This window comes from Tiliqua scincoides, chromosome 2, assembly GCF_035046505.1.
Source record: "Tiliqua scincoides isolate rTilSci1 chromosome 2, rTilSci1.hap2, whole genome shotgun sequence".
Lineage (NCBI taxonomy): Eukaryota > Metazoa > Chordata > Lepidosauria > Squamata > Scincidae > Tiliqua > Tiliqua scincoides.
In genome coordinates this window covers 103,583,091-103,727,269 of record NC_089822.1, presented here as the reverse complement: position 1 = coordinate 103,727,269, position 144,179 = coordinate 103,583,091, and the positions used below count along the sequence as shown (strand labels likewise).

Here is a 144,179-nt window from a genome sequence, read left to right as displayed (position 1 = left end):
AACACACAAATTTAAAATAACAGAAACTATATTAATTACAAACATAATATGAGGGGTACAATTTATGAAAATGGGCTGCCAAGGGTTATGCAAGTGAAAAAAAGGTTGGGAACCAAGGTTCTAGGGCAGTGGTTCTCAAAGTTTTAGCACTGGGACCCACTTTTTAGAATGAGAATCTGTGGGGACCCACCGGAAGTGATGTCATGACCAGAAGTGACATCATCAAGCATGAAAATTTTTAACGATCCTAGGCTGCAATCCTACCCACACTTACCCAGAAGTAAGTCCCATTGACTATCATTGTTGAAAGAATATACATAGTAGCTTGTTAAAAGTACAGGTCTGTAACATTTCCCCAAATGCGGTGACATACCAGTTTAATATATTAAAAATAAAATATTGAAATGAATGGGGACCCACCCGAAATTGGCGCGTGACCCACCTAGTGGATCCCAACTCACAGTTTGAGAAACACTGCTCTAGGGCATACTCAGGTGACGGTGAATTGGACAAAGAAAGAAGACCTGTGCCTTGCTTTTTCTGTGCCTGTGTGACACTATGAAAGGCAGGTGGCAGATTCATCACAGGATTGGAAGAGGGTGGCCTTGTATGCAAGTATTCAAGAGAACAAGGCTTCCTCCTGATGGATGGAGCAATTAGCAGAAGCTGAGATGCTTTGAAGTTATTTTCAGGGCAGATGGTGTGTCGAGCAATGGCCCCAACATTGGCTTTAAAATTGGCAAAGCAGTCAGCTCCATCACCAGCAATTTGGCAGCCATGACCTTCGGGTACGTGTGTGCCAGGATGGCACCACAATCAGATGCACATTGAAAAGGAATGCTCAAGAGGACAGAACCAAAGGTGGCCATCAGTGGTGTGGCTACAGAGTGGTGCAGTAATATTGCAGGTGCCACGAGGCACTGTGTAAGCTGCCCCATCGAAGCCATTCCAGGCAGCGATGGCAACATGTGCATTGCCACTGCTATCCATAATGGCTCCAACGGTGAGTGGGAGGGGCCACTTACACGGCACATTGTGGCGCCTGCAGTACTTAACATGCCACCCCTCCTGTAGTTACACCACAGGTACGTATTGACACCCGAGATGCTGTTGACTGCCAAGGCTTTTGAGATACTTTGCTCCTCATATCTCGTCACAGCAGTTTTGTTTAAGACAACAGCCCTCATAACCCTGTTTGGTGCTTTACGGTTCAGTGAATTTGTTGCAAGGCGTGAGAGGGACATGTGATGGCTGGGGGATATTTCTAGCCATGCTTATCAAATGACAGCTGTCCAAGCCTAGCCAAAGTGGCAGGTAGTACAACTGTGCAGGGTTCCATGCTGTGTCCTGTTGCTGCTCTGGAAGAGTACCTGTCCCTAAGTGGTGACCTGGAAGGGTTGTTGTTCTGACACCAAGATAGGAGCCCACATTTTCTGTTTCACTTAGAAACAGAACTGAATCCCAACATTTTTTTTCCATTTTTATGCAAAATTTCTCTTCACCATTCATCTATCTTTACAAATTATGTAACAAAAATCTAGAAAATGTTCTCTGGAAACAAATCCCATCTACTCAGTATCATGGGTTAGAGTGTCTATTGAGCTCAGAATTACTTCATCATCATCATCATCATCATCCATAACGTATACCGGTCTGAATGTGGACTGCTTTGACCATTCTTCACATTTCCAAATCAGATCAAAAATGTGAAATACATTCAAGGCAGATCAAGTCGCGTCACAGAGCCAATTTGGCAAACCAGTCATTTTTCTCTCTCCCTTTCTAGACTAGAAAATGCCACCAAAGAAGAGAAGCTGTTCTGTGAATTAGCCCACTGCACTGTCATTCATCAGAAAGGTTTTGGAGATATTACAACATGTCTGGATAACTAGAGGCAAAAAAAAATATATTGGTTTCTGAGAAGACAAGGCACTTGCCATTCCTCCCTCCTTTCTATGTCCAAGTCAGTAACTGACTGGGACAAGCTGTCAGAACTGTCAGTCACCTAGTTTTTCCAGTGGGATAGAGACAGCTGCAGCCTTGCCCTTTGTCCTGGTCTTAAAGGGCCAGAACACATGCACAGCAAATTGCTCTTACTGCAATGTAGATCATTTCTTGAAATTAGAAGCAATTCCCAAGAACTCACAGTTACCAAACGGTAAGCAGACTCTGCTCTTCTGATAGAACTCAGAGTCCATATATAGTCTCATTATATGCTAATATCTGTACACATGAACATATTTTAACGTGAATGAATGTTTATGCATTCACTTTAAAATTCAGCATGTGGACCAGATACCTCAAAAGCATCAAGTCCAGCTTATGTGTCCTACTGGCCATGTGCTGAACATAATCTGTGAGTAATGTCATGTGTGAACAACTGTACATGTGTAGAGATCAACTGTCAAAGCTATATCGGCAAGAAATTTTCCCAACGTTCAGGAAATGCAGGGACAGAGCACACTCCCACTGGCCCCTGATGTTGATGTCCCCATTGGTTGTGCACCACCTCCTGTGGCCATGTGCTTCACACTTGTCTGCAAGGGTAAGAGCTGAATGCCTGGAGGGGTACCCTTTGCAGTTCTAAATCCTGCGTGATCAGAGTTCTACAGTCTTCCAGGAGAACTCTCAAACTGAAGACATATACAGTACTTTTTTGAGAGTGGGGATTCAATCTAGGACGAAGCCCCCAGGTTTGCCATCCTGTTTGCTTGGAGTGAAATGGGTGGCCATTTCTACAGCTGGGAGGCCCAGAAATGGAGAGAGATATTCACCCCAAATGAACTGTCAGCTCTTGGAATGCAAGTTCTTCAGTTATCATGCAAGCCCATAATGCACCCCAAGTACAATTTCTAATGCATTCAGCCGTTTCTAATATTTAACTAACCTTTGACCTTTGTTGCTTTTTCAGGGCAGGCCTCTGCAGAGTTATCACCAGCTGCCAAACGTCCATCCCAGTCTTCTCTGAGCACACTCTGTACTGGTGATGTCACTTATAGCTGACCTTTTCAAGCTGGCTCAGTGCTGGTTCTGGCTCCTTTTATCTACATGACAACTATGGTTGTGAGTGTGTGTCCAAGGGTGGGTTTTATCTGCTCTCATGTGTTACAAGGAATCAGACCCTTCTTTCTTCTTTCACCTGCCATTATATTAAGTTCAGCTGGTCTCTCTTCTTCCATAGAGGATAGTATACCAATTCCCATTTCTTCTCTCTCCATTTATGCACTTATCCTGACTACAAATGGTTTCCAGATGATAAAGTGACAGCACCTGCAAACTAGAGAAGATCTAAAACAGTCGTGTTTATGTCCTTAAATCTTTGCACCGCATCAAAATATTTAAACGTCTGCTGGTTTTCAGGGGAACCAATTTGAAAAACTCAAGATGCAGGTGTCTCAAAGTAAGAAGGGTACATTGAGGAGAGATGTTCAACACCTACTCCTAAGCTGGAGTTTTGTCTACATATTATATCTCCAGGGCATTATGAGTGCAGTAGGTAAAAAATATGGGGGGTATATATACACACATCTGAATTATTTTCTTCCAGAATATTGAAAAACTGGAAAGGTCTACACACCATGTCCTCCATGCTCATAAATCAAAGGCTGAGAGTGGTTTCGGAGGGTGCAAAGGTGCAGAAGTTAGACATGCCAAAGCATCACTGCTAGAATGCACTTCCTCAATACATAGATGACATGATCTGTAGATGTTTTGGTGTTCACAGTTGTGCTCTCGGCAATCAACCCCTTTCCTTTCCGTAGTGGTGTGTGGGACTCAAATGTTTATGGCAGCATCTTAAGCCTCACACCCTTCCTTTTAGAGGGAACTAGGGGAAGAATACCTCAGAGTTAACATGATAAAACAGACCTGGTTGATGCCATAAATCAAAAGGATTTTAGCATCTGATGACAAACTTTAATTCCTGTCAGAAAAGAGCTGCACTGACCCCTCCCAGACTGTCATCGAAGCCGAGCCATAAAAATCACAGCTGTCACCAAAGCATGCCTGGCCTCTGGGGAACATGCCATCCCAGGGACTCATCTGCTATGTTCATGGCCAGATTCCCAACCCACAGGCACATTCCACCAGGCATTTTGTCACATCTCTTGCTGGTGCATCTGTTCCAGGGTCTTTACTCTTCCTAAATCACTTTATCCCTTTTTTGCACTGAAAAAACAAGGATGCAAGCGATGAGGAGGGCAGAGCTGAGCTCTTGAGAGGGCAGATGCTCGGAACTCACTTCAAGAAACTTGAGAATCCAGCTGATCCCTTGGTAGCACCTGGTTAGAATGAGAAGGTCAAATATTACACCTTTATCCAATCGTAAACTGATTTTACCATTAATTTCATGTATACTAAGCTGTATTAAGAAACTGTCCTCTATGATACTTTAGACCCCGGTGACTCATAGAAATTGCACATGCCCCCCCCCCCAAAAAAAAACCGGGAATGATATTGTTTCTAATTTTAGGACATTGTTTGACAGGATGTTAAACACACAGTCTTTTTTGAGAGTATAAGCTGTATCTTACATTCCCTAGAGTTCTTGAGAATTAGGGGGAAAAATGAGGGGTGCATATTACCATGAAGTTACTGCCCAAAGTCCTGTTGATATCAATAGTCCTGGTAGGAAATGATGATATTTAGCTGATGGCTTGATATTCTTATTACTATGACTTTGCTCTTTTCGGCCTAGAAAATATCCACAATTTTCTCACTTGTCTGATTGCATGTTGGTGCCCAGAATGGCAGATCTATTTGTCACAGAAGGAAGTAAACGCAAATCTGGACTGTACCACTTCATACTACAACTAGAAGTTCCTATAACTCAGTTGTGCTCCATACAACTCCTCTGCCTGCACACAGAAAGCTAGTATGTATGGGAAACATTTCTAGTTTCTCCTTGACATCTAACCTGAAAGACAGGAATGTTTTTATGTAGAGGAGTAGTCTCTTCTGTAAGCTTTTCCACAGCCACTCAGTGAGCTTTCCACCATGGTCAGGGCTGACCCAAGACCTCCTGGTGCCTAGGGCAACATGCCAAATGCTGCCCTTTCTTACCCAATGGTATACTAGCCTCTGGTCTTTCCATTCTCCAGTGCCATGGTTCAGAACTCTCCTTCTCTCCACATTTTCTCTTCTTCTCCGTCCCCATCTTTCTTTTCCAATCCAGAGCATGGAAGGAGAAGGTGGAGCAGTAGAAGCAAGTACATGGACAGAGATGAGTGCCTTCTACCGATCTTCTACCCAAGGTGACTGCTTCAGTTGGCCTCATGGATGGGCCAGCCCTGCCCATAGCCAAACTCAACACAATGCAACACAAATTCAACATTGGCTGGGACAACAAATGCTATACTAGATGGAACACTTGAAAGATGTAAAATGATAACGTTTCCTTTAGACTAAGGGGGGGGGGAGGATTAACTGCCCAATGCTAGCAAGGTCCAATGGCAGCAGATCTCATAAACAGCTGCCATAAGTCCCAGTTTGGCTCCACAAAAACTGCACCATTGTCATGCACTTCAGGGCTGATGGTGCGAATGGCTCAAGGACCTGCATGATTCATGTCACTGGCTCACCCATCCCATTCTGAAGCAGGTAAGGTGTTGATGAGGGCAGTTCAGGGGGAGTGAGCTGAGGAATGGGCTGAACTGAGGCAGTTCGGGGGTGGGAGAGAGAGGATCTTGGTGGCAGTGGTGCATGCGACATCCTATCCCCCTTTTCCTAGCCCAAAACACTCCTTGAAGCTCCTCAGACTTACACCAGATAATATCAGATGTAGGTCCAAGAAGACCCATTGGTGGCCAGGCAGCTTGCAGGGAGGCAAGTAAAATTATTTTATTTAATAAAAATTATTTTTACTTCCCTGTCCTGGACCATCTAGTCACCACCACCATAGCACGCAAAATGTTCTCTGTTGGCACCACTGTATCACTCAGGATAGTGGAAGATAGGATTGGGCTGTAAAAAGCAAAGAGGGCAAATCGCTAATCTTGAGGCCTCAGTTTAAACCCAGGCTCAGCCCTGTAACTTGCTTTCAACCCAGAGCCCATTGAGTCCTGGAAGCTATGAAGTATAAATAAAATACACAGTGCATTTTCTTTTACTCCTAAGGTACCATCACCAGCCACCACAGATCATAGCTTAAAGGACAATACAATACTTTGAGACTACAGCATGTGACAGCCATGATCTTCCTTAATTATGCCAATGAATTCTTGCCCTGTAACTATAAACCTGCTCATTGGCCTGTATCTCTGATCTCCACACTCCATTACTTCTCTCTGTTTTATCTTGCCCTGTGTGCCATGCTGCAGATCCCCTTTTCCAGGGCTCAGTTCCACCTCTATTCTTGATTTAGGATTGAAAGAGCTACCCCCGTTTGGGCAATTATCCCAAAACAATTTTAAACATGTTTTGCAATCCTTGATCATTTGTGATCCCTAAATTGGACCTGTCTGTGATCTGTATAGAGAGCATTATCCACACATTACATGGGCTTCATTTGCTTGTCATGTCCACAAGCAGCCAAATCAGATTGGCCAAACAAACAGCATTGTGACATGATCGCCCTGATGGTCTCAGATAACTTGAAGAGGAGTAAAATGGAGAAAAATATAACAACTGAGGTCACCGCAAAAGGGGGAAAATGGCTGTGACCAGTAGCAAACAGCCATGAAAAAGGTAGGATTAAAGGTTTTTCAGGAACAGATGTTCTGCCCTCCCCCAATCACTGAGAAGCAGATCTGAAGAATGCTATGCTCAGCTTTCATTTTCTCTCTCATTCTGACTGCTGACTTTTTTTTTTTTTTTCCAAACGGATTCCTTCTTCTGGGGTGGGGTGGGGGCCAGAATTTTCCAAAACAGTGCTTGGCAGAACCAGCTGAGAACAACTGGAGACCACATAATGCCTGCCTGTTTTGACCACTCCCGGCTCTTGAGCAGTTGCTTGAGCTGCTAGACTCAGTAATGCCCACACAGCAAGTACAGGCTGTCCTGGCTGCAATTCTAGGATCACATGGTCTCCAAAGCATCCTTTCTCTCTGGTTCCACTGACAACAATCTGCTCAAAAGAAAACCTTTGAAATTGGGGTTGATGTGATTTGCATTGCAACCAGGTCTGTGTGGCAATCTCTTTCCGGGCTTTTCTTTTCACCCTATGGGAAAAACCATTTTTTCCCCTGCTGATATCTCTGTCTTTCAGAAGCCAAGGAAGAGCTTATGGAAAGTCTACCTTAAGGTTTACAGGATGCCACCCATTTCCACCATTAATAAAATGGCCATATCTGCAAAACATAGTGCTGGACTTTGGCATCAAAGTCCTGAATTGCATTCCCTTGGCTTCTCACGGGTTTGCTGACATGAGACCATTGTGGTCAGCTGGTTCCAAGCAGAGACAATCATACCTTCTCCCCTAACGCCAGCCACCCTGACTACTGATTGTCTATCATAGAGACAGGAAACAAATAGTGTTGATGGATTTGCACACCATTAGAGGATTTATAATCTCACTGTAGTAGAGCAGAGTTGAAGCTCTTTGTGACATTTGATTTGCTCCGACGCATTGGGTTCCATCTGTTGCCACTTCTGACTTTATTAGGCCCAACTCTTCCACAAACCAAACCAATTTTTTTTTAAAAAACTGGTTCCTAGTGAGGCATATTAGTGACTTCAAAGTGGTTTTGCTATAAACTAAGGGGTGTCAAACTCATTTCATACAGAGGGCCAATGTTAGCATTCATAGTCCCTGCTGAGTGTTGGAAGTGACATCATTAAGCAAAAAGTGACATCATTAAGCAGATGATGGCCAGAAATAAGTGCTTTGTTCACTCATAGAAGCTGCAAATGACAGGAGAGAAAATGTGCAAATTTTGTTCATATTTACAAGATATGGGAGAGCCCAATTATCAATCTGTAAGAGCCCAAGTATAACAGGGGCCAGGCAAATTGCTTTCAGGGGCTGCATTTGGCTACGGCAGAGATGGTCCAAAGAGGTCCGCCACCCCTGACCCACACCGCCTTCGAGAGTGGGTGCAACACCCTTAAAAAAAGCCCCTTACTTCCTCACCACACTCCTTCCTTGCACTGTTCTTTTCCAAAAACAGGAAGGGCAGACCTTCCTGTTTTATTTAAAGTGCGAGGAAGGTGTGAGCTAAGGGGATAGGGAAGTGCACTTTCCTTGTGCACTCCTTTTAAACTTTAAACATGAGGAAAGAGCATTTCACTATTCCTTCACCTTGATCCTTCCTCATGCAATCCCTTTAAATTAATCCTGCTTTAAATGAAATCATTGAGTAAAACTTCCTTCATTGAAACAGCAACTGTTACCCTGCACATGCCCGATCTTGTCTGATCTTGGAAGCTAAGCAGGGTCAGGCCTGGTTAGTACTTGGATGGGAGACTGCCTGGGAATACCGGGTGCTGTAGGCTTATACCATAGTCTTTCGAGACTGAAGGTTGCCAACCATTGAGAAGTTTAAAGGGCAGCTATAAAACAAGACAGCTAAATGAACCCTGCACATACCCTGGAATACCAGTTGCTGGGCGCAAATCACAGAGGAGGGTTGCTTCCTTCATGCCCTGTGATTGGGCTTCCCAGTAACACCTGGATGGCCATACTGGAAACAGATGGCTTGACTATATACATCCTTGCTCTGACTCCATAGGGCTGTTCCTTGACTCTAGACCAGCCATTTTCAACCACTGTGCTGTGGCACATTGGTGTGCTGTGAATGGTGTGCAGGTGCACCGCATGAATATGGGGAGGATCATATATTAGTAGGGCTATTGGGGGATGTGAGTCCCACACCAGCATGTGGAGTGCCTTGTCAATGGTCAAAAAACTGATGATGTGCCTTGACCATTTTATTGCCTTCTCAGTGAGATTTAAAGGGTTGAAAATCACTGCTCTAGGCAGTCCTGAGGAAGAAATGAACATTTCTTAAAACTCACTCTTCTGTTTGTTCTGGAAAGAAAATGGTTAAAAGTGGATACTCATCCTACAGTGTGTGGCTCTTCAGAAAATATGAAGAACATCCCTTCCTTGCAGTCTTTTTGCCTATCATCCTGTATCTACTTTCCTGTAGTTGTACCTCCGGCTCTGCTTCCATTTCCCCTCATCTGGTGGCTTTCAGAATAATCTCATCCACCTGTTAAACTAGAGAATGTCATCTTGAATTTACAGCAGGGACTGGAAACAGGATGCTCCAGAAAAAGAATTTTAATTAAAGTCCTCTAATTGAATGCATGCTCCTCAGCTGGGAGAGGCAGCTGGTAAGAGAGGCCCAGTGGTGTCACCAACTATCCCACAGTGCATGTTTGGCAGAGAGGATGGTAGCAGCTTTTGAGGTGAACCACAGAAAGGCAATTCCTATAGAGAACAAACTGCATGAATCTGGCTCAGGTCTGTTCTGCTTCTCTGCCCAGTGTCTGTACCCTCCAGTATTTCTCATATGCTCTTGCTGTTTGCACAAGGTGAGGGGATTATGTTGTATCCAAACTCCATCTAGTCCAACAAGTTGTCCTTATAGCGACAACACCCCAATATCTTTCAGACTGACAAACATGTCCAGGAGAATCAGTGGCGGACCTGTCATTCATTTGATGGGGCAAATGCCCCGGGCGCAGAGACTCACACACCTTTAGGACCCTGCGGAAGCCTCTCTGAGGCTTCCGACAGAGTTGGAAACTGTGCTTCCAGCTTGCTGGAAGCACAGTTTTAGGCGGGGAACCTTTCGGAGGCTTCCCTTATGTGTCCTGGAGTTGTGCGAAGCACCGTAAGTGGGGGGGGGGGGCCAGATTTGCCCACAGGCAGAGTGGCGGCATCCACCAGAGGGCACCATTCTGGAACTTTGCCCCAGGGCACAGGGATGGGGAGGTTCACTACTGAGCAGAATCCATTCACACATTCATCTGAAATACATCTCAGGGCTATGTTCATCTTGCTGCATACAAGCCTTTCAAACTTGTTTTGGTTGCCCACCACTGGAAGCACATGCTGGCAGCTAAACAAATCTGTATGTGGAAGCTGGGAGACAAGGCGCGAGAGGAGCACTTAGCACATCACTGTAGCCAAGGCTATTAGCCGTGATAGCGAAGTCTGTTACCCAATTAAAGAAATCTTACAGCCCAATCCTATGCATGATTATGCAGTGTAAATCCCATTGATATCACTTTAACTTACTCCCAGGTAAGTGTGCATAGGATTGCACTCCTATGCAGGTCTACTCAGAAGTAAGTCTCATTATGTTCAATGGGGCTTACTCCCAGGAAAGTGTACATAGGATTGAGCCTTGAGTTAAGTAATCAAATGAGGGAAGTCAAACGTGGTCACCGTAATTCATGCTCTGGTCACCTAGGGACTAAATTACTGGAACTCACTATGTGCGGGGCTGCCCTCTAAAATTGTTCAGAAGTTCCACATGGTAGAAACGATGGTTGCCCAGTTGTTAACGGGAATAACTCACTGGGAGCACATTGCACCTAGGCTACTCAATCTGACCTGGATGCTTCTAGGCAAGGTGCTGGTTTATACCTTTAAAGCCCTAAGAGTTTGGGACATAGTTTCTCTCTTATGTGCTCCTCCCATGCTCTGCTTCATTTGAGGCCCTGCTTCAGATGCCCAGTTTGTCAGAAGTTCAGTGGGCATCTATGAGAAGCAGGACCCTTTCAGTGTTGGCACCAACCCATGGAATGATCTCCCCTTGAACTCAGATAGGTACCGACTCTGTATGCCTACCAACATTTTGGGTGCTGATAGTTCTTCGGTTGCTTTTGCTTTGTTGTACTGTCTTTCTTGTTGCTGATGAGGCTGGATTGTCCTGATGATCTTATTGCTTATGAGAATTCATTATTGTTCTGTTATTTTCATTGTGAAGTGTCTTGAGAGAAAGGCAGTATACGAGCATTTAAAAAGAAAGAAGCAGATAAATAGGAAGGGTGCAGAGAGAGAAAGATTTTGTTTAAAGTGTGTATGACAAGTTCATATGCTCCAGACAGCTTTTGTCTGAACAAAAATGGTTTTTATGGGACTTAAAAAAAAATACAAAAAGAGAAGCAAACACAAGAAAAATCTCTCAGTTCAAAAGATCAAATTGCATTTTCATTGATGTTAGACTTGTAAGAGCTGCTCCATCAATCACAGTTGCCTAAAAATCCCCGTTAATGGCCCTGAGTGCTGGATATTTCCATATGGTTTATCTTTGTAACATTTGGGCATTTTCACTTGAAGCAGTGTGTGAATCTGTCAGTGTCAGAACCAGATGCCAGGCTTCAGTTTCCTTTCTCATATCTCTCACAATGGCAAAAGGGAATCCTATGGCAAGAGGCTGATAGACATTAAGTGCTCACAAGGACAGAGAGCCAAACCACAGATGGCTGCATCTAGCTCACTATACTGCCCATGGCAATAGCCGGTTTAAGGGCCTTCAACTGGTCTTGTCTAACAGTGAAGGGACTGAGCTATGAAGCGATGAAAGAACTGAGCTATGAAGCAGAAACTTGAATCTTGTCTTCACTATGAATTCACTTAAGAGACCTGAGGCAGGCCACATTTCTCAGGTCCGCCCCATGCAATATGGGGCGGCCCCACTACAGGTCCGCCCCACTACAATATGAGGAGAATGGGCATAGTACCCAGTATTAAAATAACATGTGTGAAGTACTTAACCATTTGAAAACATAAAATTGATGAATGGTATAAACTAGTGTCAAAACAGAAGTGAAATAAATTTGCTTCTCCCTTCTTCTGGTTCTCCTCCAAATTCCCTTTGGTGAGTTTTGATGTTCTGAAAAAAAAAAAAAATCACCGAATTTTGTCCAAGGATGGGAATACCGGGTGCTGTAGGCTTATACCATAGTCTTTCAAGACTGAAGGTTGCCAACCACCATGTTTAACATACGATTTGCCAAAGAAGGTACCCTAATAAGGTACCCTAATGATTTGCCTTGCCCATTAAACAGGTCAGTTGCACATGTTGACATCCCATTTTGAGTCCCAAATTTGAATTTTGACATCTGATTTGGAACATTTGCATGCTTGTTTTGGCCCTGTGTAGAAATCCCTGGATGTGGACAGAATGCTCTACTTCCTACTGTTCTGAGGTGGTTGGGTGTCTTATACATGGGATACCCTACGCATTGAACGAATGCAAGAAGCTGCTTTATATGGAGCCAGACCACTGGCCCATCTTATGAAAGACAATCTGTTCTAACTGGTAATAGCGATCCAGGCCTCCAGCAGATGGCTTCTTGAGCCCTGATACCTGACCTTCTTTCATTGGGTTTGCTATGGATAGAATCAGGGCTTTTTTCTTACAAAGGAGGTGTATGACCAGAGGTACAGATCCTTTTGAGGTCATGTCTCTGACAGAGGAGCTGAGAATATGCCATGATGTTTTTCTGACCTTTTTAATGAACTGGTTTATACTATTGGCTGCCCCTTTTTCTGGTGGCAGAATGTCTGTGGAGCCAGGAAACATTATCAAAATGTTCTACCCTTTGTTTCAAGCTGACTTGGAAAATCCTCCTGTATGTGATTGTGCTAGCAGTAGAAGAATGGAGGAGGTGAAGGGCAAGAACCAACACAGACATGGGTTTATTCACTGCCACTTCTGCAGTGAGCTTTTCAAGGGCAGAGACATTCAGATGTCCTAACAGCTATGGAACCCCCAAACTCTTTAAGAATTTGGCCTCCTTTTTTATGACTGGAGCAGGCCAGGAAGACCAAATCATTCTGGCCCACTCTAGCCAACTGGGAGGGGGGGGTTGTCTATTGGGCATAAGAGCAGCAAGACCATGGACACTGAAGTCAAGCAGTTACAGCCATATGACCATTTCTGCCGCCTCTATGCTCTTCTCTGTCCATGCTGTGTCAGGCACATTTTATTCTCATTATTACTAGGGTGTAAATTATGACAATCACATTTTGAGAATGAATGCCCCAATCAAGCTAGGGTACTATACATGTAGAAGCAAACTTCTGTACTTATCCTTGGCTGTATAGATAAGCCCTATGAAGTTCATCCATGAGATTTTCCTCTCCCATCCAGCAGCCAGGATTGCCCATGTGGTTCCCTTTAAAAAAGGACCCTATGAGTTCTTCAAGAAGGGAAGCAGTCTCTCTCCGCTCCCTCCAAAGTCCCCCTCCCTGGCATACAGATGACTGTTGGGATTTATCTCTTGAAAATGGGCTCCATACAAGCTCCATTGGATCCAGGCAGAAGTGGATAAGTACCAACAGATGGGGAAAGCTATTAATTTCTGACTTTCTCAGCAGAGAAATTGATATTCATTGGTAAACATGGGCTTTGATATTCATTATGTGTTAACCTCAAAGTAGATTTCTCCCAAGTCTTCATAGGAAAGGTAATGGATGCTTGTGGAGCTTTAAAATGTGCACATCAAGATGTTCCTCTTTGTTTTGTTTACACTGCTGAAGAAGGTCTGGGTGGTTGAAACACATCTGGGCAATGGAATCTATAGTCCACCATGTTTATATTTTTGGGCATTATGGTGACTTTGTGGTGTGTTTGTTAGTAAATGCTTAATAAATTGTTTTTAGTTTTGATTGAAACTTGTTTAACATTGGAATGTTTTAGGTCACCTTGTTTTTACAATGGACAGGTGACAAAAACCTACAATGGGGACCGATATTACCTCAAAAAGATTTCCCAGACACACCTTTTGCAGTTCCCCAGAGACTGTTCTATTTGGCTCTTCCTGAAAGCATAATCGCTTCAGACAAATGTATTTTTTGTTTCAAGCGTGCACTTTGGGCTGAACTCTTTAGGTCACCAATGGTCAAAGTCACAATGAGGGCTTGACCTAGCCCATAGCCCCTGCAGCACTGGAGGCTGGAAGGCAAGATTTTATTTATTGACTCCATTTTTATCCAATTTTTCTCCCCAAGGGCGCCCAAAGTGGTTTACAAAACCATAAAACTGCATTTTAAAAGAATGGTATCCAAAATGAACATTAAAATGCTCTTAAACGTTAAAACGACATTAAAATATCACAATACAAAACACGCAAAACAGCAGCAGTTGCCTCTTAAGAAATCGCAAGACTTTGAACCTGAAGCCCATGTGAGCCCACCCCCACCAATGTGCCACCAGGAGACACGTCACCAGGGCTTTTCAGCAGGCCAAACCTTCATCTCCACTCAAAGTCGGCATCCATATAAGAGGAGGAAAGGCAGGATAGAACTATATCGAATAACTAAATACATACTCTGCTCACAGGAGTGAAGGAGGCATAGATAATAGAGGAATGAAGCAGGATATTTATTATTTATTATTTTATTTTATTTTTAATAAGGTCTGATTCTTAGGTTTCCATGAGGGCTGCGCAACCACTTCTCAACAGCCCCTAATTTCTAGCTGTTTCAGAAGTTGCTGCCTGTCCACAACACAATGCCAATTAGCAGATTTCTCCGCACAGCAGATCGGTTGGCAGCCTGAACAGGAAACACTTGGGGCAGCAGGTGGTTCAGAAATGTGGCCACGATGCCAATCCTGCGATGGGTTCTGCTGTGGCATCGACACTGCATAGTTGACGAGGAGAACGACAGCTGTATGAAAAAATGCAGATTAGCCTTTGGCCAGGCAGGTCAATAATGTTTCTTCTCCTCCTACTCTCTCTCTTTCTCACACACACACACTCCCATTAAGCAAAGAGGCGGCTCAGGTTAACTGCAGTGCATGGAAAGAGTGCTTTTCTGTGCTACTTCAACCCTGCTGCATGTTGCTGTTTTTAGGGGATTCAGAGGACTAAGCAGACATTGCCCTTTTTTTTTATTTTCTTAAGGGGAGGAAAATGCCTTCTTCTCTTCTGCAGCCTGGAAGCCATCTTCCTGAATAGATGTCGTTCTCAAAGCTGTATATCAAAAGCTTGAAGCTATACTTAGAGCCGAGCTAAAATTCCCCTCCACCTTTTGTCTTTCATTGTGCGGGTGGCAAAATGTGGGAGTCATTTCAGGGATGGGGTGACATTATCCCTTGCAGTGCAACTCTCTTCTCAGTGGCAGGCAGCCAGGGCTGGCTCACTGATGATGTGGATTGAAGATCTCTCATTGAGTGCGGAATTTAGGGGGTGGCAAACTGAGAGGGGTCCTGCACCCTGTATTCTCCCATTGCCCCACAGGTCTGCTGTTGACGTAGGTGCTCTTGTCTGTGCTTCAGTCTGATCAGAAACAGACCTATTCTTCCTCTGCCACTGGAGGAAACCTTGACCTGGATTGGGCCCAGGTAGGGGTGGTATCAGCGATGCTGGCACCATATCCTATCCCCTTCCCAGGTGAGATCCGCAAACATGGATCCATTGGAACTTGTGCCTGCAATTTAGCAGACGCAGGTCCAAATAGACCCATTGCCGTGGCTGGGGCTTTCCCCGGGGAAGGGGAAAAATGTCCCCTTATCTCAAGGAGACCTCCAGCCTGCAAAATTCCCCTGCAGGATGCAGTACAAGCCACATTGGCATCACTGCTTTGGCACAAGGGAATTTAGTTAGGATTGGGCTAACCAAGCTACCACCATAGTTAAATGTTTAACTGTACTAGGCTGGAAATCTCAAATCCATTCCCACCCCAGGGGCCATGTCTTATAAAGCAATGTGAGATCAGTCACAGAGGAGAAATATGGAAAAATGTATGGAACTTTTAAAAGATATTTTAACTGTGAATATAGGAAAAGGGATAAAGGGAGCATAGCTTATAAAATGCAGAATGGAGGGGAGACATGGGCTAGCTATTGGTAACCAGGTGAACACAATTCACTTATTTCAATATGCACTGAAATTAACATATCTGACTTGCACTGATCTGCCCTCACCACTGCTTAATCTGATTGTTTGGTTGTAGAGACTCAAAAGATTTATGGGCACACCTCAAGTCATCATATGTGATGTAGCATGGTGACACCTAGACAAAATCACATGATTGTCACCACCAAACAAGCTGATGAAATGGCAGTGTGGGCAAACATAGTGAAAACAGCCAATGAAGTAGAAGGAAAAAGAAACAGAAGGATGAAAGGGCATCCAATAGCATTGAAGCAACATGCCTATGTTTGTGCATGTAATGCTAATGGGAGACAGTTTTCAGTACTTCTGAAAACGAACATCAAACTAGGTAAATAGTTTCATTCAAGCCTATACACAAACACACCAAACCTTTTTTCTTTCTCTTATTCTGTTGTAGATTCTTTTTGGACTGGATTGAATACCTCCCAATTCTGCCCATTATATGGAAGGGAGTGTGATTACATCTGTCCTTTGCCCACCCAGCACACTGACCGATCATGTCCACATAGGGATGAAGCATGTGAGTGTCACTTACATGCCTAAATGAACATTATGTCAGTGGCATCACTAGGGGATGGGAGGGTGCAGACCACACTGGGTAATGCACTCGGGAAGGGGTGACACCACTAGTGACCAAAATTGTGAAAAACTTGGGATTTTTGAATAATACTATCATATTATATATCATTTGATGTGTAATTTAATACAGAATGCAATGAGACAAAACATGTTGAAATATCTGTATTCTATCAAAAGTTATCGGCATCACCTGGCAGGACAAAGTTTCAAATAACAGAGTCCTCGAATGAGCTGGAATCCCTAGCATGTATGCACTGCTGAAACAGAGACGCTTGCGTTGGCTCGGTCATGTTGTGAGAATGGATGATGGCCGGATCCCAAAGGATCTCCTCTATGGAGAACTCATGCAAGGAAAGTGCCCTACAGGTAGACCACAGCTGCGATACAAGGACATCTGCAAGAAGGATCTGAAGGCCTTAGGAGTGGACCTCAACAGGTGGGAAACCCTGGCCTCTGAGCAGCCCACTTGGAGGCAGGCTGTGCAGCATGGCCTTTCCCAGTTAGAAGAGACACTTGGCCAACAGTCTGAGGCAAAGAGGCAAAGAAGGAAGGCCCATAGCCAGGGAGACAGACCAGGGACAGACTGCACTTGCTCCCAGTGTGGAAGGGATTGTCACTCCCGAATTGGCCTTTTCAGCCACACTAGACGCTGTTCCAGAACCACCATTCAGAGCGCGATACCAGAGTCTTTTGAGACTGAAGGTTGCCAACAATAACATCAAAAGTTATAGTAAAATAACCAGAAAATGAAAACACAACTGCCTTATGGAATAAAAAGTGGATTTTCATAACTCAAAACTGGCCGGTGAGAGTGAGTGTTCCAAGAGTCATTGAAGTGTTATTATGACAGATCAGGGAACCAATAAGGTGTTAGTATGAGTCAATTCTCATTTCCATGTCTCAGAGCTAATATTTGAACTTTTATTTAGTTGTGTGTCATCAAGCTGGCCACTGGTTTTTTGTTGGTTACTGATTTGGTGACTGTGTTATATTGAAATAACAAGTAAATACATAAAGTTAATGGGAATTACATCTACCCTAGTAAAACCACTGCATTTAGGTTGTGTATATGATATTGTAATTTATTCTGTATGGTCTGATATGGGAGGAGATCAATCATGGGGTGACACAATGATCTCTTGCACTGGGGGGGTGCAAACCCTGGTGACGCCTCTGCCTTATGTAGCTAGTCCAGTGGGTATAATGAAGGAAATAAATCTCCTGGTTTGGGTTGACATATATTGAACTGTATGTTCACAAACAGCATTTCAGTTTATGTGTCTATGTGGACTGAATCAATGCCAGGATGGCAGCCATGCTTGCATCTTGTGTCACCACATTAAAATATTAATAGTATTAATACTATAAAAATTATTTTATTAATTGATATAATTATATAATATAAGTATGTTATGATTATTATATAATATATTATTGTATACAGTATAATATGTGTATCAAATATAATGTATGATATAATATACTATGTATTGGCAACCTTCAGTCTCGAAAGACTATGGTATCGCGCTCTGAAAGGTGGTTCTGGCACAGCGTCTAGTGTGGCTGAAAAGGCCAATCCGGGAGTGACAATCCCTTCCACACCGGGAGCAAGTGCAGTCTGTCCCTGGTCTGTCTCCCTGGCTATGGGCCTTCCTTCTTTGCCTCTTAGCCTCAGACTGTTGGCAAAGTGTCTCTTCAAACTGGGAAAGGCCATGCTGCACAGCCTGCCTCCAAGCGGGCCGCTCAGAGGCCAGGGTTTCCCACTTGTTGAGGTCCATCCCTAAGGCCTTCAGATCCCTCTTGCAGATGTCCTTGTATCGCAGCTGTGGTCTACCTGTAGGGCGCTTTCCTTGCACGAGTTCTCCATAGAGGAGATCCTTTGGGATCCGGCCATCATCCATTCTCACGACATGACCAAGCCAACGCAGGCGTCTCTGTTTCAGCAGTGAATACATGCTAGGGATTCCAGCATGTTCCAGGACTGTGTTGTTTGGAACTTTGTCCTTCCAGGTGATGCCGAGGATGCGTCGGAGGATACTCATTATACATGAGTATAATATTTTATATTATAATTATATTATATCATACACATGTATATTATATCATATAATTCGTACTGTGTGCATACACACAAAATGTAATGTATTATATATAATGCAATACATTATATATATATATATATATATATATATATATATATATATATATATATATATATATATATATATATAATTTTTAATACCATTATATAACTATAATATAATAATCCTATGGGTAATATTAACCAGTAAATATGAAAGAGTTTATTTGGTTAAAATGGTTAGCATGAAGGGATCAGGACAGTTGAGAATTGGCTATATAGCAAAGGGAAGTAAAATGTGCTGCCATGTTGTAAAATGTATAAAGATGTAAGAGTCATTGATGCTGTCCTTTTTTATTCTGATGTTTCTGGGAGGAGAAAACCATAGAGGGACATGGGAAGCTGGAGAGTTCACGGCAGAGGAATGGTTGAATGGATGGATGGCCAAGATGGGAGTGTTGTATGCAGCTTCGGTTCACTGAGATCTTCAGGGCTGCCGTTTCCTTTCCATGGCCTGGGAGAAACATTAGAGTGAGATATTTAGACATCATAAATAACCTTGTTCTATTTGAGCTGTTAAAGTGCTGGGGGGAAAAATGAATAATAGTAGCAGAAAACTGAATTAAAGAGTCTCCCGGCGGTGCAATTGTGGCAGGGGTTGATGAGGGGAAAATATACATGTTACAGCTGGGTGAATGGAGAGAATCTCTGGGTGTTATATTCCGCCTCAGCTGAATGGCAACTGTTTAGAGAAGGGATACCTTGACATGTACAGGAGGCTCCATGGAGTCTTTATTCATCTTGTTATGTCACAGAACAGTCAAAGAGGCCCCATCAGCCATTTCCCTACACATACAGAATGGGTCCCAAAGCTCAGCATTCAGAATTTTGAGCATCCTACTTTGAACTCCCCAATGATATGAAAAAAGTAAAGACCCAACAGGCGAATGCAATTTGCTGCTGCAGGGCTTTCCTTTGTATTCAGCTGACATTTCTGCTGCTTCACTCAGACATTGACGGTTGACATAAGAACCGAACCATTGCTATTCACAGATGTCAGCAGTCAAGGCTGTCCCAGCCATGAAGCTGAGTTAGGTAGCAGTTCGGTGGGGGGCTGAACCTGGGAATAAGCCCCATGCAATTCAGAGGTAATTACTTCTGAGTTCTCTTGTCGCAAAATGGCCAGCACAGCTTGCGGAGCACTCCATCAGTGGCCAATTTGGGAGGTCTGCCACAAGTGTGTCTTCTTTCTCTTGTGTCCAAGGCTGTAGCCTCTCTGCCCAGGGTCAGTCCTTTCAAACCGGCACTAAGCACAAAATTTCTGGTCGTCTTCAGTATTTTAAAATGTACAGTTTCATGGAGTCCCCCCCCCCCCGGCTCTCTTTGAGCCTGTTTGTGCGTCCTCAATTGGTGAAAAAGTCCAGATTTCGTAATGTTCAAGCACACAACTTCTTTTGCGATTGCAGTAGGACACAGATAGGTTTGAGCCTCTGCAAGAGCCAAAGTCACTTGCCGAGGTATCACCCCAGAAAATATGCGTGACCCAAATCTTGGATGAAATCAGGGCCATGGTTTATTGAAAGTTACCATGCTATGCAGCAATTGGTGAAATGCAACCGGTTCTGATTGAACTCCACTTGCCTTAGTGTGGGCGCTTAACTAGGAGGAGACAGCTGCTCTGTCGATGCCCTCCATTGGGCAACCCCCTCCCCCCCAGCTCAGAATCTGGGCTCACCTCGCAACTAACCCAGCTACTTCAGGTTATTATTGCAAGAGTCTGCTACTGTATGTACGCCCACCTCTTTTCCAACTCGGTGTAATAAAAGGGCCACTTGAAGGTTCTCTGGCTTTTTATCTATTTCTGAACCTGTCGCGTAGAGCTGAAAAAGCTGTTCCCACCTCCTCCAGTTTTCAGCAAGATTTCCTTAGAGACAAGGGCGGGTGACGAACAGCCCTGTGCGGTGGTGGAGAATCTACGTCATTCCTTTGTGCAGCTGCTTTAGTTTGGATTCACTCCCTAGCACTCATTGTGAGTTAAGTGCTTTTGTGTCACTGCCAGGAATCTGTGGCCACTTCAGATATCATATGATATTCCCTTTCGGTCAGTAAACAATATGAGTCAATTTAAAAAAAAACAAAAACCCTTTCGTTTTAAGATCAGTACATATTGCGGTGCTTATCTTTTCCCCCTTGTGCTCCAAAAAGCACCAGAAATGGGAATTTAGGGCAGTCGTCTTAGTTTCCATGCTATGTCAGCAACAGAGATTTTGTACAGTCTTGTGTTTAATGCTGGTTGAACTAATTAGAGTCTACGCACCTGCATTTTGCCTTGGTCTTTCAGCTCAACATTGAATTGGAGAACATAAGAACATAAGAACATAAGAACATAAGAACAGCCCCACTGGATCAGGCCATAGGCCCATCTAGTCCAGCTTCCTGTATCTCACAGCGGCCCACCAAATGCCCCAGGGTGGGGGCAGGGCAGGAATTCAACAGGTGAAGCGTCCTCAAGCTCTTGCTACAGATATAGCTTATGAATACCTGCCCAATGTCCCTACAGGCACAGTGCTTCCCCCAAATAGCAGCTACTACTATAATAAATGTCCAGGCTGACATTTTATAGGACCAGCAGTATCTGCGGCAATTGCTCCACCATCAAACCTGCCTTCCCCCTCCATTGAAACTGATGGCAGCGCAAGGGTTTTTTTAGTCCTCAACCTGGAGGAGAGCTTGCCAGTTTCCAATGTGTCCTTGCTTTGTGCCCTCTATTTTATTGAACAGCCATGTGTTTAAATGCAGAACAGGAAGACAGGAAATCCTACTTTCTTGCCTCTGCATTTTGAGGAACACATTCCCCCCCCCCCAAGAAAATACCAAAAACTCTGGGTACTTTTGGGGTAGCTATGGTGAGTTTGTGAACCATGCTCCACTCCTTTCCACTCGGTTGACTTAGGGCGCAATCCTAACCTGCGCTGGAACAGGCAAGCCAGGAGGCTTGCGTCGTATCCAGCACAGGATTGTGGCCAGAATTGGCTCAGCCAGAGGTAAGGAGAAAATTTTTCCCTTACTTCTGGGTAAGGGCTGCTGGCCACAGTGGGTCTCCTTGGACTTGTGCCACCACTGGAGGTGGCACAAGTCCAAGGAGAGCGGAGCAGCTTGAAGCCGCTCCATTCTCCCCGGGAATGGGGGTTGGGATCCGGCATTACTGCCAGATCCCAGTCCCATCTCCCGCTCCCCACCCGCCCGCCTGCCCTCCCCCTGCCCACGAATGCCTCCTTCCATCCTCCTTCCCACCCCCCCATGCCTACCTTTTCCGCTTGTGTTGGCGCAGGCAGGCCAACACAAGTGGCTGAGGGGAAGCCAGCACGGAAGCTTATGTCAGCCTTCACAGGCCGGTGCTTCTCGAAGCGCTGGCCCAGCTTCCCCACGAGGAGGCACAAACGTGCTTTACGGCATGTTTCTGACCCTCTTAGGCAGGCCCAAGGAACTTGGGCCGGCATAGGGCGCAGTTTGGATTGCACGCTTAGCTCTAATTGGGGTGGCTGGCCCTTGTTACCCAATATTCCCTTCTATTGATCAATTTCAGCCATAGAGGCCACCTCAAAATGCTTACTTCTTATTGTAATAAAAAGATATGACATTACCATATCTAGTGTTACTGAATTTTGCAGATCAGTTGATGAAAAAAAAAAGGTAATTGCTATGGAGCAGTGGCGTAGGTAAGAGGGTGCAGGGGATAGCAGTTGCACCGGGCATCAAGCTTTAGGAGGGCAACAAGCTGAGCTTGACACTAGTGACCAAAATTGTGAAAATCTTGGTATGTATGAACTATACCATCATGTTATATATCATTGGAAAGGTAATTTAATGCTCAATGCAGTGCAACAAACTGCCCTGGAATATCTGTATTCTATCAAAGGTTATGGCCAAGTAACCAGAAAATGAAAACACAACAAAAAGTGGATTTGCTTAACTCCAAACTGACCTGTGAGACTGATTGTTCTAAGTGCCAATGAGATGTTGTTATGATACAGCATGGAACCAATAACTTTTTATTTATTTAATTAATTAAATTTGATTTTTGTCATGCGGGGGGGGGGCTACAAAATCTTTGACCTCAGGTGGCAGATAGATGCCTTAGCTATGCCACTGACTGGGGGGAGGCAGCAGAGCAAGTGGGTGGCGAGCTGCTGGGAGGAGGAGGTGGGTTCCTCCCAATTTTCACTTTTTAAAAAGCTCGCGCATAATGTCACTTCCGGTTGTGACATCACTTCCAGGGCAACATTTTGAACTTGGCACCAGGCTACATGATCATTAGCTATGCCACTGCTATGGAGTCTCTTCCACCTGCAGCTATGATGTTAATATATGATTTTTCAAGTTTGAAAAACATTTCTTTAAATCAGGGATTCTTAACTGGGGGTATCTATATCCCTTGGGGGGGGTGGGAATCAAATGAGGGGGGTACAGGACTTGATCTTCAAAAAATTTAAAAATCAAGTTTTAATTTAAGAACTTGTTAGATTGGATGATTAACAATCATTATCAATATGGATTGAAGTGAGAGGCTAACCAAGCTATTGGCATCTTTGCTGTCATACTGGTACTTAATAGGACTGGTGATGGAGATGATGATGATGCTGATTTCAATAGTCTGGCAAAGGCATATGGGAACATATTGGGCAATTCAGAGGGGGGGGGTTTGTAACCGCAAAAAGTTTAAGAACCCCTGCTTTAAATACTTTGGAGGAATTAAGGAATTAAAATTTTGGATTCCCTCTGCACCACCTCCATTCATGTGAAGCAGAAGCAGCATGGAGGAGAAGGCCATGCTCCTGGTAAGTAAACGAAAGGGAAGGCGGTGGACTCCAGATCACATAAGCGTTAAGTAGACAGGGAGAATATGCAGCTATCACAAGTTTGTTTTCTTTGTTTTGCCCAGAACTGGCCCAATCAGGTCAGCTCCCTGACACTGCCACTTATGTGGGTTTGTGTGCAAAGTTCCTTACTTTCTCACTGTGCTCCATCATCCAAGACTTACCCTTGCAGAAGCCATGCTGACTCTCCCTCAGCAAAGATTGTTCTTCTATGTTTTTTAAGATTTTATCTTTGATGAGGCTTACTTGGAACAGATGTCAGGCTGACTAGCCTATAGTTACCCAGGTCTCCACATCTTCCTTTCTTAAAGATTGGCAAAGACAATAACTATCCTCCAGTCCTCTAGCATTGTGGCTGTTTTAAGGGACAAGCTGCATATTTTAGACAAAAGAGCAGCAACTTCACTCCTTAGTTCCTTAAGAATTCTTGGGTGGATGCCATCTGGCCTGGTGACTTACTGATCTTTACTTTGTCAATTAGGTCTGAAATGTCTTCTCTTTTCACCTCTATTTGACTTAGGGCCCAATCCTATTCAACTTTCCAGTGTCAATGCAGTTGCAGTGCAGCCCCAAGGTAAGGGAGCAAATATTCCCTTACCTTGATGAGGCCTCTGAGACTGCCCCGCCCCACTGCAGGATGCAGTACACACCCCATTGGCACAGCTGCATCAAGTTGGAAAGTTGGATAGGATTCGGTCCTAATTCTTTAGTCAGGACGGGCCAGCCTCTAGCCTTCCATTTCTAGGCAAGATGACTGAGCCTTGTGAAGCTAGTCCTTCTCAATTCAGATAGTTTTCAATCTGATTTCAGGTCTGTCTTCAGGATGAAACTGTGGTGGTGGTCCTGGTGATCCTACCTGGGGCTTAACAGGGGGAATGTATCCCTGTCTGTCCTACTGAGCCTCTCTTCATTGGCTGATTTGGGTTTCCAGCAAAGAGCCTCTCTTCCAACACTCTCCTTGGATTGCACCAAAGGTCAATCTAGTTAATGTTAAATTGCTCCTCAAAGCCCGCCCCAACCAAATCAGCCTCTCAGTTCCATGCAGTGACCTCATGTTCCATTGGATTGCATGCAGGCCTGCGGCAATTTTGCCCAGAGCAAAGTGTCAATTGTAAAGTTTGCATCATTTTGTAAGCCAGGCACTGAGTGTCAGTCTAGCTGTTATACATCTGTTCGGAGGGGAGAAGTTGATTCCAGTGGCAGCAGCCCCAGGAAGTGATCAAAACCTGCAGGGTGTTCAGGGATTGGTGTGAGGGAATGAGAAACCATAGCACCTGTTGAGCTCTAAGAATCAAGGATCAATGAAAGAGAGGAATTGCAAACCAGGGATCCAAGCTGGGGGGGGGGGGGCAAGTCCACTGGCAATATTGGTGAAGTGCTTGCAAGGACAATGTCACTGAATCATTGGAAAGGTTTCCAGAGATGTGAATATGACAGCTGTCACATGGATTGAATGAACAGGATTACCAGCATGTGACAAGACAACCAAATATAAGCACAAGGAAGCTGGTCTCTCTTTTCTTGTACTCATCATTATGTCATGATGCCATGTCATGTCATCTTGAGTTAGTTCACACCCCTTTTCGTGGGTAATGAAGTGCCAAGTGGCCTCTTGAAGTCCTGTCCAGCAGCTGCTATTCCTTCCACCTACTCTGGGCTGATATTGATGGCACTGTAATGAATGTTTGGTTCTAGGGTTCCTTTGGACATCTCCAGTTTCAATCCCTAGATCAGGAATGGCTTGATTCAGTCTTGGTTAGTCTACTTTTTTCTTTGACTGTGCCCAGCAATGTGTTTTAGGTTCCAACTATACATTACATGACATTAAATGCATGATTTCCCCTTCCATTGTTTTGTTTTTTCATTCTGGTTTTTTGTCAATAGACTGTAATCAAGATCAGGGTTGCAGGATGGGAGGAAAGGGGTTAACCTAGCACTGCTGTGTCAATGAAAATCACCTCTGAAGTTACTATTTGACCCTTGAGGGAAGCTGGCAGCAAATCTACAAGAGCTTTATTATTTACAACTTTATTATTTACAGGGATCTGCAGCAAGATAAACTCTACTTGTATTTATTCCTACTCTCCAAACTTCCGGTGCAGGTACTGCTCCTTGGCCAGACACTGAAGACCCTTGTTTTGACATGCTTCACCCCACATCCAGGTGAACACCCCCAAATCCAGCAGAGGAGAAGCCTCTGCTTCGCTCTTGCTGCTCCAAATGGCACTGCAGGTCTGGAGGAAGGGGTCGCTTTCAGGCACCTGAAAAACTTAGTGTTTTGCCTCCCTTCAGGAAAGCCAGTGCCATTACAACAGTGGGTTCCGCTGTCCTAAAATGGCTGCCAACGGAGCCCAGAGCACTCCATTGGGAGCCATTTTGCATGCGCTATTGCGGGAGGCAGCAGCACTGCAATGTCACTGCTGGACCCCGCCATGCCTGACAAGACCAGGTAAGGAAGTGGAGGGGGGGATGAGGGGAAGAGGTGGGAATGGGATAAAACTGAGAGGGCAAATGGTGACGGGGAGGTGGTAAGAGAGGGTGGATCTGGTGGCAATGGCACATACCAAATTCTATTCCCTCCTTTTCAAGGCTGCTTGCTACTTTCTTCTCCTGAGACATGTGCCAGCTAAAGAGAAACATTAGAAAACTAATATCTGTGAGAAAGGTTTTAATTTACCTTTCTGTGTCCCTGACATGCTCGCTTTCTATATAGAGGGTTTTGTGTGTAGCAGGGCCTCTGAGAGAAATGTTATCAGGGGGTTCCAACGTTTCTTTTGGGGCCCTTTGCAAAGGGGGAGGACTGAAACAGAGCAGAGGAGGGTGGTGATGGGTGAGCGAATTGGGAGCAGGGAGGTGCAAAACAGGGTGGGGGGGGAGGGTGGAGATAGCTGGAAAAGTCTTTGGAGCCCACATTTGGAGCCCACCCATGTGGCATCACCAGCTAGATACAGTAATATGGAAAACCAAACACACTCCTAAGTCTCTCTGAGATTTTTTAAATATAGAAAATAATGCTGAAAATAAGCATCATCATATTTAGGCTCATCCTAGAAAGGAAAGCGTCCTGTGCGTACCAAACGTGCTTCTGCGGCAGCTGTAGTCTGCCAGCTGTGTCCCTGAGCTCCTATACACACCATCATGGTAAGTGGATCCACAAGCCAAAGAGCTACTGTAGCAGTCCAGTTTCCTCCCAGATTTGTCATGTGTTAAGGAGTGTCATGTATGCATTCCTCAGCCCGGCATATATGGCTTGCCAGTAGCTGCAGCTGCACGCTCGTGGTAGTGTCCCCAGCATGCCATGTGGGCAACAAGTCTGAGTAGATAAGAATATGTAGGATCCCAGGAAATTTCTGGGTCCCTCCTTTGGCTCCTGGGCCCCCTTTTTGACCCTGGGCCCAGGTACAAATTACCCTCTTTACCCCCCTCTCCTAGGCCCTGGTGTGTAGACATAAGAAAAGCTCTGCTGGATCAGCCCAAGAGCCCATCTAGTCCAGCTTCCTGTATCTCACAGTGGCCCACCAGATGTCTCAGGGAGACACTCAAGAAATTTAGACAGTGAGAACCCAGATCATTCTGGGTAAGGCATACTGCTATGGATTAGAAAACACTCAGAAAACCTTTACTTCCAGGAGATTGTTCCAGGCTTTCTTAACAGCAATGCCCTAACTATAATTGCTTTTTTTAAAAAAATGGAACTTCCCCAAATTGTGAATCAGTTTTTTTGTCCTCTTCAATTATACCAGCTGTGCTAAACTCAAGCTATATGTTGGCAACCTTCAGTCTCAAAAGACTATGGTATCGTGCTCTGAAAGGTGGTTCTGGAACAGCATCTAGTGTGGCTGAAAAGGCCGATTCAGGAGTGACAATCCCTTCCACGCTGGGAGCAAGTGCAGTCTGTCCCTGGTCTGTCTCCTTGGCTACGGGCCTTCCTTCTTTGCCTCTTTGCCTCAGACTGTTGGCCAAGTGTCTCTTCAAACTGGGAAAGGCCATGCTGCACAGCCTGCCTCCAAGCGGACCACTCAGAGGCCAGGGTTTCCCACCTGTTGAGGTCCACTCCTAAGGCCTTCAGATCCCTCTTGCAGATGTCCTTGTATCGCAGCTGTGGTCTCCCTGTAGGGTGCATTCCTTGCACGAGTTCTCCCTAGCTATACCTATATATTCAATCCCCTAGAACAGTGTTTCTCAAACTGTGGGTCAGGACCCACTAGGTGGGTCGCGAGCCAATTTCAGGTGGGTCCCCATTCATTTCAATATTTTATTTTTAATATATTGGACTTGATGCTATCATGGTATGTGACTGCATTGGGGAAATGTGACAGATCTGTACTTTTAACAGGCTATTGTGCATATGCTTTTAACAATGATAGTCCATGGGACTTACTCATGGGTAAGCATGGGTAGGATTGCAGCCTAGGGCTGTTAAAAATTTTCCTGCTTGATGATGCCATTTTCGGTCATGACATCACTTCCAGTGCGTCCTGACAGATTCTCATTTTAAAAAGTGGGTCCCAGTGCTAAATGTTTGAGAACCACTACCCTAGAATGCTAATGTAGTATATTGGAAGGGGAGGAGAATACCTTTGAAATGTAATAATGAAGAAGATGACTGTCTGGAAGGTAGTTGGCTGTTTCCAAATTGGGACCTGGGCATATTTAATTTGTGTTAAAAGAAAATGACCGCTTGCATACGCAAATGAAAATGCATGGGTTTATTTGTGCAAATTCAACACGGAAACATATTCAAACAGGACAAAGGCTCCGATAATGATGGAGGAGAGGTACAACAGGAGGAAGAGGATCAGCAAGCAGGTCTGAGCCTAAGCTATTGACTGCATTTCAAGAACATTTTCTGCAGCATCAAACAGCACCCCCTGCAACTCACAAAATAATGCAGGAGAATGCAAAACTGCTGTGGGGGGGGGGTACAGAAGCTTTAGTACTTTGCCCCCACCATGGTTAGATCCCTTTTGCGCATACACACAGGCTATTTACTCAAGGAGAAAAAAAGTATGGAGAAAAAAACCCAAAAAACCTCACCAATTGAAGCAATTTTCTCCTGTAAATAGCACCTGGGATCTAACCGTGGTGCTAAAGTTTCCCTCCCCTCCTGCACATATGATGTTTCACACATCTGCTCCTGCTATAATGAACATCAGAAAGAAAAACAAGTGCCAAACACACACATCCAGTGTCACGTGTAATTTGGCTCTAAACACTGACAGAGACAAGGTGCAGCATACATTGTGGTGCCTCTTTGTGTATGTGTGAGTTACAGATTGTGAATGAAATCAATGAATCCATGAAGCTACCTGCGTACAGTGGAGGCACATCTTATGCGCGGGTCAGGTTCTAAAGTCAGTGCATAAGGCAAAAATAGCCTATACTTGTGGCCATATTTCTGCACCACTGGAGAGCAACATACCGTTTCTCAGTAACCATCAATAATCATCTCTCAATACCATCTCTCTGCCAGTTTTTCCACCAGTATTGGAACTGGAGGAATGTGCGGTTTCTCTGGTTGAGTATCGGAGGAAGTCATTGACTTGCATTTAGGGGCCATGTTGTATGAAAAATCTTTACACACAGCATCACACTCAGCACAGCAAGATGCTCACACTATGAGAGGCACGCAGGAACTGAAATGGACTGAGGGAACAGAGCACACACTCATTGAGTGGAATGGCAGGCACAGTTGCTAGTATTATTTAAATTATTATTCTCTTTTTGGCCAGGGCCATATAGTTAAATTAGCATATGGTGCATGTGCATATGATTCGACTCCATTGTAATGCATCTTTGGCCCATTATAGTCTTCTCTGATCAGTTGCAACCGTCCAAGCTCCTCAAGCAAGGTCTTGCCCAGCTATCTGAGATCTTGACTACCTGGGATCTTTTAACTGGATTGAGCCTGCAACCTTCTGCATGCAAAGCACAAGGTCATCTAGCCCAACTCCCTACTGATCTGTCTGGATGTCACAAATACACCCATTTTAAATAACTAAGGAAAAGGGCAAATGCACAAATGAGGCATATGAATGTAGAAATAATTATTCATCTGTCAAGGAAATTGTGAAAATGAGAGGAGACTTGGCTCACCGGAGGAGCCCACTGTGACTTCTCTTTGTCTATGACGTCTGTCTTCATCCTTAGTAAATAAAATGATCCCAGCATCCTGAAACCTGCTGCCTATATCACTTCCAGACAGACAAAACACAAAAGGAACAAAGGTTTATTTTCCATCAGTTCCGTGCTTGGCACCTAGAAACAGAGTTCCCTGCATAGGGCAAATCTTTATACATTTTTTTTCTTAATATATATTTTACAAACCCATTTATCACCCTCTTTAATATTCATAATATTGAATTCCCCTCCCCCCCTGCGCACACTAGAAACATAAATACATTTATCTACAACACCTCAAAACAAATCTCTATACTGTTGTTTCCAAATTCTGTTACCTGGCATTTTGCATTTTCTACACAATGTTTAACTGCTTCGCTTGTCTTAAGCATCCTTGGGCTTTGCTTACTTTTAACAGAGTTTAAGGAAAAATAAAATCAGAAGAGAAGAACACTTTTTAAAAAGCAATGATTTCATGGCCAAATCAGCAGGCTGGAGGGTGAAGAATGCTTGCCCCAATCTTAACATTTGTCCTCTGTGACACACACAAAGTGGCTATGTATTTTGTGGAGCTAGTCTGGTCACCATGTGACATGAATTCAGTCGGGAGGCTTCTGTCCCTTATAGTTGACTCCTGTGAGCTAGATTCAATTCAAACATGGCTTGCCATTCCTTAGCTCAGGTTATGGAGGCTATCAATATCTGAAAGGCACTGAAAATACAATTAAAGCACCTTTTCCTTTTCTGCAGCATTTTAGGAACGGAATCCTGTAGACAGCCTGCCTCAACACTGCTAAGCATGTTTCAAGAAGCACTGCGGTTACTTTTCCCTCCCCATTCATTCAATCAGACATGTCTGAAGAGGGGAGGGGTGATATTGGCTCTCTGGAAAAAAAACAAGCCCCTAAAGGGGAGAAGGGTTGAAAAGAAAAACTCTCAAGGAAGAAACATCTCAGTTCCAATACAATGTTCAATGGCTACAGTGGGTGAGAGAAGAACACAGGATTTGGATCCATCATTGTCGATGACTGGTTAAGGAAGCAGTGCAGTTTTGTATGATGAGGTCTTCGGCGGCTGGTTTTTGCAACTAGGAAACATGGAAAGAAACAGCTCCGACACCGGATCTCCTCTGTTGTGAACAGCCACACCAAGCTTGGAGAGTTATTGCATATACTATACAGGATTTTTTTTTCTCTCCCATTTACAGCAAACAATGTCATTGTCTCTATGAAAAAAAAATCCACTGAGAGCAGACACCACTCAGTCCCACAAGGACTTGGATTCCAGCGAGTGGCAGCAACTGCCTCATTGGCAGCTCTGTGGTCAGGTTCTCTGGATTATAACTATATATGGCTTGTGTTTCCATTTCTCATTCAAATACATGTCCTATTTTTAAGCTGAAAAGCAATAGGGATGAGATCGTCAACAGAAATCATGAGACCGTCACTCCTTGACTTTGAGATGATGGGCGCCAAGCACCAGTTACACCATGTGCACGGACATTTGCGATGAGGACCCTGGGACCGCCCCATACTGTCTGTTATCACAGGCATTGGCTGTTGACTGGCTGTTGCTAGGTGGACTGATCACGTGCATGCCATGATCCATCCCTGTTGAAAGATACTGCCTCTCTCCAAAAGCCCCATTGGAAGGCGAAGAGCAGAGTAAAGTGCTTTGGGTGGTGGCCAATTTCTCAGGACTGCCTGCCAACCTTGGCGAAGCTGGGAAATTGTATCCATACAAGTTGTAGGGGTTGTGAAGGGAAAAGGCATTGTAGGAGCTCTGTTGCATGTGACCACCACTGAACATATGTGAAGAAGAAGAGGTGGAGGCCGGGTTTCCAGCTTGCATGACGTATTGGAACTGAGAGGACGGAAATGACCCCAACTGGCCACCGTAGGCTTCCATCTTGCCATTGCTAGGCAGTGAAGAAGGAGCCGGCATTCCTGAGATCAAGGATGGAGTCCGCTGAGGCACGAAGTTTTCAGAAGGCTGAGTGGCAGATGCGGTGCCACTCTGCAGCCGGTTGTATCCACTGTCGCTCAGCCCCGGGTAGCTCTGCAGAGCAGCCATGTTGCTTCTTGCACATGGAGGATAATCAGAAAGGTTGAGGTTACAGAGTTGGCTCTCCCGGCAGCCAACATTGAAAGTGTTGGGGGCCAAATGAAAGGCTGGGGGTGAACACGATGGAGAAAGAAGGTGAGAAGAGGCTGAGGGTGAGGGAGTCCCAGTGCTGGACGTGGTTGGAGAAGTGCCTGTGCTGCCCCCTAGAAAACAAAAAGAAGGCTGCTTTTAAACAGTACACAGGTGAATAATGCAAACCAACAACATTTTCTCAATGTGTTTAGATTACACCACTAGAAATTTTTGTTCTCTTTTTTTTTTTTCTAATGGAAATCAACCTGGATATTGGAGTTTTGCTGGTAAAGGCAATTATCCCAAACGCAACTTCTTTCTGATTCTATTCAATTCCCTGACTTATTGGAGGTTTATTTATTTATTTTTCACATTTTTAAACCACCCTTCCTCCAAACAGCTCAGCAAGGTGGGAGTGAACATCCACCTCACAACAACGAAACAACACCTTTTGTCCTCACAAAAACCCTATGAGATAGGCCAGGCTGAGAGATAGCGACTGGCCCAAGGTTATCCAGGAAGCTTCGTGGCTGAGTGGGGAGTTGAACCTGGCTCTCCCAGGTCTAAGTCCAAAACCACCAGTTCTCAGGATGGTTGCAAAAACACATGCACAAATTCACTGGGGGTCTAAGAATGAGAAGATGCATCCCATTGACAGCAATGTTCATTGACATTCAAGGAATGCAAGCCCCAACAAACACCCAAGAAGGAAGTCCCTCCCTCCAAGCTGACAAATGTATTGAGCCCTGTGGGACGCAATCCTGAGCTACACAGTCATGAGTACTTGCAAGTAAGGCAATGTGCCTTGGCTCCTATCCAAGGGCAGGTGAAGGGGAATGCAAAGCCACCAGAATGGTCCCCATCCAATAAGCATGGAACTCAACAAACCCTCCAGAAGGCACCCTCCCTCCCATCATGGTAAGGTTGTTGGTGTTTTTGTTTTTGTTTTACTGCCCTGCAGTTTAAAATCAGGTTTTATATATTCCATAGCAATTCAATGCTATGTTCAAATCTGTTGGTTTAAGTTGCTACCTTCTGAACGTTTTAATGTTTCTTCTTTGTGCTTGGAATAATTAGGGTCATTGTAGTTGTTCATTCAAGTAGCATGCAAGTCTTAGGGCCTGATTCTGTAATGTCCCCAACACTTACTGCCAGCCCAGTGCCCAGCTGCGCTGGGTCAGCACCGATTGGAGGCCCCTCATGTACTGCCCGGAGCTTGTCCCTTGCCCCAGGTGGCGGAAAGGTGAGCAGGGATGAGGGGAAGTAATACCAGGTGGGGGGAGGGCAGGGGGAAGGCAAGGTAGGGGTAGAGAGTGGGATGGAAGAGGGCGGGAATGGTGAAGCTCTGCTCCGCTGGATCCAGAGCCCCGCGTTGGACCTCCTGGCCCAACACGGGGCTGCTTTACTCTGCACTGGCTAAATAGCTGGCACAGAGTAGAGTAGCCCCATTTCAGGGCCTCCTCCCTTACCTGGGGGAAGGGGACAAATGTGGTGACTGCTCGACGGCCATAGAACGCAGCAGCAGCCATTTCAGTACTGCTGCTCCTCTGAGCAGCTCAGGATTGGACTGTCCAATGATTCCTGTAAGTTTAATTCACGTAGTTGATTTTTGTATTTGTGCTCTGGGGGGGGGGGTGTTTCATTCCTGTGGCTATGCCTGCTGACGGCCAGAGGCATAAAACGCATATATACCACATATATGGCAGTGATTACACTTGACAAAAATGCTTAAAAATTGATCAAAAACATTCATTTGGAACAAAAACACAGAACACCACTTTCAGCCTCTCTTTTTTTTTTTAGGAGAACACGAAAGATCACACACAAAAAAACCATTTTATACTGCCCCTATGTACAGCATAACTGCATGCACATATTTTCCTCAGTTGGATTGTAGCTGTCATTGAAGGATAGAGAAGTTATTCTCCAGATAACTAAACCAAGGAGTTGGGGGGGGGGGGCAATTCTAGGATTAAGCTGTGTTAGGGCAAGTCAAACTTCTTCAGCATATTGATTTAGTACCTGGTGTTCAACACAATGGCAGTAGAAAACACTGGAGCAGGGAAAATAATTGGTTGCATAATGTGGCTTGATCAAAATATTTTTCAGATGATTCTGGCAGATCAAATAGATGGATGGAAACCAGATTACTGCAGTATGGTAAGGAAAGTGTTTGCTGCCTCTAGCAAGGAATCCATGATTTTCTTTTGTGTACAGAACTCAGTTTTATATCCAAAACGCTTGCACTTGAGAGCCTTTATTTCCTTAAAGGTTTGTTTCTTGTTAGACCTTCTGTTATAAGGATCCGTTTAACAGAAGTTAAATGTTAAACCTATTCCTGGCTCAGAATAGGTACTGATTTCTCTACCATGCCAACAACAGGCTTCTGGTGGTCCTGGTGCAAAGTAATGCTCTGGGCCTCTGGTGGCACTCACGCTCAGCCCCAGATGATATCTTGGGCACCATCACTGCTGCCACTGGTATCAAGGCTTCAAGGTTGGCCTAGCCATGTGGGCCTCTGATGGGTGTGGGGCCCTGGCCAGAGACCAACCTGGCTTGACTCCTGATACCATTCCTGCAGGTCCATCCAAGAACATTAGGTGAGCCCAAATCAAGCTTCTCTGGGAAGTATCATTCACACTCAGCAGAATAGTCAGTAGAGATGGTGATCTTTGGCTGAAGACAGCTTCTCTGTTGCCAAAACACAGTGGCCTGAAAGAGGTATCATTACATGTCTCCATGGTGCACATGTTCATCCCACTATTATCTATTGTTTCTGCTCCTGAGGCTTGGAGGGCAGCGTTACAGTGTTTCAAAAACCAGCAGAGAATCTATCTGACAGAGAAGAGAGCAAAAGAAATGTCCGTGTATAGTACAGTGGGAAAATGATACCTCTATCATGCCATTTTCAACTCTCTAAAACAGGGGTGCACAAACCCCGGCCCTGGGGCCACTTGCGGCCCTCAAGGCCTCTCAATGTGGCCCTAAGGGAGCCACCAGTCTCCAATGAGCCTCTGGCCCTCTGGAGATTTTTTGGAGCCCATACTGGCCTGACGCAACTGCTTTCAAGGGTGAAGGTGACTGTTTGACCTCTTGCGTGAGCTGTGGGATGAGGGCTCCCTCCAATGCTTGTTGTTTCATGTCTTGATGCAGTAGCGGCAGCAAAGAAAAGGCCAGCCTTGCTTTGTGCAAGGCCTTTTATAGACCTTGAGCTATTGCAAGACCTTCATTCATTCATATAAGTTCATCTTTAATATATTCATTTATGTAAACATATGTAAATTTATTCAAATTTAAAATCTAAATTAATTCTTCCCCCCCCCGGCCCCTGACACAGTGTCAGAGAGATGATGTGGCCCTCCTGCTAAAAACTTTGGACACCCCTGTTCTAAAAAATGATTATCTGCCTCCTGCCTGAGATCCATAGAAGCTCTGGAGGCCATGAACTGGGAACTTCACAAATGGGACAGCACTTTCTGGCCAGCCAACCATTTTAAGGTATGGAGCCCCTTATACCAAAGTTTGTTTGTTTGTTGTGATTAATATCCGGAGCATTCCATCCAATACAACTCCCAGGGCAGTATATAAAGTACACTAAAACAGCAATGTAGAAACATATATAAAAATGTAAAAGTCACATAAAATGCACAAAAACACAGAGAAGCAACAGCTTCATAGTTAAAACAACAACACAAAATCACATCCTGCAGGATTTTGACAGAGTCCACATCCAAAGGTTTTGTTTGTTTTTAAAACAGATTTTCACTTGAGAGAAGGAAAGCTGCGCCTGGCCAGGCAGGCATCCCCCAGTAGTCTATCCCATAACTATGGGGCTATAACCGAAAAGGCCTTGTCTCTCATGCCCACTTGCTTCACTTCTGAAATAGGGACTCGTGTTTAGAGAGTGCACAGGTAAGTCCGTGTGCTACAAGGTGGTTCTTCAAAAATCCTGACCGGCCCCCCCCCCAAACATTTAAAAAAATCTCACAACAGGAGAGTCACTACTGCTACAATGTCTGTGCGTGGCATCACTTTTCTGTCCTTTTGCACTCTCTGCCCATCACTGGAAACTTAAGATACAACCATACAGCTTCCTCTGATGCCTTTCTCTAACCCCGTCAAACCCAGCAGGTGCAGGACCATATGACCCCCTACAGAACAGGAGTCAGCAATGTTCACAAAAGCAGTGGCCTGTGCTTATCAGTTCCCTCTAGGCGGACATTCCTGTGGCAATTATCCCCAGAATGCTGACTCCTGGATTTGGGAGTCACTGGAATTCAGTCCCATATTTCCTGTCCCCATCGTCAGTGGAATTTTTCCACCAGTTCATTGCAGAAGGTCACAAATAAAAGCGATTATACATTTAATTTCATTTTTGGTCTTGTGGGAATTAGAAGACATTTGCAAAATACCCATCATGATGACAGGTGTGTGTAGACGGCGTATAGTGCACAGACTCCAAGACCAAATGGTGTAATATGAGTTGGGAGAGTCAGAGAGGTACAGGGAGTAGCGTTCTGGACTTTGGCTATGAGGACATCAGTTCAAATTCTGATTTAGTAATGAAACTGAGGGGGTACTGTGGGTACCAGGGCCCGGGTTCAAAAATGGGGCCTAGGAGCCAAAGGGAACCAAAAAGGGGGCCTAGGAGCTAAATTCATATTTAAAGGAAGAAGGGAAGGGGCCCAAAATAAGCTTTGTACCCCCTGATAAAATTTCTCTCAGTGGCTCTGATGAAACTCAGTGTGGTCTTGGCCTAGTCACTAATCTCTCAGCCTAGTTTACTTGAAAGAATTCAGAGTTGTCACTAGCAGGGTTTGGGCCGCACTGGGTAATGTGCACAGGGGGGTGATGTGCACTAGAGACCAAAATCGTGGTTTATAGGAATAGTAGCACTGTATTATATATCATTTGATGTGTAGTTTACAGCAGAATGCAATGAAAAACAACCAGAGTGAAATATCTCCATTCTATCAAAAGTTATGGCCAAATAAACAAGAAAACAAAAATGCAACTGCCTTACGTAACAAAAAAGTACATTTCCTGAATTCAAAACAAATCAATGAGACTGATTGTTCAAAGAGCCAATTAGATATTATTATGACACAGCATGGAGCCAAAAAGGTATTAGTGAGGTGACACCCTGGGGGGGGGGCACCACTAGTGACCAAAATTGCTAAGATCACAATGTGCTGGAATAATACCATCATGTTATATACTATTCAATGTGTGATTTACAGCAGAATGCAATGAAGAAAACCACATTGAAATATCTGTGTTCTATCAAAAGTTATAGCCAAAAAACCAGCGGGGTGGGGCAATGGTACATCACCACAACCACCACTCAGGTCATTGCCTTGCCCACTTGCCCAGGTCCATCATGGGGGTGATCAGCTGGCCTCCCACAATGGGTGACACAAACCCTGGTGATGCCACTGCATAATTGATGGGAGTTACATACACTGGTCTGAGCTTCTTGGGGAAAGGGGTGAGCTACAAATGTGAGACATTTACTTTCACTACTGGAAGAATAGTTACTCAGTGTCAGGGTTTTAGCATCCTTAAGAACCATGCCTCACCTTGTTCCATAACAGGGAATGGCAATTGTTTTCCTTATGGGAAAATGTGGAGGGTATACTAATGTACACCACTGTGGGGAAGGATGCTCCTTGTCCCTGTTGGCCTAATGCCTGGGAGAACCGACAGGGTCACTTCAACAACTGCGTTCCACACTGAAAGCCCTGACACAGCAAAGGTAGGTTGATCTCGCACTGTCTTAGCACCTTCTCTCCTTACAGGAAGTTAGAGAAGAGATTGGAAGTTATGTAGAATCTAAGAAGTGCTATGATGCAGGAGGCCATGCATGGACAACACTCTGGATCAGTGGTGTCACTGGGGGGGGAAAGAATATACTGGGTGACACATGGGGGGTAACACCAAAAGCTAATTGCTCCACCCGGCTCCAGAGCCCAGGTCTACCCAGATCCAGACAGACCTGGCTGTGGCTGGAAAAGTCTCCAAAGCCCAAGTCTACTGGGCTTCCCAAGGTGGAGCCCAGATCTATCCAACTGACAGACCTGGCTTCCTGGACAACCTATGAGGCCAGGTCTACTGAGCAGGTATACCTGGGCTCTCAGTCTGGCCTGAGAAGTGGATGTGTTCTAGGAAACTGTTTGTCAAACTAGATGAGATGGTGATAGAATCATATGCCCATTGGAGGAGATATGAAATTTAAAGCAGTGCATGAGCAAGGGATGTGTGTGAAACTTTCCTCTCCTTTGCTTCCCCCAGTACACCTTCATCCCAAACATTTTTCTCCCAGAAGGGCTGTGAGTCCAGAAGGAATTCCACTAGAAGCATTTGGGGGAAGTGCAAGAAGAGGTTAGCACTTTTGTCTGCCAAGTTGCACTTTAATACCCCCCCTTCATGGGAAAACATCAGACCCTCACATTCTGACACGTAGATAATGATGCCATAACATCTTATTTGCCCCTTTGAGTGCTCCAGCAAAAACTGGGGAGTACAACCGTGACCTGAAGAGCGCAATGATCAGGAATTCGTACCAGTTGATACTTTAAAATAAATAAATAAAAAAAGCAGACATCTACCGGACTTAGAAACTGACAAACCAAGCAAGACAATGCAAATCAAGACTTGTAAGCCACTTGCCACAGAAACTACACAGAAACAGAGAACATTTTGTGAAGTCTTGCAGTTGGCAAACCCTGTGGTGTCTCTATCCGCATTGTATGGGGAAAAGATCTTCACCTAGGAGCCAGCAACAGTGTCTGCACACTCTTGGAAAAATAACTTAGTACAGAGTTACTGGAACTCTTTTTTTCTTTTTTCTAAATGTTCTTCATTAAAGTCAAGAAGCAGAGCCAAATATTTTTAATAATGAGAATCTGGATCAGATTCAACAAGATTATATATATGGAGATCTATATATATATATCTCCATTTAAAGGGTTTAATAGGTTTTTGGCTCCCCAACCCCCACCTCAACCCCATCTCATTGCCATGTGCATTTAATTAATCCCAAACTTGTTTTGTCCCAATAAGAAGCCAATTTCGGTGATGATGACATCATACTGGAAGAGCTCAGTTTCTCCAGAGCCTTTATGTTTCAAGCATCTGCATGCGTTCAGCTCCTCTTTTAAAGAAAAAATGGGCAGGACTGGCTAGTGGTACTTCCACTTGTGAAATAGACAGAATAGACCTATTGGAGGCCTTCAGTTCCTGCCTTGTGCCTGCTCTCTTCACCAAAGGGACACTGGTCTTGATGGGGAGAACATAATACCCCAATCTGGCAAAAAGTTCCATGTGTGCTCAATAATGTTATCAAGTAGTAATCCTGCAGAAATCAGTCAGTGTGGGCAATGCCCTATGGCTACGCAATAAGGGTGTTTTTCATAGAATCAGACTGTTGGGAGGGACCCACAATGTCATGTCGTCCAACCTATAACAGGAAATCCTCCTACAGCATCTCCAGCAGGTGCCAGTTAAAGCCCCTGCTTGAAGATCTCCAGTGAGGGAGAATCCACCACTTCCCTCTAGAACAGGGGCACCCAAACTTTTTGGCAGGAGGGCCACATAATCTCTCTGACACTGTGTCAGGGGCTGGGGAAAAAAAGAATTAATTTACATTTAAAATTTGAATAGATTTACATAAGTTTGCATAAATGAATATATTAAAGATGAACTTATATGAATGAATGAAGGTCTTGCAATAGCTCAAGGTCTATAAAAGGCCTTGCTAAAAGCAAGGCTGACCTTTCCTTTGCTGCTGCTACTGCATCACAGACATGAAACAGCAAGCAGTGGAGGGAGCCCTCATTCCACAGCTCACGTGAGAGGTCAAACAGTCACCCTCACACTGAAAGTAGTTGTGTCAGGACACTGCGGGCTCCAGCAAGTCTCTGGAGGACCAGAGGCTCATTGGAGACTCAGGGCTCCCTGGGGGCCGCATTGGGAGACCTCAAGGGCTGCAAGTGGCCCCAGGGCTGGGGTTTGGGCACCCCTGCTCTAGAATCTATTCCACAATCTGTTTTCAATCTGTGTTCTGGAGAACCCTGGGTTAATGTAGAAGCTGAAGAGATTTTTTCATTGTGGAAATCAATAACCATGGCTAAGCTTTCTTCACAGATCACTTGCTCACCACTACCAATCTTTCCTTGAAGTATGCAGCCACTGAAGATTCTTGGGTATATTCTATGTCTCTATCTTAGTTCATATGGGCAGCAATGAAGCCCAACAAGCCTGGCTAATGCCTTGCAAAAACTGAGTGAGTGCCCTGGATCATGCACTGGGGTTCTGGGGCAGATGGCCCTTGACATATGCCTAAGAGGAGCTCCCTCCGACTGGCCTTCTTTACTACAGTTAGGCCTGAATTTGGAGTACTTCTCCTTGATAAATAACTGTCCATATTTTGCCCCTGTTTTGCTGTTGGGAAAGATGGTAGAGGCTTCTATTTGTGCAGTAGAGCTCTTCAGATTTTCAGCTACTTCCAGGTCTTTAGAAATTGTATTCTTATGTGTGGAGGGATATATATTTTAATCTTTTTATGTTTTAGTATTGTTTTAATCTTCATTTGGTGTTATTTTTGTATTGCATGTCACCTCGGGCACCACTAACATGTGGGAGAAATTCTATCAGTAAAATAAATATGCATCTTGACTCTAATGTGCAACATGCATGTCAGCGCACAATGTACACAGGAAGGCAATGCACCAGTGTACAGTTTTTCTTGCACCCACTCAACCATCTGTCTAGGCAATAAATATTGTTCAGAGCGTTTGCTTGACTTGCAACGGTTCTGCTAAAAAGTCATTGCATGACTAAATACTGTTCAGTTCTTGTTTTGAAAAAAGTAACTGTTAAGGTTAGGGGGCGAATGCACCTTGTTTCGGCAAACCAAGCTGTTGCCGAGCAAACAGATTTAGGGCCCAGTCCTATCCAACTTTCCAGGACTGATGCAGCTGTGCCAATAGGATGTGCACTGCATTCTGTGGTGGTGGGGACAGTCCCAGAGGCCTCCTCAAGGTATAATAATAATAATAATAATAATAATAATAATAATAATAATAATAATAATAATAATAATGGGTATTTTTATACCACCTTTTTGGTCATCGGATTACTCCTCTGACTTTATTCAAGGCAGTTTACATAGGCAGGCTGTTTCTAAATCCCCGAGGGGATTTTTACAATCAGAGAAACGTTCTGTCTTCAAGAACCACACAACATTTCAGATGGATCTTTCTGGTCTGGTCTCACTTCTGGCCTCCAGTTGCCTCCCACGCAGGCTGACAAGCAGCTCCTTCATCTCTCACATGGAGGGCAGCCAAGACGCTTCTTCGCTCACATGGAATAACTCAGCTCGGCTTGTCAGCCGCTTCAAGCTCTCACCATTCACGGAGCTGCCGGTGGCATCGAACTGGCTACCTTCAGATGTTATCTTCGGGCTAATGGAGGCTCTACCCTCTAGACCAGACCTCCTGCCCTCATTTTAAAAGGGAATATTTGCTCCTTTACCTCAGGGCTGCATTGCCGCTGCATCGCGCTGAAAAGTTGGATAGGATTGCACCCAAAGAAATTTAGTGTTCACCCCGCAGAGAAACGCTTTCAGAAATATGTCATAGTTGGTAGTGGGAGTGGAGGCATGCTTTGACAATGACCCTTGGTGCAAGAGCATAGGTATCACAACAGTATCATGCTGAAACCACTAATGTCTGAGACCACTAATGTCCTAGCCTCCACTCCCGGCTGGGCAACCTGACATGGGCTGCTTGGATTTGTGCCAGCTAAATAGCTGACGCAGATCCAAGTACCCCCCATAGGCTGGGACTGAATGTGGGCAAAGGGGGAAAATATCCCCTTACCTCAAGGTAACCTCCAGTCTGCACCTGACCTCTGCTGGATACAGTGCAGACTACTGTGGCCTACCTGTTCCAGCACGGGTTAGGATTGGGCTGTAATTCATTTAATATCATACACCACCCCTGTCTTTCATGAATTAACATCCTTTAGATCTCAATGTTTCTTCAGAGAGAGCAGCCTTGTTCCATTTGAGTTTTCAATTCTTATGACCTTAGACATTATGTGGAAACATGGCCACCATGCAGGATCTTTTTGGCTAGGGCCCAGTGCTCTCCAAATTTCCAGTGCTGATGCAGCTGCAATGTAGACCCAAGGCAAGGGAATAAATGTTTCTTTACCTCAAGGAGGCCTCTGTGACTGCTTCCCCAATGCAGGATGCAGCGCATGCCCCATTGACACAGTGGGATCAGTACTGGAAAGTTGGATAGGACTGGGCCCCTAGTTACGTTACTGTTTCACTTGCTAGAAGACTATGCTTAGGCATGTCTCTCATTTTCTCCTGCACTTTAACTTTTGGTTTACTCAACAAATAATGGCATTTTTATGTGCAAATGCTGAGGATTTTAATAGTCAGCAGGTTGGAGCCAAAACAGACATGACATGGAAGACACGGGAACTGAATGTTCTAGTTTCAAAAGACATTAGTAGCATCCACAAAGCCCTTTGATTCAGATCAGGACCACAATGTGAGGGGAAGGGATGGAAATTTCACTCCAAAAAAAATTTAGTTGCAAAGTTCATAATCTTTCACATTGTTCTGTACCTGAGTTTGATGTGTGGATTTTGTTTTGCAATGCGCTTCTCCAGTTGTGGACCTGCCATTGTACGATTGGGAATGGGCTATGTCAGAACCCATAATGGGTTAATAAAGAAATGGGCTATGTCAGAATGCCAGGTGCAAGGGAGGGCACCAGGATGAGGTCTCTTGTTATCTTGTGTGCTCCCTGGGGCATTTGGTGGGCCGCTGTGAGATACAGGAAGCTGGACTAGATGGGCCTATGGCCTGATCCAGTGGGGCTGTTCTTATGTTCTTATGGAAAATGCCCCAGGCAAGAGTCTGTAGGACGCCACGGAAGCTTCTCTGAGCCTCCCAACGGCGTCAGAGAGACTTCCCTGATGCAGCCCTGTGTCAAACAAGGCTCTGTGAGCCTCATGTGAGTGGGGGGGACTGGACTTTTGCATGGGGGGTGGCAACAGCCCGTGGGGGCGGACCTTTGCCCCAGGCACGGGACTGGGGAGATCTGCTGCTGCATTTCTTCTGTTCTGGAAGCTTCATGTAATTCTGGAATGGCGTTCTGAAGACTAGCAGTAGCCATTTGGGCATGTGTAAGCCCTTAAATTACTCTTAGCTGATAGTTTTGCATACCTGGAAAAAATGCAAGAGAGTTCGTCCCTTCCAAATTGTGGCACATCTTTAAAACTTTCTTTTCTTGCTTGAATTTAGCAATTTCTCAGTCTCCAGGAAAGTGGTTATGTTTTTGACTTTGGTAAATGAGTCTGGAACTGGGGGTAAAACTTAGTTGGTGCAATCCTGAAGCAGCAGCCAAAACAACAGTTGGTGGTAGTCTGCAGGGAGTTCACTGGTCACACGTTGCTGGCTTGCTTCCTGATTTTTCAGCTGCCCAATTGCATTTAAAGAAGCTAAAAATACACGAAATAGTTTCCTTTCCTTATATTACTGGACTGTGTCAGCAGTTGCTGTAGTTGCTATGAGCGTGTCATTTGATAACCAGCGGGTTAGAAGGTTATCAGAGCAAACTGTGAATTCAAGGCAGGAGGGGAGGGGGAGGGCATCCTGGCAGTAATGCACAGATTGCCACAAGCAGTCTCACACAGGTTTGGGTGTTCACTAATGGATGTAGGGTTCAAGCCGATTAATAATGCATTTATTATTAAGCACAGCCCACCAGATGTTGGTGGCTGAATTTGGCCTGTTCAATATCAGTTCCTTCCCAAGGACTTGGGATATTCACAGTGATTTCTGTAAAATGTGTGCTGTTCCAAGTACGATTGCTTTCTGTAGATAGTGTGTAGTAATTTCAGTTATATCTAGGATCATCATAATCATTACTCTCTCTCTCTCTCTCTCTCTCTCTCTCTCTCTCTCTCTCTCTCTCTCTCTCTCTCTCTCATAGCCTACGATGGGCAGTTTAGTCGGCTATTATTGTAATTATTAGAAGGGGGGCTATATCTGCAGATCTCATATCCATGGATTCATTTATCAGCAGGCTGGGTCATAAGAACATAAGAACAGCCCCACTGGATCAGGCCATAGGCCCATCTAGTCCAGCTTCCTGTATCTCACAGCGGCCCACCAAATGCCCCAGGGAGCACACCAGATAACAAGAGACCTGCAAGGCTTTCTGGGAATTGTAGTTAAGAACATAAGAACAGCCCCACTGGATCAGGCCATAGGCCCATCTAGTCCAGCTTCCTGTATCTCACAGCGGCCCACCAAATGTCCCAGGGAGCACACCAGATAACAAGAGTCCTCATCCTGGTGCCCTCCCTTGCATCTGGCCTTCTGACATAGCCCATTTCTAAAATCAGGAGGTTGCGCATACACATCATGGCTTTTAACGCGTAATGGATTTTTCCTCCAGAAACTTGTCCAATCCCCTTTTAAAGGCATCCAGTCCAGATGCTGTCACCACATCCTGTGGCAAGGAGTTCCACAGACCAACCACACACTGAGTAAAGAAATATTTTCTCTTGTCTGTTCTAACTCCCCCAACACTCAATTTTAGTGGATGTCCCCTAGTTCTGGTGTTATGTGAGAGTGTAAAGAGCATCTCCCTATCCACTCTGTCCATCCCCTGCATGAGGTCCAGCCTCAGTCGGGCTCAGAATGAAGCTTAGAGCAAAAAAAGCTACTTCCAGTTTTTTCACAAACCCTCCAGAGGCGAGGGGGGCATTCTCTGGCATCCACGGTTTCACTTAACACCAGGGCACACCTATATTATGATTATTATTATCATCCACATGTGAGGGTTAATCAAATTTTTGGGATTCTCATAATTTTATAGCTGCTAAAGGTCAAATTCCACAAGATGCATGAAATATATGATCTGATCTCCCAATTTAAAAAAAAAAAAATAAAGCTATGGAGGACTCCAAATTTGCTCAGGGTAGTGGTACCTTTTTCCCCTTGCTATTTTTCCATAGCTTCTCCAACTGCCACTGGCTTAACTTTGAGAATACAAAATATGGCAGACTTATAGGGGTTCCGACCTTCCAGGGTGAACCTGGAGCATGCAGGAATCAGCATCAATATCTAGGTGACTTCTGAAAGCAATCCTGGAGCTTTTCCAAGGGAATTTGGAACCTTACATCATGTCTTAAAAAAAAAAAATCACCAGGAATATCTTCAGTCAGAGCTGAGTGTAGAAAACATAGTGCAGAACTAGAAAATATTTTGTCTCGTTATTACTTTTTAGCCAGAGAAGGGGCATAATTTGGATTCCAATCAAACAGGACTTAGTGAGGATTCCAGTCCTAGAGAGCTAGTCACTGAAATCCATTGCTGTAGGCTGTTATCTCTGCCTTGTTAAGGTCTTTTTCTCTGTGTACAGCAAGAGGGAGACAATTAGTGTTAAAGATAGCATGCCAGCAAGGTTAGTGTTGAAGTCCTGATGGAGCCAAAGTGAGAACCCTCTGATGGGGTGAGAAGGGTTTTTGCAGACTCATCCAGGAACATAAATCTGAAAATAGGACAGGTCACACATGCAACAAAGTGGAGCTGCATGGGAATTCCCTTTCCACACATTTTAACAGTCATTGAGCTGGGGGGGCCAGACTTCAGTGGCAGCCAGTCGTGCTTGTATTAGCACAATCTAAAACAGTTTCTCGGATCCCTTCCAAGCCCCTTTGGATAAAAATTGTAACACTGGATACCAAGGCTTGTATCTCAAATTGGACGTGTATACTGCTTTGAATTGGAAATCTTTCCAAGTTCTGCACATGAGCAACAACAGAGAGTTGATTAGCATCAGACCACAGTTGGGGCTACTTTTATTTGTTTGTTTGTTACTTATTTACTTACTTACATAGGGCCCAATCCTATCCAACTTTCCAGCACTGATGCAGCCACAATGCAGCCTCAAGGTAAGGGAACACATGTTTCCATGTGGCCTCTGTGGAGGCCTCTGTGACTGCCTCACCACCTCCTCCTCCATTGAGGAGGCCTCTGTGACTGCCTCACCACCAGAGGATGCAGCGCATGCCCCACTGGCATAGCTGCACTGGCAATGGAAAATTGGATAGGATCGGGCCCTTAATTACTTACAGCACAACCCTAACTTACACTGGAGCAGGCAGGCCAGTGGGCCTGTGCTGCATCCAGCACAAATTTGGGGCCAGAAGTGATGCAACCCAAGGCAAGAGGAAAACTTTCCCCTTACCCCATGTCATGTTGCACTGGCCCCAATGGGTCTATTTGGACATGTGTCATCTGACGAGGTGGCACAGATCCAAGCAGAATGGAGCAGCTGGGGCCACTCCGCACTGCCCAGGAATGGGGTCTGGATCTGGCATAACCCCTGGATCCTGGCCCTGCCTTCCACCTGCCCGCCCCAGGAACACCCGCCACCCACTCTCCCCTGCCCCCAAATGCCTCCTCCCCACCTTCTCCCCATCTTCTCCACATCCCCCCCCCGACTCCTGTGTTGGCCGAGGCCAGCGCAACTCCTTGCACTAGCCTCCCCTTGAGTCGGTGCAAACATGTCTTACGGCACATTTGCAACACCCCCCAGGTGAGCAGAAGTGACTTGTGCCAGTCGAACCCAGGTGTTAGGATTGCGCCCTTATTTACTTACCATATTTTTATACCACCCTTCCTCCAAAGAGCTCAGGGTGGTGTACACAGTTCTTCCCCTCCTTTTGCCCTCACAACAAGCCTGTGAGGTAGATGAGAGAGGTTGACTGGCCCAAGGTCTCCCAGGAAGCTTCCTCACTGAGAAGGGAATTTGAACCTAGGTCTTTTCAGGTCTAAGTTCAACTACAGAACACCATCCTGGCTCTCGAATGTTTGCGGGAGAGGGAAGGAAAACAGAAGAGATTGCTCCATGTGACTCTTTGTAGGCTAATCTGGTTTCATCTGTCCCCCTCTTGCATACATGTTGTTCGGGCAGAAAAGCAGAAAGCAGTGTCAGGCTATGTCAGGCCCAAAGTTGCAGTGGAGCTGCTTCAAGATCTTTCCCATATTTTTCTGGTCTTATGATTCCTCCATGCTACAGACCTGATCTGCTGCATGGACATTCCCTTTTCCCCAGTAAACTCTGTGAACTCTATGGAGTCTGTACAGAGAACAATGGCTTCCTAACAGAGAATGAACACTCTCACCAAATTATATTTCCCAGGATTTGGAGGGGAGGAGGATAATCATGATACACTTGTACAAATGGATATACGTTGTTATTGTGAATATGTTTTCAATGAAATTCAAAGTAGTCAGCCAGCCAGTCAATCAGTGACGTGATGTCCAAGGCTGGGGAGGCAGACCTGGAAGTATAGTGTCATGTGATGATGTCACATCAAGGCATTCAGAGGGCTACCCCAGCACCTGCCCAATCGCAGCAGAGGCTGAGCTTCATCCACCACATCTCTACTGGAGTCTCTCCAAGAGACTTGGAGAGCCTCTCAAGGAGACTACAGCTTGCGGTATTGGTTACCTAGTCTCCCCTGTGATCGCTCAACCACTCAGATACTGGGTGGTGCATATGCTTAATCACAGGGGAGGCTAAGGTGTTGCATCACAAACTCTAGTCTCTCCCTATGCATGAGTCTATTTTCATTTTCACGTGAGGCTCTGGGGCTATTTTCATTGGAGCAAGACAGGAAGCTAAGCAGGGTCAGGCCTGGTTAGTACTTGGATGGGAGACCACTTGGGAATACCAGGTGCTGTAGACTTATACCATAGTCTTTCGAGACTGAAGGTTGCCAACCAAGACAGGGCTCCCCTGCCTCCCCTGACTGTAGGTCCCTGCTGCTAATCCTTCCATGTCATTAATACCCAGAAAGGAACCCTTAGCTTGGTGCCAGGATTTCTTGGTCATCACCCAGAAAGCCATTCTGGGCAAAGCAATACACAAGAAAGAAAATCCCCAGGGAATGTTGTGACAAGCACACTGCAAATGTTGCCACTTTTCTTAGAAAAAAAGAACAGCAATGGGTTATTTCAGAATTGGCCTTTACTAAAGGCAGGGATCATCTAACAGTGCTCCGTGTTCCTTGACAGGGACAAGACCCAAAACCAGCAGGGGGGCACTGCAGAAACCGTAAACACACCAACAAGCAACAACATCTCAATCAGCAGAATAACAGGGCTGGAATAAGATGGGAGGCCGCAGCAGGTTGAATACCTCCAAGAATCCAACTGATGTTCAACTGAAAAGGCACATACATACATAGACACAGTGTCCTATTCAATCCTCCACCATTGGTGCCGATGCAGGCATGCTAACGGAGTGCACGCTGCATCCAACGGTGAGTGGGGCAATCGGACAGCCAGCATGATGCATGTAAAGATATTTTACTTCCACAAAAAGTAAAATGTGTTTTGCGTAGCCCCCGATAGGCTACCCAATCACCTATGAGTCTCCTTGGACCTACGCCAGCCACTTTGCTGGTGTTTGTCTGAGGAGCAAAAAGGGGCAGGCAGCTTGGAAACAAGAGGATAGGATCTGGCTCACACCAATGTCACTGAGATCCACCCCCTCTCTGCCCCTGCCCTCCCTAATTTGCCCCCAAACTCCCCCTGCTCTCCCCCTCCCCACCATCGACGACTCCACTGCCAACTTACTGGTGCTGATGGAGGCCTCTGGAGCTGCACCAGCAGCCTGGAAGTGAGTGGCAGTGTCCCAGCTTTTGTACTGCTGCAAAAGGCCTTGTGCTACTGGAATGGAAGTTCCGGCAGCACAAGATCCCAATAGAATGCAGGCCACACATACACACACACACACACACACACACACACACTGTTGACTGAATGGCTTTTATGTCATATTCCTCTTTCAGGTATCCATTGCTGCTCTTAACCCAAAGCCACCTTATACTGAGTCAGGCCAAAGGTCCACCTAGTCCAAGATTGACCACTCCAACCGGCAGATACTCTCCAGCATTACAGGCAGAGGATGCCTTTCCCAGGCCTGGGACCTCCAATGCTTCTTAGCTGGAGACTGAGCTGGAGCCTCCTACATGCAGAAAATGAAGTTCACCACTGAGCTGTGACCCCTCCTGGATGGTAAGGGAGGAAGCCTCAACATGGACTAGCTGTACAGCAACCATCACCTGCATGGCAGAAAAATGCCTCCACTCTGAAAGACACCCCCTCATGCCTGCAACTGGTAGCTGTGCTTCTGTTTTCTATCTCTGCCTAGCTGTCAGGAGACTCACAGTGTGGGGAATTCAGCTGGAGACCAGATGCCGGTTATAAGAGGGTGCAGCTGCTTCGCTGCCACGATTCTGGTGCCCATTAGAAAATGGCTCACCTTGCTGTTTCTGCATGGTGGTGAAATCTTCAAAGGTGAGAGTGCGCACGGGGGGCCTCCAGAATGCATATGTTTCCATGATGGCCTCCAGGCCAGTTCTGTGAAAGGAGAAAAGAAAGAGAGAATGAAGAAAAAAACAAAACAGTAAGCAGGTAGATCAGCTTGAATATATGAGACGATTTAAACTTAATTGTTCTTTCTGCCAACAGCAACTGGGAGGTCACTTTGACAGCCATTCATTCCTACACAAACCTGAACATGTTGGTCTTAATGCTGTAATATCCGCATCCCCCACTTTCCCCTTTAATATTTTCCCGTTGGATCCTAAATCATTCGCTCCTTTGTGCAGAACAGCATTGGTGATTAATTCTCGGCTGCTTCTTTGATCACCAAGCTGATCTCTCCAAGCTGTGCAGAAGTGAATCCACCGCAAACACAGTGGGCCTCAACCTGGACCCCTCCAGGAAAGGGAGATCAATACATTCAAGTGGGACGTGTAGACCAGAGACTTGCCAATGGTCAAACTCAAGGTCTGTGGGCAGAACAGAAGACTGAACTCAGGGTTCAGGAAAGCACCCTTAACTACTGTTCAGAAGGCTAAGGAAGGGCTGAAATAAGTAGAGATGGGTTTGCTGTGATAATGAAATAAATACACATAACACTGCTTTCTGCACTTCTTGTAAAAACAAAAAATCCCAAATCTGTTCAATTTGCAAAAAAAAAAAAAATATCTAATACTTTTTGGGTGGACATATTCTCTAACACCTCTACATGCATGTGATTGCATATACTGACACTATACCACCTATATCACCGACCTACTACGCTTCTAAAGCTATTATCATTGTCTAGATCCTGGCTGGGCATCCATCTGGTTAGAGGCATCCCAGGGGGCAACAATTCCTCTCCTGGCTAGCGGCCACTCTGACAAGTTCGCAGAGCCCCCGCAACAAGGCCAGCAGCCCAAAGAAGTTGAGCACGACCAAAGAGCCACAGCTCGGGCTGAGGCTTTGGATGACAGAAGTGACATGGGCAGAGTACAAGGAAGAACAGAGGCACTGAGGGAGCAAGGGGGAGAAGGGGGCATGATCCTATGACAGACCTTATCATATGGGGGGGTCCAGAGGGGACCAGCAAACCCATTATAAGGCAGGAGCAGGACAGGGATGAAAGTCAGTGGTGGCAAGGAGGCTGGCTGATGTGGATGATGGCTGGCCTGTGAACCCACAAGGAGCCATGAGCAAGAAGGATAAGGGTGAAGCAACCCCCTTCCCCCAAGCCTATCTATAGCTCTGGACCTGCAAAGCGGGAGCCACCCCCTTTACCTGACAGGCGTGACCCCTCGTGGACCTCATTGAGCCTGAAGTGGCAGACTCCCCACCCAGAACCAGACAATAGTTTATAACAGGGGTCTCTAAAATTTTTGGCTGAAGGGCCACATCAAATATCTGGAACAGTGTCAAGGGCCAGGAAAAAAATTAAATATAAAATTTAAATAAACACATTAGAGATGGAACTTACATGAATAACTGAATGGGCTCAAATGTCCAGGACTTCTCCAAGAACAAACACAGCCCAAGAAATAAAGCACACACTTAAATGGACCCCCATTCCCCCACCCCACAAGCACAACTCTGGTTGTGTTTGGTCAACTGGGCCAGAGGCTCTCAGGGGATCAGAGGCTGGCCGCGGGCCGGATAGAGGCTGGCCGCGGGCCGTATCTGGCCCCTGGGCCAGGGTTTGGAGACCCCTGGTTTATAATTACAATTTGTAAAACTGTACCCTCGGAATAAAAACACATAACACCGCTTCTGCACTTCTCATTTTTGTCAAAATACAAAATCTGCAAAAAAATAACTGCAAAATAAAAAAAACACACCTCTGGGAATAAGATACCACAAGAAAAACTGAATACAATCACGAGAGCTCTTCTAACCTTACCACATTACTCATTCATCCCATGTTAGCTTTTTTACCCTCATTGTCACTCTGCTTTGGCATGGCTCTTTAAATTTGGGAATGTGCTCATGCTCAGTGTCTGAAGCTCACATGGTTGGCAACCTTCAGTCTCGAAAGACTATGGTATAAGCCTACAGCACCAGGTATTCCCAGGCGGTCTCCCATCCAAGTACTAACCAGGCCTGACCCTGCTTAGCTTCCAAGATCAGACAAGATCAGGCATGTGCAGGGTAACACATGTTCCTTGAGATTTTAGTTAAAAGGATGGTCTTTCACATCTCAAGGGTGTTCCCTGCCTAGGCTTCCACACAGTTCTCTTCCCCAAGTCACCCCAGCAGCAACGATGCATGGATGTCTTCAATATATTGTCGCTGGGACAACCAAACTATCTTTTAACAGAAAGTTTAGGAATGAAACTGTTACATGCTGTTTATTAGCTGCTAAGCTGTCAGAAGGAAGAACCAAAGACATTTCCGCGTCGCGGCCCTACAGCAGCAGGGGATCAATGGCAACAAAACTGTCTTGTTACTCTGAAAGCCGCAGCCATCACTCAAAACAGAAGGACGAGAAGTGAATGCAAAAGATTGGCTTGAAGTGCTGGGGTTAAGACAGCACCTCAGAGTTACACCACTCAAAACTCCACAAAGAGCCAATTCAGACATCTGAAAGCTGGAAATCCCATACATAGGGTAGGGCAAGAGGCCTTCATGCACAGCACTGTGCAGCATCTTTGCATGGCTTCCCCTCTTTCCTTAGTGCCCATTTCTTTGACCTGAATCCTGCAGCCTTCCACCAACATTTGGCACAACAGGAAAAATCCAACAAAAGCTAGTCATGCGGACAAGTACATTTCAGGCCTACTGACTTGGATAGGATTCTATGCAAATAAACCCACTGGATTGGTCCCAGCACTATACACAGTAGCGTTTGAAGCCCGGGCAGGCCTTTAGCATCAAAACGGTTTCCCGTGTTGGTGGGGCCATGACTTCCACTGTGACCATTCCATCCTCTATCAAACTTGAACACATGCCCATACAGCCCAGCTCAAACAATGCCATGGTCTGATGGAACATTCCTAGGTAGACTATAGTGGAGTCCAATATTACAAGTCAGGTGAGTCTGTAGACTGTTGGGAATGTATTCTAGACCTACCCCAATAATCACAGCTATGCAGGATCCAAGAACTTTCCCCTTTTATGTTCTCTCTATAGCAATCTGTTTAATGGGTTGCTGTTTTTTATTTCTATAAAGGGAGATATGAAGGGGGGAATTTTGTTAAGCCCGTCCTTGGAGCGCTTCCATTCATAAGAATCTCTTTTTAGGCAGGCAAAGCAAAAAAAATCACTCCACCAAGACCAAGGAATTGTAATGTCACAGTTTTTACGTTTATTGCCTGAATAAATGCTGAATTTGTACCCATACAATTCCTCGACTCCCACATTTGTTTCATTTTACTGGAAAGACAGTGGGTGGGGGGGGGGAGAACAAAGAGATGCAAGTATGAAGTAGCCGGATTGAGCATCTGCTAAAAGAAGTTAGCAGGTGACATTAACAATGGGATCCTAGGCATGCCTAGGCATGAGTAAATCCCATTCGGTTTAACGGGACTTACTTCCAGGTACATGCATAAAGGGTTGGAGTCTAAGTCGTTGGGTGCATTGTGCAATGTCACAAATATTCTTCTCTCCAATACCAACTGAGAAGACTAAACTTTATTGGTGGCTGCATATTCTGAGCGGCGATCATTATTACTAAGAACATGTAGGTACCAGTTTTCAACAACAAAGGTTGACAAAGCAATTTTCATAGCAATAGGAATAAATAAACAGTGCCTTGTCTCAGAAGGACTCGTAATCTAAAAAGAAGCACAAGGGAGACACAAGCAATCCCCCACTAGGAAAGACACCATGCTGGAGTGAAGAGGAACAGTTGCTCACCCCCTGCTAAAGACAAGAGGAACAGCACTTTAAAAGGTGCCTCTTTGCCCAGCTAGCAGGGGATAGTTAATGGGAATGCTTTCATGGCCCAATCCTATTGGCTGTTTGCAATGGCAGGACCACTGCACTGCCGCCAGGCCAGTCCAAGCTGCTGCTAGAATGTACTTCACCTAAACAGCCTGGAGCGAATTCCATTGCTCACCTATTCTGTAGGTGAACCCTATTCTGTATGTTATATGCAGGAACAACGGGAGTAGCACAGAGCTACTGTGTTCCGAATTACGTCACTGACAGAATTTCCAGACATTGCTGCACTCATCTCTGAAACTTATGAAACCTTATTCTCACAATGGTGGTTAACCTGTGTCCAGGCTGTCCAAGTTCAAACTGCAAGTGGCTCGCATGATCTAATCATCCTCCATAGAGAATCATTCCCTGCATGTTGAAAGTCAGCTTATCAGGAGGGCAGCTAGGATTAGTATCCTTGCCCCTGATGCGCTAGTTTTCCATGTCAAGGGAATGTTTTTCTACATGAATCTCTGCCTGCTGCAGTTGAAGCAATACAGCCCAGACACATATTTACCACTTCAGTGAGAGCATCAAGGAAGAGGCTGTTGAAGAAAGACTACATCTCAAACACTGCCTCTCTCCCCTCCCCCCATGTTCTGTTTGAAGCTACAGATGCTTTTGTAAAGGGCAGGTGGGTCATCGGCTGATTGTTTGATAGATTACAATGAGCACTCAGATCAGGCCCCACCACCGAGTAAAATTTTAAAGCCAGGTTTTCACTAAGACCTCGATTACATTCAGGCACTGAAATAAAAAACAGGTTTCACAAGGTGCGATGAGACTTTGGGGAAATTACTGCATAGCTGAGCTCCTAACCATGAATATTCTTTTGCATAATCTGGCCAAAACAGACTGTATGTCAAATCTGCTTTCCTTTTCTGGGCACCCCACCATTTCCTAGTATTCCAGTTTAGTCTCTTCCATTGCAAACTCTCATTTATCATGTTGTCATTAATGATGGAGAGGGGGGGAAAAAGAACACTTTACAGGCTTCGTTTCATTAAGACTGGCCTCTTAGTAGCTCTCCAGATCGTGCTGTCTTTCTCATTTGATTTTCTTTAGGGGTTTAGTGCCTTAACGTTTTAATAATACGTAATATATGAAATGGTTCCACTGTATAAAACAAAATGGGGAAAGATGTTCCATATATCGCTTTGTTTCAGTAACGCTTTCCATATGGCTACCCTCTCATCAGTGGCGTCACAAAGGTTTGCATCACTCAGCGCAGGAGGCCAGTGCATCACCCCCATGATGGAACTCCTCCCAAGCAGTGAATGGGCCAGTGCCCCGGGTGGTGGGCATGGTGATGAACCATTGCCCCGCACCACTGGTTTTTTGGTTATAACTTGTGATAGAATAGAGACATTTCAATGTGGTTTGTCTCATTACATTCTGCATGAAACTAATCATCAAAAGGACATATAACATGATGGTATTATTTGAAAGTACCAAGATTGGCCGTAGTGGTGTCACCCCCTCCCTCCCCCGCATTTGTCACCCAGTGTGGCTCACACGCCCCTATCGTTACTACTGCTTTCCATACCTGGTTGCAGACTTGGTTTTTGCTGCCATGCCATTGCCTTCTCAAGAAGCCAATGTATTGGCTTTCAGAATCTCTGAACAAGTTTTCTTCCCCATCTCACTGCTGGGAAAAGCTTTTTAAGCATAAGCTGCTAATCGCAGTGGTCAGAGATCTCTATAAAAGGTGGATACAGAGGAGCTTCATTTCTCATATACTTCTCCCCTTATTTTCTATTTACTGGTAGCTTTTTCTTAGCCATTGCTTTTGTGTCCAGAATGCTGCCCCTTCTGGAATGAAGAGCAGTCTTTTTCAAAGTAAATGAATCGTCAGGGCTGGCTGACCCAAGACTCCTGATGCCTGAGGCAGCATGCCAAGGGCTGCCTCCCCTTGCCTGATGATGTGCCAGCCTTTGCCCCTCCCACTTTCCAATGTTCTAGCTTAGCACTCCCCTTGCCTCCATATTTCCTCTTCCTCTCTGTCTCCTGCCTCCTTCTCCAATCAAGGGAGTGGAACAAGTAGAAGAATGGTTGGCAACCTTCAGTCTCGAAAGACTCTGGTATAAGCCTACAGCACCCAGTATTCCCAGGTGGTCTCCCATCCAAGTCCTAACCAGGCCTGACCCTGCTTAGCTTCTGAAATCAGACGAGATCAGGCATGTGCAGGGTAACAGTGGCTAGGTGAAGGAGCAGAAGAGGAAAGTAGATGGACAGAGAAGAGCATCCCCTACAATTGCTGCCTGATGCAACAGCTTCAGTTGGCCTCATGGATGGGCTGGCCCTTTCTTTAGGCTAAAACATAGGTTCCTAAACTGTGGTTCATGACCCACTCGTGGGCCATGACCTATTTTGGGTGGGCCACATAGTGCTGAGCAGAGCCTCCAATAAAAACACGGGTGATGGAAAGATCAGATAATTAACTGCCTCAAGCCCTTGAGACTATTCCAAAATCAGATAGCTGCTAATTGCCCTGCAAAGACTGTAGCTCCAAGCATGTGAAAATATAGAGAGATAAATGTGCCTTAGGGCACAATCCTAACCAACTTTCCAGCACTGGCATAGCTGCGCCAGTGGGGCATGTGCTGCATTCTGCAGACTGGGGGGGGGGCAGTCACAGAGGTCTCCTCAAGGCAATGTTTGTTCCCTTACCTCAGAGTTGCATTGCCCTTACCTCAGTGTAGGAAAGTTGATTAGAATTGCACGTGCAGTTGATACCCACTAGTAAAGAATTCCAAAAAATCACTGAAATTTTTTAAAAAATGGGGGGGGGAGAGAAAAATTGTAAAGTAAGGAGAGCGTTCATTAATTTTATTAGGCTGCTTCATTAAAAGAAGTGGATCAAGGTTTTGCAAATAAATAAATATCATTAATTATAAATAAATAAAAATAATTTCTTTCTACACTTTTTTAAAGTCTTGTAAACTAGGTGGGGCTTGACAGAGTGTCATTTTAAAAAGTGGATCCCAGTGTTAATAAGTTTGGGAACTACTGTCTTACAGCCCAATCCTATCCAAATTTCCAGCACCAGAGAACCGCAATGCAGCCCCGGGGTAAGGGAACAAATGTTCCCAAACCTTAAGGAGGCCTCTGTGACTGCACACCCAACACAGGAAGCAGTGCATACCTCATAGACACAGCAGCACTGGAAAATTGGATAGGATTGGGCTGTTAGAGTGCAATCCTGCGTGGATACATACTTTATAATCTCATCCAATATAAGTGGGTTGGTTGTGGATGCTAACTTGTGCAGGAGAGGCACTCTTCATATGCTCAAAGACAGATTCCAGGACTGAGCCCTACCCCAAATTAAGAACTGCCTCCATACCTATCTTTGACTTCTTAATATTATTCTTTTTTTATGCCTGCACCTTTCATTCCTCTGTTGTATAGCCCTTTCAACTCTTTTTCCTTCTCATTTTCCATCTTCTCACCTTGCTAAAGAACCCACAGCCTACTGACTGCAGAGGCAAGGAGATTGATGCTCCCTCAAATTGGGATGAGACATCCATTGAAAATGGGAACCCCCTGAGCAGAGGAAGAATTTGGACTCCAGTCGCTCCCATTCAAGGTCAACACCCTAACCACTAGACCACACTAGCTTTCCAAGCTGGTTTTGTGGAGTCACGCACTTCTAAAGGTGCTCCCCAGCCACCAATTAATTCAGGCTGGTTTTATAGGGTCGAGCAAGATTCTACTGAAAAGGAGGTTGTTTTGGTGGAATTTATGAGCAAATAAAAACTATAGGTTTATAATGGACACCAAACTATGCTTTTAATGGCAATTTCTACACCCTGTGAAGGCTATAGTAGTAATAAAAAAAATTTTTTTAAGAAAACAAAAAAAACTGAACACAGCAGGGGAGAAAAAAAGCTCAATTATCCCAGTCTAAAGTGGAAAAACACATTTCTAAAAGGAAAGAGACTGAAAATTCATTCCTCTTCTATTGTGCACTACTCTGTTTTGCTTGCTTTTCACTCCCAGGGAGGTTTTAAATGACGAAAACTGCAACAAGAGACCAGGACTCAGTAAAAGCAAGAGTCATTGCTGCTCTCTTGGCAATCACTGCCTGACTCTCGCTCTTGTTTGCTTAGTCGAAGAGCAGAACTTTTCTAGAAAAATTACACTTAGCAGCAATGGACTGTTCCCCTTTCAAACCTGCCCTGCTCTCTGGTTAACATGACCTTCTGTTCAATGAGCACCAACAGCAATGAAATAGTCAGATCTGTTAATGCCACTGTCTGTGTCTGGGGAGAAAGGGGGAGTATACAGTACTGGCAAAAACAGTTGAGTGAATTGAGAATAATCACAAGGCCGCCCAGCTGGTCCTGCACATGGCCCACCATGGCAGTGAAATTGTGTCAGTAGAGGAAGAAGTAGAGGGAGAAGGTGCAGTGACACATGCATGCAACAGACATATCTCAAGCACGCAACAAGTGCCCCCATGCATAGAAAGCGTGTATCTCAGGGTTGGTGCCAGGATGTGGAAGAACCCTAGAACAGAGCCCTAGTGGTCCAACAGGCCCTTCCTTCTTGGTGCCATTCATGCTATCTCCCCCAATGATGCCCGAGAAAAATAGCCAGGCTGCACATGCTCCTCTTTCATCCCCACTGAGTCAATGGTGGGCAACAGTGGCGGCGGTCACTCTTTCTAAGTATCAGCATTATTTCTCAAGCCCCTCATGCGGTATGGGGGGGGCAGAGCATCTGGGAAACCTAAAATGGCACTGACAGTTAGGAGGGGCGTTCTTTTGCCACCGCCATTGCAAGCTCACCAGAGCCCAATGAGAAAGCCTCCTGGGAGAAGGTGGCAGCAGCAGATGTTCTTTCTGGAGTTTCACGGAGTGGGACTTCAAGGACTGGGGGGTTGTTAGGTGGGCTTTTGGATGGTGTGGGCCCTTGGGCCTGTGCCTGCCCCGATTAGCCACTGGCACCACCCCAGCATACTCACACAACAAACTTGGAATCGTTTTACACTGGTTTAGGCGTCATGCTGCTCCCACCTTTGTCCCAAGAATCTTAAGAATTTTATTTGCTGAGAGTGTTGAGAACAAGCTAGAGTTTCCCAACATGTTGTCCTCCCCTTGAACTATGGGTCTCAAGCAGAGGTGTCATGAGGGAGGTGCAGGAGAGTGACACCATTGGAGGGGGGAGGAAACACCAACAACTCTGGAGCCCTGGTCTACTGGACATCTTGAGGTGATGCCCAGGTCTTCCTACCCAGTAGACCTGACCTCCTCGTCATCCAAACATCCATCTTTTGCTTTCCGCGTGGCCAGGTCTTCAGGGTGGGTAAATCTGGGCTCCGCCTCAGGAAGCCCAGTAGACCTGGGCTCTGTGGACTTTTCTGGCCCTGGTTGGTATGCAAAGGGGTCCATGGGGGATGACACCATGAGTTACTGCACTGGGTGATATCGACTGTGTCAGCACTGGTGATGCCACTGGTCTCAGAAGTCCCCAAATGAAGGAATGTTAAATTATTGTTGACAATTATTGTCCAGTTGAATTTTGTTGTTTACAGAATGCCAGAGGATCTCTTCAGGGACACTTTATGCTAGCCTTCTGGATGCCTTTTCTTTCAACCCTTTATGCATATACAGTACTGCATGATTTCTTTGACAAATCACAGCACCTTGTCGACTGAACCCTGCAGCATAACCTTGGGAGAATCTTCACTGGCAGGGCAAAAACCTTCATAGTCAGGCTGCCCAAATTCTCTAGTACGGCTTTCTCGCCTTAAGCCCTCAGGCAGTACTCTTTGATGTGTAATACCTTAAGCATTCTAGTTCCATTTGACATCATCAGAGAGCTGCACTGAGCTCCTGGACAGCCACAGCTATGTAGCAATTTCCTGCCCTTTCTACTGTTAATGAGCCACCAAGTTTCCGTGATTCCCAGGCTTTTCAGGAAACCGTTCAATTGCAGCAGACCAAGACCTTGCTGAAGTCGCATTCCACTGTGCCTGAGCTCAGCCAGGTCATGGGTAATTCACACTATTCATAGGCATCTCGAAAGCCACTGAAAGTGGCACTTCATTTGCACATGCCACCTCTCTGGCTCTTCCTGATTTGTCTGAGAAAAAGCAAATCTCTGCCGTCTTCCACATCTGTCTTTCAGAGCCAGGTTTTCCAGTTTCCTCTCCACTCAATTCTAGAAACAAGCCAGAGTGACTGAATTAACTTCCCAGATGCCCAGAAAATTAATCCAGACTCTACACTGGGTATAAACTAGAGCCCCAGGTTCAGGTGTTCATGATGCCATCATAGCCACATGCCAAAGCCAGTAGGTTAAGAGCCCACTTGCCTCTTAGGCCATGGAGGGTTGCTCTCTGCTACTCTCCACCATGTATGGTTTACTGGAGGTGGCAGAGAAGAGGACTGAAAGTCTGGCAGTATAGTCCTCGCTGTGCACAACCTCCCTGAGACAGTGCAGTGGTGCCCACATGGGCTACACGGCATCCCACAGGGAAGTTTAGCAGGCAAAAGGTCTCCTGGGGTAAGGGGACATTTTTAAGCCCCATGCGCCAATATGGATCAATTTGGACCCATGCCAGCAATATTGCTGGCACAAGTCCAGTGCACCACTCTGCATAACCTAACCCTGTATATACCGAGAACTGACTCGACTTGGATGTTAAAAAAATGGGGGGAGGAAGCAGAAGTGGAGCTAGAGGGGGGTGGCGCTTTAAGTATGGCATGCTCCTCGATGCACTATGTAAGCGGCCCCTCCCCCCGGCATCAGAACCATTTGGGACAGTGACGGCAACGTACCATCACTGCCCTGAATGGTTCCGATGAGGGGGAGGGTCGCTTACACAGTGCATTGTGGAGTATGCCATACTTACCATGCCATTCCCCCCTTCTGGGAGGAAGAGATTCTGATTGACAGGTGGAAGGAAGTTCCAGCAAAAGGGAACTGCCTGGGAATAAGGATGCAGGTGGGGGATAGAGGGAGAAATATTGACCAGGATGATTGGTACCTGTAGTGCAGGAGTCTCCAAAGGCTCAGCCACCAGGGCCACATCACTTAATCTTGCTCTTATGGTGGGCCGGAGAAGGTTTATTATGCAACATAATATACAGTCAGATCACGATTCATTGAGGGGCGAATATGGGAGAAGGAAGGGACCTTCGCACAACCCGGAAGTGGGTCTCTCAGGTCTATAAAAAGCGCCTCAGTCTTGGAAATGACGCTGTTTGGTTGTGAAGCAACAAGAGCCCCAATTTTGGTGCCTCTTTTGTGTCTAAAGGCGTTTAAACTTGGATCCCTGTATCCGCAGACATCCATGGTGAGTTAAATCTGCAGATGCCAGAAATGTAGATACTGGGGAACCTGTATACATTTCGCACATAACTCTAAAGATATTCACAGAAGGAGAAACATATTGCAGTATTTGCAACGGTGGGGCTATCTCTCTCTCTCTCTCTCTCTCAACAAGAGCAACCCAACTCAGGCAAAGAAAGTAGCAAAAAAACAAGCTCACCAACCAAAAGCTAATAAGGTAGGGGAGCAAGGTATTCCTACTCTGCCCCCACGATGGGCAAGGAGACCCAATGGACTCCAGCGATCCTCCCCTGCCTCTCCCAGAGTCCCCTGAAGCCCCAACCAAGACTCATGCCTTATTCAAAGCCAGGATGGGGCACCTCCACTCCCACCAAGATGCACTTATGAAAGAACGACTAGGTACTTTGCTTGCTTGCTTGCTTGCTTGAAGAATGTATAACCCACCTTTCTCCCACACTCAAGGGTATCCAAGGTGGCTTACAGAATAAAGATACTAACATATTAAAAATGTTAAACATTCAAACGATTAGAACGCTACATCAGAACAAAACCTAGGATCACACAAAATTATTAAAATTGCATCTCATTAAAACTCCAACCCATGACATCACTCAAGACCCTTCTTAAATGAAAAGGTCTTAAGGTCCCACCAACAGGTCTCCAAAGAGCAAACTGTTCCTCATTCCAGGGGGAGGGAATTCCACAAACAAGGAGCCATCATCCAGAAAGCTATGTTTTTAGCTTCTGTCCCCCTCACTACTGGTGGTGGCACAGTCAGAATGTTTCCCTCTGATGACCTGACAGTTCAGGTAGGAGGATTTATGAAAGGAGATAGTCCCTTAATACCCCAGTCGTGAGCCATAAAGGGATTTAAAATTCAAAACTAGCACCTTGAATTGAGCCCAGAAACAAACCAGCAACCCAGGTAAGCTGCTCATCAAACCAACAAGCCCCGGCAACAGCACTGAATTATACTAATTTTACTAACACATTGACGACATTTGCTAAAGAGTAACATATGTGAAGAGCAGGTCTGATAAAGTATTATAAAGAGCAAGCCTGTCAAGCTTGGATGTAGTGTTTATGCAGAGGCGCTGGCCTTAGCCTCAGTATGTTGGTAATGACAGCAGAGCACACTCTGCGTCTGCGCAAAGAGCACACTCAGCGCAGCCTTGGATAACATGCTGAGTCTGAAGCCCAGTAGCTGGTAAACAGAGGATGTTATGAAGAAGCGCTTATCTAGGAATGTATTGCGGTCAAGCCAGAGCCAGCAGGTTGCTTAGCAGTGCAGATTTCAGCAACCATCAGTAATTTTCCCTATTGCATAGCTTTGCATCATGTGTTTTGAGAATGAATAAAAGTCTGAGGAAGCTAGCCGGGAGGACGGACTTCTCTCTCGATCTCATACCATCCTACTTCCGGCTCAGCTCTTCCTGCATCTGAAAGCCTTGGTTGTTTCCCATAGCAGCATTGCGCTGCTACATTGGACAACCTGATCAGAATTATTGATAGGAAAATCAATTAAGAGCATAGGGCAGTTTCAGTGCCAAGAAGCCTAGAATTCACCCTTGCTGGACTAAAGTTGCAGTGTAAAATATAAGAGGCAGAGAAGGGAAGAGTAAGGAGACAATCTTACCTGTTTCTTCCAGAATCCCTGAACCCTTTTGCAAATGGATTCCGATCAATTTTTAATCTGGTGATCTGTAATAAAATGCAACATGATTTAGAGTCTCTTGTGTACACGTTGTTCCATAATGTTTTGTATAATTTATATGATTCCCAAATTACACTTTTGCTTTCATCAGCATTCGATACCTTTCTCCTTTTTAAAATAATTTGCAAACGGTTGGCAAGCACGATGAGAGCCAGTAGTGGTTCTGGTGTTGAATGCAGACCTGGAAGGTCCAGGTTCTAATCTCTGCTCAGCCATGAAGCTTCCTGGGTGACCTTGGGCCAAATGGTTGGCAACCTTCAGTCTCGAAAGACTATGGTATAAGCCTACAGCACCCAGTATTCCCAAGCGGTCTCCCATCCAAGTACTAACCAGGCCTGACCCTGCTTAGCTTCCAAGATCAGACGAGATTGGGCATGTGCAGGGTAACAGGCCAGTTGTTATCACTTAGCCTCACTTATCTCACAGGGCTGTTGTTGGGACAAAAGGAAGGAAGGAACTATGTACGCCGCCCTGAAGTACTTGGAGGAAGGGTGACATGAAAAATTAAAAATATACATGTTCATAAACGGTTATGAGTGATTCTACGTAAGTTACTGTTAGTTCTGACATATCAGTGTCAGTTGTGAAGCACCCAAACCAATTTTTTGACATGGTATAACTAATGAATATTCATCATTTAGGGCCCAATTCTAACCCACATTCCAGCATCAATGCAGCAGCAATGCAGCCCTTACCTTGAGGAGACCTCCATGACTGCCCTTCTCACTGAACCCAACTGGACTTACTCTCAAGTCAGTGTGTAGCTTCGGTGCCTATTTATGATCTTAAACGGTTAAATACAGATATGCAATTGAAAAATGTTTGGACTTCCCTGACATTAAAATTGAGTGGCTTCTTTCTAGAAATCTAAAGGCTTGGATTTCCATATTAATGGTCTGTAAACTCCGCTGACCACGCTGCAAGTCTCCAGATTTATGACAAATTCTGTCCCTCGGTTGAATTTGTGGCACTACACTGTAGATCATCATGGGCTTGTTTTTTCCACCAGCTAGGTTACACCACCTGTCTTTTCCTTTCAGACTAGTTGATGCTGTCATCTTAGCTTGCTCTGCTGGCTTATAGCTAAGACCACCATGCTACTCATACATTGTCATGGAACTATTTTTCTTTCCTCGTACAGCTATGGTAAATTGCTGCTATTCTAATTTATAAAAGCATGAGTTGGCTTTCTGTTCCCAGAACCTGGTACTAATTTTATAAGGAGATACACAGATAATGCCCTAGGCCCAGTTTAACTGCTTTCAAATCCAGGAACATAATTAAACAAGGTAAAACCAAACTGAACCAGAGAAAAAGGAGCAGTAAGACAAGCCAGTGAGTTGAACATTCCTCAGTCAGAGAGTAGGCATGTCCATCCAGTAGAACTGCAATCCTCAAACTCTCCTGGAGTTTGGGAGCCTCAGTAAGTCCTCGTAGGGAGGGGAAATGCAGTGACGTGATCCCCAGGATCATTTGCAGTCATTTGCGATTGTGAAACTGGAAATGGGTTGCAATCGTTATTTTCGTGTTCTCCATGACTTGGGGAGACACCACACCACCCTTTGGCAATTTCACCAGCAAGAACACGAAATGGCAGGGCCCAAAGATCACTGAATGGCGGCAATCCAGAGGGGGGCTATCACCAAAGGCTACCTGCCTTTGACAGATGTTTGCTGGCTGAAAATCAGAAGTGCCTTTCGGAGGCTTCCGGGAGGCCTACTAAGATGTTCTGTGGCACGGGAAGTTGTGCAAGCCTCCCCACACCTCAGAACTCCTCCTGGACATGCCCATCTACCTCGGAATCCACCATCAGGGGTGTGGGTTGGCACCCCCTCAAGGTATGATACCCAGGGCAATGTATCCCCCTTAGCTATGCCACTGGGGCAGATATTTTAGCAAAGGCATTACAGAACTGCCTTCCAGACTCCGGATGACTCCCTTACATGCTGCTCTTAGAAGGAAGGGAGAAGATCTTCTTATCTCAGGAGGGGCTCCGGTCCATTGTTTGTGCTGGATTCCCTGCTGTGCCATTTTATTTATCATTCAATCTTGTTGGGTTGTTCTGTGGATTATTTCTTCTGTTTTAAATGCTGCTATTACTCAGCTACACAATCTTCAAACAACATATTCTCAATAGAACTAAACTGAGGATGTATTGTTTGAATCTACTATTTGTTTTCGTAAACAAGAAATATTTGGGCCCTCCCAAAAGCACTGTTCTCACCCCCCCAAGAACTAAATAGGAGAGCATTCCTCTCAGTCTTGCAGATAAAACACAGCTGACTCTTTCCCATCAACTACTCCAAGAAGATACAATTTTTAGAATTAGAAGGCTGGCATTGCATCATGTGGCATATAAAGCCATTGGAATGGCCACAGTGGCTCAGGCCAGAGGTGCATCTAAGCTAGCATCCTCTCTACTGACAACGGTCAGGCAGTTGTTTCAGGAATATTAAATAAGCAGAGCATCATGGAGATATTCATTCCTGGTTGCAAATCTCCAGTATCCTGTACTATGAGTATACTGTCCCTGCACCAGTCCTTTTTTTTTTTTTTTGGGGGGGGGGCAACTACATCTCCATCTAATACTTTTAAAAGACAATGAGACATCACAGCATCCTGTTGCAAGGAGTTCTATGGTTGACAGCACACTGGGGGAAGTACTTTTTATCAGCCACTGTCAGTATGCGATCCCAAAATTTCTTATTTTGAGAAAGAGTACCTCTCCATGAGCTGTGGGTCTCTTTCAGTTTATTTTTATTTTTCATGTTTTTATACCACCCTTCCTCCAAGGAGCTCACGGTAGTGTACATGGTTCCTTCTTCTGTCCTCACAACAACCCTGTGAGGTAGGTAAGGCTGAAAGATAGTGACTGGGCCAAGGTCACCAAGGAAGCTTCATGGGTGAGTGGGGATTTGAACCTGGATCTTCCAGGTTTAAGTCCAATTATGTTTCACTTGTTTAACATGGACACAGCCAGAACACTTCCTGCACGTAGAGAGAGGATCCAACCTGGAGGCAATGTTGTTGATGGGATGCAGAGACACTTTCTTCCTTACCTGCTGGTTTTGATACGCTGTGACAGTAGTGAAGACTGTCTCTGGGAAGTTGAAGGTTTTCACTCCATCGCCTGTAGGGACTGGCTTTGTGGGAGAGAGGTCACTGCTGAAGTCTTTGCGAATCACATGGACGCGCGGTTGATACTTGTGCATTGAATGCAGGATTATCTTTGAAAAGACAGAGAAGAAGAAAAAAAGAGAAGTTGAAATGAGCCATTCTGAAAACATTGCCTTCAGAAGTGAGATTTGGAAATGGGCAGGGCTGGGTGGATCAGACCCAGAAGAAAGGCAGGACTGGTGGTGGTGGCACATGCCAAATGCCAGGCCCCTACCTGAGCCTGATCCACCTGCACAAATCAATGCAGATTTGCGCCCACAATATTGCTGGCACAGGTATGAGTTGACCCTTTGTGACTGCTGGAGCTTAATCCAGGGTTAAGTTAAGACAAACATCCCCTTACCCTGGTTGGCAACCTTCAGTCTCGAAAGACTATGGTATAAGCCTACAGCATCTGGTATTCCCAGGCAGTCTCCCATCCAAGTACTAACCAGGCCTGACCCTGCTTAGCTTCTGAGATCAGATGAGATCAGGCATGTGTAGGGTAACAGTTGCTGAGGAGACCTCTAGCAACCAAAAATCCCAAGACCTCCTGAAGTAGCATGCCTAATCCCCCCTTCCCCAATGACGTGCCAGTCTCTGCCCCTCCCACTCTCCACTGTTCTAGCTCAGCACTCTCCTCCCCTCCATATCCTATTTTCCTCTCAGCTCCCCTCTTCCTTTTCCAGTCCAGAGAGTGGAAGGAGGAGCAGCAGAGGCACGTAGGCAGTCAGAGATAGGCACCCTCCATCCAACTGCTGCCTGAGGTGACTGCTTCAGTTGGCCTCATGGATGGGCCAGCCCTGCCCTGAGCCTTGAAGCAAGAGGGCTTACAAAGGCCTATGAGACTCAGGCTGAAGTGGAAATGTAGCGAGGAAAACGAAATGCACGTCTCTCAGACTTACATGGCCTTGGTCGTCTAGCTCATTGTTGGTCAGTTTGAGTTTATCAAAACTGACGACCTGCCTCATCCAGGTGTCTCCGGATGCCAGTGAATCGGGATGAATGTAAACCCTTGGGGGCACTGGGGAATCAGCATTGCCTGCTACCATCCACTTGGAGCTGTGATACACATACCTGAGAGAGACAAGGATGGAGGGGAAGGAGATTTTATGATTTAAGGAAAACAACCAACCACAACACAACACCTGTAACTTCACTGTCCTTAAGAGATCACCAAATCACATTCAGGCTACAGGAAGGAAATAATACACTTCATCTTGAATGGAAACCAGATGATACCTGGAATCACTTCCTCACTTTTGCATGGCTATTAATTCTCTTTTCCAATTACTGTCCTCAGAAACCTTTGCACATGGGGCAGACTAATTGGTTAACTATGCTAAATCCACAGATGAAAGTCTTTTGATACACTCAGGAATATTTTGTCTCTTGCAGATTTCTCATCGATCACACTCTGCACCTGCAAATGCCTTTTATTTTTCAGCTTAAGCCACAATTCATCTCTAACACAGATGAATTCATCTCGAATTCATCTCTAACAATTCAACTCTAACATTCATTGCATGAATTCCATGCAATTCATCTCTAACACAGACCAAGTTCCATTTTGATATGTCCTAATGCTGGGACACCTGCTGTGTTTGTACATCTACTGAATTCAACCACAAGCACAGCAGATATCTCATCCTGTGTCGGAATGGCCACCTTCACCCAGCCTGAGTTAGCAGTTGACATGGGCAGAATGTGATGAGGTTGGGACAAATGGAGAAGCACTGGGGAAGATTAGCAGAACTTGCCAGTCTGAATCAAACTCACTCCCACCTTGCCTTTCGGGCCTCATGGCCTAAGGACACATCTTGGAAAGGAATCTGGCATTTGCTCAGTCCTAAGCCCTTTGAATTGGCTGGCTGGAGAGACATTCATCAGCTCTGTCAGTAACTGCTCGGCTACTGACAATCATCCCATTTTTCATCAGGTGGTAGCAAGTCAATAGTTTTGCAGTTTCACCCAACAACTTTTCAGGCATTGATCCCACTATGGGTGTCTTCCACTGATGGAACTAGCATTCTGTCAGCAGAAGGTCCTCTCCATCTGCACAGCACCTGCCGCAATGTTGCACTAAAGGTGCACGCACATATCACCAGAGTGCCCAGCAACCACCAGTGCCAGTAAATTTTCCTGGGGGCTGGCTGTGGTGGGAAGCGGGAGGATCGGGGTGGGGTTGGGGTGGCTGGGGGCATGTCAGGGAAGGGCAGCTATCAGCAACAAAGGCACTGCAAATATCCTATGCATCCTGCCAAGTCTTGCCACATCCCCTTCTGACCATTTGGACTTGTGCCAGCCAGTGAATCTTCTGCATGAAAAGCATGAGCTCTCCCACTAAACTGCAGGCCCTTCCTGTTGAAGAAGGCCAATCATCTCTTAAGGGACTTTAGAAGGAAGTGGTTAGAGCTTCTACAGATTCTAGTTATTTAGTGATGGAGCCAGGTTGGCACTTGACAGTCTCTCCAGTGGCACTTTCGCATTGGGCAGGTCCTCACAATAGAATAGAATAGAAGGCAGGGCACCCAAATCAATCACATCTCCCAGGAAAGAGAGCTCAAAGGCCTGTCGCTGATCATGACCCACAGTTTGGGAAACACTGATGTATAGTACTGCAGCCTAACAATGTTACCTGTCCCGTGTATTTGTTCCCTAACAGTGCAATCCTTGGCATATCTACTCAGAAGCAAGTCCTACTGCATTCAAGATAGGTAGGAAGGTGTAGGGTTCAAGAACTGGACTGCGAACTGGAAGATCCAGATTCAAATCCCCCACTCAGTCATGAAGCATCCTGGATGAACTTGGGCTAGGTACTATCTCTCAGCCTCACCTGCCTCAACAGGGTTATTGTGAGGGCAAAAGGAGGGGAGGAAAAATGCAAACCACCCCTGAGGTCCATGGAGGAAGGAGTGGAGCTCTTTATAGTTGTGGATGCATTTCTTAGGAATGTTCTGGAACAGAGCACTTAAAATCATTCTGATTCTTCAGAAATCCTTACCTGTATCTCTTGTTATCCACAGGTACAATGTCCATGGCTATGTAATACTGCTGGTGGGGGTCCAACCCTGTAATCTTTACTCTCATTGCAGGAAACATTCTCCTACAAAAGTGACATTTAAAAAAAAAAAAAAAAAAAAAGGTCAGTGCAGAAATTATAAGTAGCCCAAGAAGGCTTTATTTGCTGAGGCTGAAATGTAGCCCCTGAATGCAGCCATTTTCAACCAGTATGCCACAGCACATTGGTGTGCCGTGAATGATCCACAGACGTGCCACAGGAGTTGGGAGGAGGGTCATTTATTAATAGGGCCATTGGGGGATGTGAGCCCCTCACCCACAACATGGTGTGCCTTGTCAATTGTCAAAAAACTTACGGTGTGCCTTGACAATTTTAGTGCCTTGTCAGTGTGCCATGAGATGAAAAAGGTTGAAAATCACTGCCTTAATGCATTAGAAACAACAGAACATTTGATGTTGCCTTATTTCAGCTCATCATGCCATCTAACCCAGCGTTGTCTACATAAACTAGCAATGGTCCGCCAAAGTCTCAAGTAGAAAACTTGTCTTTCACAGCCCCCCTGTCCTAAGATCCTTTGAGTTGGAGATGCTAAAGATTGACCCAGGGACTTTCTGTCTGCATAGCATGTGGTCTACTACTGAGCTATGACTGTTCCCAAATTTTCTACACTTTTGAGACTGAAACATGTACAAATGCAAGCTAGAGGTAAACAAATTTGGTCCATTCACTGGGTGACAATATTAGAACAATTTTACATTTATGTGAATATTTCAGTGTCTTTTAATTTTGGTGTGAGAATTTCAAAAATGCCCCTATTTTTGGCAAAGCATCAATGATCTATCAATAGTTCAGCCACAATTGATGCTATGCAGTTTTATAGTATGGCATGTATTACAATGCATTAGGCAATAGCTACGGTTCCCAAGCTGTGAGCCATGACTCCCCAGGGGAGCCACAGAATTCTCACAAAAACCCACTGCCCTATACAATGTATAGGAATGTAGCTCTAATGGGGAGCCATGGCCAATGGTCCAGTAGGTCAAGGGAGCAGCTAGTCAAAAAGGCTGGAGAACCACTGGGCAATAAGACGGAAAAGAACAAAAAAATATGATAACTAAAAATGTTTTATTTAGACAGACAGACTTCACAGCTTTTAATTCAACATAGAAGGGCTTGAGCAACCTGAAAAAAAGACTTAAAGTTTACATGACCTTGCACCCAAGACTATTCCATATCATACATCTCCAAAGACAGTCCTCTTTTAGATGCACTGGATTCTGTCTTTGCCCAAATGTAATATTTTTGCAACATGCTTTAACATAGGATTCTGGGGCAGAGAAGTACAGTATGATGTCATAAAGATGGTACTGATAGACATGAGATTTGATATCAACATGTGAGAGATGTAGACTGTATGTCCAGAGAGTACAGGAAGGGGCAAGAAGAGCCTTGAAGACCCCAACAGAGGGGGGGAAGAAGGGGGAGAACTTCCCCTTGAGGAAACGCTGGAAGAATATGGAAAAAGACAAACTTCAGTTCCCTATTCAGACTGCTCATGTAGCTCTGAATTAGGAACCAGCTTCAATCCCTTCTAGGAAGATCTCATCACATTCTTTCCAAAATGGCATGAAAAAAGCTGTCTGTGAAACATTTGTGATCTATTGCTCCACCTAGCTGTGGCTTCCTCCATTTCACCCCCTTAAAAACGAGGATTTTTATCCTAAGAAGTGGCTATTTTGTCTCATTCACTTTTTAAGGAGCATCCACAGGAGCACAGGAAAACCTGCCCGTAAAGTCTCCGGCTAGTTAAAAGGAAAAGCATAACGCTGCCAGGGAGGAAAAATCCTTCCAAAACCTAATATTGAGAGAGAGGATTTGTATATCTGATGAGGTTAGCTTCACAGTTGAACTTTGCATAGCCATCTTCAAAAGGAAAGATAAATTAGTCCGAGTGGCTCAAGGGCATTGCCTCATTTCCACCACAATAGCTTGTTAAACCTGCCAAGTCAAATGGGTACAGGAAGTCACAGTTTACAGCCCAGGTCTTCCTAATTGGAAAGAGGAGGCTGGAGAACAGCTTAAAAGACATATCAGGTTTCAGAAGGATGATGAGGAATCCAGAAGCAGCTCCCACTATGAGACAAGGTGGGACAAGGCTATTTGGGCACTACTCAGGGCTGGCCAACTGAAGCTATTGACTCGGGGCCCAGTCCTATTCAACTTTCCAGCACCGATACAGCCACAGTCCTGAGGTAAGGGAACAAACATCCTCTTGCCTTGAGGAGGTCTCTGTGACTGCTCCCCCCACTTCAGAATCCAGTGCCCACCTCTTTGGCACAGCTTCATTGGAACTGGAAAGTTGAATAGGACTGGGCCCTCAGGCAGTGGATGGAAGGGAATGTCTCCAAAGTAGCTGTCTGGAAGGCATCAGTGGAAAGCTGCAGGGTGGCCCAAGGGTTGCTTCACATGTTACAGACAAGATGAATTCCAATTTGTCCATTTCCTGTCTCTGTTGTGACCACTGTCATGTGTGGTAGGGATCTGCATGTGTGGAAATATGTGGTAAGCACATTCCTGGAAGCCATGTTTGGCAGAGGCTCCAGCATTCAATTTTTACTACCTGTTTCCAAGCATGATCACAGCGACGGCGCAGACAATCAATACTTCATCTTTCTGCGTCATTTCCCCAGTCTCAAGGTTTGGGAAAGAGCGTCATGGTTAGACTTTGGACACTGACCTAGAGGAGGTGGCAGCAGAAAACTCACTCAATTCCCTGGGAGCAGTAGCCCCATCTGTGACGTATATCAAGGGCCTTTGTGTGGAAGAAGGCCTCTCGTGGGCACAAGGCTCTGAAAACTGTGATGGGGAGGAATTCACAGAGGCCTCCTCAAGGTATGGGTACATTTGTTCCCTTACCTTGGGGCTGCATTGCAGTTGCACTGGTGTTGGAAAGGTGGATAGGACTGAGCCCTCAGACTGCCTAACTGAGCAGGCTAAGCTCAGTTCTCCAGAATCAGCTCACTAACGGCCCAATCCTAGGCATGTCTACTCAGAAGTAAGTCTCACCAAGGTCAATGGGACTTACCCCCCACGTAAGAGTGCATAGGATTGCAGCCTTAGGGCATGATGCATTCTTGGGTGACATTGGGGAAAAGGAGGAGCCTTGGAGTCACCAGGAAGAGGATGCAGCTGGGAAAGCAGCATACACCCCTGAAAAAGCAGCGGTTTCACTGCGCTACGGTAAACAGAACTATTTCCCCTTTACTTTCCCTATCTTTTAAAAAGGTATCCCATGGAATCGCAGATACTTGAAACAGCAGCTACTGAATCCACTCATACTGGGGTACGCCTGTACATTTGATATAACTCATCATTCCAGACAACAACAACAACAACAACAGTATTTATATACCGCTTATCAACAAAAAGTTCACAAGGCGGTTTACAGAGAAAATCAAATATCTAATGGCTCCCTGTCCCAAAAGGGCTCACAATCTTAAAAGATGCAAATGAATACCAGCAGACAGCCACTAGAAAAGACACTGCTGGGGTGAGGTGGGCCAATTACTCTCCCCCTGCTAAATGAAAGAGGAGCACCCACTTGAAAAAGTGCCTCTTAACCAGTGGAACTGTGCTGGTCGTTGGAGCAACTCATTCACTGCCTTGGAACTGGCCAAACCCGGCTTTTTACCCTACTTTTACGTTTTTTTGCTCCCTTCCCCCACTTACATTGTGTTTCCCAGCATGTTGCTGCCCTTTCCTCCTGGTGAGTCTTAGTTGTTGACTACTTCTGTCTTCCTTCCTTGTGCTTTGAACCCATCCTCAGAGGCTTGGCTAGCCACAAGAGCACATCGCACCACTCTGAAGAGGCCTTAGGGTCTGGTGGGCACAAGAGTTACTTGGCAATTTTTTCCTGCCATCTGGCCAAAATACTTTCAGCAAATCTGCACATTATCTTGGGGTTGGCTTGGACTGTTTTGTTCTGAGCCAAGGAGTGATTCCTGATGTTTTGAGGCGCAAGTCACAACATTGACGAAACTCAGTTCCCCAAACCGCTTGGTCACATACCCCACTGTCCAAATGAAGGGGCAACTGCCATGAGTCTAAGAAAAAGTGGTTCAGGGTATTTAATGAATTATTATAAGAGAGCAATTACCATTTTACTTCTTAGAGCAACAGTTTTCAACAACTTCACCACAGCCCATTGGTGTGCCACAAATGGTCTGTAGGTGTGCCGCAGGAGTTTGGGGGAGGGTCATTTATTAGTAGGGCCATTGGGGGATGTGAGCCCCCCCTGCTGCAGCATGGTGTGCCTTGTCAATTGTCAAAAAACAGATGGTGTGCCTTGACAATTTTAGTGCCTTGTCAGTGTGCCATGAGATTTAAAAGGTTGAAAATTGCTGTCTTAGAGTTATATTCATATATGTAAAATTACTCCTGAAGGAGCCTAAGAATGTGCAAGTGGATATTTTGGCATTGGTCTAGAAACTTGCTACAAGTCCTTTTTCATGCCAGCAGAGTATCCACCCAGTAACTATTTGCTGGTGTCTCCCTTTTGTATTTTTCTAGAACAGTATTTCTCAAACTGTGGGCAGAACCCATTAGGTGGGTCGCGAGCCAATTTCAGGAGGGTCCCTGTTCATTTCACTATTTTATTTTTAATATATTAGACTTGATGCTTCCCTGGTAAGTGACTGCATTTGGGGAAATGTCACAGATCTGTACGTTTAACAGGCTACTATGAAGATGCTTTTAGCAATGATAGACAATGGGACTTACTCCTGGGTAAGTTTGGGTAGGATTGCAGCCTAGGATTGTCGAAAATTTTCCTGCTTGATGATGTCACTTCTGGTTATGACATCACTTCTGGTGGGTCCTGACAGATTCTCATTCTAAAAAGTGGGTCCTGGTACTAAAGAAGTGAAAACCACTGTTCTAAAAGATTGTGATTGCTCTTAGGACAGGGAACCATTTTCTCATTCCTTTGCTATGTAAATGGCTTTTTCTTTTATTATTATTAACAGTATTTATATACCGCTTTTCAACTAAAAGTTCACAAAGCGGTTTACAGAGAAAAATCAAATAACTCATGGCTCCCTGTCCCAAAAGAGCTCACAATCTAAAAAGATGCAAAAAGAATACCAGCAGACAGCCACTAAAACAGACACTGCTAGGGTGAGGTGGGCCAGTTACTCTCCCCCTGCTAAAAAAAAAAGGAGCACTCACTTGAAAAAGTGCCTCTTACCCAATTAGCAGGGGTTCTTTTGGTTGAAAAGTAGTATATAAATATTCTTAACAAAAATGATAGATACAACCACCACCCAAAAATTCCTCATATGGGACTGAATTTCACGGGGGGGCACAGCTTTCATAAAATGCATCCGCCCATCTTTGGCTCAGCCCTAGTTTTTGAGTACTGCAGGAGCATAAAAACGTGAAAAGATCATTTTCCATAAAGAATACACAGGAATGGATTGTAAGAATAATGGGGTTTCGTGTGTGAAGCTTTCCCCTCCTCATACGGAACAGCTTCATAAGGTTACTCCCCTGCAACTCAGAGATGTCTCCAAACTTGCCTACTGGCAGCACTCGATCTGACCCAAACCGTGTTGACAGGGCAGCAAGTCCTACAAATCCATCAAACACTCTCTGCTTGAAAATTGATAAGAAGCCAAAGCACTCTGAGGGGAGGGGCAGCAGAGAGCACCAGGTGCAAGAGGGCACAGCAGCTGAGTGGAGCCAGCTGGTCTTAGGGCCTGGGATCACCACTACCCAGAATCCCAGGAGACTTCGAAGCCCTATAGTACCGCTTTCTGAGAGGGGCCATGGAACCAGCTGCGATCGCAGCTCAAAGGCTGGAAAACCAGTGTGAAATCCCGACCCCAGTGAAGTCATGGGAGATTCGCCAGGGATGTCAATTGGTTCAGGTTTTCAGGCTAAAACAATATGACCTTCATGCAGCCAATATGAGAAATGCATACAACCACTGAATGCTATACAGCTGTGGAGGTTCCGCACAAAACACAATGGTTCTGCTCAGAATGGGACACTAAAGCACAGATGCTGTGACATTCCAAAGTCAATGCATGCACTTCACCACAGCTCCTCAATATAAACAATTAAAATCAAGGCTTTGATCCAGCTGTGGGCAGCTAGTCCTGCACAACTCACAGCTCATACTCCCAGATGAGGATATGCATTCTTCTCCATACACATCAAAAGAGGAATCCAGCTAATTCAATGGGACCGCCATGCACAAAACAGTGCTGCTGAAGATGTGCATACAGGTGCACATGCACTCCAATATTATTTATGGACTGAATTTATACCCCAGTTTTTCTCCCCATTCAGAGTGGTATAACAAGCATAAAATCACATTAAAAACAATAGAAACATTAACATCTCCTAAAAACAATCAGACAACCTTAAAAAATATCACATTAACAGCCAAAACACAAAGAACCAGTGGCAATCAATATTTAAGAAAATGGCAGACTTATGATCTAACCAGCACAAGAGTCCAAATATCAGTGGCGGATCTCCCCAGCCCCGCGTTCCTGGGCAAAGGTCCACAATGGCACCGCCCTGGGGGATGTCACTGCCCCCCTACACAAATCCGACCCCCCCCCCCACTTACCTGAAGTGCACAGTGCCTCACAGGTCTCCAGGACGTGTCGGGGAAGCCTCCTGAAGGTTCACTGATGCTTTAAACTGTGCTTCTGGAAAACCAGTTTCTGTGCCCATCAGTTTCTGACAGTTTCTGGAACCTCAGAGAGGCTTAGGTGGGGTCCTAAAGGCGTGTGTGGCTCCACACCTGGGGCATTTGCCCCATAGAGTTAATGGGAGGTCCTCCACTGCCAAATATCCATTATTAAGAGGCCCTGGACTCAGAAGGCTAATCTAAACAAAAACATCTTTAGGCCCTGCCAGAAAGCCTCTAAAGAGGGAGCAGTTCTTAAGCTGAAAGGGAGGGAATTCTATAACGTTGGTGCCACTACTGAGAAGGTTCTGTTTCTTGCCACTGCCCCCCCCACCTCCATAGGCAATGGCACCTGCAAAAGGGCCATCTCCAATGACCAGAGGGGACAAGCCTCTGGGACAAGCTTCAGAGGGCACCAGGATGAGGTCTCTTGTTATCTGGTGTGCTCCCTGGGCCATTTGGTGGGCCGCTGTGAGATACAGGAAGCTGGACTAGATGGGCCTATGGCCTGATCCAGTGGGGTTGTTCTTATGTTCTTAAACCAGATTATACAGAAGAAGGTGGTCTCTCAAATACAGGGGCCCCAATAATATTTATATACTGCTTTTTGACACACACACACACACACACACACACACACACACACACACACACAAAGATGCCCACTGGAAAAGACAACATGCTGGGGTGAAAAGGGACAGTTGCTGACCCCTCCCCACTACATATTGTGCCCCTTTGCCAAACTAGGAGAGACTGTTGGCATTAGTCCACCGTTCACTTAAACTGCATGTATGTGAGTGGCTGCTTCCTTTAATGTATGGATCACCTCTTGCTGGAGCAGAATGCAATGGTTTAAACTCAGACTGAAACAAATTTCCAACGTTTAAAGACAATGAAAAGAGGAACAAAACAATATAATTTCTAGTAACCCCACCAAATGTGAAAACGTAATGGTAAAAGCAAATACACTTACAAACCACACATTTAGTAAACTGAAAAAAAACATAATAGTGGCTGGAATCCAGTATGGAGTTAGAGGCTCTTACATCTAATTATTTTAATAGCTCGAATTCAAAGATCCTGCTACATGAGGAGACACTTCTGAGCATGGTGGAAGTCACTGATACCCTCCCCCAGACTGCAACCCTCTGTGCTCTCTCAAAAGTCATTCTGGAGGTTGCCCTGGTTTTGTGAAACTGATTTATGGGGGGGGGGGGACGACAAGGTTTTTGGGGAACTGCAGAAGAGAGCAATACTCTGCCCACTATACACAAGTGAACGTGCCTTCACACCAACATTTTTGGATCCAAGCTGGATTCTGCTTCAAATACTTGGCAAAATTATAACTGCGCCACAGGCATCTTTCTCCTTTATCTTGGACAGAGTCATTTTAAATGTGCCAAGGGCTTTCCAAAGTTTATCTTGCTTGATGTCACAGCAGCCATCCTCCCCTCCCCAGTAAATAAGACTATGTTTTGTCCCATAAGCCAGTGAATGATGCAGCATTTCAATCTGTGTGAACATCATCCACCAGGATAGTCTCTTAGTGACAAACTTATCCCTCCTCACTTCTGGGGCAAAGGTCCGTGATGTCGCCCCCCATGGGATGCTGCCCCCTATCTTTCCAGCACGCCACAGAGCCTTGCATGACCTTTAAACCAACTGGGGACATGTTCTGAGGCTTCCCCGCAGTCTTAAACTGCACTTCTGGAAAATTGGAAGTGCAGTTTCCAGCCTCATCGGGAATCTCAGAAGGCTTCCCGCACAGTCCTACGGGCACGCGGACCCAGTGCCTAGGGCATTTGCCCCATTTGCCCAGTGCTAGGTTCATTGCTGCGTCTTTTGCACAGATGCTAATGAAAATCAATGGAAATAGCCAATAACATATCACTGCCCTTGAGTACCTCCCATTCAGTTCAATAGGACTTGAGCAAGAGAACTTCCTAGTGGATTTTTTTCTTTATATCCCAAGTCCAATTGCTCATTCTATTGTCAGGAAACAAGAAGGGGCAAGAGAAATAAGATAATGGGTGGCTAGTAGAGTTATTGTATCCTCTTCATCAATGGTATGACCTAGCCTGGCAAGTCATCTACATAATAGTCTTCCACTGACTTCCCTTCTCTGGGAAGCTCCACCTCTCCAAATTCAAGGCACTTTCATACCTATAGCCCATAACTCCCAAAAATCTCAACAAGAATTTATTCAAGGCCCATTTGGCTACCATGGCCAGTAAAGAAGTTGCCCTACTTGGGTACAAGTGGTTCTTGGCATGTCACCACTTCACCATGGAGGCCTTCTTCATTGCATCACTGTTCTTATTATGCCTAGTTAACTCCTCCCCTGGAGTTGTCTCAGATGAGTCAAGCACAGTTGGACTTTCAATGGGCTATCCAACAAATGTACATTGTAAACAGGGATGTAAAACTGACAGCATGTCAATTCAAACCTGCAGATCCACTATCCAATTTTCCAACCCCAGTGCAGCCATGCCAATGAAGCATGCCCTGCTTCTGCAGTGGGGGGGGGGGAGTCATGGAGGCCTCTTTAAGGTAAGGGAATGTTTGTTCCCTTACCTCAGGGTTGCATTGTGCCTGGAAAGTTGGATAGGGTTGGGTCCTTACAGCACAACTAATTTTACCGTAGGCTAATTGGTATATGTTCCTGCAGAATATTCTGGTCACAAAAACATCACCAAACCTGAATAAAGACCCAAATCACTTTTAATATTGTTGTTGGCATCCTTTAGTCTCAGAAGACTATGGTGTCACGCTCTGATTGGTGGTTCTGGAACAGAGTGTCCTCTCCAGTGCGCAAAGCCTGGGTAAAGGAGGTTGGCTGTACTTGTCGTAAGAGGCGACTAAACAGCCACAGGGTAGATGGGACTCGTCAGCCTGGGAAGGCAGCTCATCTGAGAGAAGGAAAACTCTGATCCCAAACCTCCACTGCCTTGTGGCTACATCCAGTTTTAGTATTAAACATTGAAATAAATGTGAGCTTTCTGAGTCAGAGAAAACCCATACAGATATGGGGAGAACATGCAAACACCACACAGACAGTGGCCCAAGCCAGGAATGTATTTATTTTTTTTCTCATTAACTTTATAATGAAGCTACTTTTAAAGAAATGACTTTAAGTAAGGACTTGCTGTGTTTAATACATGGAATAAACTTTTCACCTGAGTAAACTCTCAAAGCAATCTAGAAAAGTAATTTTAAAAATACCTTTATTGCTCTCCTGACTCCTCTGCAAGATGGTAGAATTTAGGGAGGCATCCGCAAGCTCCTCCTCAGTCTCGGGTGGAATCCCTGGCCACTCATATGTATTTAACAAGTCCTTACTTTGCCCATAGTGTTGTTGAGTCACTGAGGACCAATCTTGGTTTTACAGAGACTCAGCCCACTATGCGATGTGTGGTAACATATTCTTTGGTTGGCAACCTTCAGTCTCGAAAGACTATGGTATAAGCCTACAGCATCCGGTATTCCGAGACGGTCTCCCATCCAAGTACTAACCAGGCCTGACCCTGCTTAGCTTCCGAGATCAGACAAGATCAGGTATGTGCAGGGTAACAGTTACTGCTGACATATTCTGTTCTTTCATGATCTGAGATAAAGTTATTTGGTGCTTATAGGTTTGTTATTCTTTGTTGCTATTTCTGGTGTTGTTTTAAAAAAAGCACAGTCTTTTTGAAGCAAAGCTTTTGTTTAATACAGTTGCTGATTTTAATTTATATCAATTGATAAGATTAGAGTCAGCTGTTCATATTCAAGAATGACGGACCTCCAAAGATGCTCAAACTGGTTTTAATAAACTGCTAAAATGTGGATTATCAAAAACTTTGCCTGAACTTAGCTGGTTCATGTAGCACAATATAATAGTATCTCAAGAATAGACTAAGCTGTCTGAGCTGAGCTAAGGTTCTGAGCTGTCTGAGACAGATCAGGAGAGAGATGTTGGAGTGCTGGTGGATAGCTCAATGAAAGTGTTGACCCAATGTGCGGCAGCGGTGAAGAAGGCCAATTCTATGCTTGAGATCATTAGAAAAGCTATTGAGAACAAAACGGCTAATATTATAATGCCATTGTACAAATCGATGGTAAGGCCACACCTGGAGTACTGTGTCCAGTTCTGGTCGCCACATCTCAAAAAAGACATAGTGGAAATGGAAAAGGTGCAAAAGAGAGCAAGACGATTACTGGGCTGGGGCACCTTCCTTATGAAGAAAGGCTATGGCGTTTAGGTCTCTTCAGCCTAGAAAAGAGGCGCCTGAGGGGGGATATGATTGAGACATACAAAATTATGCCTGGGAAGGATAAAGTGGATAGAGAAATGCTCTTTACACTCTCACATAACACCAGAACCAGGGGACATCCACTAAAATTGAGTGTTGGGAGAGTTAGGACAGACAAAAGAGAACATTTCTTTACCCAGTGTGCAGTTAGTCTGTGGAACTCCTTGCCACAGGATGTGGTGATGGCATCTAGCCTGGATGCCTTTAAAAGGGGATTGGACAAATTTCTGGAGGAAAAGTCCATCAAGGGTTACCAGCCATGATGGGGATGTGCAACCTCCTGATTTTAGAAGTAGAATGCCAGATGCAAGGGAGGCACCAGGACATAGGTCTCCTGTTGTCTTGTTTGCTCCAGGAGGCATATGGTGGGCCACTGTGAGATACAGGAGGATGGACTACATGGGCTTTTGGCCTGATCCAGCTGGCTTTTTCTTATGTTAAGAGCATTCTCATAAGCCACAGAGGATTCTTACATTCAGTCCTTCTGGTCAAATTCAGGGAGTACAAAAGGGGGCAAATAAAAAACAGTGGAAATTCAGACCCACTTTCCTGTATCACTGAACAACTATTATAGCCCAAGTGGTGGGCTCCTCTTCAATCTTTTCTCTGTCCAAGGTGCTGATTACTTACAAAAATGCAAGTAATTGGAATTAAATGTTAACTTAGTGGAATAGGCAATATTCATTTCACAGAGACAGATAACAGAACTTTTGGGGCAGACACTCCTCAAGCCTCCAGAGGCGTTGTCATAAACTTAGCTTTTAATTTATAGGAAACTTTTATTGCCAAAATATTGCAATGCTTAAAAACAAGCCCAGCTTCCACAATACCACTGGCTGAATGTGACATTTAAGGAGAGCTTCTACCTATTAATATTAATTAAACTCAATCCCAAACTACCCACACACAGAAACTTCTGCTTCCTGTTAATGCTACATAAGAAAATAACAACATAAGAAGAGTCCCGCTGGATCAGGTCAAAGGCCCATCTAGTCCAGCCTCTTGTATCTCACAGTGGCCCACCAGATGCCTCAGGGAGCACTCAAGACAAGAGACATGCTTCCTGACTCTCTCCCTTGTATCTGGCATTCAACTTGCAGGTGCTAATGTGGGTTTGATTTTATTAAGAACCTGTGGAGTTCAGTGCTCTCCTGGGCCTGGTTTTTCCCAGATGGCCCTCTTCTGCCTGGTCTCTGTAGCCTGGAATGGTGGCAGCAGATATAAATTGCCAATGTTTGCTCCTGCAGCTGCTGGTTCAATCAAGAGAAAGCAGTGAGTAAGAAGGGGGGTGCGTGCATGCTAACCACTTGGCACTACTTCCCTGGCCTTCCCCCAAGAGTCCCTTTCTCTGTCACATCAGCATGGTGCCTTTTTCCAATGGCTGTTTGATGGTGTTTCTTCTGCATCTTTTTTAGACTGTGGGTCCTGTGGGGACATGATGCCTTTTATTTATTTAGCTATGTAGACCACACTGCAAACTTTTTGTTGAAAAGTGGTACATAAATACTCTTATTGATGATGATGGTGATGACAACGACATCAAGCTTTGTGACTAAGGCAAGTATAGAAATGCACACAACAACTGTGACAGCACCTTCATTGGAAAGTGACGTGTCAGAGAACTAAGTATTATGATGTAATATAAAAATTTAAATTACAACCATGAAAAAATGCAAATCGGTTCCAGTTTTCCAAATATAAGTATCTGGAAGTGCAATCCTATACATGTCAACTCAGAAGTAAGCCCTACTGAGCTTAATGGGACTTACTCCCATGTAAGTGGGTATAAAATTTCAGCCTTAGGGTGTACCTAAATGAACCTGTCAGCAACAGTTACCAGGTTGGAATCATTCTTTTCTGCTTGTAAGGCAAATTCAGCTTCCTCCTACTTATGCTGGTTCTACAAGTTTTCTTGCACAGCCAGCTATGCCCAGGGGTGGCAGGCAACTGACTGTGCAAAACAGATTGGCAAACAGCTGTAGTCATTCTTCTCCTCCCCCTCCCTGGATTAACTTACATTTACAAATGTGAAATGTGTGTGTGCGTTGCTTTTTAACAGTGCTGCATTTGGTTGGCAACCTTCAGTCTCGAAAGACTCTGGTACAAGCCTACAGCACCTGGTATTCCCAAGCGGTCTCCCATCCAAGTACTAACCAGGCCTGACCCTGCTTAGCTTCCAAGATCAGACCAGATCAGGCATGTGCAGGGTAACAGTTGCTGCTAACATTTATCTATCCATTTTTCACATACAGGCATGCCCCCATATCTACAGGGATTACCTTCAGAACCCCCCCCTTCCCGTGGTTACCCTAAACAAAGGATACGGTGGCCTCCCCATCCCCCAGAGCCACAGATATTCATCTGCAGCCTCTGCCAGGCTGAGCCCTAGAGCTGAAAAAATGTCACTTCCAGTTTTTCCGTGAAACCCAAAGTGACTTTTTAATGCCTTAGAAGGCATTGAGAGACCCAGGGGGAGGAACTGGGGCCAGAGAGGGTGGCATTGGTGGAGCCCTGCTCTTCCATATACTATCCTCTTTGTCGGGCTGCAAAGCCTGACATGGAGGCTCTCAAATCTGTGCCGACAAAATAGCTGACGTAGACTTAAGAAGCCCCATTGCAGAGGGAAGGTTGCAGCGGTAACTGTTTTGGTGCTGCTGCACCCGGCAGTGCTGCCACCATTAGGACTGGGCTGCCCAGCTTCTACCGGCAATGCCACCACCATTAGGACTGGGCTGCCCATCTTGCTACCCAACAAATGCACTTCCAGAAAGCAACAACTTCTGTTTCTTATGAACGTCGGTATGCAGTCAAAATTTTGTCAGTTTCAGGTCTGGATAAGAAATACACTAAATGCTTGCCGACCCACACTTTCAACATTCAGATGACCCATCTCCCTCCTTGACTCTCTCCATACACCAATCAGCTATACATTTTTCCCCTCCAGGTGCTGCATCTATTGAGATGATCAAAATGGTTCCCCATATATAGGCGTGCTACAGACAGTTATACGAAATGCTTTCCCATCAGTGTTGAATGTCGCTTGCTACTAGTAATAAAGTGCCGATACTAATGGAAAATTGCCTAAATGTTTGAAATGATTACCATCAAAAAAAAATTTTTTTTAAGTTGACCACCCCTGAATTCAGCCAACATGTACCCAAATGGTACCAGCTGTTTCGGTATAGCTGAAGCAAGGATTAAGAGGTGAAATATGGCAAGAGTTGCGCACATTGATGGCTCAGATTTCCTATATATGTCTATTCTGAAATACACTGCCAGGCATTCAATAGCATCTAGGCTGGTATGGATGCAAAGGTGGAGTACCAACATAATTTGAAATAAGAAAAAAAATTCCTACCCAAGTTCAGATCCTCCTAACTCTTGGGAGCTGAGAGTAGGACAATGTAAGGACTGTGATACGGCAAGGTTTCTATTTCATCAAACCAGCTGCACACTGAAACCATTGAATTGTGATTAAGAGAGGCACCCATCTTACCTGCCTGCTTTAGTGATGATCATTTCTGTGCCAATGTCATGGAACCTTTTCCAGAGATCGGCGCACTGCAGCTCCACCTGGATCTCCTCCATGGATGAAGCTGGAGGTGGCTGAGGGATGGAGCCGCTGGATGTGAGGTCTGTGTGGGAGCCAAAAGAGCAGGATGTCCTCTCAGCCAGCACTTCACTGTCTGACCCTGTGCTCTGCTCTGAATCTGCAAAAGAAAGGGAGCAAGCAGCACAGACCATCAAACTCTTCATCTCTAAAGTTCCCCATATTTTCCCCAAGAAAATAAAGTCAGTGTTGGGAATTTCTGAGATTAGCAGCCCAATCCTAACTAAATTTCCCATGCTGCAATGCAGCAGCACTGGCGTGGGCTCCGGTACATCCTATGGAGGAAATTTTGGCTGCTGGAGGTCTCCTTGGTGTAAGGGGACATCTGTTCCCTTGCCCCAAAGTAAGCCCTTGCAGCTGCAAAAGGTCGATGTGAACCTACACTAGCCTCATTGCTGGCGCAAGTCCAAATTGGTCTGTGTTGGTGGATCAGGCCTGGGATGAGGGGATAGGATATAGCACATGCAAGCACCACCAATCCTGCCCCCTTTCCCAGGCCTGATTTGTCCACTCCTGACCCTGTCGCTGCTCTCTCCCCCGCCCCGTTCCATCCCTCTCTGTCCCTCTGCCCTCGCACCAGATTTACCTGGTCCAGTGGTCATCCCTGTGAACTCTGGCGCACAAGAGAAGACTTCAGCCTTCCTCTGGCATGCCAGCTCGAAGTGCTGTCACAAAGCGCTTTACAGTGCTTTTGCAATAGCTCCCACTGGTGGAATGTGTGTTCTGCTAGTGCAGAGATACAATAGGATTTGACCATAGGGCAATGGCCTTTCTTTTATACAAGCATCTTATTGTTGTGATTTACAATCTGGTTTTGTTTCCAACATGACATCAGGTATTTTAGATAAGCTTTAAGGCTGCCGCATAGAAATAATGGTTGGCAACCTTCAGTCTCGAAAGACTATGATATAAGCCTACAGCACCTGGTATTCCCAGGCAGTCTCCCATCCAAGTACTAACCAGGCCTGACTCTGCTTAGCTTCTGAGATCAGACAAGATCAGGCATGTGCAGGGATACCAGTACTGCCGCATAGAATTGCACACAATATAAATAGTAACAAACATGATCAAGGTATAAGAGAAGAGAGCACACCAGTGGTAGGTGGGGACAAACTAAAGAAGCAAATTCACTCAGCACTGGTAGAAACAATATTCGGTTCAGCTGTATGTCATCCCATATGTGCTGCTCTTACAAAGCTGGTTATTTTTAGACAAAGAGTTTTTCTTCCTTTCTTTTGAGCATCTTTGTCCTCAGAAATGATGAATGATGCCTTTTGGTTGTGGGATAGGGCAGTGCTTACTCTGCAAATATATGTTATTTGTTCCTATACTATAATCTTCGGAACAATGATGTTTCCTGAGAAAATAACCACATAGCTTTACAGCCCCACATATCTCTACCAAAGGAGAGGGAAAGATGGCAAACATATGGGAAAAATTACTGGGAAAGCAATTGTTATTTCAAGGGACACCTTGGATATAAAAGGCTGGTTGAAAAAAAAAAAAAACAGAATGCTGGGGGCTGAAATGAAGCAAATAATGTGAGTTACTTTGTTGCGCATTGAATTTCTTACAGTGAAACATTTTTCATAATGAGCTATATATGTTTCTGGAAACCAAAGCCATTGCTATATTGGGGGGGGGGACTGCAGGGGGCTGCCTATACTCAGGGATGTTCCTGGCCCCTTCCCAGGAATTTCATTTTAAAGAAAACCATGTTAAACCTTTGTCCCTTATGTATGAGGAAGAACACGGAGACGCCTTCTCTTTCTTTTGTGGCCTGCACAGATAAGCAAGACCTTCAGCAGGGCACTGGTAAAGCAAGCAGCTGGGATGTGGTTTGCACTGGCCTAGAGAACCTGCTACACACAATATAAACTGAAATTCTGATTAGCAAGTCAACCAATGCAGCATCAATTAAGAACATAAGAAGAGCCCTGCTGGATCCGGTCAAAGGTCCATCTAGTCCAGCTTCCTGTCTCTCTCAGTGACCCACCAGAAGCCTCCAGGAGCACATAAGACAACAAGAAACCTGCATCCTGGTGCCACCCCCTTGCACCTGTTATTCTGAGGTAGTCTACTTCTAAAAAGAGGTCATCTTCTTCTAAATATTCAAACTCAACATAATATAGGGAAATGGTACATCTTGCACGACAATATAATGATCCTTAAAAATCTGCGTGTCTTCTGATGTTTAGTAAGATACATCTTAGAACAACCAATGTAGCAATCCTACCTAACTCTCCACACAGTGTTGCAGCCATGCCAAAGGAGCACATGGTGTCCACTGGGGAGTTTGGGGCTACGAAAGCTTCCTCAGGGTAAGGAAACACTTGTTCCCTTGCCTCAGGATAAGCCTTTGATGCCCTGCTGGATCCACTCAGACTTGCACAAGCTGTAGCTGGAGCAAGCCTGAATGGACCCAGGAAGGCAAATTGAGGCTGGGACGGGAGATAGGATATCAGTGGCTCTGCCGCTACTGATACCGTTCCCTTCCTGGCCTTGATCGGCCCTCCTCCAAACCCCATTAGTCATTCTTCCCCCTTCCTCTTCTTTCTATCTTCCCATTACACTGACTTACTGGTGCTAGAGCTCTTTCTCCGTCCACTAATGTGTAAACCCAGCTGCACACCACTTGCTGCAGCAGCCAGGCCACATTGTAAGTCATCTCATGCTTTACGACTACCCTTACGCTGCCATAATGCTAAGGCCATGTTAGGATTGGGCCATAGCCATCATTGTCAGTAACAGCATCATCAGAATACCCTATATACAGTCAACCACAACGCATGCCTCTTACATGGGATATATTGGATTCACATGGTGTCTTCTAATACAGCATTTGATACAAATGTGTCCAATCCCTTCGCACGTATGATATTGTTGATGGGAACTGAGGCCGACAAACAGGAGCCTACATAAGGCCCCCTATTGAATTCATGCAAGGTTGGCAACCTTCAGTCTCGAAAGACTCTGGTATAAGCCTACAGCACCCGGTATTCCCAGGCGGTCTCCCATCCAAGTACTAACCAGGCCCGACCCTGCTTAGCTTCCGAGATCAGGCATGTGCAGGGTAACAGTTCCTGCAAGAGGTTTCTGCTTTTCTACACCATCAGCCAGCCCATGAGTCCGCTTGCAACCTTTGTTTTAAAGTAAAACAAAACAGAAATGTCTATCAAATTGTAGCAATCATCCACTCTTACAAAGGTGCAGTAGGAATGAGGAGGAAAGTATATAGAAACTTTGCCTCACCTTCTCTAGGGCCCGATCCTATCCAGTTTTCCAGCAGCAATGCAACCCCAAGGCAAGGTAACAAACATTCTCTTACCTAGAGGAGACCTCCAAGACTGTAAGATGCAATCCCATTGGCATAGCTGCATCAGTGCTAGAAAGTTGGATAGGACCGGGCCCCTAGTCACTTTGTCTGCCTTCCTCCTTGTGTCTCATCTTTGTTTAGATATCAATGTGAGCGGGCATTTTATTGGCTGATTTGCAGGTGTGTAATTTGCTTTTCAGCCCAAATGAGTTCTCAGAGTGGAAAATCATACAGTACAGTGGGCCCTCCTTATCCACAGGCTTGGTTGGTGGTTGGCAACCTTCAGTCTCGAAAGACTATGGTATAAGCCTGCAGCACCCGGTATTCCCAGGCGGTCTCCCATCCAAGTACTAACCAGGCCCGACCCTGCTTAGCTTCCGAGATCAGACGAGATCGGGCATGTGCAGGGTAACAGTTGCTTGGCCTTCCTGGATTTTAGTATCCGCAGATGCCAAGCCCACGGCCAGAGGGCCTCAGAGGACCTCCCAGACACAACTGGACGTCATTTCCCATTCGTACCTGTGACTTCCGATCACATCTGAGAGGTCCTCTGCAACCCTCCAGTCCTGTATTTAATTATCAGCAGAATTCATTATCCACGGGGGGGGGGGGGTGTATGTCCTGGAATGGATCCCCTGCTGATACTGGGATTCCACTGTATTAAACAGCCCAATTCTTAAAAATGAGCATTCTGCCAGCACTAATTGTAACTGTGAATGACAGTGTGCGAAGTCACACACTACCAGAGCATCCCTTCACAGCAATTTCTCCCCTTACCCCTATGAAGCATATTTCCCCTTCCTGTAAGTCTCCCTCTCACCAGTGGGCCCCCCTGAACCCGCGCCAGCTCTTTAGCTGGCTCGTCTAATGTCAGGAAGTGAGGAAGGGAATAGCACCTGGCGCACAACACCTGCTCCAGGTAACACCTCCTCCTGCCCAACCCCCACTCCACTCTCTCCCACCCCATATCTCAGCCTATCCTACCTCACAGGGTTGTTGTGAGGACAAAAGGCGAGAAGGAACTTTGTAACCACCCTGAGCAGACGGGCAGCATAAAAATGGAAAATTAAATAAAATAAACATGTAATCAAGCATTAGCCATAGTTGTAAAAATCAGTGTACATATCACTGCATTTCATGTCAAGAGGCACTACTAACTATTGTAAAAATGATTCCACAAGGTTTCCTTGTGCATTCATAATGTCAGAGGTCGGGCCTCTGCAGAAGAATCTAATGTACTGTACTAGGGAAAAAAAAAATAACACCGCTTTTTTTAAAAAATGCAGTTACAAGAAGTATTATTTTAACAGTTCAATACTACGTTGTATCTTTAAAAGCATTCCACGAGGGGACTACCAAGAACATTACACACCAATGCATGACGTGTAAAAGACAACTATGGGACAACTGCTTCTGGAAAGTTTTCTGACATTTGAACAGCTTTTATTAACACTGGTGTCATGCTCTCGATTTTCCTCCCCTCCCCAAAGCGCACAAGTTAAAAAGTTCACCCTCTGTGTGATTTTTCATCAGAGCCATCTTTTCTACACATTGGCCAGAAGAACAGTCCAAGGCAGAAGCACGAGCCAGCTGAAAGACACATCTGCTCTGTTCTCCGACGCTGGCTTTGGGTATTGCAGTTTTTTTTTCTTCAAACCATGAGATTTCAATGGAACTGAAAATATCTCATAGGAGGGATTTTGCAGCATGCTGTGAGCAATTTACAGCTGCCAAAACCATATCAATCAAATCCCAGGGGAGAGCCTTCCTTCTTCAAACCAAACCACGTTGAAAAAGAAAGAGAGCCAACTGCCATTACACATACACACACACACACCCTCCAAGTGAATCTCTGCAGCTGTAACAGCTTCATTAGAGTTACTGCTTGAAGATGGATTCCCAGCCATCAGACACACAGGGCCAAACGACATGTTACATTAAGCCTGCCTCAAGGCCTCAGAGATAGGCTTTTTCCAATCCTCCTTTTTTTTCCACAGAGCAGCCATGGGGAGTGGGGGATTAACACTCTTCCTCAGTGCCATTTTCCCACCAAAAATTGTTTTCCCATGAAGCTGCTCTTTGAAAATATCTGCAATGGAGTATGAATTCTCTGTGGACTCACTTCAGCACATCCCAGCGCATGTTGACTAGCTGGGTGAGGAAGGGAGCATCATTCCACACAGCAGCCTCTTTCACACTCCACTCCTGGGCCAGCTCCACCCTGGCTCCATGTTCAGGGGGAGTTGCTCTCACATCTCCCAGTTACAAACTTCCACACACCTGAGGACATGCGGAGGGATGCCTGCCTAAAACCCCCACTAATATCCATCAGAACACAGAGGATTTTCAAAGTAAAAAAGGAGAGAATCCAAAAAAGGAGAGAGCCAGGGTGGTGTAGTGGTTTGGGAGGTGGACTTAGACCTGGAAGATCCAGATTCAAATCCCCCCTCAGCCATGAAGCTTCTTGGGTGACCTTGGGCCAGTCACTTTCTCTCAGCCTCACCTACCTCACAGGGTTGTTGTGAGGACAAAAGGAGGGGAGCAGCTGTGTACACTGCACTGAGCTCTTTGGAGGAAGTATAAAAATGTGAAGAAAAAAAAAATAATGGGCAAAGCATAGAACACAGGCTTTGTACACAGGAGGTCCTCCCATGTTCCGTCCTCAGCATCTCCAGGGAATGATGGATTTCAAAAGATGAAGAGACCTCTGCTGGAGTAGTGGTATCATGAGGGTTTGTATCACTTGGTGCAGGAGGCCAGCACATCACCCCTTTGGACCTCCTCCCATGCAGTGGGTGGGGCAACACTCTGGGCAGTAGACATGGTGATGTACCATTGCCCCACCATGCCGGTTTTTTGGCTATAACTTTTGATAGAATAGAGATATTTCAACACAGTTTGTTTCACTGCATTCTGCATGAAATTACACATCAGCAGATGTACAACATGATGGTATTATTCAAAAATACCAAAGTTTGGCCAGCAGTGGTGTCAACCGCGCTGTGTGGCCTGCACCCCCCCCCCCAGCAATGTCACTGCCCTTGAGAGCTGTCAGCAGTAGGTGCTAGGTGCACACTGTTTTGAGCTAGAAAGACCAATGCTCTGACTCAGTTTAAGACAAAGGGCGCAATCCTAACCCCTTATGTCAATCCTTTCCAGCACTGGCATAGCGGTGCCAATGGGACATGTGCTGCATCCTACAGTTGGGTGTCACTTACAGAGGCCTCCTCAAAGTAATGGAATGTTTGTTCCCTTACCTTGGAGCTGCACTGCCCTTACGTTAGTGCTGGAAAGCACTGACATAAGGGGTTAGGATTGCGCCCATAATAAGACAAGTTGTGCTGGAACAGGCCAAGGATCTGTTCATTCCAGAAAAAAAAGCAGCCAGTCTCTGGGATGCCCACAAAGTCTCTCCCATGGAACAATACTTGTCAAAATCCTATGGAAAAATGGGGTTTATGGTCAGCCTACCTATGTAAACTGCCTTGAATTTATGTGGAAGGTGGTACAGTATATAAATAATGTAATTAATAAATAAAATAGCGCTTGATTGTAACAGCCCTCTCTTGTCACTTGTCCCCAGGACTGAGAATCAGAAAAATTCTGAGCACTTTCCCATCATTGCTTAGGGGCAGCCCAATCCTCAGCTTCCTAGCGCCCAGGGCTGCAGCGGCACCAAAATGACTATTGCTGCATCCCAAGGGGCTGGGAAGTGCCACTGGGGCTATTTGGAGTAAAGGCGCTTATGCTCCCATACTCCGTGTAAACCCCAGGCAGCCCCCAATGGGTCGCCTCATATCTGCACCCGCTATCGAATAGGCGCAGATTTGAGGAGACCTTTGTCGGGTCTACTGGGCCTGGAGGGAGGTCAGGATATGGCGGCAGGGCCTGCCACCATCTCCGCCACCTCCCGCTCCACTCCCTTTCCCGCCATGCCTTCTCCCCACCTCCCCCTGCCCCGGAATGCCTCTCCCCAAGCCCAGACTCACCTCTCCACTGCCGGGCACTTGCCCAGAGCTCCAGCTGGTGGTTGCCCTCCCTCCACCCAATGCTGGCTCAGTGTGGGGTCACACTGAGCCAGTGCCCATGCTGGTCAGGCAATAAGTGTCGCAGGTGTCCCTCCCAGCGCGTTTGCAACGTTGCGCACTGGTGATGAGGCCCTAAGGCAGCTAACAAAGGCCGCTTCACAACTGAACCACTGGAAGATCAGTGCCTGCTGCCGGGCCACAGGCAAAGAAATCTATGGAATCGGTCGATACAGTGCAAATACGATGTTCTGAGGAATTTGTTTAAAGCTTGTTTTTCTTTTTCAAAGCTGGCGGCATTTTTGTTTTTGCAGCGACACATGGATTTGGCTGCCTCATCATCTTTCCCAAGATAGGTCCTGCTGCTCTGGTTTGTACTGCCCTCACCGCCACCTCCTCCTCCTGCAGGCCCAGATGGAAAGAACAGGAAAAACACAGCAGGGTCCTCTTCTGACTTTGCATTGGACTGCTCCGCATCTTGCAATGTTTATAGGCTTGACGTGACTTTTCCAGCAACAGTTGACGTGGGCAAATTCGCCACATTCCCCCCCCACCCCACCCCCTTTCCCTTTCATCCAAACCATACATCAGAAGTTTCTGCTTTCAATATCCCAGTGCATTTCTGCGATGTACTCACAGGGGGAGAAAAATCAATACACGAGGAAGTAACACCAACCCACTAGGAGCTGTAGAGCTTCCCTATTAAATTACCATCTTCAGACTCTGGTGATCTGAAGTGATTTCCTCTTTGAAGCCCTTTTCATGCCTGAAGATTGCAGAGGAGTGCGCGTGTGACTTTCAAACACATTTTTCCAACTATGTGCCCCCCCAAACTGTCTCCCCCAAGCATCCCCCATCCATGTCAGAGATTTGGGCCAGCCGCGTTCTTAGAGGATGTGACACTAAATCGCAAGCAGCAGGCTTCCTGTCTGTGCAACGGAGAGTGCTCTTTCCACCGGGCGGGTGCCGGCTTTGCCCTGACAAGAAAGGGAGATGGTGACAGTCCTATAAAAAAAATAGCTCAAAATAGTGACAGCTCAAAAAAATAGCTTCCTTTGCTTCTTTTGTCAAGAGAACTACGTGGGCCTCCAATAAATGCAGATAAAATGCAGCCAAGCACGGCCACCCAAATCTTTTCAGTGGATAGCAAATTAGGCCTGCTTTACCTACTCAATATCAGCCAGATCAGTTTTTTTAGGTTTGGTGCAAATCCAAGCAGACCTTGAAGCAATACCATCTGCAAAAACAGGACGCTGGGCATTGTGGTGATTTTTTAAATCAAGACTGAAAAACAAAAAGCACAACCCACCAGAGACTTTTGTTCTTTACATATCCCATTGACATGAATAGCAGCCACACGGCAATGGCACAGCAATGGACCCAGCGATGTAATTCAGACATTACTTTTTACCAGAAGCTCAACAGGGATTGTTAAAAAAAAAAACCTGCGCAAATCTGTGAGATTCGCTGCAATATAACCAAGACATAATTAACCGTATCTCAACTTGATCAGCACAAATACGTCCACCCTATAAAAGTCTGCTATTTTTTAAAATTATTTTTCAAAATACTTTTGGAAATGCATAGCCAATGTATAGCTAAATGTATAGCTAAATAACCGAACATAAACACTACCAACAATGTCAATTTACAGGAAATAGAAACCACCACCACCACCCCAAAAAAAAAACTCCACGAACAAAATGACATCATTTATAGGGATCAGTTAAAGAAGAAAGCTAAGGGTAATTTCCCAATTTAATTTTTACACTAACCACAGAAAATTTGTCATGAAGGCTAAGGTGAGAACAGATCTCAATACTGTTCATGTCGAGGTTCTTCAGGTAAGTATTCAATGTGTGTTAGCCAAGAAAGCCACAACTCAGAAGGTCATACTAGATGCAATCCTAAACACATCTTCTGTGATTGGTTTCTTTAACCAATGTGGGCAGAGGGAACGGCCCCAAACGGAGAAATGGGTGGAGGGGCTTTAGTACCCTGTCCGAATTACAGTTCCAATCAAATCAATTAAGAGCAGGACAAGAGAAAGCTCTATTTTTCACTTCAAAAGTACATTTCAAAAATTCCCTACTGCACCATTTGATAAGAACAGCTCCGTGACAGACCTGCCCTGACGCAGGGACCAATTCTACCAAACTTTTCAGCACCAATGCATCCATGCCAGTGGGGTGTGGTCTGCATGGGGGGGGCAGTTACAAAGGGCTTCTCAAGGTGAGGGGAATGTCTGATCCCTTACCTTGGGGCTGCACTGCAGCTGAACTGACACTGGAAAGTTGGAGAGGATTGGCCCCAAAGTTCTTTTGGAACAAGACCTTTCAGAACAAGACCATTTATTCAAAGAGGACCAAATACCAGGAATTTTTTTTCAAAATTAGGCAACATGCCCTTAATCCTTTTCGCTTCTGGAAAAAAGAAAGTAGTGATTCTAACCTCGCTTTTAGTTTTTCACTCTTGATTTAAAAAAATCATGGTTAAAAGTGGAGATAAGATTGCGCTCCTAATTGCACTTCCTGAAAGTATGTTGCACTAAACACCATCGACTTCTTCGGTTAACACAGAAGTTGTTGTTCTATCATCTCGCTGTTTCAAACATTATTCAACAACACACCAAGCTTTGCTGCTACATTTACATTCAACAGGGAGCCATTGTTAAGCTGCACTCCTTGATGTTGAGGGTATCTGTGTTGAAAGCACCTGTAGCTCGTATTCATACATTTAAGTGTTATCTTAAACTTTCTTAGGTGTAAACTTGAAAATGCAACGTGAGAAGACGTTCTAAGCCAGCAATGTGTATTGATATACTACGAGAGAGGAAGAATACTTTGGTACTCCACAGAAGGTGCTCCACTTCTGATGAACACAAGGCCTGATGGTCATCTTGACCAATTCCAGGAATGCTGCACTGTCGTGCCTGTCTCTTGCAAATGTGCCTACATAAAACCCTTGTCCAGCACATGATCTGACAAGTTCTTTACTTTCTTCCAAAAGTGCTTAAGGCCAACCCATTCATGTGGTGGGGTGAAGCAGCCCCTTTGGGCAGCAGGCTGGAGAGAGGAGTGGACTGCCTCCTCCAGATGGCCATTGGCTGCTTCCCCCTGGCCAAGAGATTGAGCAAGTAGCTGGCCAGCTGAAAGAGGGAGCCTGGCCAAAGCACGTTCCCAGTCAACTGCCTCTTCTTGGCTCACTGCAGACACTTGCTCATGCTCTCAGACAGCCAAGAGAGCCAGCAAGGAGTGGACCAAGAGATGGAGCTCAGCCAAGAGCATTCTCTCAGCTAGGCTCCCTCTGGAAGATGAGGGAGGGAGGAGAAGATGGTGGGCGCCCAATTGGACCGTGCTCCACCCCTGGCACAAGGGGAGGTGAAACGGGGGGAATTCAGTCACTGCACACTTTGCAAGGCCTGAAGCTGCTAGCAGTGCCAGACCAAATGACATGCCGGGACAAACAATCTCCTATTTTGAAAAGACAACAGATTTATTTCACTATCCAGACTTAAAAACAGAACCAATGGAACTCCATAGTGGAGTATGTTACTGCTAGACAGTGGCACCACAAGCCAGTTTTTTTTTTTTCATAAGAAGGCCCTGCCGCACCTGATCAAAGGTCTATCGAGGTCAGCACCCTGTTTTCCACTCAAAGCACAGCCCCCACTCCAACATTTGTTCTCTAGCAGCTGGTATTCAGAGGTACACTGCTATCAAGGCTACTGGGGGGTGATACTGTAGATCTAACGTCTATGGATGTGTCAGATGTTGGTATTATCATTATACAGTATTTATATACTGACTTTCTCACTGTTACAATGAGTGAGAAGGCCCTTTTTCATGCTGTCTAAAGCAAATGACTATCACCGTATCTCATGGCAGTGAATTCTAGGGATCGGAATTCGAGTCAGGTGACTCGGACTCGAGTTGCGAAAATGTGCATTTTTCACTGACTTGTGATCTTGTGAGTCGCGCAAAACAAAGTGGAAGACTCGGAAAACACTCGAGTTAAGGGCCTCCCTGACTCAGCGTTCGTCCCCACACATGCAGACTCGAGTCTGCCCATGTCTGGGTGAGCTTGCTTACTGTTTTCGCAGCATGAAAAACAACAACAACAACAACAACAGTATTTATATACCGCTTTTCAACAAAAAGTTCACAAAGCGGTTTACAGAGAAAATCAAATATCTAATGGCTCCCTATCCCAAAAGGGCTCACAATCTAAAAAGATGCAACACCAACAGATAGCCACTAGAAAAGACATTGCTGGGGTGAGGTGGGCCAGTTGCTCTCCCCCTGCTAAATAAAAGAGGAGCACCCACTTGAAAAAGTGCCTCTTAACCAGTTAGCAGGGGTTAAAAACCTCATGAAGCCATCATTCAGACCGGGTGAGCAGCGGGGAAATTCCAGCCAGGAGGTAGGGAAGGATTAATGCATCAGAGCAGGAGGGGGAAAGCAGGAGTGAGCTCTTTTGCCCATCTCTTGATAGCATGGAAGGAACCAATTACTATTGGACAAAGGATGGGCACCTGATTATTTTGGCTGAGGTACGGCAGAAGGAGGAGCCAAAGGGGGTTCTTGCCTTATGATTGGCTGGAGAAGGAAGGAACCAATGATCATTAGACAAAGTATGGGCATTATGATACTTTCTTTGGCTGGAGGAGAGACGGAGGAGGAGCTGAAAGGGTTCTTGCCTTACAATTGGCTGCAGAAGCCCAGGGAGGGCGAGGGAGGCAAGAGAAAGCTCTTTTGCCAATTTCTGAAAGAACCAGTGGTCACTGGACAAAGGATGGGCGTCTGATATTTTCTTTGACTGAGGGAGGGCAGTAAGGGCATTCTTGCCTTATGATTGGCTGCAGATGCCCAGGGATGGAGGTTTTTCCCTGAACTAATGAGGGGATAAGGTGGGAGGGGCGGCGGTTCCTAGCCATCCCAGAGAAATTCATGGCATGGCTTCAGCAAGCTCATTGAATGATTGGCTACAGTGGCATTACTTCTGAGTACAGCTGCAAAGGACTGGGTCATTCTGGTAAACCTCCCAGTTGCTGTGCGTGACCCCTCCTCCCTCTTGCTGCTTCTCTCCTGGCTCTCTCGAAGTCTCTGCCACCCCTCCTGCCCTGTTTACAGATGGGCAGGGACATCAGGGGAGAGTTTAAAGAGACCTCCAACACACACACACACACACACACACAGGCAGCAGCCCTGCTTTTTTTTAAAGGGGGCAACTCGAGTTCTTTAGAGTCGCAAAAAGGCAACTCAGAAAGTGCCCCCACTATGACTTGTTTTTGAGTCGAGTCGCAAGAGGGTGGTGACCCTAGACTCGACTTGAGTCAAGCCACGCTGGGTTTTCCCATCCCTGGTGAATTCCATTAATTAACTGCAAGATATGTGATGTATGACATCAGCCAAGGGTCCATTGCCCCCCATTAGAAGGCTCACCCTGCTGGACCACTCCCTGAAAACTCCATTCTGATGGTCACATCCCAGTGTGCCATCAGGAAATGAGCAGTAGGAGCTATGGGAGTTCCGGAGCAGGCCTTGAGCAAAGTACTTGGTACTTTGCTCCAGTAACCCCCCACCTCCACCCAAATTGATGCAATGAAGAACTACTTCCTTTTCCAGTGTTTCAATATCTGAGATGCCTAAAAGGAAACAAAAAAGTGGAGAAAATGCAAATGGTCAACCAAATGGTGGAGAAGCATAGGAGGGCAACTGGAGACCGCTTGGTAAGTGCTCTTTCTTTTAAAGAGCTAGCTAAGCATTTCCTGCATGAGTGAGACAGCAGGGAATTAGTTGCTGGAAAATTTGAAAACCAAGGAAAAATTACAAAAGAATCTATAGGTACAGATTGACTTTGCTAGGGGTTCAGATGTCACAGGCACTGAACAATCAGCACTAATAACCCTTGCACACCACAAGACTATGTGATAGTAAATGTTGCAAAAGGAGTAGGGAAAGGTTGAGCAGGACATAGCAAATATAGTTATGTTACATTTAAGGCTCTTTCTTGGTTTTTCACAGAAAGTCCAACCAAATGATAAATAAAGCAACAATGATTGTATTTTTCTGTCACCTACTACAGGCAGTCCCTGGACTTTTCCAGAAGGGCGAGTGCAAAAGGGCAAGTGTTGTTTAAAATACACAGAATAATATATTGTAACAATATTTCCAATGGGAGCCTCAAGAAATTCATTTTGACTTGCCTTAAAAAAAGGTGCAGCAACAGGGGTTAGCCATAATTTGCAGGAAAAAGTGGATAAACACTGAAGACGCTTCAAAGTACTGAGCTGGAAGGTCGCACAGCAGGGAGAGGAAAGGGAAAAGTCTATCAATATCAAGTTCACAATGAATTTGAAAGAGGAAATTGTGATTCTGTCCATCCAATATCAAACATACACTGGACTCCCTTGAACAAGCCGGACTGTCCCGCTGCAATTGAATGGATGAAAGCAAAATGCAAATTCCAAATCCTGTATTTAATCTCCTTGGGTGCCAGGAATGTAAACAGATTCTAATTTGACAGTCCCGTGCCTATTGGAACAGCTGGAGATCCAGAAGTCAAGGGTGATTCCACACTTGACAAACACTAAGCCCTTCTTGCTGAACTCTAGGAGGCATCTAACTGGGAACTGTAGGGGACAAACAACTGGACCTTTTGCTGAAAACCAGAAATGCCTTTCAAGGTCTCCAGGAAGTCTTCTGAGGGGCAGGGATCGTATGATTGCATGGGAGTGTTAAAATAATGAGGGCACAATCCTAAACTTGCCCTGGGCCAGCACATGTCCCTTGTGCCGGCCCAGGAGGGTCACAAACTTGCTGTAAAGCATGTTTATGCCTCCTCAGGAGCAAGCCGTGTCAGTGCGCAGAGGTGCACTGGAGCATGGCGGCTGCATCCAACCTCTGCGCTGGCTTGCCCCAGGCAGGTTGCGTTGGCTGAGCTCGGCCGATGCAGGGCTCTGGGGAGGGCAGGGAGGAGGCATGAGGGAGGTGATCCAGGGCGGGTGGAGGGTGGTCCCAGAGCGGGCAGGAAACTGGAGGCGGGGCTGGGACCCAGCTGTTATGCCAGATGCCAACCCTGCTCCCCGAGCATTGTGGAGCAGCTGCAAGCTGCTCTGCTCTCCTCTGACTTATGCCACCTCTGGAGGTGGTGCAAGTTCAAGGAGACACTTTGGGGTTTCAGTGGCTTACCCAGGGGTAAGGGGAAGAGTTTCCCCTTGCCTCTGGCTGAGCCACTTTGGGCACTTATCTTGTGCTGGCTATAGCACCGGCCTGCTCCAGCGCAAGATAGGATTGCACTGCTATTTGCCCTGGGTGCCAGATGCCCAGGCTATGCCACAAATGTGCCTGCTGGAGAGGGGTGAAAGATTCCATTTGCATCTTCTGCTTGAGGCGCTGTAATTTCTTGGTCCAACCCAAGAACCACCAGGTAACAACAGAAAATAATAACGAAGCATCAACACTGTAAACCAAGTGGGTCATCAATTTGCTGTACTGTAGCATGATGATTTCCTGGGCATGACTGCCTTCTTGCTTCATGATTTAAGTCTTCGCTTCAACAGTTCCCCTTTCGATTCCACAGGTGTGTAAGCCCAATACAGGTTAATTCTACTGAAAACATTTAAAGCCATCCTTCACCATCGCACGCAGTATAAGTTTAATGGCATGTAACACTACACGTGGTATAAATTTAACCTAGCAACAGACATTTTTTAATATGGAAAAAAGTGACTCATGAAAGTGTTGAATACATGCAAGCCACTGCCAGGAGCATTCAAGGAGCACAGGGCAAGGCTTGGGTAAATGAAAACAGCCTGTCCCCCTGAAGCTGTTGGTTTGCCAACAAATATCTGTGGAATTCTAAGAGTTCTAACATCTTGCTACAGCCCAGAAGCAGGTCAAGACATTTGGGTGCCTGGACAGAAAATCCAAATGATGCTTCCTATGGCAGTAAAAACATAGCACAAAGACAATGTATTATTTTTAGATGATTTTTTAAAAAATTAGTAGATTATGAGCCCTTTGTAGATTTGGTAGATTGTGGGGCAGGGAACCATTTATTGATTTAGGGACCAATCCTGTCCAACTTTCCAGCTCTGATGCAGCCCCAATGCAGCCCCCAAGTAAGGGAACAAATGTTCCCATAACTTGAGGAGGCCTCTGTGGCTGCCTCCACACCACAGGATGCAGTGCATGCCCCACTGGAAAATTGGAAATGCACTGGGAAAATGCACTGGAAAATTGGATAGGATTGGGCCCTTATTTGGCTATGTAAATAGCACTGTGAACTACTTTTTGTTGAAAAGTGCTTTCTAAATATTATTCATAGTAGTAGTATTAATAATAGTAGCAGTAATAATAAAAATGTGGACAGACTCCTTTGGAGTGTGAGGCCGTCTGCCTGCCTGTTTGACCCTTGCCCAGCTTGGCTGATTAGAGCGGCCCGGGGGGGACTGGCTGAGTGGACGGGGAGGGTGGTCAACTCTTCTTTGATGGAGGGGACATTGCCGCTCGCCTTGAAGCGGGCAGTGGTTCGCCCCCTCCTGAAGAAGCCCTCCCTGGATTCCACTGCATTGAATAACTATCGGCCAGTCTCCAACATCCCGTTTCTGGGCAAGGTAACTGAGCGGGTGGTGGCGGCCCAACTCCAGAGGGTCTTGGATGAAGCGGATTATCTGGATCCTTTTCAATCTGGTTTCAGACCGGGCTTTGGGACGGAAACTGCCTTGGTCGCCTTGGTGGATGACCTACGCCGGGGACTGGACAGGGGGAGTGCGTCCCTGTTGGTCCTGCTGGACCTCTCGGCGGCTTTCGATACCATCGACCATGGTATCCTTCTGGGCCGATTGGCCGAGTTGGGAGTTGGAGGCACTGTTTTGCGGTGGTTCCGCTCCTACTTGGAGGGTCGGTCCCAGATGGTGGTGCTGGGGGATGCCTGTTCGACACCCTGGCCCTTGAGGTGCGGGGTGCCGCAGGGTTCAATTCTGTCCCCCATGCTATTTAATATCTACATCAATCCGCTGGGAGAGGTCATCCGGGGGTTTGGAGTGAGGTGTCATCAATATGCTGATGACACCCAGCTCTATCTCTCCTTTCCTCCAGACTCCAGGGTGGCGGTTGAGGGCCTGGAGTGCTGTCTGGAAGCAGTGAGGATCTGGATGGGGGCTAACAAGCTGAAATTAAATCCAGATAAGACAGAGGCTCTCCTGGTTCGGAAATCCTCGATGCAGGTGCTGGATTATCGACTTGCTCTGAATGGGGTTGCACTCCCTCTGAAGGAGCAGGTTCGCAGCTTGGGGGTCCTCCTGGATTCGCAGCTGCTCCTGCATTCCCAGGTGGCGGCTGTGGCTAGGGGGGCCTTTGCTCAGCTTCGGCTGGTGCGCCAGCTGCGACCGTACTTGGATCGTGCAGACCTGGCCACGGTGATCCATGCCACGGTGACATCGAGGTTAGATTACTGTAACGCGCTCTATGTGGGGCTGCCCCTGAAGACGGTTCAGAAACTACAATTAGTACAGAATGCGGCGGCCCGTGTGGTCACCAGAGCCAGGCGGTTTGACTCTGTCAGCCCGCTTCTCCGGGGGCTACATTGGCTGCCCATTCGTTTCCGGGCCCAATTCAAGGTGCTGGTTTTGACCTTTAAAGCCCTATACTGCTCTGGGCCAGGATATCTTAGAGACCGCCTACTCCCGTACAATCCGGCTCGCCATCTCAGGTCATCAGAGAAGGCCTTTTTGCAAGTGCCGCCACCCAAGGAGGTCCGGGGGGCAGCTGCAAGAAATAGGGCCTTCTCGGTAGTGGCACCAACATTATGGAACTCCCTTCCCCTTGACTTGAGAATGGCTCCCTCTCTTGAGAGCTTTCGGCGAGGCCTGAAAACACTGTTGTTTAAACAAGCCTTCTGATTTCTGGCCTTCTTAACTTTTTTATACATCTTTTAGTTTTACAGGCTTGATTCCTCGGTGATCTGCTCTTTTACTCTTTTAATCTGACTACTGTTTTTATGGCCCTGTAGTGTGTTTTTAAATGTTTTTATCTGTTTGTATTAATGTTTTTAAAATCTATTGTTTTTTAATATGTTGTTAGCCGCCCTGGGTCCCGTTAGGGAGAAGGGCGGGATAAAAATAAAGTTTTATTATTATTATTTATTATTATTTAAAAATAATTTTATTGCTGTTGTTATTGGCTGCTCCTGAAAAGTGTATACAAAGCTGGTTTATTTCAGTAAGAACTAGACCCATCCTGTTTCTTAAAAATTTACTCTCTTGAAGTTTCAGTGCCCTAGCATATAAAACACCAGCAATCCAGCTACACTTCCACAACACCTATGGCCACAGGCTCTGCCTTTTCTTCCTTTCTAGTCCAAAGCACAAGGCAGTTCCTTACCCCCCCCCACACACACACACAAAACTAGGCCCCTGAGAATGGAGAGGGTGACCCTCAACAGATCCTGAGCAGATGCTCATTTGAAGGTGGCATCAAGGTATCTTGGAAAGTGACGAGGAACACATTCTTCTAAGTCATGGTGCAAACCGACAAGACAGAAGGTGATCTACAACCGGATCACCTCCATTTTTTCAGAAAGGTGTAAGTAGCTACAATGGGGAGGGGCATTGATCAGATCAAGGTCATGGTGTGAGGGGAGGGAGGTCCTCTGTGCCATTTCTCTTACAAAAATTGCCCTAAGAGTATCACTCCTTTCACTCCTTGAGAAAGAGCCAGTTCCAGTCTCCCATTTGTAGAGTTCCCAAGGATGTTCACAGAGGAGACAACATCCCTGGGCTTTCCGTATAAATTGCTCTCTAGCTACAGATAGTCATTTGCCAATCATTCCCAGGATCCTTACTGTTAAAGAAGGAGAATATGCTCCCATTAGGCTATGCCAGCAGCTGAGCAATCTCTTCACAAGCAGGGCTTTGTGATTCCTGGATTCCTAATGCTGCTCTTAGCAGTTCAGCTTTAATTGTGTTCTTAGTAGTCCAATTCGGGGAATGCCAGTCTCTGAAGACTTCTTTAACTGGTCCACTCATTCTGCTGCAGTGTAGTCAGCATGATTCTTTTTTTCCCCCAATGTTCCCTCTCCTGCTTATTAATTTCACAAGGAACACTCATTCCTTAATGAGTCAAACTGAATCAGAAAATAACCCAAGACGTAGTATCACTCAAAGTTGCCATCAGGCTGGCTCCTTCTCGTGCCAATTTCATGACACGTGGTCAGAGGAAAAAGGACAAGGTGACAATTAGGGAGTGAGGGAGGCTAAATTGGTCCCTGGGGTTTTTGTTTTGTGTTTTTGTTGGAGAGGCTCCGGGGGAAGTTAAAACAACAAAGAGTCTTGGGACACTTTAAAGACATACGCATTTATTTCAACATAAGATTTCATGGGCTACAATCCACTTCAGCAGCTGCATGAAGGAAAAATTCTAAGTTGGCAGTTATATATAGATACGGGTGTAGAATAAAAGTGAAAACAGCAGCGTCCACTGCGAGAGGAAGTGAAGCAAGATTAATCTCATAACACGCTCCAAAGTATTCATTGCAAGCACAACATCAATCCACAATCGGTGAGAACAACCTCTCCAAACAAGACTAGCTTATTGAAAGCTGCAGTGCGATAACCATCTTCTGTCTCAATTAAGACCTTTCCTTCTCATGGTGTTACATCAGTTCTAATTCAACTTCTTCTCAGCCTAATCTCACTTTCAAGTGATTTTGTTGGAGAACGGTCACTTTATGGTCCTCAACAGAACGTCTTGGGAGATTGAAAGTCCAGTCCTGAGCTGCCTGGTATGCGGGGCTGCTGCAGTGCTGAAAATGGCTGCCGCTGAATCCAGCGTGCCCCAGGTAGCCTCAGGAGAAGGGGACTTCTGTTGAGGGTCAGCATAGAATTTAGAGCCTCCATGTCGGGTGGCCAGCCCAACATGGATGCTCAGGATCCAGTGGAGTAAAGCTCCACGTGTCCCACCTCCATCCCACCCTGCTCCCTACCCCATCACGCCTTCTGCCCGCCCTCTCTCAGGCTTCTCTCGCCCCAGAACGCCTCCTCCCTGCCTCCCCCCATACCCCACCTACCACTCTGCTGCCCTGCAGTCCACACAACCGCCGAGTAGTGGAGCACTGGTGCTCCACCAGCACTAGCCCAGCACCGGCCAGTACTGGGCTAGCACCGGCACTCCATTGGCACTAGGGCCCGCAAATGTGCCTTATAGCACGTTTGCGACAGTACGCACCGGTGGTGAGCCAGTGCGCACTGAATAGGATTGGGCCCTGAAGTTTTCTGGTTTCTGGATATTACAATTTTTGATATCAGATCTATGTCCATTCATTCTTTTGCATAGAGGCCGACTTATTTGTCATATGTAAACTGCATACGGGCACGGTTCTCTAGAGAAAAGCATACATCTGTATCCATGTATTTGGTATTACTGGCATCACTAAGGGATGGCACAACTACTCGCCAACATTTTTAAAATCTTTGTATTTTTGAATAATACCATCATGTATCAATCGATGTGTAACTGCATGCAGAATGCAATGAAACAAACCGCAATGAAATATGTCTAGTCTATCAAAAGTTATAACCAAAAAACCAGTGGGGGGTGATAGTACATCACCACGCCCACCATCTGTTGCCCCCCCCCCCACTGCATGGGAGGAGGTCCACCTGGCCTCCAGCACCAGGTGACACAAACCCTAGTGATACCACTGTTATTAGGTCCTGTTTCCTGAACAAATATGGGGTCAGAGTTGGCCTCGTGGTTTGTGGCAGGTCCCTGTGTTTGCATCTCTGTTTTTTTCACTGCTAATGAGTTGGTATTCAGATTAGGCGGTTATCTATACGCAAAAACAGAAACATTCCCTATGTAGAGAAAACTGGCATGTCGGGGCCCTTCACATAGATCTGGACATCAGGATCCAGGAAAAGAGTTCAAGGCTATGCTTGTCCCTGAAGTGCTAGGTTTCTGTGTGCGGGGATGTGTTTATTTGTGGAAGTGTATTTAATCACTGGTGTCGCTACCTGAAGTCTACAGTGATACAGTCCAGTTACAGGTTTGTCACCACAGTAAGCACTAAGCCTCCCTATAGAACAATTTGCCAGATCACCTTCAGGAACCCTTGCTTTGAATCAGGATCGATTCTGCAATGCATAAAGTAACTGTCCATTTTATTACACCGTGACATTGGGGCCAAAATTAATGCAATGAAATCAAATGCAATGGTGATGAGGGTTATATGGAAAACTCTTCTGGCTACTGTATAATCAGTCAAAGAATAAATAAACCAGAGCAGTTCAAGATCACAGCCAGCCCAGAGTTCTTAAACAACCAAACCACTTCAACCCTCTTTTATTCTTCCATAGTCTAAGAATCCAGCCACATGGACAAGCCTCGAATTGCCAGTTCTCCCAAAGTTGGAATAAAAATAACATTGTCTTAATTGTGTGTGCAAATTGATATGAATATGTACAAAGCAAAATTGCCCAATGCCTAGAACTGAATGCCTAGGCTGAAGTTAGAGAGTAAGAGTAGCCAAAAATAACTAATTAGCTCTAATATTTTTTTTAATAAAGAAAGCAACATCCAATGTGTAGGACATCTGTTTGAATCTGCAGCCAACCGGCAACAACTAAGAACATAGCTTACTACAGCACCTATATTGGCTCTAAACAAATAATTTTTTCATGGTGACATCACAATTACAAAATGTCCATCACAGAGATGCCTTTCATGCATCATCTTTACTGATCTTTGGAAGGTTAGCAAAATGTATTCATTCTGGCAGGCATTTGGGCAGATTTGGGATTTTAGTGTTATTGATATTTTCCATGGATTTTAATAGTTTTATAGAACTGGTATTGTCATTGATGATGATGATGATGATGATGATGATGATGATGATGATGATTTATGTATTATATATAAAATTATTACAGACAAAAAGCAAATGTACTAATGCCAACTAAAATATAAATACCAATAAAGGAGGGGAGAAAACAGCACTTATCAGAAAGTCAATTTTCTATTTATCCAATATGCAATTTAAACAAACTCCTCTGAGCAGTTTCTTCTCTGAAATTGGTCCTTTCCATAATAAATCATATACTGCTTTACAAATTCCTGAAAAACTGAAAAATATGCTGATCAAATTCATTCTCCCTTCCCTAAATCTATATATTAATTTTTAATATATACCTGGAGAAGTATACAGTATTAGTATAATAAAACAGAATAAGATCAGTAAGCAAATGCACTTAAAATTTATTAAAAGCCTTAGGAAAACAATTTTAAAGTCTTTTTCTGGTAACACAAAGATAAGAGAATAGTGCTAGGCAGAACTGTTGCCACCCCAGGGGAAGCCTTATAGCACTGAGGTGGCTGTCTCTCCAGCCACCAGTTCCCACATCTCAGCCAACAGAGGCAGCTGGAGGAGGGCCTCTGAAGGTAATTTTAGCAGACAGGTAAGGTGGTGAGGAAGCATCAAATCTTTGAGAGATCCTGGTGGTTCCAAGCCATGTAGGTCTTTAAACCCCAGTACAGTGAATTGTGCCTGGAAACAGACCAGAAGCTGGAGCAATCCTGGTACTGTTCTGTTCCCAGAGCCTGGCCATAGCCAGCAGCCTTGCTTTGAGCTGTCATGTTTGAGCTGCCTTTGAACGATCTCCAGAGGACACCCTATACAGAGCACAATACCGTAATCTAGTCCATATGCTAGCAGGGCAGTTATTGTGACAATGCTCTTTCTGGACTCAAAAACCTGCACACATCAGCCTAAGCTGGGGAAAAGTACTTCATGCCACAAAGGCAACCTCAGCTTCCAGTGACAACCCTGATCAACAAACATCCCCAAACTGCACACATGGGCCTTCACAGATGACAATCAGCTTGTTTTCAGCCTTGATTTCAGTACCTGTTCACTATAGTGGCTGGCACTACAAGTAATCTCATAGGTATATTTATGTCAATTATCTATAAAATTACACATATCACTTGCTTCTAGAATTCCTTTCCATCTATCTTGCTTTTAAATTCCTTTCTATCATACAGGACTACCACATATGCAGCATACCTGCTTTGTTAGCGCCACAAGGCCTGACCCATCTAATTTAGAAATCTACTTAATTCTCCATAGAAAAATACATAGCCTTTTAAAAATGTTGTGGTCATTTTCAACTAAATGGTAGTGGTGAGAGTCTACTTGCTTTTCAGATATATTTCCATACTTCAATGGACATTTCTCTTTCAAAGTCTCTACTCCAAACTTTACAGTAGGCAATATCTGATTGTTGGGAGGCATGAGTATCATCGGAAGAGTATTCCTCAACAATGCTGTTGGATTATTTTCTCAGATTCTCTCTCAGACTCAACTCTCCCAGCCCAAACCTATCCAGCTTTCCAGCACTGGTACAACAAGATGCACACTGCATGGGGGAGGGGGGGCAGTCACAGAAGCCTCCTCAAGGTAAGGGAGCATTTCTTACTTTGGGACTGCATTAGAGCAACACTGGTGCTGAAAGGTTGTATAGGGTTGGATAGGATTGGGCTCTCGGAGTATTAACATCTAATTGAATATTTGTCCAATTACTGGGCTGGAAAGAGGCAGTATCTTTGCACTGTATTAATGCTAGCACCAGGTTGCATGAGGCCCTAAGCACCTGCAGTAGGCCCCCAGGACTCCCCCTCGTGCCAACCCTCTCATGGTATTTATTACTATCATGGCCACCAGTACAAATGATTCAAGGCTCAACTTGGTATGTAGGCTTTCTGATACTACCCCTCACTCCATGACTGCCTAATCTGATTCAAACGAAATAATTCATAGCACTCGTCTATATTCCCCAGCTCATCAAGATGATACATTTGCCATTTATAGAGTGTATTGCCTATTCATTCTGTATGAGAGGGCCCTAGTGATGAAACATCCTGGTTTGGTTTAGTTTTTAACTTGTTCCAGTCTTTTAAGTATGACACAACCATCACAATATAGAAATTTTTTTTTGTGATGATACCCTCTCCTATTATTACTATTACCATTACTTCAATGCTGCTCCTGTTTCCTGGTTGGTTGGCAACCTTCAGTCTCGAAAGACTATGGTATAAGCCTACAGCACCCGGTATTCCCAGGCGGTCTCCCATCCAAGTACTAACCAGGCCTGACCCTGCTTAGCTTCCAAGATCAGACAAGATCAGGCATGTGCAGGGTAACAGTTACTGCTGACATATTATGTTCTTTCATGATCTGAGATAAAGTTATTTGGTGCTTATATGTTTGTTATTCTTTGTTGCCCAACTGGAATAATTGATTGGGCTCAGTGAATTAGAAAAGTTGTAAAACATGAAAATTAATGAACATTCATTGTATCCAAAAAGGGACATAGATAGATTATATCTACCACATAAAACTGGAGGTTGTGGACTTCTACAAGTACAACAGGTAGTGGAAGAAGAAAAAAGAGGTCTGAATGATTATGAAAACAAAAGCACAGAAAAACTATTGAAGGCTGTAAAAATGGAGAACATTTTAAAAACGACAGAAACAAAAGCTGAATATAAAAAGCAGCAATTTGAAAAGAGGATGAGTAGCTGGAAAAGTAAACCATTACATGGGCAACATCTGAAAAAAAAAGAAGGAAAAAGTGATACCAACTTGACGTGGACATGACTGAAACTGGGTACCATCAAGAAAGAAACTGCTGATTTTTCCCACGCAAGAACAGGCACTGCAAACAAATGCTATGAAGGGTAAAATCCTGAAAGCAGGTGAAAACCCTAAGTGCAGACTTTGCCAGGAAAAAGATGAGACTGTGTCTCATCTGATATGCGAGTGCCGTAAGATCGCACTGACGGATTACAAAGTCAGGCACGACAGAGTTGCAAAAGTAATCCATTGGTCGTTATGTAAAAAGTACAATCTGCCAGCATTGAAAAGTGTTTGGGAACATCAGGTTGAGAAGGTGCTGGAGAACGAACAAGTCAAGATCCTGTGGGATTTTAAATTTCAAACAGACTGACACCTCAAACATAATACACCGGATATATCAATAATAGAAAAGCAGAATGTCTGGCTAATCGATATCACAGTTCCTGGAGATGCCAGAATTGATGAAAAAGAGTTGGAAAAAATGACAAAATACCAAGACCTGGCCATTGAAATCATGAGACTCTGGACAAAACATACCGAACTGGCACTCTGAACCATCTCAAAAAGTTTTGCAAACTACTTTAAACAACTGCAGTTTACTGAAATAACACCATCAGATCTGCAAAAAATCTGCACTTTTAGGAACATCATACATACTGCGCCAATACCTAGTTGATATTTAGGACTCAGGCTGAGACTTGTATCAATCACTCAACACCAGTTTACAACTGTGTTTCATGTACTTTGGATAATAATAATAGATCCTGAATTGCAGATTATAACTAGGCCAGCATAGGCTTGACCAAAAGAAGCATGTTATGAAAGGAGGGGACTGAGAACCCAGTCCTATCCAGCACCGGTGCAGCCATAATGCAGTCCCATGGAAAGGGAACAAATGTTCCCCCCATTTGTGCATGCCCCATTGGCACAGCTGCACTGGCACTGAAAAATGAGATAGGATTGGGCCCTCACTCCATTAAAGATGTTTAATTGCCTTGTTGCTTTTACTAAAAGTCACATGTGTTCAGAGGAGGGGAGAGGGGTAAACAAATCTTTCTACTTATATGAATACTTCTGTCAGATAGCAGGACGGTGTGAAGCTTCTCTCATATCCTGTTGTCCATGCACCAGCACAACGATGTTCAACCTTTTTCAACCCATGGCACACTGACAAGGCGCTAAGATTGTCAAGGCACAGGTCAGATCAGGTTTTTTACAACTGAAAAGGCACACTGCACAGCAGGTGGGGGGCTCACATCTCCCAATGGCCCTACTAATAATTGATCCCCCCCAAACTCCCACAGCACACCCGCAGATCATTCTCAACACATCAATGTGCCACAAAACATTTCCCAAATTGTATCATACCATCATAGTACTCCCAGATATGTCCAAAGCATGATAATTTAAATATTGCCATTTTTAAAGTTTTACCATCTCATATGGAGAAATAACTCTGTCTAATAGCTTTACATGTCCTGAAGACTCAAACCAAAAATACAACTTTTAAATTCCATTGTTATTGTGTGTCAGTGGCTTCGCAAGGGATGTGTGTGTGGGGGGGTGCCACACTGGGTGACGCACACTGGGGGGGGTGACGCACTAAAATCGCAGTGGTTAGGAGTAACCCCATCATATTATATACTGTTGGTTGTGGAATTTCAAGTGGAATGCAATACAAAAAACCAGAGTGACATATCTCCTTTTACCGAAAGTTATGGTCAAAAAACCAGAACACAAAAAATGCATGGATCCCTATGGAAAGTGAAAGTGAGCCGTATCGCGCGTTTACTCGCAAGTAGGCAAACATGCCTTAGTCCGTCGGAAAGGGCAGGCTCAGAGGAATCCAACAACATCTGAATGGTCCTGATCCATTGAATGCAGCCCCCAAAAGCACCTGAGAAGGAAGTCCCTCCCTCCAAGCAGATGAATGTATTGAGCCCTAAGGAGAGCAAAACTAAGCCTCATGGTCGCATTTACTCATGAGTAAGCAACTCATGAGTAAGCAAGGCACCACATGTGCTTTGGCTGGTGTGGAAGATCAGGTGAAGGAGAGTACAAGGCTACCAGAATGGTCCTGATCCTATGCACTTGCAGCTAAACAAGTGCTCCAGAAGGCAACCCCCCCCCCACACTAAAAAGGATCAAAACAGAGGCTTCAGCTGATAAGGTGAACCTTTTTGAGACATGCAAAGCCAGGTGGATCCTGACAGTGATCTGGTTTAAACAGAAGTTCTTAAATTGAACTGGGCACTGGGTAGGGCTGAAAACCTTACTGGTTTTGGAGGGGGGGGTTGTTATTGCAGGCAGGCTACAGAGGAAATTCACTTGGTGGAAAAGGGCTGGTTTCTGCTTATTTAATTATTTGTTTTACTTTAATTATTTATACTTATTTATTTTAATTTGCCTGATGATGTCACTTCCACCATGACATCACTTCTGGTGGGTCTTAGACAGATTGCCATTCTAAAAAGTGGGTCCCAGTGCTAAAGGTTTGAGAACTGCTGCAATAAGTTGTTAGTAAGTTGACACCCTGGGAGGGTGACAAAATCACAGTTTGGAGGAATAATATCATCATGTTATATATCAATCAATGTGTAATTTCATGCAGAATGTGTTCTGTCTTTGTTCTATCAAAAGGTACAGCCCAAAAACCAGTGTGGTCGGAGTAATGGTACATCACCACACCCACCACCTGGGGTGTTGCCCGGCCCACTGCATGGGGGGCGACACGCTGGCATCCCACACCGGGTGACGCGAACTCTAGTGTTGCCACTGTTGTGTGTTGTTATTATTCTTTGCAATCCAATGAAATCTGTGACTTTTTAAACTATTTTGCCAGTTCTGGTTGTTTATTTTTAAGATTGGACTCAGTTTAAGCTATGGACTTAGAGCCCAATCCTGAGCTCAGTGCGCCAGCGCACACTGTTGTAAACTTGCCGTAAGGCACTTTTCCGGGCCCTAGTACCAGTGCTCTGCCGGTGCTAGCACTAGCGCTGGGCTAGTGCCAGGCGACCACCGGTTGCACTGACCACCAAGCAGTGGAGAGGTAGGTGGCGCGTGGGGGGAAGTGGGGAGGAGGCATTATGGGGAGGGGGAGAGGCCAGGGAGGAAGCATTCCAGGGGAGGTGGGAGCGGGGCAGAAGGGATCCAGAGCCTCTATGTCGGGCTCGCCACCCAACATGTTCTTATTATTTATTATTATTATTATTATTATTTATTAGACTTGTAATCCACCTTTCTGCCCAAAGGGCACCCAAGGCGGCTAACAACAATTAAAAGACATAGAATACATAAAAACATAAAATTATAAAATACAATAATAAAATAAGTAGTAAAACAGCAAGGCCAGCAGCAATAAAATGAGCAGTATAAAAGCAGTTATTTAAGAAGTTATTAAAAAGCAGCCATCATGTTCTCTATCAATCAAATGCTTTATGAAATAAGAAAGTCTTCAGGCCAGGCCAGAAGGTGAACAAAGAAGGAGCTGTTCGAACCTCAAAGGGGAGGGAATTCCACAATACAGGAGCCACCACCGAGAAAGCCCTGTTTCTGGCCACCTCTGGCCACCCTCACCTCTCTCAATGGCGGCACAACCAACAGGGCCTTCCTGATGACCGAAGAGGACAGGCCAGATTTTATGGAAGAAGGCTCTTGATTCTACACCAACCTTTCGGTCAACATAGAATAGAGTAGCCCCATTGTGGGGCTTCTCGCTTTACCCAGGGAAGGGGGTGAAAGTCTCCCTCTCCTTAGGAGCTGGCAGCGGCTATCTGGAGCACACGATGTGGCAGCAGCCATTTTTGGCGCCGCTGCAGCCCCACACACCGGGCAGCTCAGGATTGGGCTATTAAGAACTAGGTTTAAAAAAAAACAAAAAAACTCTCTTTTACTGTTCTTATTCATTTCAACAGGGTTTGCACAGAAGGAGTACATTCCACCAGGAAGTTCTCCTCTGCAAAAATGCACTTAAATGAATGAAGTTGTGCAGGAGTTTCTTGGTGGATTCTATCCTTTGTCTTGTTTATTTCAGAAGGGAAAGGTGAGCTTCCACAAATATACAATGGAATTAAAAGTGGTTAGGAGAGTACAAAAGCAAGCAAACATGAGTTGCAAAGTCTTAATACGTTTTCCAACTACTTTCCTCTCTAGCCATGTTTTTCACATGTGTTAAAGATCAGAGCCAACATTCCCTTCTGCGCTGTGTGGAAATGGCACGCCACATAAAATAACGACAACTGATGTGATGGAAAGGAAGCCTGAGAGCTGGAATCAATGGCTTGCCATTCAAATCTCATTGCCACTTAACCTCCCCCCACTCAAACATGCAAAACACACTGTACTTTCTTTCAGTTGCTTACTCTGTGTGTGCTAAATCGAGAAAATGCCCAAAAAAGCCATTCATCAGGGTCTTTGCAAGGCCTAATCTAGGTTGCTGTTCTTCCTGTAGAAAGGATCAAGCACAAGCTGCTGCCTTAACAAGGGTTAATCAAATATGGGCCTTCACCAAGAACACATGCTTGAAAAAGCCAAACAATAAACAGGGCTTTTCCTATCATGATAAGCAGAAGTTTAATACAGGCCTATGTTTCTATCTAAAGAACAGCTAGACTGAAGTCAGATGTTACATTTTCAAAGTCACAGGGACTATTTAAGAGCCCAACCATACAAAGATGATGGGAGATCAATGATGGGCTCTCCAGTGGTTTTGGTTAAGCAAAAAAGCAACTTGGATTGGAGGGGGAATAGACTCTCCAACATTTTGTATATTCCCCCAGACTATTCGCCTTCAAAATATACCAGCTCCATATGAGCAAAGGCATTTGTTGTAACTATTTTTAAAAAGCCTCTTTGCAGAAGAAAAACCCATTTTTACAGAGTCATATTTTCAAGCCATTATCTCTCTTGGACGCTGCAATATGATGTGTCCATCTGAACTTACAAAAGTTTAAAATATCTGCTATATCTGTAAGTCAAATTCCTACAAGAAGAATTAGTGGAGAGAAAAAAAAATACACACTATTTCATTTAAGCTGCCAGCAGCAAGATTACAAGCCACAGTGAAAATTGTAACGTAATAACTGCAGGGAGACAAGGGCACAAATCAGGTACATCAAGAACAAAAAACATCTTTTGAACATCAAGAACAATAAAAACACAGCTTGACAAGATCTATTGAATGCATTAATAATATAATGCCCACGCACCCACCCCCCAGTTACAATCACAACTGCTTAGTTTCATGGTTATTGTGGTCAAGTCGAAAGAATCAACAGCTGAAAAACCCAGTCTTCCTCACTTTTTTCTCCTTCACATTTCTCGTTACTTTTCTGGAAGCTTCCTTATCCTGCTTTGCCCCTTCCTCAGAGCACTGGAGAGGAGCACTGGAGGAATTTCTCCATTCTGCTTTAATTTAGGAGTGTGACAATTTCAGGCAATCTGTCTTGCATTAGAAGTTTTCCTTTCTTTACACTTCTGCTTAACTTGTGGGGGGGGGGGTGCTTAGAGGGGGGATTTGCCCTTCTCCAAGACAATGTCATCCATGCTTTTGCCTGGGGAAATTACAGTCCTGAAAGATGACAGTGGAGTTTGAGTGGGGGTGGGGGGTGGTGAGATTATGTGATTATTTTTAAGTGTTGCTCTTTCTGCTGCAAAATCTTTCAAACAATCTTTTAAATAATTATTGCTTAACCGAACAAAGTGCAATACAAAAGTCTAAACGATGAACCTGCCCCTTTAGATTAACCTACTACTTGGACTTTTTGAGAAATTCCTTCTTCACCTAAATTCCTACTTCACATAATTTGGCTCACCAATGCTGAATTCATTTTGGCATTCCTGACCTCATTCCATCGGCTTAACCACCTCTGTTCAAACATTGGTTGGAATCTGGTTTCACAAAATGCCAACATGTTATACAATTACTCACCTAACTCCAAATTCATGAACAATAGGTAATAATTTAGAGATTCACTAACAACGGATGCTTAAAGCTAAGAGTACCAAGCATGCAACAGGATATTCAAATGTACATTTTCATGTTTCTTCACTTCATTAAACAGTAACTTTGGCTTGACTGATCAGCTAGCTTCAGCTACAGAGCAGTGAATTTCCCCATAAACCAATGTCTAAAAATCCACATGCAGGTCACATTTTAATCCAGCCATTTTCAACCACTGTGCCATGGCACACTGGTGTGCCGCAGATGGTCTGCAGGTGTGCCACGGGAATTTGGGGGAGGATTATTTGTTAGTAAGGCCACTGGGAGATGTGACAGTGTGGTGTCAGTTGTCAAAAAAAATGTGTGCCTTGACAATTTTAGTGCCTTGTCAGTGTGCCATGAAATGAAAAAGGTTGAAAAATCACTGTTCTAATCCAAAGGCCTTCAAGTCTTGGGTGGTGAACTTCGGTTAACGTGTTTGGAATTTGGAATTAGGTTCCACTGAGCCTATGGCACCTGCTTCCACATACATACGTTTAGTTTTCAAGTAGAAGCCTCTTGGACCAGTCTGTGTGCAGACCTTTAAAATGATGGGGTAGGGGAATGGATAGCCCACAGGACATATCTGGACTACATGGGTGAATTACTGGCTTCATGGTTGAATTACACTTGCATATAACAGACCACAATATTTTAAATGTGTTATTACAGAAGCCTTGAGCCAAGAGTTATCTGGTTCGTTCAAGGGAACACATGAAATTGCTTCAGTTTCCCATCTCTTCTGTTTCCTCACATCTCTTTAGCCTTCAAGTGTGATTATGATTTCACATACTTGGTTCACTTTGAACAGGTGGTAAAGTATATTAGAGGGCACCAGGTTTTTCTAGTAATGTTGTATTCAAAATAACTCTATGCAGGACAAGCTGTTACACTGAAAATGAATACACATACAAGCCGGTGGAGAACAGATTTCACCAATGCATAATCTGTCATACTGGTGGTGATGTAGAGGATTATTCTTGCAGCGATAAGAGGCATATTACAAGTTCTCAGGAATGCCCTGATCTGCAAGAGACTGAATGCATTTAACTCGTCCTCTTCACCAATATAACCAAGAGTCAACAAAAGCTTATCGTCGACATCAGCTAACCAACATCGAAAAACATGTTAAGCCCAACAAAGTAGCTGCCTAAAACCAACATGCCACAGACAAAAAGTTCATTGTACACCATTCAACCAGATTGCCAGAATATCCACATCAGTTTTAGTTTCATTTGTCTTGGTCCCAAGCCAGAAATAATGATAATTTTGAAAGGACTATAAAAACAACAAATGAAAACAAAAATGAGAAAAACATCAGAGAGTGAAATATCTCTAATTCAGGCTGCAATCCCAACCACACTTTCCTGAGAGTAAGCCCCATTGAACAAAATAGGACTTACTTCTGAGTAGACCTGGTTAGGATTGTGCCCTCAGTTTAGAGATCCATGAGAATCAAAGTTATTTTTGCATCCTTTTGCTGCTCCCTGTCCCCAAATAGGGCATTTTAAAAATTTGATTTCCCATTATTATTAATTATTAACAACTTGCTAGGGAGTGCACAAAAGCACCATATTAAAGACAGAGACTTAACCAATTACAAACCTTTTGTGGATATCCTGAATTGCTACATTAGTTTCTTTTCAGTCACACTAGACGCTGTTCCAGAACTAACTTTCAGAGCGCGATACCATAGTCTTTCGAGACTGAAGGTTGCCAACTCAACATTAGTTTCAATTTACCTTTTAGATTGCTACTTAGTAATTGGTGGAATCTTCTCCTGCCTTCAGTGAGCAGATAGAGTAGGGCAGAAACAGATCTTTAAAAATATTCAACATTTACCAACATTCCGAATGCTGAATTCAAATGCTAAATGGGCAATCTTACCTCCAAATTAGACTTTTTGGAATTTCCTGGTAGCTTTTGATCCTCGTAAGCCTCAAATAGAGACTCTCAAAACTATCAAATACTAAACACCATTGCACGTAATCTTCTAAATACTGTCAGCTAATATTATTGTATGGCAACTGCCCAATGCTGTTAAATGCCTACTACCTTTGCACGCTAGCTACCAAATATTCTCAAAGGTCAAATATTGAAATCCATTACAGATAGATAGCAAATATTTGTATAGTCAGAGAAGATCAAATAATATATCAGATCAACATATATGGAGGAGAATTTGGGGGAGCAATTGGGTAGGGGTTAATAGCTCGACACAGGAAGACACCTCTGTAATATAACTACTAGGTCACCTGTAGTTGTTTGTTTTATTGTTCTGCTTCATTAATCTTAGAGTCCAGGGTTAGAATTCCTTTCTTCCAGCTATGCTGAATAAGCAGAATCTGATGAGAAAACTAAAGGAAAACACAATAGTAAAGTAGTATAACTGTGCCAAGACTTCCCGCAGCAAGGAACACTCCACTAACTAATCAGTGACCAAACATTGCAGCAAACTAGTCTCGGAACCCATTAATCTATCCCTATATGTGTTTTGTCTCAGTTACATCTCTTTTTCCCTGGGTTCCCATTACAATTGCTAGTTTCTTTTCTCTGTCGTCTCTCAAAACTATGCTGATCTCTGCAGAGAGAAGCAGGATCTAAATGTAAGAAACAGATAATCAGGAGATAGCATTCATATATTCCTTATCTTGCAGTAGCAGGTCAGGTACAAACTGAGCCATCAGGCCCCTTAATTTCCAACCCCTACAAATGTGCTTAAATGATTATGTAATAAAAATATAGGGGAAAATCCACCAGGAAGTTCTCCTTAGTGAAGTCCATAGTGCTGTTACAAGTACAAGTCTTTCAGAACATAGCATGTTACAAATCTAAACAAACAGCAACCCGAGAACTAAGTAGGAGTTGGTTATAATTCAAACCATCCAAAATCCGAGAAATTCAGGAGGACATGATAAATGCAAAGCATGCATCTGCTAGCCATACAGGGATATCGTCAACTGATTGCCCCATTGAGCCACCCGTTTTTAGTGCATGATGGGAAGTTGTGTTTTTTTTTAATTCTTCTGGCTTCATATTGTTCTAGAAACAGATTGCTCCATCTTGTGGCCAGATTAATTTTTAAGCCACAGCATTAATTCAAAAAATTATGACTTCCATTGTATATGCTGAAAATTGCCATGACTGTTAGATGAAGAAATAAATTGGCCATTCCACCACATGCATGACCAACCAGAATGCACCTGAATTTCTGTCGTGTGGACTGGATTAGCATAAATTCGTGTTTTTTGATTTAGCTTTCATGTTCCCCAAAATAAAGGATTTACACACACACACACACACACACACACACACACACACACACACAGAGAGAGAGAGAGAGAGAGAGAGAGAGAGAGAGAGAGAGAGAGAGAGAGAGAGAGAGAGTCTAGCAGAAACTACTTCAGTCTATTATTTTTGAATCGTACATCTTATTTGACAATTGCTGAACCCAACAACCCCATTCCCTTCCCAGCACTTTGACATGGAGCTATTCTGAAAAAAAAAAAAAAACCTACAAATATTCACTGTCAAATTCAAATTTCTACAGTGAAAAATTTACTCCCTCAAAATACAGTATTTTACATGCAAGCGAAATGCCCCTGCATTAAACATATAACACAATTAATTCAGATTCCATTCTTGGGTTCATCCTTTTCCTTGACCTATCATAACCTCCAAAAGATTTGCTGGCATTAATAAAACTTTGTTGATTTGTGTTAGATGTGATTCCAGCATAAGAGCCCTTCTCTTTTCATGCATACTCATCTAGACAAAGTAGGCTTGCAAAAACTTAACTGTCACTTAGCCTAACGTAGAATTTATAAGAGAAACTAGCATAAATGCTATTGAAAATATTTAAGCACGCCTATAGTGGCAATTTATGCTAGTCAGAAAAAATGTAAAATTATACATTATAATTGTTTTATACTCTAAACATCCTTACAGAGGATAGAATATCTGAATAGTATAAATAGTGAAGAAGTACAGAAGAACACAAAATGGAGCCCATGGAAGTTTTTTAATTAAAAAAAAATTGAACATAAATTCTAAACACTGCAGAAGTTCAAATTCTTATGTGACGAGACTCCTACTCAAACAGGTCCACTGAGTCTACTACAGCCTGTGACTTCTCTGCTTGAGGGAACACTAGAACAGTCTGCATAATATAAGCGCCTTTGCTAAGGTTTTGAGGTTGTCCCTCCTCTTTTCCCTCTCCAGTTTTCCATCTGAAAAAAGCATCAGTTTCTCTAAAGACAGGTATGGATAGGGCCAGGCACTGCTGGGAGAAAAGACGGAGAACTTGCGTTGATACTTGATATAACAACTCAGGCCCAAGTGGGGAAAGGGAAAAGTGATAGATGATTTGTAAGTCATTCCTTGACTTTAGCATGTAATGGAATCTTGTTGGATTTGCCTAGAAATCACAGCCCAGACAGGAATCCCTTCTTCCCCTCCTACAGATGTAATGAAATAATATTGCACGGAAACAGGGGGGTATTTAAAATGCATGTAATCTTTTAAAATGAAGACATCAGTTGACACATAGCTCTTTTTTTTTTTTTACAACTCTTGCAGCCTTGAGTGCATTTGTAGGATTCTCCCACGAAAGCCCATGACTTAAAGCCTTATTTCACAGCTGTATGAGGTGGTAGAAACATTCAGCTAGTAGAATGCACAGCAACAGCGGGAATCACATTTTCATGCTCGTCTGCATTAAAAATAAAAAAACAAAAAGGCTTCCCTGCAAATAGAGAACTAGGGGCCCAATTCTATCCAGTTTTCCAGTGCTGGTGCAGCTGTGCCAATGGGGCATGCACTCTTGTGGTGGGCAGGCAGTCAAAGAGGCCTCCTCAAGATATAGGAACATTTGTTCCCTTACCTTAGGGCTGCATTGCAACTGCACCAGTGCTGGAAAGTTGAATAGGATTGGGCCCTAGGATGCCTAAGCAAAAACCTTTCAACCTCTCCAGAGGTTCACTAGGGTTTGTGACACCAGGTGCAAGAGCTCATTGCATCACTCCCATGATGGACCTCCTCCCATACCAGACGATACAGAATAAATTGCAATATCATATGCACAGCCTAAATGCAGTGGCATCATTAGGTTTGGTGTTACCTAACCCAACCCAGTTTATTTATTTTAATATATAACAGTACAGGTTTTATGCCAATAAAGGTGGAATGAATGAATGAATAACAGTACAGGTCACCCAATAAATCAGTAACCAACAAAAAACCAGTGGCCAACTTCATGACACTCACGTAACAGAATAAAAATTCTAGAATTGGCTCTGATACACGCAAATGAGAGCTGACTCATACTAACACCTTATTGGTTTCCTCCTGTGTCATAACACCTCATTGGCTCTCAGAATAATCAGAATCATTGGTCAGTACTGAGTCAAGAAAATCCACTTTTTGTTACATAAGGCAGTTGTGTTTTTTTTCTGGTTAATTGGCTTTAATTTTTGATAGAATACAGATAATTCAGCACTGCTACATTACATTCTGCGTGGATCTATCTTTGCAATGATATATAACATGATGGTATTATTCATAAACACACATTTTCCAAAAGTTTTCCAAAATTTTGGCCACTAGTGGTGTCATTCCCCCCCCCCAGGGTGTCATGTACACACCCCACACCCCTGGTGATGCCACTGGACCATGGAATCTCTCCAATGTATTATTTTCACTCTACTTTACATAGAGGGACTGTTCAACAGTGGCATCTCTTGCCTGCAGTTCTGTGAAACAATCCACTCATTCAACTGCCACTTCATCTTGCTGCATGTGTAGACACCACCCCTATCTCTTCTTCCTGCTGGAGGAACGTCAACAGGTCTGGCAGTGGGACTTCTCCAACTCAATGCAATACAGAGGCAAATCCCACAAAGGCAGATCTTTCCCCAGCCCATTCCTCAATTCCTGTGCTCTTCTTAAGTCTCAAAGCTTAACAATCCTGAGCAGAACAAAGCATATGCCCAGTCAGCTCTAATAGCTCACATCTGCCCAGCTGCAGATGTGCTTATGTGCAATGTCATCTTGTAATGGTCACAGTCTCTGCCTGATCTCCTTCAGTGGATTGCCGTGAGTATAAAATAGGGGGAAGCCCTATAGGGTAGTGTTTCTCAAACTGTGGGTTGGGACCCACTAGGTGGGTCATGAACCCATTTCAGGTGAAATATTCATTTCAATATTTTATTTTTAATATATTAGATTTGATGCTACCCGGGTACGCGACTGTATTTGGGAAAATGTTACACATCTGTACTTTTAACAGGCTACTATGTATATACTTTTAACAATGATAGTAAATGCAACTTCCTCCTGGGTAAGTATGGGATTGCAGCCTAGGATTGTTTAAAATGTTCCTGCTTGATGATGTCACTTTTGATCATGACATCACTTCCAGTGGGTCCTGACAGACTCTCGTTCTAAAAAGTAGGTCCTGGTGCTAAAAGTTTGAGAACCACTGCATAGGATATACAGTTTCCTGAGGTATTATGGAGAAACTCTAGAGATGCAAATGTGATAAATTAACACCAATACTAATTAACAAGTACTTTGGCAGGGATGTCAAACATGAGGCCCACAGGCTGGATGCAATCTCCTGATGCTCTTTATCCAGCCCATGTAATAATTGGGCTGTCCCAGAGCCACACTTTTAGCAACTCTGCTTCTGCCTAGGCATTAGGATGGAGAGACAGAAAGATGCTTAGGAAGGCAAGGAACACTGAGGGAGAAGGAGCAGACCAAGAGGCGTAAGAAAGGAGGATACTGCCAAGGTACTGGGGAGCCCAATTTTCACAAGGGCTTGCCCTTTCAGCAGTGTCACTTCTGCTGAGGTAGACCACCTCTCAGCTGCTGAGCTGTGAAGTGATGCTGCAGTAGAAGTAGCACCACAAGATACTTGGACTCTCCCACCATGGGTAATTTCATATCTTGAAAATATCATCAACATTTGCACATTTTCTCTTCTGTCATTCGCAGCAAATGAATTTTATGTGAGAACAAAGTGCTCATTTCTGACCATCATCTGCTTAATGACATCACTTCCTGCTTAATGATGTCACTTCTGGCTCTCAGCAGGCACCACATATTCTGTCTGGCCCACTATATGAAATGAGTTTAATATTCCTGGCTTACGGTATGATTGTACATTCTGTTGATTACAACAGGACATAACATTATTTGGTAGCATTGTACACTTAATATTTTATTGCTAAACAATAACTTTCCATATATTATGTCAATAATTCTAACAGCTCTGTAAGGTGGGTTAGTATTATGGTATTAAGGTATTATGAATATGCTGCTGAGTATATGATCAATACTAGATCCAGGCTTACCACTACATAGTGCACGTGCCCTTAAAATGTATCCACAATTAGTTCAGGAGTCCAGTGATGTTGTCGTTTCTAAGAACAGACTTTTCCCAAATAATGAAACACTTTTAGTTAATCACCAAGAGATCAAATTAATGACATGATATATAATACCTTTAGATCAGTGGTTCCCAACTTTAGGAGCATGTGGATCACTGAAACAAAAATTGGAATTCTCGTGGACCACATGCAACCCACACCTCTGCACACAAAAAATACAATTAAAATTTGTAATTATTAGGAACGATTTATTATTTATAGAGAAGATTGGGTTCTCTATAAATAATTAATTGCGGGTTGCTGCTTTTCTTGCTGGCTGTGGCTGTGATCAGTCTGTACTCCACCCAATCTGGTGATCTGTGGAGAAGTGTCTCCTGAGTGAGCATTCCCCCACAGACTACTCAAGAGGGCAGAAAATGAACTGCCCACAGCTGCAGCCAATGCAGGAAGTGATCAAAAGTGATCTTTTTTTCTAAGACCTTGCAGACCACTTCTCAGGATCTCACGGACCACCAGTGATCCACGGACCACAGGCTTATTATGGAATGTACTCATAATTGCAAAAATATTGAAATGGTGAAAATCTACTTTGAGCATGGGGAAAAACTATTTTGAGCATGGGTAACTGTACCATAGCAGGAAGCTGAAATGACACAGGGCACAGTTCAATGGGGCTGGTACAACAGAACTTTCCAGTGAAATTAACTGTACAATGCTAGGAATGTCTACTCAGAAGTAAGTCCCATTTGTGTTCAGTGGACTTACTCTCAGAAAAGTGTGCATTGAATTGCACCCTTAGTGCGAATGTGAGAAGAAAGCAATATTTAGTCTCTTTCAATATTCAGTCTCTTTCATAGTTGCCTTTCATATACATATTTTAATACTAATAATTATATGAAACATACTGTATTTAATTGGAAATTGGGTTTTATAATAATTTAGCTGGCACATATGGTATGATTGTGATTATGTATTTTTTCAAATCATGTTTTTTTTCCTAATGTATTTGATTTTTTTCATTTTTTTCTTAAAATGGGGTACGCTGCCTTGTTCCTTTCGGTTTATACAAGTATCTGTAATTCTGTAAAAGCCATTAAAAATACTTCACTAAAATTTAGCACAAGAGTTGGCTTTACAGCCTGAGTATACCAAGGTAAGTGGATTAAAACTAATCTCACTTCATTCTCTTGACTGCTGCTGGAGTGATTTGTATCCAATAATCAAAGAAACTTGGATCCAGTATAATTGCTGTATATGCATTCATGTATTAAAAAAGAGAGGGAAAATGTCACCCTTTTCAGCACTGTGTAGAACAGGGTCTCACATTGGCAGGATATAAAGCTCTAAGACCTTAAAAGTACTATACTTCTGTGAGGGTAGTAGCAAAATAGCACTTTCCATACTGTATTTCTCTTCTTCCAGTGCTCACAGTCACTGACTATACACTTGCAATTGGAATTTTGCAAAATACTGTCTTTCAATCAACGACCCCCTTCTAACTGGGTAAGAGGCACTTTTTTAAGCTGGTACTCCTCTTTGATTTAGCAGGGGGAGAGTAACTGGCCTGCCTCAACCCAGCAGTGTCTTTTCTAGTGGCTGTCTGGTGGTGTTCTTTCGCATCTTTTTAGAATGTGTGCCCTTTTGGGACAAGGAGCTATTAGTTGTTTGATTTTCTCTGTAAAGACTTTGTGAACTTTTTACTGAAAAGCGGTTTATAAATACTACTACTAATACTAATGCTAATGCTAATGCTAATGCTAATGCTAATGCTAATACTAATACTAATATCATCGCTATAGCAATACCAGGGGATAGCAGTGGAATAAAAAGAGGTGGAAAAAATAGAAATTGAGAGGCTGTGGCAGAAGAAGACCAGAATGATCCCAGTGGAGATTGACGACCTTGGTGCTCTTCCAAAACACCTTGAAGAGCACCCGAACAGTATCGGGGCCACAGAAATTACCATCAATCAACTGCAGAGAGCAGCATTACCAGGAACAGCTTACATTTTGCGACAGTATTTATAGGATAAAAACCAGGCATCCCAGGTTCTTGGGAAGGACTTGATGTCTGGATAAAACAAACCAGCCAAAATACCTGATGGTGCAAAAATCCAATATAATAATAATAATAATAATAATAATAATAATAATAATAATAATAATAATAATAATAATAATAATATAAACAAGACGACGAAACTATCTTACATTTCTGCTCTCTATCACAACCATGTAAAGCGTTGACCAAATATTTCACATTTCTAGATGCCAGAATACTGGGGTCTGTCTCTCACTTGTTCTTAAATATTTTTTTTTCCAAAAGTAATTTGAGATGGGATGGCTTTGTACAGCTCCATGACAAACATTTTGATAATTATTGTTAAGATACCACTTAGAGTCATTTTTTTAATGTTTCCAATAAGCAAAAGTAGATAAATAATTTTTTAAAATGATCAGACAGGAGCAAAATGAAAGCTGTTGTGGTTAAAGGAACTGCAGTCACTTGTGGCATTATGATTGCTTCAGAGTACAGTAATGGAATAATCTGCCCCCCCCCATCATACTCCCTCCTATTTTTATTCCTCTCTTTGGATTAACACACCATACCACCATTCAACAAAATACAATATAATGTGTATTTAGTTGCACAAGTTAGAAAGTGCATTTCAAGTGAGTTGTCTATTGGAAAGAAAGAAAGAAAGAAAGAAAGAAAGAAAGAAAGAAAGAAAGAAAGAAAGAAAGAAAGAAAGAAAGAAAGAAAGAAAGAAAGAAAGAAAGAAAGAAAGAAAGAACCAGCACAACCCGATGCAGAATTTTACATATCTCAACTCCTTGAAATAAATAGGCTTAAGCATATATATATATAACTCTACTAAAGATCAGGTTTTGTTTTACTTTTACTTATAAAAAATATTGTATCCCATTTTTCCAGATATGGTGTTCAAATTAACATCAGATTAAAATGATGTAATGGATGCTGACAAAAACAAAAGGAGAAAAACAGCAATAAAACACAAAGTCAAAGAATACAAATCCAATGAGTAGAAGGCTAAAAGTCCAATAAGCTAAATCCAAAGTTTTCCAAATGAGATATGTTTTTATTGTGCCGCAGAAAGACTTTAACTTAAGGGAAAATGAACCTGCCTTGGCAGGGTGTTCCCAAGTCTGGACACAGGCACTGAAAAAGCACTGCTTGGGACACCTCTGTGACATTGGTGACACCCAGAGAGGGGACTCCCCCCAAATATCTTAATAGCTGTACAGGCTCAAACTGTACTTACATCCATTTCATCTGAAAAGTTTGCTCTGATCAAATAAAATTCTTAATTGTCCACTTAAAAATAAATCCACACACGATGCTTTTTTTATTACACCGGGCTGTTGCTTTCTCCATATGGCAGGAAGACAAGGGGATTTGGCCTCTTCCCAAAGCTATTGGGGCCTGTTTAGCCAAGAATTCTGATAAAAGCATTATTACTGCAGCACTCTCTTTGTTGTTTTAGGCATACACATTGGTATAAAGGGCCTGTGGTATGGGTGATGTAGGACAGGAGAGCAAATGTTCTGGGTGACCTATGTGGTGATAAAGCTTGCATTCATTAGTCTTCTACAAAATCCTCACTCTGCCCTCCACAAACAACCAGGCACCAAGGAACTTCTCTCTCTCTCTCTCTCTCTCTCTCTCTCTGTGAGTGTGAGGGAGAGAGAGAGATGTTTTCAACTCTTCTTTTTTCCTTTCACCTTCAGGTTAACGATTAAACTTCCAATAACTGCACCATGTCCTTTTACAACAATCACAATCATGGTTCCCAATAATCTTTTTGTGCACCAAGAAACAGCTACAGCAATACTTTAAACTTCTATGGGACTGTACGTTCACATCCTGATTTTTAAAAAGCAAATACCGGTTGTACAAGCCACAGACAAACCTCCTCTATGTATCAGCCAATTAAATTTTGAATAAAAATAAAATAAAAGGACAATTCACTCCGTCATCCTTGGGATTCTTTCAAACATGATTGGCCAAAAATTAAAAATCAAACGTGTAATAATCATATAAGCTACCCACAAAGTTGTTAGAATCGGCCTTGGCATGTTTTGAATTGACTGTTTAATTTGCTTATGCATCTCAATGCACAAATTTGAGGATCTCCAATTAAGAACCTAATAAAAGTTAAGCTTTTAAAAATAATTGGGGATGAATTGATGATGAATGGTGGGGATGAATTATGTAACAATCTCTCTTGATCAATTTAATATTTGAAGAAAAACCAGCCATCTATCCTGAGATTCAGAAAGTCAAATAGACTGTTCACAAAGACATCAGTGCTAACCAATGATCAGAGGAGACAGTTCCAATTAAAATCTGTCATCATCTGCAAGTAAAGAATTAATCTGTTGCTGTGCTGATTAACTGGATTAGTACTTTCAGCTCTGGTTCCCCCTCCAGCCTCCTGGGTTGGGATATCTGTGCGCATGGAGGGAGCGGAGAGAAAGGCTGTGTGGAGTGCAACCTGACTTCCCAGATCAAATGTGCTTGGAATTCTTCCTTGTTTCCCTTCCCCATGGGAGCAATAAACAAACAGACAAATAGGCCGGGAACACTGTGAGGCAGCCACCCTAACCACCTGCTATGCCCCAACCAGCCTCTAGCCAGAGATCAGGTGGAAGAGTCAGAGGCCAAGCAGAATGGCTGTCGACTTTATAAATATCCCTCCCGCAGCTGCTAAAGCTGAGGTGTCAGGCTGAAGAGCAAGAGAGATTAATTTGGGCATATCTTGTAGTATTACAAGGATTGCTTAGACAGTTGTTGAGGGCTTTTTCTTTCCACATTATATTTTACATCTCAGGAAAGCCATCCCATGACTAAGAAATGCTGATCAGCACTACAGGATCAGGCCCATTTACAATACCAAGACACCCTACAAGAACACCCTACAAGACAGTCCTTTCACAGATATATGCAAGCTAAAACAGAAAAAAAAAATTAAGGTAAACTCAATTTATACTTGAAACTGATTCACGGCATTAATAACTGCAACTCCTCTTTTCTTATTAATAGCTCTAACACAGTCCAGTACTAAATCTGGATTAATAAATATAGACCAACTTGGAATACTCAGGTTTATAGAATCCCCTTTCTAGGTTATTATCTGCATATAAAAGATGAAAGGGAGCTGGACTGAAACCAAGAATGTACACCGGTTTGCCCAAACCTATGGGGTGCATGTGTGGATATTAACATGCATGATCCCATTGAAACAGCCCGCATTTTATTATCTAGAGCTGCGCATAACAGACTCACGGCCTGCTCCACAGCCCAGATAAACTGAAGCACTTGGACTGTGGCTGACAAAGACTATGATCTGAAGCATATGCACTAGGAAGTAGGCCCCAGTGATGTGCCTGGTGCTCGATTTCCTTAAATATGGCGGCCCTGAATTCCAATGGAGTCTCCTCCCAAATAATGTGGCAAGAGTTGGCGATATATAATTAAGCTTAAATTTTAGCACCTGGGCTCTGGAGCCAGTTAGAGAATAGTTATGTGCCCCAGACAGCAATGTGAAGGGGAAAGCCTTGAATTTAAGGTGACTGGTACCTCCACCCTGAAGGCAGTAAGGGCCTTTGATTCCAGAGGTATGTATCTCCAAGTCAGTGGGCTTAGAACTTAGGCAAGTCAACTCAGCCACATCAAACTAAATCCCATATTAGGGCTGCTGCATAAAATCCACTGATTTCCATTCCAGTTCAGTGTTTCTAGGGTAGCAGTTTAGCAGCGCGCATGCACTTAGAAGAAAACTGTTGATTCAAATGGAACTTTCTTCAGAATCCTTCTGCCTAGGGCAGCACAATTGCATAAGGATCAAATCGCTCACCTTAGCTGGGTTGTGGTTTGAGCTGCATGGCCACAGCTGATCACAGCAGTTCTCCAACTGCAGGGCAAGCCCTTTTGGGGGAGGTTTCAAGGGGGGGGGAGACAATTTCCAGCCAGGGATAGGACCCTGAGACATGTGGGGCCTTCCTCCCAACTAGCATTTTCCAAGAAATAGCCACATGATGAATGTGCAGGGCTCTGAGGATGAGGATCTGTGTGCCTGGGACTTCTGGTTCATGCTGGGTTCGGGACCACAAAGGGTAGTTTAGAAATAGACGCTGAGCAATAGCAGTTTGGGAAGCCCTTCTCGAACGCCATCAATCTCTCCCAGAACAGAAAGTAAGTTTTGTACCTCCTGAAAAGAACAGAAGCACACGCAGCAACATAGAAACATTGCTTGTATGTGTGCGTTTCTCGCAAAACACAGTGAGAGCCTCCCCCCACTACACATGTGCAAAGAAGCACAAGTATATTGTTGACTAGGTTTCCTTCCTCCTCTCCCCCTTATACATAATAAGGGCACTTCTGTGTTTTCAGTTCTGCCATAACCTGGAAGCAGAATCCAGTTGAAACCAGAAAAGTCTCTCCACTTGCAATTCCTCTTCAAAAGTGTTTAAATGAAAAATGTACCATAAGTGGACATAATGTTACAGAGGGAAAAAGCACATTCAGGACAGGAGCAGTTTCATTTGGATTTTTAACCCAAGGAGGCCGGGAAGCCTTTTCAAAGTCTGGTCATTCTCTCCAGGGTGAATGGGGTGCTTTTCCAGTCTCTCCAGCCTCCATCCCACCCCTGGGCCTCTTCGCCTGAGAATCCATCTGCGTGGAACTGAACTGGGTGGGTTCAGCAGGACAATCCAGAGAAAGAAAGGCATGAATAAGACCCCAAGCAGGGTTGCCTCTTTCTAACTGGAGAGGGATCGCTGCCCTTTAGACGTCCTCGCCCCTTCTGCAAATGCAAAAGTCCCCAAGCAGAGGCAAGGCTTGAGCAAAGGCCTGGAAGAAGCCACCAGCTGGCCTGCCTAGGAGCCTTGAGAAGCAGCCCTAGCCCAGATGAACAGCCTTTAGGCCTGGGGAGGAGGGCAGCAGAAAGCTCCAGGGCACCAAGCAAGCTCCCCAGATTCCACCTGGTGTCTTCGATGGCCATCCCACCTAGGATCCCAGAGCACCTGTCCCTTCCAGGATCTCGGAAGGGCCTGAGCCCACCAAAGGCGAAGGGGAGGTTGGAGAGCCGGAGGGTTCAGAGCAACTAGGAGGGGGACTACGGAGGCCTGGAGCGTGAGGAATCACGCTTCCTCAGAGGAGGAAGAGCCCCGCTTTCCTTTAGAAATAGTTCTTTTAATCATAGCAATGAGAATTTCCCCCCATGGATTGGTTTCAGTAGTGAGCACTTTTCATTGCTTGGCTAAGAATGAAACATTCCCCATTGCCCTCATGGTTTTAGGTTCTGAACCGGGAAACTTCCTCGAGTTTTGGTTAATTTTCTTACAATAGTTCCATGCAGCTCTTAAGCATAGTGAGGTTGGGCCAGAAACCTTTTTAAGATCTTGCTTTGTAAAGACTTTTGTCTGTTTTAATGGATCATTACCGTGTAGTTAGTTCATTCCTTCCAAATGAACCCGCGGTCAAAGTCAACTGGGTGCCGCTTTGCATACGAGATGGCAAAACAGTGCTGGATTTGGACTTGCAAAGTGTGTCGATGGCTCTAGGATCTGGACAAGGACTTCGATGTGCTTTGTTGGGTCAGGCAGAGGCGGGAAGAAGATTCCAGCTCCAGAACAAAAATCATTTTCATTTTTGGGTGGGAGATTTTAAATCTAAGCCCCTGGAATTCCTGGGGGAGCATCCCAAAAGCTTTGGGGGACTCAGAGCCCAAGCCTATGCATGTCTACTCAGAAGTAAGTCCCGTTATAATCAATGGGGCTGACTCCCAGGAAAGTGTGGAGAGGGTTGCAGCCGTAGGGCCCAATCCTATCCAATTTTTCAGTGCTGGTGCAGCCGTGCCGCTGGAAAGTTGGATAGGATTGGACCCACCGTTACAAGTCGCCCGGGTCCCAAATGCATTCATCTCCTGGTCTCATTGGTTTCCAACTTCTCCATCAGCGTTCAGGGACAATTGACTGAAACTCAGTCTTGCAAAACAGCCTGTACAGCCACAGGTTGTAATGACTTTATCACCAGGATATGGGTGCAGGGTAGGAGAGGGGGGTACAGCCAGTCCCTACTATTACTTCTGAATTTTAATTTTCATCTTTTAAATCAAACACGGCAAATATTAACCATTTACAAATTGTTAATAGAAGTCGAGAAGATCACAGGAACTCAATATATGCGAGTCCGTTCACTGCAAAGGGCTGGGACCCTAAGCGGTCCCAGCGAGCTCGGTGGTGCAGACTAAATTCAGAATAAACCTGCCAGGGCTCAGTATACCAATCAGTCTGGGATAAAAATGTATTTCAATTACGATCCGCCGGGAAATGGAACATCCAAGGGGATTAGGCCCCTCTGTGTTCCCGGAATAAGGCTGCGATCCTTTCCTGGGAGTAAGCCCCACTGACTATAAAGGAACTTACTTCTGAGTAGATATGCATAGGATTGGACTCTAACTGGGCTGACTCTCCTATGGCCTTTAGCTGCTGCAGCACAGCCCAGGTTAGGAACCATCTCTTCCATAGAAAAATATCCTCTTTTGCTAGAGGAGACAGGGAAGCAGACAGCAGGATCACTTCAATGCCGGATTCTGTGGAAAGGGTTCCCCTGAGATCATCCATCCCTCCAACAGAGCACTCTTTCCTCCCTCATGAATTGGGGCAAACCATTTTATTAAGAAACGGTTGATTTATTTTTTTAAAATGTATTTAATACATTAAAATACATTCATTCGTTTAATACATTAATGTGTTTCAATGCATTATTTTTAAGGCACTGTATACCGTAAGTTTTTAAAACTTAAATAAATTAAAAAAAATTATTCGTTGACTTAAATAAATAAAAATAAATACCAAATGGATGTCCAGGTTAATGGAAAATTTGACTTTGCACAAAGTAAGGAAAAAGAAATTTCAGTTCGCCCAGACACACACACACACACACACACACACACACATTATGGTTTGGCCAATTTCAGATTTTCATTTGACCCCAACAAGCGCGATGCTAAAATCTCTTGTGCTTTGATTACCTTTCTAATAACAAAACCACCGTGATTCTAATTATTTATAAGTGGATAGATTTTGCGAGGAGGAGAACCTCTCCGCTGTTAGGGAGGCCTTTCTGACAATGCTTTTGTAGGGAGAATATATTAAATAGCAGGAGCACAGAGAAGCGGATCCACTCTGTGTTTTTGTAGGGGGGGTCTTCACATTCCCTGCTGCACTCTGAAGGCGCTGAGCATTGTCCATCCGACCTGTCCAGCTCAGAAGTCCCATCAGCCTGCTGCAGGCCCCGGTTCAGGGCAGAGCTTCCTTCCTGGAGCAGGACAGGACCAGAGGACTGGACTAGAGGGGAACCAGGTCGGGCATTGCCCACCCGGAGTCAGCAGTTTGCCCACCCTTGCATTTATGGATCTTTGATGTTTCTCCATACTTATCCTTTAATTTTGCCCACCAGTATAGATACCTGACATAATTGCCCACCCTGAAAAAGTAGTCGCCCACCCACATCTAGACTATGGGCCTGTCCCTGGAGATCATGCCCAGCGTCCTCCGTTGCCCCCCCGCCCATCTTGCATTTTTGCAGCCCCAGCAGCTCCCAGGACGGGACCCCATCTGATCCACGCAACCTTGCGCCAGCCAGCTGGGCTCAATCATGCCTCTAGTTTTAACTCACCGAACTTATACCAGAGCGACAGCCCAATCCTATCCACCCTTTCCTGGGAGTAAGCCCCATTGACTCTAATGGGACTTACTTCTGAGTAGACATGCTTAGGATTGGGCTCTTGGGCTGCAATCCATCCACACTTTCCAAAGAGTAAGCTCCACAGAACGCAATGGGGCTTACTTCAGAGTAGATATGCATAGGATTGTACCCTTAGGCTCCCAAGGAGCTAGGCGTGGAGACCTCCAGCGAAGCTCAGTCCTTCCCCGTCCCCCAAATTCCCTGCTTGGAGCTGGAGGAGACCCCACGCCAGCCCAGCGCCCCCCCTTGAGGTGGCCCCTTCTCATTCCAGGTGAGGCTTGCCTGGGTGTCCGCTCTATTAATAGCCCCGGGGCCAGTCTATTCCTGGCCCGCTGCTGCTCACAGGCTGGCACGCAGGGCGCCCTGAAAGAGTCGCGAGGAGCGCTCCCCGTCCTCAGGGCAACTCTCCCCACCGCCCCGCCCCAGATCCGAAGACAGCGAGCCGGAGGCACTGGGAAGAAGGAACAGCCCGGACTGCCAGGCTCGGAACACTCTCCACCCGCGATCACAGCCACCCGCGGCGCCCGCTGCAAACAGAACCACACCCACAGCCCAAGCCTAGGCGTGTCTCCTCAGAAGTAAGTCCCACTGTGTTCAAAGGGGCTTACTCCCAGGAAAGTATGGACAGGATTGTAGCCTCCGTTACCTAGGGGTGTCCCAGCGCCCAGTGAACCTGAAACCAACCATCGCGCCCCGTGTGCACTGTAGGATCGAACCCTCCACAGGCCCACTCCTAGGCGTGTCTACTCAGAAATAAGTCCTGTTGTATTCCAACGGCTTACCCCCAGGAAAGTGTGGACAGGAGGGCAGCCTGCGAGCCCAATCTCATGCCTGCCTACCCAGAAGAAAGTCCCATTATAGTCAGTGCAGCTTTCTCCCAAGAAAATGTGGAAAGGGTAGCAGCTTTAGAGCCCAAGCCTACGCGTGTCTACTCAGAAATAAGTCCAGTTGTGTTCAATGGGTCTTACTCCCAGGGAAGTGTGGCTAGGATAGCAGCCTTAAAGCCAATCCTATCCCTGCCTACCCATAAGTAAATCCTATTATAGTCCATGGGGCTTACTCCCACGAAAGTGTGGATAAGATCGCAGCCTCAGAACCAATGGTATGCCCGTCTTCCCAGAAGTAAGTCCCATTATAGCCGGCGGGGCTTACTCTCACGTAAGTGTGGATAGGATTGCAGCCTTAGAGCACAATCCTACGGCTGCCTTCCCAGAAGTCAGTCCCATTATAGTCAGTGGGGCTTACTCCCAGGGACGTGCAGCTAGGATCGCGGACGCCACCTGCGGAGCGGCTCCCCCCCCCGTGCAGGGGGTGCCCTCCGGCGCGCAGCCACTCACCAGCGTGGAGGTCGAGGCACTGGGCGGCGGCGTCGTCGGCGTCGGGGCTGAGGCTCTCCATGGACAGATCCAGGCCGCCCTTGTCGTCCCAGTCGCGGAGCTTCCTCTTCTTGTGGGAGCCGATGAGGGCCTCCACGGAGAAGGCGTGGGCGCGGGAGCTGAGGGCCACTGCCGAGCGCCTCCTCTCGCTCATCTTCGTCCCGGGGCAGCCGCGGGGCTGGCTGGGCGGAGGACGGGGCTGCTGCAGGGCCCGCGGAGGCAGAGGCCGCCCCGACGTGAGCGCTACGCGGGCTCCTGCGCTCTGCGCGTCATCTTTTCTGGGCGTCCCTCTGAAGGAGCCCAACTCCTGGGGAACTTTTCCCCCCTCTTGCCTCCCTCGCCTGCCCGGGCTCGGCTGCCAGCGCCTGTCGGGGTGGGGGGAGCCCGGCGCTCCCTGCCCAATAGGAAGGCGGGGAGGCCGCAGACCTGGCGCCGGAGCCAATGGCGACGGGGCGGGCCGGGCGCCCGGGCTGCTGCTCCCGCTTGCCTACTCCAAGAGAGGCGCGCGCGGAGTTAACTCTTTGCAAGGCGGAGGAGGCAGAGCCCCCCCTCCAGCCTGACCCAGATGCTGCTCCCTCCCCCCTCCCCCCCCCCAAAAAAAGATGGAGGGCTGCTTGGAGAAAATCCTAAGGTAGTTTTCCACTACTCCCCAGTGCCGCTGCTGCTACCTTGGTTCTCCAAAGCATTTGCACGTCCATCACGCCCCTGAGTTGGGAGAGGTCTCGAGAAGGCACTTGGTGCAAACATCTGGTCTCCTGGTGGGGAGGAAAGGGGGAGGGAAACTCCCAGCGTGGGATTCACAGTTCCAGGCAAAATCCTATTAGGATCTACCCTAGAGCCCAATCCTATACATGTCTACTCAGAAGTAAGTCCCGTTAGAGTCAATGGGGCTTACTCCCAGGTAAGTGTGGATAGGATGGCAGCCCTCATCCGTAGTGCCTGCCATTGGACTGGGCTCCAAGGTTTTGTGTGCTCTAGCTTTTCCTTTTCGAAAACGCCTTTCTTCGTAGACCTTGGGTGAGATGGGACCCGCAGGTTAAAATTCCGTGTAGCAGGGGAGGAGATCCGGTTCGAAAAGCAGACACCGGTCTATAGAAACTTATATCAAACTTATAACGTGTCTGTAGAAAAAATATAGAAACTTTTTTTCAGGTGTGTATCCAGAAAGCACAATTTAACAAAATAGGCAGGTATCTCAACAGATATGTGAATATTCATATACGTATTATAATTATATTATATTATATAGGTCCGATTATTTCAGAATATGTGCCATGCACTGTCTCTAATTTGTAAGAGAATGTAGTATCACAGGAGATTTTTTTTTTTCCTTGCATCCTGACACATAATCCACTATATGTGTAGATCACGTGGAGTGTTCTTTCTCTCTGCTTAAAATACTCACGTTGCTTTAGCATAAACTTAAAGCGATTTACAATTTAAAGCAACAAAAACGTGGGCACAATCCGGCCAAAGTAAAATATTGTACGCCTTCCACTGATTTCAGTGATCGAAATGAAGAATGTTACAGACTGGTGCAACTCTTATTTAAGAGTAAATGCCATTGAAATGGGTGCGTAAAACCGTAGTAAATCTTTGCAATCCACAGGACCTTAAAAGGGTACCGTTCACCTGGGATTAAACCCCGATTTTCACAGTGGTCGTTATTTAGTGATCAGTTACAGGATTCCGCGTGTTTGTACTTACTCGAAGCAGAGATTTGTGTAGAACAATTTTCTATTTATTTTCTACATTTAAATGTGCGTGTGAGTTCGCACGCACTGGAACCAGAGAGTTGTATAGAACAATTTTCTCTATCTATCTATCTATCTATCTATCTATCTATCTATCTATCTATCTATCTATCTATCTATCTATCAACATTGTGTGTGTTTGCAGGCGAGCACTGGAAGCACAGATTTGTATAGAATTATTTTCTTTCTATCTATCTATCTATCTATCTATCTATCTATCTATCTATCTATCTATCTATCTATCTATCTATCTATCTATCTTTAAAGATTGTGTGTGTCTGTGTGCGAACTGGAAGCAGAGGTTTGTATACAATAATTTTCTATCTATTTCTATATTTAAACACTGCGTGTGTGTACTCGAAGCAGAGATGTGAATAGAACAATTGTCTATATTTAAACATTTTGTGTGTGTATGTATTGTGTGTGGGTGTGTACTTGAAGGAGAGATGTGTACAGAACAATTTTCTTATCTATTTTCTGTATTGGAACGTTTTATTCGCGTCAGCTGGCTTATTTGCGGAGACAGAAATAAAGAAAGTGGGCCCAGAGTCATGGTCCCTTTTCGCTACTTGGTGAACGACGGGATGCTGTCCACCCGCACGGGAACACGCGTGGATCGGAAACCGAAGCGTCCTTTCCGCAGCTGAGTAGACGGGGCCAGAGATCATTTGCAATGGGCGCTCCTGGTGGATGCTGCTCGCGGCAGGAAGAACGTGTGTGTGTGTTTGGGGGGTGGGGGGGAGAGCTTGTGGCGAGGCGGTGCATCTGAGCACCAGAACCCTCTCTGCAGGTTTCAGGGGGTCTTTAGTCCCACCGATCCCCACGAACAGCAGCTCTCTCGCCCTGCTACAGCCTCTGGGCGTAAAGACACAAGGCAGCAGGCGCATCGCAGGATCCTCCGTCATCCGACGGGCTGGGAAGAAAGGCAAGGCCCCTTGAAACTGCGGCCAGGCCAGCACCGGAGGGGAGAAGCCCAGTGGGGATCAGGTAAGGCCCGGGAACTGGCTGCGCCTTCCGGGGGTTGGGGAGAGGGTGCTGGAAGCGGACAGGTCCCAATCCTCGCCCGCGCAAGGAGGGCTTCTCTCGTCCTTTTAGGAGCCACTCCTCGAACATCTGCAGACACGTTCCCAGGAAAGAGCCGCAGGAGGGGAGCGCTCCTGTCCTCTGCTCCCAAATCAGCCACTTAGGCTACAATCCTCTACACACTTACATGGGAGTAAGTGGGGCTTACTTCTGAGGAAACTTCATTGAACTCAGTGGGGCTGACTTCTGAGTAAAAATGGAACTCGGTGGGGCTGACTTCTGAGCAAACAACATTGAACTCGGTGGGCTTACTTCTGAGTAAACTGTTAGCCACTACGCTCCAGGAGCAGCAGCAGGAGTGCCTGCCCCGATTTTTTTGCTCGGTTATGGTGGAAATTTTTCCAAAGCAATTCCGAGGCTTGCTTTGGGAGGCGATAAGGGGGGGGGCTGTTTCTTGGCCCCCTCCCCCCCCTTTGTTTCCTGAAAATGTTACAGGAGCTGCGCGGAACCAGGAGCAGAAGCCGCTTTTTCAAAGCCTTTTCGGAGCCTTTTTTGCGGAGCTGGGGAAGGAAGCTCGTTTGCCAAGCCCAGCCTTGCAAAGTGGCAGCGAAGGTCGGGCCCTCCGTCGTGACTTTCTCTCTCTTTCGGAAATGTGAAGGGCTCCCCAACAGAGGGGGTAGGGACACCTTGACCGATACCGTTCCTTGGGAGGAAGACGGAGAGCCCAAGTCACGCAGGTCTACTCAGAAATAAATCCCAGCTTATAGGCAGTGGGGCTCACTCCCAGGGAAGTGCGATCGTAGGAGGGTAGCAGCCTGTTTGAATTCAGTGGCTTGCCCGGAGTTTCTCAGGGCGCAACCCGAAGCATACTCACGGGGTGTCGTGAAGTCCGAGAAAGTTACTCCTGAGCAAACGTGACCAGCACTCAAGTACGCCCCGCAAATTCAGTGGGGATCCGCTGGGTTGACTGGTAAGCAAAGGCACTGAGATAGGCGGGAGGGAGAGTTACTAGGGCTTGCAATCCTGTCCACACTCACTTGGGAGTCAGCCCCTTTGATGGGATTTACTTCTGAGTAGACACGCAGAGGATTGGGCTGTAACTACCCCCACACAGTCAAGTGCAATTTTCTGATCGTTGTCACTGGCAGCTCCACGCGGACTCGAAGGTGTACAACCCTGTGTACACTTTCCTGGGAGTAGGCCGGCCCCAATGGGACTTACTTCTGCCTAGGTGTGTCAATGCCTGGGATGTGTGTCAGCCCACTTACTGCAAGCGGCTTTGTGCCCTCACAGGTTGCTGTGGGATTGTGGCGGGTGTGTTTTCGGGTCTGGATACGGCTCTGGTTGAATGGCACACGGTTGCAATGAACTGAAGACGACCCTAAAGACGACCCCAGGAGGTGAGGCCGGGGTGACTTCAATGGGATTTACTGCCAGGTAAACAAGAGTCGGCTGGGGACACTTAATGATCATTCGATGATGATGATGATAATCATCATCACCGTCAACGACAACGCAGGTGGCCATCCTGCATTGTCCAGCCTTGCTTTCCCGGTCGTGAGGGTCCCCGCCAAAGGCCAGGTGGGCTCCCAGTTCATTCGGGAGGTCTGAACTTGGAAAACCCACTGAGCCGATCTCGCTCGAAGCCTCCAACAATATTCCCCCCTCCCCAACTCCTCCCCTCACTTAAAAACCTGAATCGCAGTTAATCCGGAGTAAGTGGTCTGAAAAGGCTGTCAGCCCCAGTGGGTGGGGGGAGATTCGTACGCTGGGACTAGATCCTATAATGTGTTTTAGAGCCCAATCCTAGGCCAGTCTACTCAGGACGCAAGTTCCATTATAGTCAATGGAGCTTACTCCCAGGAAAGTTAGGATAAAATTCCAACCTTAATTCTGCTCCCAAGAGGATCTGTTCCGAAATAACTGCTCAGCCTTGATACAGCCGGGCGGCTGGTGGGCATCCCACCGGGTGGATTCCTCCCTTCCCGGTCCCAACGCCCTTCAGGGCCAAGAAACAGGCAGGCACGAGCTCTACCACTACCACTACCCCATCATGCCCGCCTGCAACCCCGATCCTCTTTCTTCTCTTTTATTTCCACGAGATCCACGAGTGAGCTCCGCTGAGCTATTTCTGCTCAAACCTCTTTGGGGATAGCGCAGCGCTGGCGTGAAGAAGGGCGACCACAGAGGCCTCCCACTGAACTCTGGGATGAGTTCAGGTTCAAAGCGGTGCTGACCACGGCCTGGCAGGCGACCTTCTGGATCTGGGACCAGTCAGGGATCCCAGCTCTGCCTTCTGAACCTGGAAGATCATGCTCCACCTGACTCTCCCCCACTAGGTCCCTTTAAGGCGAATCTGAGGTATTCCTCCCCCGAACTGGAGAGTCCTCCAGTCTGACCCAAAACTGGGCAAAGCTGCCCGTGTTGACCCAACCACGTGCCAGCTTCTGCTCCTCCCACCCTCCCATTTTCCAAGGAGGAGAAGCAGTGGAGGCAAGTAGGCAGGAAGAGCTGGGTGCCCCCCCCCCCCAAATCTGCTGCCTGAGTACTCAGTCCTATCCAGTTCTCCAGCGCTTGAGCAGTTGTGCCAGTGGGGTGTGCGCTGCACCCTGTGCTGGAGGGGCAGTCACTGGGGCCTTCTTAAGGTATGGGAGCATATGCTGCCTTACTACAAGGCTGCATTGTGGCTACACCAGAGCTGGAAAATTGGATAGGATTGGACCCTGAGGCGACTGCTTCTGTTGGCCTCATGGATGGGCCAGCCCTGCCAGTGAGACCAGCTCTCCTTCCCATCCACAATTTGATAGGTGATACCACTTGACTTGCTGTGAGTCGTTTGGGGGGGATCCCTTCCTGTGACCCGCCTCCCACCTGCCCCCTGCAGCAGTGGCCCAGATAGCCCAGGCACAGGTTCACCACCTTGTGCTCAGTGGGAGACCCATTGCCCAGTCCTTGGCCTGCCAAGGTTTGGACTGCAGCCATGGGGGTCGACGGAAAGGGGTCGTTTCCTGCAGCGGCGTAGCCAGAGGTGGTGCCTTGTAAAGCAGTAAATTTTGCAGGGAGCCTCGCCGCAGAGTGCAAGGGGCCCCTCCCCCTCTCCTTCGGGCGGGGGAGCAAAACGGAGGCGTATGGGGGGTCGCTTGCACGCTGCGGTGTGCCTCCCTGAAAAACTTAGTGCTTTGCACCCCATCTGGCTACGCCACTGGTTTCCTGGCCACTGGAGTCAGGACATTCCGGCCAGACCACTGCAGGGGGGAGGCGGAGCGGTCAGCGCTGGAGCTGCTACCGCTGCTTGGGGGGGGCGGCCTCGTGGTTGGCCTACCGCTGCTCCCCCCCCATCCCCTTGCCCTGCGGAGCAGCCAGGCGCGGAGCAGCCCCGTTCAACCTGGCCGGCGGGGGTGGGCTGGTTTATGGGGCTTTCCAGCCTGATTAGACGGTCTTTAAAAGGGGCTTGAGGAGCCCGGCCCGGCGCGAGTTTAAGAGGCGAGCTTAATTTCAGACCAATTGCTCTGGCTGTCCTCGGAATGTCAGGCAGGCCGGCCGGCCTCCCCTTCGAGGGCTGGCAGAAAGGCTGGCATTTATGGTGACTGTAAAACGCAGGCCTCCGACGGCACTTTTATGGGACACCCTCCAGTCCAGGGTGGATTGATTACGAGTTAGTTAGGCAGAGGTGGTTCTCTCCCCACCGACCCACCCCGTCGAAGACGAAGGTTACAAGTCTGTCCACACTTTCCTGGGAGTAAGCCCCGTTGACTATGATGGGACTTACTTCTGAGTAGACAGGCATAGGCTTGGGCTCTAAGGCTGCAATCCTATGCATGGTGTCCTGGGAGTCAGCTCCATTAAACTCAGTGGGACTTGCTTCTGAGTAGACACGCATAAGATTGGGCTGCAAGACCTCCGCAGCCACCCCGAGCGCCCAGGTGGCTCCATGAGTAAATTCGCCTGCAGGATCTCTTTGCAGACCAGATCAGAACAGACCAGATCACGGGATTGGGGGGGGGGAAGCGTCTGGCCCACGAAAAACACGGGGGACTTCCACTTTGGCAGCTCAGCCTCCTGGCGCCCGACCCTAAACATGTACCGAGTGGTTCCCTCCCAAGTGGGTGCGTGGGATGGCAAACTGTTCAGACGCTACCCCAGCTTAAGAGTACCTTGAGCAGAACTACCCAGAGGAGTCTTGACCTTGGTATTCTCCTCCAGTTCTGAAACTAGTGCCCTCTTCCACGTTTCCAGGCAGGGCTCTCCTGTTTTCTTTGCCCCCCCCCCCCAACCATCCCCATGCCAGCCTCCTTAAGCCTACCAGATGTTTGCAATAAAATGGCAGCTTTTGCCTTTGGGGACTCGAAATAAAATTTAACGGCCTTCCCCCCTGTAATTATCCTCTTCTCTATCCCTTCATAAATTTATCTGTTTTTCACTGGCAGAGAAGAAAATTCGACTGTGCACGTTAGTGGTGGGGGCTCAGAAAAATCGAGGCACCCATTCCCCCCCTCTTTTGAACCACCCTTCTCCCCCTGCTCGGGATCAGATGCCCGTGGGGATTTGACCCGGGGGTGGATTGGTTTGATTGCCTTTTATTTTATTTTATGTTTTTTTTTAACAAAATATTTTTTTTCAAACGAAAATAATATCCAAATTTTTTTTAATATTTACAATGAAAAATATGTAACATTTTTGTAGACTGTTTCTATATAGACTGTTTCTCTATCTATATAATTAGATATCTATAATATCTAAATTTTTACATTTTTATCTAAAAAATCTATATCTATAGATATCTATTCTTTATATCTTTAGACATCTATATCTAAAAATGTTGCTATTTACATCTAAAAATATCCATCTATAGATATCTATATCTTTAAGTATATACATATCTAACAAGGTATCTATATCTTTGGATATATCTATATCTATTTGGATAGCTATAATATCTAAAAAAAATGATATTTATATCTAAAAATATCTATCAAAATCTAGATATCTATAACTTTATCTGTATCATTAGATATTTATAATATCTTAAAAATGGTATTTATATCTAAATATCTATCTATACCTAATTATATCTGTTTGATATTTATATCTAAAAATATTATCTATATCCCCAGCTAACTAGATCTTTATATATTTTAGATATCTATAATATCTAAAAAAACAATTAGATCTTTAGACTAAATCAGTTTAGACCATTAACATGGAAGGGGGGAGTGTGAATGCATGACTGAAGAAGAATATGGAGTTTCGACCTTCCTATTCACACAGACCCAAACCAGAATTTTCCGGGTTTTGCCCCAAACGTGCCTGAATGGCTAACATACATACATACATACATACATACATACATACATACATACATATGCACAGAGGTTTCCTTTGAGGACCACTTTGGGGTCCAGGACTTCACTCCTTCTGCCTCTGTCGCCCAGAGGTTAAAGATCCCATCCAGCTCAAATTAATTTCACCCCCGGCCACAGCTAGTTAGGCGATTTCCAGGCCATCAGAAAGTCTTTTGTTGTGCCCCGCCCCCGTGGGCAGCCAGATTCCAAGCCTGGGTCGACTTCTTCGGCCAATTAGCCGCCTGGACGTGGTTGGGACCGACTGCTCTGCCTCAAAGCAGTCTGGGGGAATGGCGAGGGGAAGGGGGGCGTTGTTTGGTTGAATGTTTGAAAAGGGTCCCCCTACAATCGGATTCCTGTAGATCTCACTGCCGGCATTCAGAGCCCTGTGGCGCCTGAGAGGCGAGCGCAGGGATTGTGGCCATAGCTGTCCTGGACGTGGGGGGAGCTCGACTCTCACCCCAGGAGTTCCTTGTCGAACAGTCTCCGCCTTTGAGCCGCTTTCTCCCAGCCAGGTAATCTCTGCTGGAGGAGCTCAACAGAGGACAAAAGCGCCCAGAGAGGGGGGAAGGATGGCGAGGGAAGCCTCCAGCCCCTTTGGCTGTTAAAAACATTATATTTCTCCCCCCCCCCTTCCTTGGGGTCCTTCAGTGTTTCATTGCAGGGCACTGCCAGTCCCCTCCAAGGCTCCTTGGACGCCCCACCCGTCGGAACTCCGCTCCCTGAAGGGGGATCTCCAGTTCACCCGTCGTGGGAACTTTGCTGGGCGCTCCCGCTCCGGGCAAACTCTTTGGGGAGATACTGAAGTCAGCGACACCGCCAAATCCAAGAAAAAAAAAACCTGGTCCCCTGGAGAAAGCGCAGGCGGGGCAGGCGGGCGCGCTTCCTACAGGGCTGTCCCACCCCGCAGGCGAACCTGGGGCCTGTTTGTAGGACTGTGCAGGTGTATATTTACTGGGGGGGGGGGGGAGGAAAGAAGCGATCCACAAACCGCTTGAGCCCGTCGACCTGCTCAACCTGGCTTTTGTGCTCTTCCAAACCAAATGGGGCTGGAAAGTGAAAGGTACTCTATCTTAAACCTACAGCAGTTTGGAGAGGCGAGGCCCGCAGGATCGCAAAGAGAGAAGTGGGGAGTAGCTGCCGTGCGGGAGGGGGGAGAGGAAGAGGGACTGCAGGACCTTGCGCGCAAGACCAGGTGTGGAGACGGAGCCCAGGCTTCCCCAGGGAGTGCCAGCCAGGGCAACCTCCTTCTGAGCTGGCATCAGGGCCGGGAGCCTTCTCTCCCTCAGCTGGGTCTTCCCCAGACAGATCCGGGGGGACGCGTGGCTTGGTGCGGGTGTGAGAAGCCTGGACTTTCACCTCGGACTCCCAGGAGATTTCCCAAGCAGGGAAGCAAGAGAGGGCACAGCGGGTCGCCCGGGACCCCAGAGCATCTCTACCGTCGGGTTCCCTGGACCTCGAACCTTGGGTCCCCGTCTCCAATCAATCTTTCCTCCCTAATGCTTTGGCCCTACACTCGCTCTCCTACCAGGGAGGGCTGTGCACCCCCCACTGTCCTTGCTAAGGCAGTGCCAGGCACCCAAAGCCTTGCGCCTGATTTCCTGGGGTGGGGGTGGGGGTGGAGAGTCTGTATTGCTAAGCTAACGGGGCTTTTCCAAGAAGGGCAAACAGCCCCAGAGTTGGAGCATCCTTTCCTTTTGTCTACCCCCCCCCCCCAGCAAGCTGGGCACTTCCCAAGAGAATCGACTTGCCCTGGTTGTTGGGGGGTAACGATCCAACATCAATCATCCCAGCGGGGCTGGAGAGAGCAGCTTGAAGTGCCTTCCATTTGGAGAGATCCGTACACTCTTCCGGAGCTTGGGCGTCTCTTTGTGGTGGGGATCGCTTGGAGCAGCTCTGGGAGCAGTAGGCACATGCAGGACTCGTGGCATCTGGGACCACTGGGCAGAAAGAGTCACCTGGCGTCGTCATGCTTTTGCTTCGAAGTTTGCAGCCCTAGGAAGGAAGCCCCCACTGAAATCAGTGGGACTGACTCCGGAGGAAATAGGAAGAAGTTGAACAAGTGGGAAACTAATTTAAAAAAAAAAAGTCTTTGAAAAGTGCTAAATTAACAAAGATCAGACACTCAATGCTTTTCTCTGTTCTTACTCTCTAACCTAGAACCACCCAGATGTGCTTACAAAAATCTAGTCTTTCTGATACAGTGTCACCCAAGGAATGCCTCTGGAATACACTGCAACAACCCAAGGGAGGCATCTGAACTGCATTGACAAAACACCCCCACCCCGCTACCAGCCCTATTTTCAGGGCTTAAATCCCATCATGTGGTGCCCAGTTTTTTTTCCTGTTTCTAAACCTCTATTTTTACAGCAGGTCTTTGAAATGATTAAAAACTGAATAATGGAATACACTGCAGATTCAACTCCAAATATTCTTTTCCCTGCATCCTTTCCCATACAAGTGTGGTTTGCCCCCCCCCCCAGAAACTCCACGTGGGACACTTCCCTCACACCTGTAAGTTATCAGACCCAGAGGACCCAAGCACCACTAAGTGAAAGCCGATCAGTGATCCAGGTTAGCTTAACACTCTTTCCAAATTCCTTTTACTATGTGACATCAGTGGAGCAGAGAGGAGTCAAACACTCAACCCTATAATGCATAGATGAAAGTCCCACTGAATTCTCAGTACAGGTCTCAATATGGTCTCCAGTAAGTGTGGATCAAGTGGCTGCTTTTTGAGTGTGTTGTAGTAGCTGCAGGTAACAGATGACTGAATACCAGAACCAGGGGACATCCACTAAAATTGAGTGTTGGGCGGGTTAGGACAGACAAAAGAAAATATTTCTTTACTCAGCGCGTGGTCGGTCTGTGGAACTCCTTGCCACAGGATGTGGTGCTGGCGTCTAGCCTAGATGCCTTTAAAAGGGGATTGGACGAGTTTCTGGAGGAAAAATCCATTATGGGGTACAAGCCATGATGTGTATGCGCAACCTCCTGATTTTAGAAATGGGTTAAGTCAGAATGCCAGATGTAGGGGAGGGCACCAGGATGAGGTCTCTTGTTATCTGGTGTGCTCCCTGGGGCATTTGGTGGGCCGCTGTGAGATACAGGAAGCTGGACTAGATGGGCCTATGGCCTGATCCAGTGGGGCTGTTCTTATGTTCTTATGTTCTTATGACTGGGAGTTATAGTATAGTGGAGTTAAAGCCATGGTGTGCTTGATCCTGTCCTGGCAGGAGTGCATCCAGTGAAAGGGAGTCTGGATGAATAAACCTGGGTCCTACATGAAATTGCTTCATCTTCTATTTGAATGGTTTTTAAGATTCTTTCCTATTTAGGCAAGGGGGAGTTCACACTGTCTATCAAGGGGAACTAGAAATATATCAATGGTAGGTTGGTGAGGGTGGAAGAGAAGTTAAGATATTCTGGTTGCAAGTTTCTTTTAAATGCTGTTAAATTGTTTGTTGTTTAAAAACCAATAAATGATTAATGGGAGGGGGGAAACCCCACTCCTCTGGAGGAGAACCTTTTGCATTAGTGGTGGTGACAGCTTGGAGCAATGACATGTTTCAACAAATGCAGGTGCTGTGGACAATCACTGGCCAGAAAGAACATACTAGGGTGAAATTGTGGTACTAAAAACCTATTTGGATTGTTTATTGAGTGTTTGAGTCCCATGTCTCCAAGTTTGAGGAATGGTGCCCAGGATAAGATCTCACATGAATACACAAATATATAGCACCATCGTTTTGTCAATTGGCCTATATCAGAGAAGTACAGCAAGCCATTTCTCAAAACAGATCAGGCCAGGAACCCGATAATGAGCTATGGGTGGTAACCCTGAACTTATCAGGACTAGTCTCCATCTGTGGCCTCCAAGGGCTGCAGACAGATAGAAGCACCTATAAATTGTACTGCTTGTTCAGTTTGCAGACCCTGGAAACATTCCACATTGCATTACAGTTTCCTGTATCCTACCATCGCCTACCTTCTAGTGGAGCAGTTTCTTGGGATCCCAAATGTCACTCTTTTTCTAGAAATTTACAGACATAAAAACCTTGACTATACATAATTTAACAAAATCTTGGATTATTGCATATTGAGATTCACATTTTTATGAATGTATTGAAAAGGATAAAGTCCAGCTTGGTCATTGCCTATTGTGATCCTTACTTAGGCTTCTTGAAAATTGTTGAAGCCTATGAGGAGCTATATCTTCCCCTCTCCCCCTTCCCTAATTTTTAAGATGAGTTTCAAATGTTCATTTAATCCTTAAATCTCTTCCATTAATAGCTTTTAAAAACAGTCAATTCTTACTCCCTGGTCGCACTCTCCACCTTATTTTTCATTCTTCTGGTCTCGATGAAGTTCAACTACATTTTCACTACCAGTCTAATGCCTAGACAAGTCAGTATATATCAGCTAAATCCAACAGTGTCCTTTCCAAACCTAGAATGGATTGTCATGCATCTGAGCAAAAGGGGGAGGTCTGTTGCTTTATCAAGATACTCCAGCTCCCAAGCAAATATACCAGTGGAATGATTGATGCTAAAGACAAAATGTCTTAGGAACTTGAGTATAATTTCCACCATCATTGCTCCTAAGTTTCCAAACAAGATTTGCTACAGCTGGAGGAGAGGATAACCAGATAGTAAACTTTTGCCTTTTTCAGAGGTGTTTCCACAGCCATGATTGTAAAATTTTTCTGTCAATAGGTGGAATGAAAACAACAGTGGCTTGAATCAAAATTCTCTAGCCATTCATCTATGACATTCATCTTCCCACAGTGCTGAACTCTGAAGAGCTCACATCTGAGAAAGCATGCTGAGGAGGATTGCACCACTCA

General features: G+C 45.3%; 1 protein-coding gene and 6 pseudogenes across 1 annotated transcript; all 7 read right to left on the bottom strand.

Annotated features, from left to right (window-relative positions):
• Positions 1 to 30,936: 30,936 nt before the first annotated feature.
• TBX15 (T-box transcription factor 15) lies at positions 30,937 to 131,368 on the bottom strand. The gene is made up of 8 exons (XM_066616244.1): positions 131,176 to 131,368; positions 82,601 to 82,814; positions 68,095 to 68,196; positions 65,996 to 66,167; positions 64,994 to 65,161; positions 61,857 to 61,921; positions 48,957 to 49,054; positions 30,937 to 31,721 (listed from the first exon to the last, which is right to left on the bottom strand). The coding sequence occupies exons 1-8, from the start codon at positions 131,366 to 131,368 to the stop codon at positions 30,937 to 30,939; spliced, it is 1,797 nt and encodes a 598-aa protein (XP_066472341.1).
• LOC136643325 (5S ribosomal RNA) lies at positions 62,216 to 62,334 on the bottom strand (annotated as a pseudogene).
• On the bottom strand, positions 78,277 to 78,396 carry LOC136642978 (5S ribosomal RNA; annotated as a pseudogene).
• Positions 81,210 to 81,329, bottom strand: LOC136642534 (5S ribosomal RNA; annotated as a pseudogene).
• On the bottom strand, positions 83,626 to 83,748 carry LOC136642927 (5S ribosomal RNA; annotated as a pseudogene).
• LOC136643086 (5S ribosomal RNA) lies at positions 86,337 to 86,453 on the bottom strand (annotated as a pseudogene).
• On the bottom strand, positions 106,152 to 106,271 carry LOC136642355 (5S ribosomal RNA; annotated as a pseudogene).
• Positions 131,369 to 144,179: the final 12,811 nt, after the last annotated feature.

Bases quoted from the DNA above. Each gene is read 5' to 3' on its own strand.
- TBX15 (XM_066616244.1), bottom strand. From the start codon at position 131,368: ATGAGCGAGAGGAGGCGCTCGGCAGTGGCCCTCAGCTCCCGCGCCCAC. The intron at 82,815-131,175 runs GTGAGTGGCTGC...TTTCTTTTGCAG, and splicing joins GTGCCTCGACCTCCACGCTG to ATTCAGAGCAGAGCACAGGG. The intron at 66,168-68,094 runs GTAAGGATTTCT...TGTCTCTCTCAG, and splicing joins GTGGATAACAAGAGATACAG to GTATGTGTATCACAGCTCCA.